This window comes from Takifugu flavidus, chromosome 1 (assembly GCF_003711565.1).
Source record: "Takifugu flavidus isolate HTHZ2018 chromosome 1, ASM371156v2, whole genome shotgun sequence".
NCBI lineage: Eukaryota > Metazoa > Chordata > Actinopteri > Tetraodontiformes > Tetraodontidae > Takifugu > Takifugu flavidus.
In genome coordinates, this window is record NC_079520.1 from 6,769,520 (window position 1) to 6,905,971 (window position 136,452).

General features: G+C 44.2%; 2 protein-coding genes and 1 long non-coding RNA gene across 9 annotated transcripts in view; 2 read left to right on the forward strand and 1 right to left on the reverse strand.

The window, feature by feature from the left end:
• stx19 (syntaxin 19) overlaps positions 1 to 765 on the forward strand; it is a 7,171-nt gene extending 6,406 nt beyond the window's left edge. For both annotated transcript variants that reach the window (XM_057048102.1, XM_057048111.1), the window contains exon 5: positions 1 to 765. This exon is cut by the window's left edge and continues 395 nt beyond it. The gene's annotated coding sequence lies outside the window, so the exon portion shown is untranslated.
• Positions 766 to 22,947: 22,182 nt separating this feature from the next.
• LOC130528350 (uncharacterized) lies at positions 22,948 to 27,187 on the forward strand. Its single transcript, XR_008951269.1, has 3 exons — positions 22,948 to 23,562; positions 24,745 to 24,826; positions 24,916 to 27,187. It is a non-coding gene; the product is annotated as an uncharacterized LOC130528350 (long non-coding RNA).
• A 15,743-nt stretch (positions 27,188 to 42,930) lies between these two features.
• Positions 42,931 to 114,661, reverse strand: epha3 (eph receptor A3). Of its 6 annotated transcripts, none has more exons than XM_057036176.1 (18): positions 114,478 to 114,661; positions 108,435 to 108,499; positions 101,696 to 102,356; positions 77,278 to 77,433; positions 74,376 to 74,732; positions 69,344 to 69,468; positions 65,541 to 65,703; positions 63,651 to 63,756; positions 63,213 to 63,277; positions 62,178 to 62,303; positions 59,683 to 59,868; positions 55,909 to 55,970; positions 54,308 to 54,517; positions 53,222 to 53,371; positions 52,946 to 53,139; positions 48,524 to 48,679; positions 46,432 to 46,550; positions 45,443 to 45,579 (listed from the first exon to the last, which is right to left on the reverse strand). In XM_057036176.1, exons 1-17 carry the CDS (start codon positions 114,569 to 114,571, stop codon positions 46,469 to 46,471), a joined length of 2,958 nt encoding a protein of 985 aa, XP_056892156.1. In that variant the 5' UTR covers positions 114,572 to 114,661; the 3' UTR covers positions 45,443 to 45,579; positions 46,432 to 46,468. The 6 variants fall into 6 exon arrangements, with proteins under 6 accessions (XP_056892151.1, XP_056892144.1, XP_056892156.1 ...); XM_057036186.1 differs by having other exon boundaries at positions 45,547 to 45,579; positions 46,432 to 46,547; XM_057036171.1 differs by lacking the exon at positions 46,432 to 46,550 and having other exon boundaries at positions 42,931 to 45,579; positions 63,651 to 63,753.
• Between the last annotated feature and the right edge of the window lie 21,791 nt (positions 114,662 to 136,452).

A 136,452-nucleotide genomic window follows, 5' to 3' on the forward strand; every position in this document is an offset into this window, starting at 1 on the left:
AGAAAACAATTAGGGGGAAGCCTGATTTGACATTTGAGCTGCTTGTTTCTTTGGAGGGGATGTGAGGCAACGGCTATTGAAAGAGACAGTTCAGTGAGAGCTCCCGGCCAACGCTGCTGCTTATTGGAGACCTTCATCAGAGAGAGGTCACAAACAAGGAGATCAGGAGCCCAGCGCTTCTACCGCTGCCACAGTATATCCGTTTATATAGTTTCTGCATCAGAGAATCACGGCAGTGACCATTTATTGGACACCCAGTATCTGCACTTTAAGACTCATTTATTCGCAAGTTTGGATTGACGAGCAGAAAAATTCACCTTTTACAATCAGCCATTAGGACATTTCGTATTTTGAATATTCAGCTTTTGATCTGGAAAAAGTCCTTTATTCCGTTGCACAGCAGAGGGAATTTACTTAAAACCTGGAATAAAGAGCCTTGATCAAAACATTGGTGATATAGAGATAAAACAGTCATTGAGAGCATCTGTGTATGTGGAAGGTTGATTTTCCTACGTTGCATCTAGAACTGTGATAAAACTGCTTGGGTGGAACGACCTGGGATTATTTTATTATTATTGCTGTTGTTATTATTTAAGTACTTGTCTGTAATTACATTTCAAAATAAAAGCTGCTTTAGGGAGTCTGAAAGAAACTATAAATAAAACAAATGGAATTCCATTTTTGGAATATGACCTTGGGAACTGATGCCACGTGGGATGATTTGTATGTTCGCAGAGTAAATTTCAAATAAATAATTTTTTAAAAAGCATCTTGGAAGTTACACCCTAAATGCCATGAAATATATTGCATGAAGTATTTTCAGGACACGGAAAGACTTCCTGAGACATCCTGTATTCCAGTGTGTGCTTATGGTGACTCACTGACCTTTGGTGTCTTGTGTCCAGAACTAAATACAGGTGAACCGGGTGTGCCTGGGACTGACTGGAAATTCTGGTTTTCAGCTGTTCCCTGCTACCCTCCAGTGTGTAAATAGAACCGTTCCATTCCTGCAGATGGAAATAAGACACCCTTTAGCATTTAGTGTTCCTGTGAACTAAAAATTAAAGGTAGAACACCTAAAGGAAACAGGTTTTCCTCTGAAATATAATTGCCGCTTTGGAAACCTAAACAGGCATCCTTTCAGCTGAGGATTAGATATTAGGATATAATGTCAGCAGAGATGTATATTTGTATTCACGCAACATTACATTTTACTGTAAGTTAGCCCAGCTTCTGATTGCACCTGAAGAGAAAATAAAAATAATTAAAAAAATGCAGGCCTCCTGAACAGCAACAATGCCATCCAGTGTTCACTGAGATAATTGCCAGTTTAAAAAAAATAAAAAATCAAGTGGCGTGCATGTAGCAGAGCCCACTGTGCAGAGTCTGTCAACAGGATCTCGCAGCAGGGATGCAACAGACTCAAAGTTCCAGCCCTTCTAAACTGCTGCCGGTCATCTCTGCGAGGACCCACCGAGCTGCATGAATCCCTGCGAAGCCTCACGCGTGCCTGGCTAAAAACAGCAGAGGAAAAGGAGAAAATAATTGGAGAGATCACGCTCTCGTCTCGTTGGTATTGAGATGAAAAGACGACACGTCCCAGACTGAGCTGTCAGAATGCAGACACGTGCGGCATATGGCCAGCCATCTCCACCGCCAGGAGGAGCGGGAATAACTGGAGGATTTCCACCGAAAAACAGAGACAGATAACAGAGCAGAGAGATCTGTGGCTGTCGAAAGAGAAAGAAAAACTAGGGGAGGTTCTGCAACTCTTTTCTGAACAGAATACACTAGAATGTACGTGTTTCATGTGCTAAATTTGCAAACGACATCCAAAGTTTCTGTGGTTTTCTGATCTTTTGGAGCCTGAGAGAAAGCTCCTCCTTCCAGGTGCATTTTCCCAGGAGGTGGGGAGGTTCCGGATCCACCCACAAACATTAAAGTAACGTGCCATTCATTTTCTAATACTTCAGAGATTCCACGTCTGTGATTCAGAGAGCTTCATGGTTCAGGGTCACGTGCTGGACAAGCAGTGTTGGTTTCCAACAGTCTGCCGACTCATCGTGTTGACTCAAAGATCTGCAGTCAGACCGGCCCTTTGACACCCTGCGAGCCGGTCTTTTCTGCGTGAGCCAGCAGGACCAGCCCCTGCTCCAAAGCATGACAGCCCAAAGACAAGAACCTCCTCAGGTTCAACAGACCCAAATCATGAAGACGTTAAAAAAAAAGAAAGAAGCTGTAGAGGCTGTTTCGATCCGTGTTTATGATGCGGATCATGGCTGAGCCGGACAGCATTACAAGGATCTCTGTGTACGTTGGACACATGTATTTCCTCTATCTGCTCCGTCAGTAACATCGCGGACCCGACAGACCCCAAACCTGCGAGCAGCATCAAAGGGACCCTCCTGTGTGTAACCCCGGCTGTGGTCACACGGGGCTGACTTCACTTTACTGCTGCCTTTTATCACTCCCATCAAATTTGGAACCGGGGGGCATCAGGACCTTCAGCAAGTGATAAATCAAAGGGGGTAGCAACAACGGGAGCTGCTGGAGTACCCAGAACTGCAGCGTGATATCACTGATTTCAGGTCTCTGATCTGCACGGCTGAAACGCTGCTTCAAAGCTGTTTCTTTTTCTTTAAACCCTAAACAGTTCACTCAATCCTCAATTACATGTTTCTGTCTGACCTCAATGAGGCAGCACAGAGTGCAAAGGGTTCTAAAATGAAAGAATATGGACATACGTGCAGTCCTGAAGTCTTCGGATGAGAGGAGACGTCTGAGCTGACTGATTCCAGCTGCTGAGTGATGTACTCAGAGCACTGTGACAGTAATACCAACAGTAGTGATGAGGTCACTGGACGTGATAAGGACATGTAGAGAGTTATTATACCAGCTGCATTTGGCTGCGAGAGCTCTGTCATCATGAGGCAATTTGATATTTCTGTAGCTCAGAATTCACTCTTGCAACCGAATTCACCAAAACAAGGACGATGAAGTGGAACCAGAAAGAAGGAACACTGAATATCTCGTCCCTATACGTGAATGGGAATGTAGCTAAAAGGAACAAAAGGGGTGCACTGTAGAGCGTGATTCCAAAAATGATGGAAAACACAGTCTTTTAGGTAGCGTTTCATTGTTTTCATCCATGAACATGAGTTGTATTTCTATGAATACTTCGCGGTGCTCGTTCCAAGAGGCTGTTTTGGACGGCCTGCTTACCAATATACGAGTGCGAGAGAATAGGTGTGTGTAGTAAAAGTTTTCAAACCAGCTGAAGACAAAAGCTTGGTGTTATTTATTGCATTCTGCAGGGCGAATGCGAAAACTCAAATATTCTGTCCAGGTGAAATATATGAGGGAGTAATAAGAGCTCTGGGAAGATGGTAGCCCAATATCCATGCGCTGATCAAGTAACAGACACATGTGTATAGCTGCTAAACAGGCTGCACAAGTCTATTTTCACCTTCTTTTTTAGACAGCTGGGTGGATGAGCGGAGACTGGGTTTAATGCTCAGCGTACGCAGAACTGCTGTAAGACAAAAGGGAGCATTATAGCTCACCGTCACAGTTTGGCTTCTTCAGCTGATGTAAGAGCAAGAAGCCCTTCCTGACAACGCACTTGTAATGGTTTGTTAGGAGCAAACACTGCACACTCTCAGCTTGGTCTAATGGCGATGTGTGTTGCCGACTCTTGGATTGGAGTTACCCGTGATGTGTGCTTTAAAGGGCTCCTATCCTCCTGCAATTTGATGTTGTGATACTGGGAATCGTGGAGGACAACACTCGGCGGAAACGATGTGCGTTGCCAGAGCTGCAGCTGCAAACACAGCCTGCAATCATCCCATCAGTCAGAGCCAGTCGATGCAGGAAACGAGTCAGTTTCACCTCTTCTTTGTTAAAAAATTCATGTATGACTTTTCCTATTTTTAAAATTTTTATTACAGGTGAATGACAAATACCAGCCTATTCCAAATGCCCAGTGTAGATGTTTAAAGATGCCTTTATTATATCAGGTGTGTTTAAATGTATGTGTTAAAGTTAGAATTACTGTAATCAGTTAGTGATTTAAACACGTGCAGAATCACACATATCGACACACATATCACGCACACCCTGCCAGACCTCTGGTGCAACACATTAACTTTTACAAAGTTCCTGGTGGCGCTAAACGTGTTACATGAGTGATGAAAGTCTTCATTATGAGGCAGACAGGTTAAATAAACAGGTTACGGTGGAAAAGAAACTGCTAAATAAACTCCAGAGAAGTTAAATAAATGGGATACAGTGACATCATAAGCGCCCCATAAATAAAAGGATGGTTTGGCCAGCAGAGGGAGCTGATATGCAAGAATTACTCTATTAAAATGGAGTCATTTTCTTAACTGCAAATTATTCTTTTTAACACAGAAGATACTCCCGAATCGTTGCTCTAACGTTTTCAATAGATCTGATGTTTTCTGATCTTGTGTTGATTCCCATACTTCCAAATAAAGGCTGGGCAGTGGGAGGGCAGCATGGGGAGCTCAGCTGACACAGACATCAGGACAAAGAAGAGGTGCAAATGAACTGAGAAGTGGGTGAACAAAACGCCTCTCGGTGGATTTCTCCCTTATTTTGCTGTTATTTGTGCCCAGAGAGCCGTGCTGAACAGTTATTCCACCCTGTGACCACGCACCCACCCCCCCCCCCCCCCACACACACAACCAGATAAATGCACGTGCAGCCTAAACATGTGCACTATTGCGATAGTTGATGATTCCATTTTCTCCTTTTGCAAAGGCGTTCTTTTGACCTTGCCTGGTAGCGCCCAAGCTATTAAGAGCAATCGAGCCGATCTCGTCTCGGTCCAGTCCGTTCTGCGTAACAAGAAACACGATCCTGACTCCATGCTGTACTTTACCTTGTCATCAAACTCTGTAGAAATTGATTAGATGGTTCCCTGAGCCTCATAATTTTATTTGCTTTATTGGATAACTGTGCAGGGAAACTGTTGTGTGGTCTGCTGCAGAAGCAAAGTGCATTTCAGCACAATTTCTGCTCTCGCCATCAAAAAAAAGAAAAAAGAACGTTATTTCTCATCTATAGACCCAACTGAAATGCTCTGCTGACATTAATCTCAACCGCGAGTGCAGACGTACCGAAAATGTTGCTTCTGCCTGTGATATCAAAAAATATGAAAGCTTTTCACTCGAAAACTGAACCCAGACAGTAGGAAATTCACCCCGGTTGCAAGTGTTTCAAAGCACTCGCATCTGTTCTGAATGCAGATTGGATTTTCTCAAGGTCTACCCGAACACGCAGGCCAGCTGAAGCGCGCTGCAGGAAGCAGCATGTGGGATTCCATTTAATGTGGCCAACTGTAAATGTCACAAAACATCACCATTATCTGCATTTGGAGGCACATTCCTCTGTTTAACTGGAGGGAGAAAACATCTGTGTGTTCGGGACGGCAGCATCTCCATCTGTCTCATCTGGTCCCACCATCAAACCTTCTGCCCGGGCTGGTTTCTTATTCTTTTTGATCATTTCTAAATAAAATCACAGAAGAAAATAACGCGCCGGTGTCACGACAAAACAGAAGCTTTGTCGTGGATTAAAACTCAATGTGTTCCACGCAAGTGACGGGTGGGCTCGCACCAAAATGGAACGCGAATGTCTGAATCCATTAAGAGATCCTGTAAATATTGTGTGCGGAGGGAGCGCAGCAGCTTAGCTTGCGGCCCTCCAACCTGTCTTACTTCTGCGGTGAAGGCTGCTTTTATTTCTGACGGCAGCCATGGGAAAGAGTCGAGCAGCCAGCAATCATCAAGTGTCAGCGGGTTATGGATCGCGCCGCTTCTCCAGCCAACCCAGGACGCACCTCGGGGACTTCATAAAACTCCTGACTCCAGGCCAGCAGCTCATTAGGCCCCACGCGTACCTTTGCCCTCCATCTGACAGCCCTTGGCAAGCATTGCCGCAAATTCGGCGGTGTTTGTAGATCAGTGATTAACGCTCGTGCATGCACGCACGCCGATGATTCGCAGTGAAGAGGACCCTCCTGATGGGACGATGGCTAAGCCCAACTCAAAAAGGCTTTCCAAATAAATGAATTCAACACATAAGATTTCATGGTGATATGTGGATTAATGAGTTCTAATTCCATATTAATTTACTTTTCACTGTATTTTCCCCATCCATGAGTGTGAATATCTGCTCCCTGTTCCTGGTCATTAGACTTCCCATTTTTCCATGCAGACAGCCTCTCCAGTCGCTTTAAATGTATCGCGTTTGGAGCAGATACTGGGCTTCGCCCTCGAAACGGCGGCCGACGCTTTACAGACACTCACTAAACTGGAAGTGGGGAGAGGGGGGAAAGAAATAAGACTAATCATGAATAAATTTCCTTCTCATCCGCGTGGCCGAGATATTCTATTTACAACACATTTCTTTGGCTCTTTATATCCAGTTAATGAGATTTCAAATACATGTGAAGGAGCGGCATTTAAATTGCTATTCAGTCTGGAGGCTTGGCGCTGGGAAGAGAGAAAGAGAAAAAAGAGGGATTCTACCAAATGACAGAAGAGCTATTACCGGACCCGTTCCGTTCGGAGAACAGAGCGGTGCTGGGAAATGCAATAAGCGACTGCCACCATTGGGATTGTTTGAGGCTCTCTGACTTTTAATCTCGAAGGTGTGCCGTGAAAGGGAACGCAGGAGGAGTCTGAGAGGAGGACGAAGAGGAGCCGTTGTCAAGAGGGTTCTATTGTTTTCAATCATGCGGTCCCAAGACTTGACTGTTGTGTATTTGATATACAGGGAAGAGAAATGATCGCACATATCTATTGATTAACTGAGAATTATTCTGATCCCGTGCTCCTTCTAAGTGGTTCTCCTCCGAGCAAATGTTCGTCTAAGCCATTAAGTCTGAATTTACCGTTAAATAGAGTGAAGTAGTGGCACAGAGGTTTTTGTCTTTCTTTTTCATCTTCCATGAAAAGGTTTCAAATGGTTTAGAGTACCAGAGGAGACGAACACATCCAGCCCAGTCTGACCTCTTCCACAGCTGGAGGGCAGACGCCCCGAGAGGAAGGATGGTAATGAGTGAAGGAGACTTCTGGAGGCTCCATAGAGTTGAACAGTCAGAGACTAACATGATTAAGACAAGAGGATGTGAGAGAGAGAGAATGATGGGGGAGAGAGAGGAGGGGGGCAGAAGGAGAGGAAGACAGAGGGAGAGAGGAGAGAGAGGAAAGAGAGGGGGAGTGAAAGGAAGAGAGAGGAGAGAGAGAGAGAGGAGAGAGGGGGAGTGAAAGGAAGAGAGAGGAGAGAGGGGGAGTGAAAGGAAGAGAGAGAGAGAGAGGAGAGAGGGGGAGTGAAAGGAAGAGAGAGAGAGAGAGAGGAGAGGGGGAGTGAAAGGAAGAGAGAGAGAGAGGAGAGGGGGAGTGAAAGGAAGAGAGAGGAGAGGGGGAGTGAAAGGAAGAGAGAGGAGAGGAGAGGGGGAGTGAAAGGAGAGAGAGAGGAGAGGGGGAGTGAAAGGAAGAGAGAGGAGAGAGAGAGAGAGAGAGAGGAGAGGGGGAGTGAAAGGAGAGAGAGAGAGGAGAGGGGGAGAGTGAAAGGAAGAGAGAGAGGAGAGGGGGAGTGAAAGGAAGAGAGAGAGGGGAGAGGGGGAGTGAAAGGAAGAGAGAGGAGAGGGGGAGTGAAAGGAAGAGAGGAGAGGGGGAGTGAAAGGAAGAGAGAGAGGGGAGAGGGGGAGTGAAAGGAAGAGAGAGAGAGAGAGAGAGAGAATGGGAGAGATGGGGAGACAGAGGGAGAGAGGAGGAAATATAGGAGTGAGAGAAAGAGAAAGGATGGAGAGAGAGGGGAAGGGGTAGATGTGAGGGGGAACAGACAGAGAGAAAAAGAGAGAGGGACAGCAGAAACAATAAACAATAAACATTAAACAAGAGCGACACAGTGAGAGACAGATGGACAAGGAGAGACGGAGAGAAAAGTGAGAGATAGATGGACGGACACAGAGAGACGGAGAGAGAGAGATCTAGATTGATGGACATGGTCCAATGGTCCCTCATCAGCTCCCACTCAGGAGAAGGTAGAAAGGCTGTTTGTGGTTCTGTTGTTAAAATGAGCCAAACGCTCTACGTTCTGCTCAGATATAAACATCTAGATTGTGTCGGTAGTTCAGAGCAGAGGGAGGCGGAGCGGCTGGCTGCTGTGGAAGGACCATACACCAGCAACCCCGAGCTTTAGCGGTGCACTCAGACCAAGGTGGTCCTCAGGACATTTATCAGCATCAAACCTTTATTGCATAGCTGTGCGTTGTCATAAAAGACAAACTCTGACGTTTCTGACTGTTTTTATTTGCCTTTTGCTTACCAATCAGATCAATAGCCGACGCCCCTGGCCAGTGCGCAGTTCTCATAACCATTAGGGAGCTCCGCTGAGTGGGGAAAAGGCTGAAAACTCGATATTTCAGATTTCTGTCATGGAAACTGCCTGAACTCGATCATGGAAGTGGACTTTCCTGCTTGCTCACACTTTCAACAGTGAGCAGCTCACCACTTCCTGCGAAGCCGCTTTGCCAAATGTTACAAAAACACAGGGAAACCTTTTATTCAATTCTGTAATGAAATTTTACTTGGCATACTAGAGCCAGGCACCGGAGCCCCTGTTGAACTGAAACAATGGGTCGCAACCCTACAACTCCACATTCCAGTGCGTCAGGAATTTCCCATCCGTCCTGCTGGATCCGCTCATGCGGCTGTTGGAAATGATCCACTTTAATTAAACCATCCGCCATTTAGTTTCACACAATGTGACATTAGATCTCACTTTAATTTCACTTGTCTTATCAGGCAGCAGTAGGAAGAATATTGCCCGTCCAGGCAGAGTTTAATAGCCCCCGTGCAGGGGGGGTAATATTGAGTCTAAACCCTGCACATTTATTTATGGCGCGCGCGTTTGCAGACTGTATTTCGTACAGATAAACCAGAGAATGTAGCTGGGCGCCACGCTGAAAGGTCACTGCCTGCCCTGGCAGAGATTTCACTGCACATAACTGGAATCCCGTCAGATACAACAGCACAACAAGATGTCGGGCTGTAAAATACGCTGTAATTTTCAGCGCCGGGCCAGGCCGGGCCGCGCTGACTGTTCCCCGTTTGTACGCCGAGGATGTCAGGCCTCTGCCGGGGCTGGATTGATGACGACGTAAACCAATACCTGCGGATTCTGTGTACGGAAACGTTCTGGGATGGCATCAAAAGAGACAGCTGCTGCAGTCAAAGCTCTAAAATTTCTGATCTGCGCAGCAGTCATAAATACAGGCCCGGACATTTTGCACCGGGAACAGATGGTTTTCCACTTGGCGCTCCCTCGCGCTGGACATCGGGAAGAGTAGAGCGGTCTAATCCATTCTGTCAGGAATCCCACAGGGTATGGAAAACCCCGCTCAGATGGGACACATCTCACCGTCCTGGTCGATGCGTTTGTGGGTCGGCAGATGCTGCTGGACACGTATTGATGGCTGAAACCGACTATTGTTCACTTCAAACAGAGAGAAAGAACAACATCCAATTGCCATAATCCAGAACATTGTGTAAAAGATAAATAAACCGGAATGGGAAAATACAATTTTTCATTTTTTGGATATTTGTTAACTTGAAGACAGTGGAAAGACGATGAATTTAAGGTTTGAAAGAACACCTTCACTTGCTCAAGGGTCTGCCATTTCCATTTTGTCCTCTGTAAAGTGCCCTTATATTGTAGAGCTGGGCCCGGACTTCTGGAAGTTCATTCTGGTACCGAAGCATCTGGATGTCAGCAAACCTCTCTGTACCTCTGCGCATTAGTGGTGCTTTCACAGATGTGCAATCACAAGCGCAGCCTGCAGACTCGTCGAATGACTCGTCGTGTGGACTCGTCGGACCACGGCTCACCTCTCCATGTCGAGCCGGGCCGGTCCGGATGAGCTCGGCTAGGTTTCTGTTTGTTCTTGGCGTCTGGCTGTCTCCTTGTATGACAGAGCTTTAACTGCATATTTAAACTGCATGATGAACTTCCAGAACCCATCTGGGAATATCCATCCCAGAATGATGTTGGTTTCAATGCAATGAAGCCTGCAGGAACAAAAGTCAATAGCTGTTCCATCCTACTCGGAAATACATGAGAAAAGGGAAATGAATAAGCAGCAACATAGATAAAAGCTCTTTGTGCTCTTTCAATTGAATAGATGTCAAAAAAAGAAAGAAAATGGCTCACTACTGTAGAAAAACTGTAAGCCATAACAAACAGACCTTCACATGCATTATTGACGCCTGCTGGACGTCGGTATGGATCAGAACCTCTGTTACCAGACTCAAATACAATAACAACATAGAATATAGATGCTGTGCAGCGTTCCACAGTCCAGATTACACATTTAACCCATGAGAACGAAATGCTTGCATCTGCTTCAGAGGGTGGAATACAAATGGATCAAGGTTATTGTTTATTAGGTCAGATCTCTTCAGTTTGGTGACTCATTAACATTCTAACTTCTGTCTCATAGAGGGGGTGATGTTACATCGATGAGGACAACTCAAAGGGAATTTACCTGAGCTGATGGAGAAACTGGTGCATTTGGGTCTATGTTGGATTTGGTTCAAGCTCTTTTACCAGTCTGGCTTCGTTTTTAGCTGTTTGTTTCAGCCTGATAGCGACACTCATGTTACAGGGCGTTCATGCCTTTACTTTAACATCCTGTTTCCACTTCTGTCAGTTGAATGTAACATGCTGACCTAAATTTTGCAAAAAGTAAAATAGTAAAATAAAATATGGGGCATTTTAAAACCTTTGCCTTAGCTGTGTTGTATTCGGCATCATTTTGTTTCACCTCTTGCTTGACTTTTTCATCACTCCTGACCTTCTTCCGCTTCTCATGGCGTTCCCACGGGTCCTCCCAGCAGGCTGGTTTCACTGACACGTGTTTGCCAACAACCGACTGGCAACACTGATCACTCAATCCTCTCCTGTCCAAATATTTCCAAATGTTTTCATATCAGAAGTGAATCATTGGAAACTGCGCGGCATCTCTTATTCATGTCAGCCATAAATTATTCTCCCTGATATGAGCTCCAGTCACGTAAGGCAAGGCAGAGGGATGAGGATGGAGGGAGGCCGACTGCAGGGAAAAGAGGGAGAAACGGCCGGATTGACACTGAGGGTCAGAGGAAGAGATTAACGCGGTCAAAAGACGTGACGTGGACAGATGGGAGGCGGCGACGGTGGAAAGTGAGTTAAATAGGAGAGAGCGGGAAATCACAACAGTAGCTGAATCCTTAGTATAAGGAAGATGTGGGCTCTCAAGGTCACCCTGGGAGTCAACAGTTCATTTTTATCTGCTCATTCTCAGATATTTAGTTTTCTTTTTTTATGCAGCTATATTTTTAAAAAATAAGAAATAATAAAAAAAATGATGTGAAGGATTTGAGCTGAACTGAGCTGGGAATTTGAACAATAATAATAAAGATAATTAGAACTCAGTTGACTAATTAGCCCATCCTTTAAATGCCTTTTATCCCCTTCAGCTTATTTCCCGTATTAATTTATATAACTTTTTCTTTCCTTGAAGAGGCTCAATTTAATGGTCCCAGAGCGGGAACGGTTCTGTTTTACACACTTGTGTGTTCACGAGCATACGGAGATGCGATCACTGTTGGAGGGCTGTCGGAGTGAATAAGCTGCCCCAGACACAGAGCATTTGGAGTTCGGGACATCGCTCAAGTTCCCCTTGACAGTGCTCCGGAAATGTCCTGACACCCATCTCTGCAACTGGGAAATTACACAAGTGGCAATGGTGGGATTTGAACCCACACCCCCAAAGACACTGGAGCCTTCATCCACACTGCCCTCTATAGCAGAAGTTTCTGTTCTAATAAAGACACATTATTGGTACCGAATAAAGAGAAAAGTTACATTAATTTACCTCCTAAATATCTAGGACACACACACACACACACACACACACACACACACACACACACACACACACACACATCCACACAGGCACAGAGAAATAATGTTTGTTTAGGCTGAGTAGAAAGCACACACAGGTCTTTTTTATGCTGCTGCTTCTGAAAAGCTGTGTTCCTGTTCAGGTGACAGCTCAGATGATGGCGAGTAGCCTTCCTCAAACTGTCCCCATGCTGAGCAATAATAACTCCACAACTTAGCTCATCATTTAGAACTCAAGTACTAATTCAGTCTGAATAAAGAGATTAGATACAATCTAAGATTCACTTGGGATTTACCTGAAATGAAATTATATTAAACATGCAACAATCAAACATTTAGATCTGAACGCATGAAACACAAGTGATAAAAGTGTTTAGATAAAGACCAGAACGTTTCTGGTGTCTTGTGATTCAATAGGTTGATGAATGAGAGACAACTATATCGATGCTCCATCGGCTTCTCGTCCATCTTCGGCAAACTAGAACTCAATTTGTGACTGCTGAGGCATCAGTCAAAAATGATAAGTTTAAAGTTTGGGAATTATCTGACAGAACGGTGCACTGAAGCACAATAAAACCTATTTTAAAACAGCGGAGGTTACACATAGCTGGTTGACAAGTACCGCGTATTTTCTGACATCTGAGATTAGGCAGCATAGAGCAAAAAAAATAAAATAAAACACCAGAGGGGGCAATATCTTTTACACCCTTTCATAATAAGGTGGGCCTCATTCCCATGCATATACTGCCGAGCTTTTAATTAAAAATGAACATTTCTCTATTTAAGCCCTGATTATAAAAAAGCAGGTGGGGAGCAATTAAAATAAATGAATTGTGATGTGCTTCTGTGTTAAAAACCGCTGGGGGCCACTTTAATTCACATTTATGCACACCTACGTCTTAGATTCTCTTATCACAGGTTTCATTTAACATTTTGGCCCACATTCAGAAGAAGAAATGTAGCTAAATTTATGTCTCGGTTGGGGAGGAAAAAAATATTATTTTGAATCAACGAAAAGTGCGAAATGCAGAAAACTTGGTGCCACAGATCATCTCCCAGAGTGAAACACCCGTCACTTAACATTGTTATCAGTATCGTTTTAACATAATAAGAGCAAAGAGAATGACAAGACAACAAAAATTGAAACAACAGTTTTAATATATTCCTTTTTTTAAGACAGATGTAATAAAGGGAGAATTAACTAGGATTACTTTAAAGCCCAACTGAACGAAAATGAAATCACTATTTAATATTATAACCAAGTACCACTTGTTTAGGTTTTATTCAATCCACAAAATACAGCCAGTTGTTATTTTTCTTACTTTAGGTTTTTGACTTCCAAACTTCTAAACCTGGCTGCAAAAATGTGTGGGTAAAATCATGTTCATTAAAATTGCACCAAAAGCAACTTTAATCTTTTTTTGATCACATTGATGTGAAAATGGATCGTTTAGCCGTGATAGCAACTGATCGTTCCAGCTGGAAAAAATGAAAATGAAAGGAAGACCTGAGGAAAAGTAAATGAAATGATGTAGAACGCAATGCAGGCAGGGGGGTTTCAGAGGTGTGTGTGAGAGGAAACACAAGACTGGAGCAAGGGCACGCCCCAGCTCGGGGTGTCGTCTTCAGCTTCAGCCCCCGCTGATGGATGAAGAGACACTAGTAAGAGCACAGTGGCGCGCTGGGGTCAAGGCATTGGAACCAATTTCGAGCAGCCTTCTAAGCCATAAATTAAAGAAGGAAGGAGAGGATTGAATTGCAAGTTTGTGGGTCTTTTTTTAACCTTTGAGAATCTGAGAATCAAAATCTGCCGGACGGAGAAGCTCAAAATCTCATCTACATTTTTACATTCACAGGTTCATTAAAACGAAAGCAATAACGCTACTTTATGAGTGAGCAACAGAGCTTTTATATGTGTGAGTGTCAGACTTCTGGAGGACCTGTGTGAATGATGTCAGCCCACGTGCGTGCTTGGTCATTGTGTTGCATATGTTTTGGACTCTCATATTGCGTCCAGATGTCACCGCAAATCAGCTCAAGTCAAAGGGAGCCAAACGTGTTTCATAAGGCCGCGGCAGGTGCAGCCCCTTTCACAGTTTTCTACAATGTGTTAGTGGGTGTTATGACGGATGGGAAGCTGAACGGACACAATTATGGCCGCAGATGCCAAATATCAGATATAATCAGTGTAGCCCCTCTGCAGTCTCAATATAAACAGACAATTTGATCTAATCTATTTACCCCGCCCGCCTGCCCCTGTCAAACAAAGCCTATAGGTAATTAACCTCAAGGCATAAAATTAAAACCTGACAAGTTTCTGAGGCGCATATTTGATTGCTCATGGACAGAGAATGTCTGGAGAATATGTTTGTATGTTGTCTAGAAGATAAAAGAAGGTTTTGCTGTTCCTGCTAAGGTGCCTGTCCTGCAATGGTTATTGGTTTTAGCCCAAAAGAACCAATAAAAATGCTCTAACTCTTATCTAGATTTATGTGTGAGATTTTCTCATTAACTCCCAAAATAACTTTTACTTTACATCCTGGGGTTCTGATCAGGTGACAGTCATGTGACTGGAGAGGAAGCAACCTTCCAAAATAGTGGTACCATCCATATAAATTTAGAGGACGGAGCTCATCTACTGTATAAAAGGTTGCTTTTCAATGTCAAAAGTAACGTTAAACACATATAACAGTTCCAGAGGTTTAACAACAGGTCCCGTGTAACATGGAACCGGCTAAGACTATATTTGTTGATGAAATGAATATAGAATGAACCTAATAAAAGGCCTGAGGAAAAGGGTCGGGGTCATTATTAGTTAACCAAGGCTGATGCATTTGAAATGTCAGAGAGTCCTTGAGCAACATTCTAAACCTCAAATTTGAACTCTTTGGTGCACAAACGTCTCCTGATGAACAGGTACCCTGTCGAGCCAATGGGTGACTGCAGAAGACTTTACTGCACTGTCAACATAGCAGATCTGAATGTGTACACTAAGGCATTCTGAGGTAAAGCAAGTGCATAAAATAAGAGCAGCATCACAGGAGAATCAGATGAAGAATAAATAACTAATCTTAGAAGATTAAACTAAGAACAATGTAAAGCAGAAACAAATCAAAGAAGTGATGTTTAAACAGTGTCTGTGCAGCATCAATTAAATGCATTTCCAAGTCCACTGAATACTAATAATAAATCTGTCCAGTTATAAGATAGACGTGGATCTCTCGATCTTATCATTCTAACAAAAATCGGACAGATAAGACTTCCAAATGTCTGAAGAAAGCTAAAAATTGCTGCTTTTGTTGTTTGCTGGCATTCTATTAAATATTTTAGCTTAAGGTTTTGAGAACTTTGATAAGTGTGTGTGTGTGTGTGTGTGTGTGTGTGTGTGTGTGTGTATGTGTGTGATCTGCTTTGAGCTGTGCGTTTATATTATATAGGGCTCACTCATGCAGTGCCACACCGTATCCTGCCATTCTTTTTCAATCACTCCATTCTAACAAGTCAGACCAGTTCAACATTGGTGACAGTTTGCTCAACAACACATTACTTTTATTTCCTCGAGACAAGTTCATGGGAACATCTCATAAAAATGTATGTAGCTGTGATTTATCGCTCATGTTCCAGTCTACCTCTCAGTCACACTGGTGATCTTGTGATCTTACGGTACTTGTTGAAGTGTGTTCATATGGTCCGGGTACCAACTGAGCATATGGTGAAAAACCGAAACATTGAGAGGATATTTGTGAAAACTGACTGCAAACAAAATTCAGAGTTCATCCGTCATGCCATCTCTCTGCCACAAATGTGATTTACTGTCTATAATTTATGTGACTTGTAATGGAGTGAGAGGTGAGAGAAGAGGAGGAGGTCTCCATAGTTGTGGGGGTTATGGAAAACATGTTAGATGTCTGGTTTAGATCATGCTGACTAGACACAAGGAAAAAACAATAAGTAATGCTGGAACCATCATTCATAAACTAGGAGTATCATCCTTAATTCATGCAACTAGACGCACGTGCACATGAGCACGCACGCACGCGCGCACACACACACATCCTCAAAATTAGATCTTTGTGAGGACTCTCATACACATAATGCATTCCCCAGGTCCTTACCCTAACTTGAACCATCACAAAATGACAATATGATTATTACTTTGTCATCTGCAAATACTCTGACCTCTATAAGTGTCCATAACATCATGATTAGAGCAAAATATGCTCTAATGATCAATGAATTATCAATATACAAATACGACCTAATCAATGCAGTTAAAATAGACTAGTTGGTCATGTTGACATTTAACATGCTTTTAATGGAAGTATTCACTCGAAGCAGCAGTTTGTGGGCTTTAAACTACTACATTTAACTGATCTTTTGCAACAACATTCTGATAATCATCTCAAGCGTGGGGACGTCCCTATTGAATGGAACTGAGTAACACTGCAGTAATTCAACATTTTTTTTTCAGTCAATGGAATAATGTATCCTAACTGGTTGTCTTTTAACATACTTTGTGCTATTTTCTCACAGTGATTTTTATGGGCACCCGCCAAAAAAAATACAACCCAGATGAAGACACTGGAGGCAGAAAAATTAACTCACGCAATATTTATTAAATCAATTTTTAAAAAAACCCTCATAGGATCTCAAGAAATAGAGAAAACAGCCAGGAATCAATGCGAACTAAACATTTCAGAGAAGGCAAAAAAAAGAGGAGCCAAAAAAATCAAAGTGAAATGTTCTTGGAGTTCAGATCACAAAAAGGAAAAATTCCAAAAACCACTGAAAGAGGCCATGATCAGCCTCACAAGCGGAGCAAATGGAGCTTCATTTCAAAGCCAGGTTAACAGGAAACAGGTGAGACTAATCAAAGAGGAGCATAAAATCCAAACATACAGGACAAGAACAAATAGAGTAAGTGTAAAGAATGGCATTGACAGGAAAAGGAGAAGAAAACAATGCAACTGAAAAGACTTAACCGTGACGCGGTCCCCCGAGGAGGAACACACCGAACACCCCTCGACTCGCCATGGAGCCTGCTGACAACATTGTGCTAACACGTAGCTCGATGTTGCATTTTCGGCCCGAGTCAAACATGTTCTTTATCATTTTCAGCTAACCGCATGCTGAGAGGAAAACAAACCTCACGTCATTTCCAGAACTTGTCTTTGGAGCTCCCTTCTCACGGAGCCCAGCAAGGCTGCTGTGTTTACCAGGCATGAGTTGGAGTGCCAAGGCCAGGTCCACAATCAATGTCCAGAACAAACCTGCAGCTGCAGCCTACTCCACTGGGGAGGAAAGTTGTATTACTTCTTTTTTTTTTTAAACACACTGCTCTTTCTTTACACCATCCAGAAGCTCTTCTTTACGACGAGGAAATGGTGCTCCAACAGCTCAAGAACCTGATGATAACAGCAAATCAAACAGTCTCACACCTTTAGGATATCATTCTCAGTTTGCTGCCCGACCACCTGCTCCTGTGCTAATTGAATCCACCCAGCATCCGCGATATCAGTGTTTCACACAGGGGCAAGCTCAAACAAACCTCTGAGAAGAGACCACCAGACGTGACTCTGGGCGAGCGCTGTGATCTTTGGAGACAATGGTCCTTTCTTCTGTGGATGTATGGCTGAAAACAAGGAAAAAGGAAGTTGAAACAAATAAAGTAAAATGGGGTCAGTGTTCTGTGCCGATCTCACTTCCGTTGTCTTCCTGGTCTCTTTTCCTTTTCATTGCTGTGCTTTTGAACACGAACACAGGCCTTTTGAGCGCCGCTCCTCTTCTCACCGTGCTCGTGCATCTCGCTAAGTGCACGTTTGATGTCGAACTTTGAACGTTTGGTTCGTTTCGATCTTTTATTTTTCATCTCTTTTTGTCACCGCTTCTGCAAAGATTGTCGCCGTGCAGATTTGCGGCTTTCGGGTTATTGTGGTGGATATGGGCAATCTCACAGACAGACCTGTTCTATGTAAACACACCAAAATAAGCAAAATAAAGAGAAGTATTGTCCAAGCCGCAGACTCCCTATGCTACATGGGTGATGTTATTACATGAGAAACTCTGACATCACTCCACGTGGAGGCAAGAGAGCATAGATATCCCCCAGGCCACTGGGTTAGTGTAAATTATAGAGTAGACTATACCATATGTATGGAATTTGTTAGCAGCACGGCAACTCGTTTTTCCACTGGGGATTTGCAAAAGTAGGCTTCTTCCAAATCCATCCTTAAATATATTTATTGTACCCTAAAACTGCCGGCCGTTAAAGCAACAGTAATGAGCGCTGTTCAGGTTTTTTAAGGCCGAGTCGTTTTTGTATTACAGTCATCAATATGGCTTCCTCAACAAAAATTACATTTGAAGCAAATGTCGTGGGTTCATTGCGAAAGGTTAATGGCTCTGACCCGGTCCAGCTGGTGTTAAAGTGGGAAACACTTAGGGGCAAAAAGTGATTTCAATTGTCAGCCATGTGGGATTTTGATTTGAGTGACATCTGCTGCTTATATAAGCGGTTCGGTGTTTTTATCTTAAACCCAGCTTCGTCCCATCTAGATCATCAGTATCTGCCCCATGCTCCCTGAGAGGTTCTGTAAATCATGCTGATTTGACCGACGTGAACAAAAACAGTGCATTTGCATTTGAACTCACTGCGAACTCCAATTATCGCAAATGTTCCAAGTAGGGAGACCTGGTGTTTGTTTCAGTATGCGCCGCAGACGAGCTACCAAGTTAATCCCCACTGCTGGGCTAATGAGCTCCAACTTTTCTGTAGCAACTACGCACATTCACACGTGTTTATTGGGTCTGTTTACAATTTTAAAAAATAAAAAAAATAAATGAAGGGCCCATATGGATTTGTTTGCATAGTGGTTTCAGAAATACACCAAAATGCAGGTTAGCCAGTTAATAAAACTGCATCCTCACCCAAATGATGATGATACTTTTAAACAAACTTTCTAAAGATGAGAACTATCTCATCGTTCCTGCCCCGTGCCATCTATGCTGCCTGTCTTCTCCAAGAACAGCCGGGGCACTGCGGCGTGTGAGAGGAGATGAATAGTCTGGGAGCGTAATATAAATGGCGGCTGTGACCTGCACGGGCTCTTCAAACTCGTTCCAAATCAATCTAGCGTTCCTTCACTGTGACCCAGTGGTTCATTCCTCCTCCTTGTGTCCCTCTCTTGCCAATCTCAATTCATCACTTTATCTCCAGTTTCTCTCCTTCCATAAAACTCCTATGGAGTCGGACTTTTTCAAGTGGGATTAAAAAAAAAAAAGTTTGTCTTTGAGCACTTTAGAGAAGAAAGGAATCTGTGAAAATGAATCGGACTTTCAAAAGAGGTTTGCCCTGAAACCTTTTCTTCTGTTGCTCTCATGCAGTATTCATGTTCTGGGTGAACTCTTGCTGGCTTTGCTTTGGTTCTTTTTCCCTAACTAATCAGGGACAGACGTAATGACCTGGAGGCACTGCAGAAACACGGCGACTCACACCTGCTTTTGCTCCACGTGTGTGTGTGTGTGTGTGTGTGTGTGTGTGTGTGCAGCAAATGTGCCAACAAATTGATATTAAAACTTTATAAGATCAGATTCTACTTTGATGTTAAAAACCTTAAAAGACTAAAGGGAGGCTGTACTAGATTGATGTGGAAAATCCTTCTTACTCTTGTTTATACCTGAATAGCTCAATAATAACATATGCAGACATACCAGTGTTAGCATAAACAGGCTACTCTTAGCCTGTAGATAAGGCGTAGATAAGGCTTGTAGGGGAACTGTAAACTTTGGGATCCATCTTATACACATCTGTGGCTGGTTTCCTGCTCCAGCCTCCTTTGCTGGTCCAAAAACACTCCTGGTTGTTAGATTCTTGTTACCAGCACAATCTAATATAACCAGAATCCCTTCTGATTGAATGGCATAGATCATTTGAAGAAAGTAACTGAATTAAAGTTCTGAATGAGTCATTTCTCTGGGTGAAGTCCCTGATGAAATGCCCTTGAAATTAATCTGGATTCCTTTAGAAGCAACGATGGAATTTTAGGTTTAAAAATTAAATTAAACAAAGATCATTGGGATTCAGACAGCTGTTGTGACTTTCACACCAACGCTTTGTTCCAGTAATTAAAAGCAAACCTTCAGGGATGTGGAGTGATGCGTGTTATTTTGAAGCAAAATGAGAGCAGGTTAAATCCTGTCCGTGCTTCTTTGGTAATCCTCAGCCTGATTTCGAGGTTCAGAGTCCTGGCAGGGGATCGATGGTGGCATTTGCTCGGTTGTTATCACACGGCCTGTCTACTCAGAGAAAACCACATTTACCCCTGACGTTTCTTTCTTCTCATAGGTGAACCTGGTGTTTCTCCTGTGTCTCAGGAGGATGTTGACCCGACTACAGACGAATGCTGCTGGTTATTAGACAGAAAGTAAGCAGACAAAGACGGCACATCTGTCCTCTGCATGCGGGGGGGCAGAGGCGGGGCGTCTCCAGCTGTCTGCATAATAAACATGGACACACACAAGCTCGTCAAAAATCTTCAAACTCCTGGTGAGTGGGAACATTAAGACGTTGTAATTTTTGGGATAATTAGTTGGTTTGTCAGTTTTATGGGTGTACCTTGGTAGCTATTAGATTAGCCCGCCGAGATCCCCTGCTCTGCTGCACACGGCACTCTAGTGTGTGTGTGTGTGAGAGAGAGAGACAGAGAGTAAGAAGATGGCAAAGGGATTCATAATGGCATTATGGAATTACTCAAGTTTTCTGTTGGAGATTTTGAATCTCTCATCACATTTTAGGAAAGAAGGGAAAGAAGAAATGCTTTATTATTTAATTATTTCAGTAACTTATTGTAAAGCAGTCAAATCCTTATTGGTCACAACTTGGGAGATTGTTACCTGTATGTTCTTTATTGATTTTCAGAGCAGATACGCCAATAACTGTTGCTTTGAAAGAAACTTCCCTTAACGTCACATTCTTTGGAAATAAATGTGAAAATATAGTAGGAAAGAAATGATGCGTAAATGAGGGGCAGAAGAGGAGGGAGAAAAAAGCAAAGTAAAATTTGGAGGGGGGTGGGGGTGGGGGGGTGATAAGAGGGCTCTCGCCCACGGAAACCTTGAAGATGATTGAACTTCTGATGCCAACATTTGTTCCACATAAAACAAGCTGGATAATGTTCAAGCGCATTCACGCACAAAAACATAATTCATAGTCCAGGGGACTCGGTGCGTCCTCCGGGAACGAGCTTGGCAGCATGATGGAGTTTATGTGATTGTGTGAGTCTTTTCTTAAGTAACGGAGGGCAGCAGCGGCAGGAAAATCAGGAGACGGAGAGAAAAAAAGAGAAGAGAAGAAAAACAATTTTTTCATCTTTCTTCAGGTCATGGCTGAAGTTTATGGATGTCTTTAACACAGAGTTTACTGGCTGCAGTCTGACACACACACACACACACACACACACACACACACACACACACACACACACACACACACACACACACACACAGCAATTATTCATTACCTGAAATCGGAGAAGGCAAGTAATTGAATTATGTTGTATATAAACAACAAACTCAAGAGGAATAAACCTGGTGCTTCCTACTCTCCCGCTCTACATCCATCCCCTTGGCAATTGGCCTGGACACACTCACACACACACCCACCCACACACACACACACACACACACACACACGGTCAGTCACTATCATTAGCTACCCTGATTTTATGCGTTCAACACAAACCATGTGGTGAAAACAGTTGTTCTGTGCATAAATTTCAAGCGGCTGCTGTGCTGCTCTTTTTCAGGCAGGACTGACAGTCCATTGTTGTCCCAGTTCACCATGAGTCCCCTCATCATTTATCAGTGTGTTGTCACAGCCCCTTGACGCACATCCAGATGCAGCAAATACATTTTGGCTTTGCTAGCTCGACCTGACAAGCACCAAGTTCTCCTGCATCTGTAAACGATATTCCAAGATATTCCAAGTCTTCCTTTAAGTATGTCAATCCATGAGATTCACAAAATTATAGACGTGCACAAAACACTGAATTTTGATTATGTTAAAGGACAGAAATCAATGGTTAAGTGATCGAAAAACATTGAAGTGCGTAGTAAAATGTATGCATGGAAACAACCAAGACTGTAAAGGTTTTAAGAGGGTCAAAATTTTCAACCTTAATTATTTAAACCAAACTTTACCCATACACAGTTGTGCTTTAGCACTGATTTAACTCTATCGTTGTTCAGAATGCAGACTATTGTGTTTTCCATCCAGATTGAATATTCATCTCTTGCTAATTTGAAAGAGATGTCCTCCTGCATCAGGTTTCTTGGTTTCAGTGGTGTTTCTAGACCTCGGTTGGACAAAACCTGCAAGTCTACCAGCCAGCCACCTCTGAAAATAAAACTAGAGCCCTTAATTGTGTTGAACTAGTGTGTTATTATGTAGTCAGCTAACTTTTCACATCCTGCTAACCACTAACCGAATATGCCTTGAACCTAATATCAGTGTGTTTTCATACAGGCTTCAAGACATTAGCTGGCTCACTAGAGTGCCAGTTGCCTGCTGCAACCGGTTTGACACCCATGAGTTGGCTTTAAATCTTTTGGATCTATCATGGCGAAGCCTCATTTATTTCTCTGTAGCGTGGCAGTAATGGGCCAATATTCTGTGAGTGTAGGTTTTGCATCTGGTGTTTTCGTCGACTCTTTGGGTGCTTCCAATCCACATCCTTGAAAGAAATACCTAAACTTTGGTTAAAAACATTTTCTTATAATTTTCTGTCTTCCTGCAAACTCTCATCAAAAATTTGAATGTTGCCATCATTCAGCACTTTGTGAAACACCCTGCCCCAAATCATGTGGTTCTAAAAGCATCAAGCTAAAAGGTAAGCACACATGTAATTCTCTTATAAATATCAGTTGTATTTATTATAGTTTCTACGTTTAAATGAGGCAAGTAAGGCCTTAACATGTATGGATAAATGTGTATATATGTATATATTAAGTTAGTTAGTTATAGTAAGTTAGTTAGTAAGTTAGTTATAGTAAGTTTTTATTACGTTAACTGTAATTCGAATTATGTTGGAGAGTTTGTGACCTCAAAATGTTACATTTCCGGGTGAACCTGCACGTGAGCGAGAAAATATGGGCCAAATTACGGGAAAAGAGAAGAAAAAAGCATCAATGTCAAGGAGCAGTTCATGTGTTTTTGTGGTTAACTCGTGGTCAACTCTTTGTCTCTCTCACTTGTGCCGAGAGATGAGGACGACTTTGAATCGTGAAGGAAATTTCGTTACATTTTATCGCGATGCGCTAATTCGACCTTTAGCTAGCGGGAATTAGCATGCGGGAGCTAGCTAGGCTAACGTCATGATCGTCACGTAAAAAAGAGAAGAAGAAGAAGGAACCCCGGGCACGAAGCACCTGTGCAGAGCTGCAGAGAGGATCTGGTGATGGCGGCTGCGGAGGGCGCTGTGGCCTGGTCCTGGTCCTGATCCTGATCCTGATCCTGATCCTGATCCTGATCCTGGTCCTGGTCCTGGTCCTGGTCCTGGTCCTGGTCCTGCAGAGTTCTCCCACATGGAGGTACTGACATACGTTTCATTCCATAAGTTCGAACTTTAACACACGTTTGCAAAACGAATAGACAAAACTAAGAGTGCACACAAGTGGAACACTTAAGATTATAAACGACCAATAAGTTTATGTTTTATTTGGTTTTTCTACCAAATGTTGTTCTGCTCGGTATGTATTTAATGCATTTTTGGAAAATGATTTATTGTGTTGGTTTAGTGGATAAGTGTGTGAATAAGGTGTGTTTTTAGCCATGCTCAGGCTGATGGTGATGGGGCACACACACACACACACACACACACACACACACACACACACACACACACACACACACACATGATGTGTCCTGTTCAACATGTGGCAGAACTTGAAGTTCATGGGCAGCAGTGTTTCACAGATTTTACAGATTTATCTCTGGCAAACAGGCGTGCGTTGCAGCATTATGTTGCACGCACGCAAACATGAGCAAGGACACACAATCACACAGATAAACACAAACATCACCATGCTTAAACACCACCTTTCCAGAGATTAGTTTGTATCTGATGACAAGAAGTGCATGGCAGCAGTTTCACTGAAGAGACCCTGAGGGTGAGTTCAGCATAAACACACAAAATTAAACACACACACACACACACACACACACACACACGCTGACTTTTCTTGACCTTGTGTAAATCCAAGAAGGATGTCAACGTTCTCTGTGCTAAAGCCTCGCAGAAGATTTCATTTCTGACAGTTATCATTAAAAACAACGTAAATCCACATGTTTACATCTTTCTGTCCCAACGTGAAATCCCCAAACTTGCTCGTTACTTTTGTTGATGTGGCCAGGATTAAACTGAAGCCGTCCACATGCTGAACCACGTGGACGTGCTGCACCTCCTGAAGAGGTCTGCATCACAGGGAGATTGATGCAAAGGGAAGAAGTGCAGATCAGCTCTGGAGCTGTTGTGAACAGCCTGGCCTCGCTGCTCGGAGCTGACCCCAATCTGTGCTCCAGCGAGCACGGCTTCCAGTCTCTTTCTTATAGATAACATCATTGTCCCAAACAGTTTAAAAGAAAAGCTAGCAAACGCTAAAAGTAAATCAATTGCATTCTGTATGTGCGCGCATGCACGTGTGTGTTTGTGGAATTCCACGTGTGCGGTGGGCTAATTAGCCTGTTTGTTTTACATGCTTTATGGACCCGAGGGGGATGACAGGAGATGGGCACATACACACCTTGCTCCCTACAGAGACCCATCTGTTGTGGAGATGGACACACACATGCAGAGTAAACAAGCAGTGTTTGTGAACTTGTCATGCAAGCGCCAAACCACATGTTTTTTACAACCTTTTCAGTCCCTTTTCATTCTCATTCAGGCTAGCTTCATACCTTTCAAACACTACTGCGGAGCAATTAAAACAAGATGAGGAGCAACAGTTAGACCGTGGAGTTTTACAACTCCGCCTTCAACTCGGCGACATTGCTGCCGTTTCACTGACGACACCCGAGTCAACTCTCCGTTCCCTCACTTATAACGCAGAGGATTGTGTGTCTTCTGCTGAAAACAACGGTAGAAATACACAATGTTGGAAAGATGATATCTAAACAATTCAGGCGAAAAACTGGGTTTCTTTTCCATTGTTGTGTCTACAGAACGTTTAGTTCATGAATAGCTGCTTTATCTCTTTAGTCCAAACTTGGGCTGGGTCGTATGGGATACAGCCAGCTCTTATTAGGATCCCTTGTAGTAAATACACATTTTAAATAAAAAATGACAGGTTTGGTCTCTGTGTTCAACAATGTTGAAATCATTTAATTATGACATCACGCTTGAACTGTGCATTAGCTAATATCACAAAAGAAAAGACATGTCTCACTGTACATCATCCAAGCTGCCCGGCAGAAACAAAGGGAGGTGGAAGACTCAATATTCCACCAGAGACGCGTAGCTGCGAGGCTGAAATATAACACTCTGTGAGGTAAGCTCTTTCTCACTTGGGTAACCTTGAATGATGCTGCAGATGAGAAGAAAAAGCTATTTTCACCTCACTCCCAGGCTCGACTATGTGCTGCGCGCCGTGTGTTTGTGTGTGTGTGCGTGAGAGGAGGTCTAGGTGTCCGTTTCTTTCACACGAGTGATACTCCATGATTACTGGTGCTCCCCATGGATAAGGCAGCAGGCGCTTAATCAAATAATAAAGTTAAAGTAAATTGGAAAGAAACGACCGCGGTGTCACCAAACACTGAACACAGAGCTCTCCGAGTTTGATGCCGAGGTCTTCAGGTCACAGATTACAGACCGGACACGAGGGCAAACGCAGGACTTGCTTCCAGCATACTGGAGCTATATTTGATGCCCCCTTTTAATCATCGGTCTAGAGCGAAGCTCCCCCTGCCGTACTCCTGCTTTGCACACGGTATCGTCAGAATTCCCACAACCCAAAGGGCACGGGTACAACGTTCATGGAAAAATTAGGTTGGCGACAGTTTGACAAGTCCAACAAGTCTCGGAATGTCCTTGCCAAACAAGTTTAATCCTTTTGTGTTTATTCCACAGCAGCGTTTGCGGTTCCAAAGCTGTTTGACTGTTCTTCGATGCCGATATTCAGCCCGAGCACTCGGCTGGATGCTTGGCAGCAGCAGCACAATAAAACCTAAACATGATTAAAGTCCCCTGCAGAGTTGAGTGAGACATATTTGCAGAGACGTCAGTACTCCGTAGGTAAGGTCAAAAGATTTAGCAACATCTGTGGAGTTAAATCATCATGTGGGCTGCTGATCTGAAATGTTAAACGAGCTGCCAATGAAAGATTTTACCATCCCTTTGGGATCAGCCCTTTTAAATGGATAAGCCGAGCTCGTAAACAATAGGCTAAATATCTGATTAATGTAAGGCTGAGGAGGGGGTTACGTTTGTGTCTGCATACCGAACATCGTCCAGCGTCTCTCACACAGGTTCGTTTATCTAGCCGTTAAACAGCCAACCTTCACCTTCCTGTTTTCCGCCTCCCATCTTCTCAGTGGGATTCAGGCCCTAAACCGTGTTCCCTATGGCCTGTAACCTTTCAGGTCACATCCTCCCCATCCCCGACCTTCAGAGTCAGAGCAGCCTTGGGAAAGTGTTGGCGGACTGATTTACTGATGCAGGGAATGGCGGAGCTCCGGGGAGGTCACCCGGGCCTCGCGTTGCTTCACTATCCCACAAGCTTTAGGCCTGTATTCTGGGTTCGAGGTGATTTAGTGATAGGGTGTATCTGGGTCTGAAGCACGATGTCAGAGGACATGTGGGAGATGTGTAGAAATCTGAGAAGTGTGTTGCACTGGAGTTATGTCTTATTTTCCACCTCAATCATTTAGGACAGGGAATGGGTGGGAGAAAAATAGGAATTTCTTTTCAAAGGTCTTGCCTGGATAATGTCAAGCTTCTCTAAAATTTACTGTTATTAAAAGCAACAAAAATGGGATAACCCTGTAACGCCAAATGTATCATATTTGATATATATATGTGTGACTTTGTAAGACCCAAACATCATTCCTGTGACATTTCTTTCTAGTTTTCTTGCCTGTTTGAGATTAAAAACCCTGAGCAATAAATTGCACAAAAATGCAACAAAAGTGACGACAGACTAAACTGTACACATGCAAATTGATATTTGGATGGGATGGCAAGAAGTGTGCATGAGAGGGTCCACAGGAGAGAAGCAGAGGCAGAGCTGAATGGATGGAAGTAGAATTTTCCTGGAGAAGGAACTTGCTGCAGCGGGTGGTGTCCCTGGAAGGCAGGCCGGGGTCACCGCGGGGAAGCAGTTGAAAACAGCCGTCTTTGCTGCTTTGGTTGATCGTGAGGAGTGCGGGAAACAACACAGCATCTTGGTCTTGGAGAGTGTTTTTGTAGCAGCTTTGTAAGCGTTCGGGTGGAAAGAAATATTTCGTTTTGGCAAATAAAACCTGCCCTGTGTGGTGCAGAGTTCAGTGGTGCACCAGGGGACCAGACAAGGGTAAGAGCAACAGGGTTTAGTTTTTAAAAATGTCCGTATGAGCATTGTTGTCGTGGGCGAATAAGGCATCGACTGTGGTCATGGAGGTGAGGGAGACTGTGGATGTTTCTTTAGATACGGCAGAAGTGCTGACTGCTGTGAGGAACTGATGGGGCAGTTCGGATGATGCCAAGGGAGGGGCGCATGTAGGTAAAGATAAGAGTGTGATGCTCACCGACGGGGAGGTCCAGAGACAGCTGCCACGGGGCAGTAATGTCGGTGAGTGTTGGTGTCATCCTGGTTCCAGGTTGGAGATGAACATTACATTGTCTTGTCAGTGCTCATGTTGTAGAGTAAATGTTGTTGATTTATGGTTAAAGGAATGGACATTTTACAGCGAGAATGAAGCTGTGTGGCTTAAAATTAGTAGAATGTCATTGTGGAACCCCCCTGGTTCCTGGCCTGAGATTACCAGGAAGCCAGTGTTGTTGTGACCGTTGTGAGGTGAGGCAGGTTACCAGTCCAACAGTTCAGTGAGGATAGAATAAACCCACTTCTAAGGGATTAAGTCCAGGATGCAGGCTGCAAAAACAGAGAAGGTGGAGAAGTTGACCAATAGTGTCCAACATGTCCCCGCACAGAGAAACACTGGGAAATGGTATTCTGTGGGGTGGGGGGGGGGGGGGGTGATTTAACAAGTGATTTAATGTGATTTATTTCTTTATATCTGGGGGGAAAAAAATATTTAAAATGAGGACCCGCGTAATGTAGATCAATTTAGAAAGTTTAACTAACCAGGGGGAGGAAATCTGTGAAACTTCTTTATTCTGTTATCCAGACGATGAGATCATGAAGATTCTAAACCCATGCAGGTATTCCTCACCTGACACTTTTCAAAGTAGGGTTTGTGAATTCAAATCAGAGCCAGTTTTGGACCGTACTGGTTTTAACTGGCATAGAGAGTCACACAGTCGGCGCCAGCAGAACCATGTGTGCTTGGCATCCCTTGTTTGTCTGGATCTAAAAGGCCCAATTAGCATCATCCATCTGCCAATTCACTCAACAAGATAATGAACCTGGAAGCTCAATTATTCACATACATCGTCTCTTTAACCCCCTGTGGGAAGACTTTGGGTTGATCTGTGTGCAGGACGATACAATTATAACCTCCTTTTCTGTCTAATACTTGAAACTGATCTTCATCCTGTTAAGGAATATCTACAATGTTACTAGCATATGTGTCTGAACGAGTCACGTATCTTAACCTGAAACTTCATCAAAGTAGCCTCCGAACCTCCTTTAACGTAATGCTGAGCTTTACTGTATAAGTCAACCATGACCAGGAAAGTAAGAAAGTCTATGTAAATATTAATATAGCTTGGAGCCTGCCCGGGGTCTCTTCATCACGGTGGTCCGTCATTTATTACCACTATTAATCACATGGTGGTCATTAATCCAGGGAGGGTTAAAAATCAAATGAATTTGTCCAAAAACAAACCGGAGCCAAATTCTGACGTGTTTGGAAACAATGTCAAATCATCTAATGACAGGTCGGCCTAAACGTATAGCCCAGCGCACGCCATGTTTTCACTTGTGCTCGTGTTTGGCCTTTTACTCAAACAAACACCATCAATATTTTTCTCCACTTTATGAACTTCATGTGGGAAATAAACAGAGGCTTCCTTTGATATATGATTTACAACATATTTGGACTTGCATCACACATAAAACACTGTTCGGATGATTATTTTTTGGAAGAAAAACACTGCAAATGGACAAATAGTTATGATACTTTGTGAAGTCAGATTCTTCTGTTTAACTGAGGAACAGCAGTTGGCAGACAGGGAGAGGCTACAAATAAATCTGGTAATTCTATGTTTTAGCTACATTCTATGATGCTCTGATGAAGACCTAGACCAAAAACTCAGATTAAAAGTGAACTTTAGCACAGATCTGAATGTGCAGAAATCTCTGAATTTCTTCATTAGCATTTACTTACAATCTCCTGACACAAACCTGCAAATTAGGGAAAAAAAACCCTTTTCTTCTTGATCTTGACTGATGTTTGCAGTCTTTTGTTCCCTTCCACAACCCCTCCGCCGTCATGGGGCAAAAACATAAGTTGGACAGCCCAAATAGGCTCCATAAGTTGAACGCCCTGAGTTCTAAGAAACAAGTGGGGGTCTTTATTAGCCTGTTAAACTCTGGTTTAGCATAAGATTAAGACAAACAATAATTTGAAAAGTGAGGAAAGTGGATCCCCTCCCCCGGCCCCAGTGGAAATTCCACCCTTGCATGCCAGTGGACGTGTTGGCAGCCTGAAGCACATGGTTTCGTTTTAGTTGCTGCAAATGGCAAGTGGATCGTTTTGTATCGCACTCAATCATGAACTCCATACCGATGACAAGCGCATGTGAAAACCCACCACTGCAGGGAAATGGAAGTTAAAGGTTAAGTGAGTCTTCAACAGGCTTCCTCTAAACGCCATTTTTTTCATGTTTGCATGTTTTCTTTCACTAATCATGATCTACTTATTTTTCCCCGAGTGACTCACACTCACAACCCGAGTGGTCGACATATGTTTGCTTGCGTTATTAGGGTTGCTTGAACAAAACAGTTTCCCATCACAATCTTTCTGTGCACTTTCCATCAAGCTGAAGCGGTTCCCTACATACACAGGGACACCGTGCACACACACACGAAAAGGCACACACACTGCAGCCTTTAACATCAATCGCCGATCTGAAAATCCCCCCAGAAAGCCAGCAGGCCAGCTCTTCACACATTAGAGCCGCAGACATCATGCCAGCCGCATCAGCCACCAGGCTCTGTAATCGTTATACAGCTTACATTAAGACGTACAGTATAAACAACCCCGTCCATACGGCCGACCTTCTGAACAGCAACAGTTGCTTCCACCGATCTGTAATAAGCATGCTCAGCCGCAAGGCACGCATTAAACATTAACACTGGGCCTGTACGGGCCTGTAATCCCACTCGGGTCCTTCATGTCAACCAAAGCGACCGCTTCATCCACTAAGAGAGTTGCTCTAAATAACGTCCTTTGTTGTGTTTTTTTTCCTTCTCTAAGTCAAAGAATATTCCACTGGAGCGAAGCTGCATCTGCAAGAGTCGCCGATCACTCAAATTCAGTAAGTTTACTGAAGTTTGACTGACCACAAAGGCAGAAAAACACCATTTTGAACTTGTGTTTGTGGTGGGAGAGCACTGAAGTTAATGTGAGCCGATGCTGGCGATGCCACTGCAACATATTGAGGGTAATGTCGGATACATGGAGGAGGTGGTTGGGATTGTTTGTGGCTGTTTGGACCGCTGTCATCCAACAGGATCCTTTCTGACTAGCTCAGAATCTAAGAATGCTAACACGCCGTAGACGAGGTGTATTAGGTGACATTGGCGTCCGCTTCAAACGGCTCGGCTTTTCCCTGGAAACCGACATCTTTCAGTGGTTGGCGAGGTCGTGCGGCGCAAATGGCGTGGCGCAGGATGTTGCTGAGATCATGGATTTGTCAGAGGACCAAGTCTCGCTCGCTTTCAGGCTCTGCTGTGGATAATTGGTGGTGAGGGTCGATGATATCAAGGACGTGGCTTTTATCTTACGTTTCTCCATTTGGCGACAGAATCGAGGTAAAGTCAGAAAGGCAAATTTGACTTCTGCAAAGGCTCCCTCAGAAACTTGTTCTCACGACAGCCTGGTTGTGTTTAAAGCGAGGAATTAAGGTGCTCTGCTCAGCTATTTGCAGTTCAACTCTGGTATTAATTGAAAGCCGGGTAATCTGCAGCATCGGGAGCAGATCGCTGCGTTTATGCAACATAAATTCGTTCATACGGGTCCAGATTTACTTTGGAACGACTGTGTAAACCAACGACAGGATGAATTTGTGATGCCTGAAACTACAGACGGTGATCAGGTATTTCAGGAGTTCCCTGCGGACCAGCCGCGGGACTTTGAGGAGGCTGTTTTCACTGTTTTTGTCATGGTGGTTTTTGGAAAACTGCTGATCCATTTTCCAAGAGTGTAGTTTTTGTCCTGCTGATTTTCCTTCAAAAACTTCATTTGTCCTGTTGGCACTTTGCAATAGGCGTGAAGGCGGGCACACACACTTCATCCTGCTCCACACGGCCATACACATTTCTAAACTGGATGCTTTTAAATTCAGTTTTATGCTTCCAATTTGCCACCTATATACAACAAAACTGCACCTGCCTGCGTGGTTACTCCCTCGGGCCAGGTCCAAACTTGAGAGCGGCACTCTAAAGGAAAACAGATAAGCTACCGCAGCTGCTGAGCTGCTCCCGGGTTCGAGCTGGGGAACATTAAGAAAAGTTGTCTCCAAAGAAACGCACAGGAATTAATTAAACAAATTCCGCAAAGGCAACAGCTAAACACATTGAGACTGTTATATTATTATAACCCAAATTACAAATGCTTTTATGAGATAATATCACACTCAAGGGACACTTCAAGATTCAGAACACCTCTTTAAACCTTTTTATTTCGCTATACATCCGTCCAGGGGCAAGAGCGCAAAACCTGTGACTGACGGACGTGCACTAAACTGTATATGTTAACATTAGTAGGCCAAATGTGCTTGATGGCAGAGTAATTAGGATTCATATATTTTCAGCAGCAATGTGAGGGTGGAATAGTTCCACCCGCTGCTGGGATGAATTTTACATGAGGCTCTCTGGGTATGAATACATTTGTGCCTGTTTTGTATGTACATGACTAAATTAAAATTAAAAAAAAAAAAAAGTTTTACTCAGAGGTTGTTTGAGAACATTGGTGGTCTGTCCAGTCTTTTGCAAGCCTGCAAACACTGAGTTGTTTGTATGGACTTTCAGGACGTCGGCTCGGGATCAGTCCTGGTGGAAACAGCGCCGGTTTGCCAAGCACAAAGGAAAAATCTTCAGTACAATAATCCGCAGGCAGCAGATGTAAAAGGAACAAGAGGAAATCTAAATAAAGAGCAGCAGTCGCACACCGGCGTGCAGCCGTGCACAGACGCTGGTGCAGGTGCAGCTGTTTTCGCTGATGAGTCCGTCTCCAAAGATCAAGCCGCTCTGTGACAGCTGTCTGTATACAGTGCAAAAATGAAATCCTGCCCTTTTCCTTTGTTCTCCCCTCTGTCCCTCCAGCTCTCGTCCATTTCTGTGGCACTTTGCTCGCGGGCCCCGAAGGTCTGGAGAGAAGAGGCTCCTCTGAAAACCTGCGCTCTGCTTCAGAGCAGAGGAGGGAGAGGCAGCTGCAACTACGGCGGTGCCAAAATTGCATTTCTGTCTTCACACATTGAGAGAAAATTCAACAATTACTCCCAAGTAAAGCTTCGGAATATGATTAGCATGGACCCAGATGATAATAGCTTTTACATGCTATTACACCAAAGGAGGAATCACCCAGTCTGTGGGAATAATGGAGCTGGGAAGTGAGACAATTGCTCATTATTGTCTGTTTTTTATGGGCAGTGCAGTGGAAATGGTTTTATACCACAGTTTTATATTCAGACAGTCAGGGATATCGGTTTATTTTATTTAGCTTACAAATGGATGGTTTCAGAAATGGACTCACACTTGTGGTAAAATCATCAGAATAAGCATTAATTATTTAACTCCCTCAGTGGAGGCGATCACATTCACTGAACCCTTTTCATTTATTTTGATTTTATTGTGAAAGTGTGAGAGAAAAAATGAGTGTATATAAAAAAAAAGTTATAAAAAAAAAGTTAAAATTTTCCTTAATAGTTTTAAATTAGTAATATTAGCAAGTAGTAGTTCAACTCTACAGTGACGAGAAATAATGGGATTTTTATTATGTTTCATATTTCAAATGCAAAGCTATTGTTTTTGTAATTTTAGAAATGAATTCCTAAAAACAACCCATAACTAAAATAGTTTCTTTTGTAAGAATGCTGCTGACAAACACGCGACTCGACTCCAACGGGTTTCGGGCCGTAAATGTAAGCGGCGGCTCGGTGACTAACATTTTCATTAACCATCCCGTCTGTGGCTCGGACCCACTCCGATCAGAGTGTTTTATTTGCGGCTGCGACTCGACAGCGTCTGCTTTTTCGCTGAGCATCAGCTGTCTCCGCTAGCGGTGTTGTGTAACCCTGACTCAGAGCTCCGTGGCTTCTGCTGGTGTAAACAGATGGTCTCGGTCTTGATGTCTGGTTTCTGATCTCCAGCCGATAGGGAGCGGCTGAGATTTCCACGCTCCAAAAAGGTGAGATGAACACGGCAGGAAGCGTAAACATGATTCTTGTTTCACGCAAACGGCGGTTGAATGTCGTGAATCTAATCTGTCAAGCAAGATTTTTTTAATTAATGTTTCTCGCCTCACTTCTGTCACCATGAACTTGGCAGGTAAACTGTCTTTATTGGTAATTAAGAATTCAAAAATCAGAACTGGTTTATTTTGGGCTGGAAAACCAACCCACAAACTTTATTTATGTATCAATCAGTCAAGCACCGATGATATAAATCCAGCATGTTGTGATCCTGTGTGTATGCAGGAAAGAGAGTTCCTGGACTTAATAGGAACCAAATGTCCATGACCTTTGCTCGTGTGGGCCATTTTCTTCCACATTCTTCATACACTGACTGTGTTTTTCCATCAAATGATGTCAGCGCAGAAACAGCACGTATTCCCTGGATGCAGAGTAAGGGTGGAAGCAGGACTTTCCATGTGGGATGAAGTGATCATCCCCTGTCCTACAGAGATTAGGGACATGGTTGTATCCATCAGAGCTGCCTAATACAAAAGAAAATAGTCCTTCCAGCCCATCCAGCAGGTTATTCAGTCGAGAAGCAGCGGGTGGGGGATTTGGAGGGTTTGTGTGGATTGCATGTGATCAGGCTGGACCTTTACTAGGATTTCTTCTCACATTTTCCATCCAAAAAGGCTGAGGCACTAGCAGACCATCACATCATTACAAGGTTTTTGATAGCCAGACCTCAGTTATACTGGAAGGGAAAGTCGGCAAGGTGCCCTACGTGTTGGTTTGTGTGTGTGCGTGTGCGTGTGTGTGTGTGTGTGTGTGCGTTCGTACGACCCATTTCACTTTGCCTGGATATAGAACCATGTCAACAGCTATCACTTAACTGTGGAAGTTTTATTTTTTTCTCATTTGAATATCTTCTTTATGATCTAGCACTGCAGTTTTTATAGTTAGTTAATGCAGTTAATTTGTTTGATAACTTGGTTTTATTTTATTTAATGAATTATTCCACCAGCTCGTTGCTGAGGAGCTTGTTTGAGCTCAGCGGAACAGTTTTTAAAAAATATATTAATGCATTTATGTTTTTTTAATCCAAACAAAGTAAACCTAATTAACTGCATACTAACTAATACAGTAAACATGACAAGTGAGCATGATCCTCCGTTACTGAACCTTTGATGAGTTAAACTCGCGCTCTGTTTAAGAGAGACGTGACGATTTACCAAGCAGCTTTTTAAAATTACCAGCCTGTCTTGACTGTCAGTTCACAGTACTATCACCATAATCCCAGCCTTCCACACATCAGGATGGTAGAATAGCAATTGTGTATGAAAAAGAATCAGATCTGTTGATTCTGACGGAGCTGTGGAGATTTAAGCATATTTAAGGGTACATGTTGTCAGCCGTGTAATCAATAAAGCAAAAAGGCTATTGCCTCTAACGCTGAGATTAGCTCTGCTGAAATGCTGCATTAACAACATAATGCCTCCATTACAACAAAGTGTCATCTTACCAAATCAATACTGACGTATCTGACGGTCCCCATGAGTCTATATGTCCGTCCGTCTGTCCCTCTGTAACTGACCGTATCATCATTGCATTACAGCGGGCTCTTCCCTTAACTGTTTGCACATCTGAAACTGGAGAGGAAGTCCGAACCCGAGCGGGAAAACACAGCCGGCAGTGCCTGGTTTGTTGCTGTCATATTTTATGACAGTGATCAGAAGCAGAACACTTTTATCATTCCGTGTCATAACAATCAACCTCATCCGGTTCCCCGAATGCCCTCCCCGGGCCTGCGGAGTCTCTGCTTATTTACAGGTGTGTATGTTCACATGAATGCCAGCGGAACGTTATACTGCTCTCCGCCACACACACGTACACAAACAATGAGGTCCCGCTGAAACTGAGATCTGAGGAGCGCTAACAATGTCTGACGTTCAACAGCCGTATTAAAGCAAGGCCCACTGCAACCAAACACAGCAGTAATTGTAAATGTCAGGCAGAATTAACGCAAAAATAAATAACTTCACCCTTCTCGGGAGAAGAAAGAGGAAAAAAATAATGTATAGCAGAATTCTATCTACACATGTAGGTTCATTTAGCCTCAAATTACACAGTTTGACTGCATGCACAGCAATGTAAACCAGTAAAATTATGGCTTTTCAAGAGAATATGTTTAGCATACCATCACACGTACGGTTTTTCCACATTCTCTTCCTTCCTGCCCTCACGTTGCAAATGAAATCACTTACGTCGAAAGGACTAACCCCCAGCCGGACCTGGGTTCTGCATTCCTGCAGGACTAGTGTGGTATGGCTGACTGAGGAGTTGGATGGCTGACAGACGCTCTGTGGTAAAATCTGAAATGCCTTGCTTTGGGGAAAAGCCGGAAAGAACTTGTCATGTCTCTTTCACTGGCTTGGAAACTCGCAGGAAGAGTAAAATCAGAGAGAGGGAGAGACGAGAGACATCCAATCTGAGAGGGGGCTCGCTTCATGTGCGATGCCCTGTGTGAAAGCATTCACGCATGATTGCCTTCTGGTCTCAGCAGAGCGTCTGCTTGTGCCATTTGTTGTTTCCACCACCGTGTCCCAGTTGCCCTGTGCTCTGTGTTTATGTGCGCATGCACAGATCAGTTGTTGAGTTCTCCGGTATGGATTTGTCTATGATTGCTCAGGGAAGAGAGCGCCACAGATCTCCTATATGCACGGAAACATCTGCATATACTTCTGGATTTGGCATTATTATCATTATAACATTATATACAATTATACTTTGACCCTAAAACATTAGCGCAAGGTCATTTTCACCCACTTGATTGTGGCAGTGATGTGGGTTGCTAACTGTGCTGTAAGTGTTCTGGGATTAAGTGGAAATAAAAATAATAACTTATTTATGAAACACAAGGCCATACTGTGCTGCTGTGGCCTGGCAAAAACTCCAGGGTGTATTCCCACCTCTCAACTGGGACAGACTCCAGCGGGCTATGTGAAGCTGCTTGGGAATAGCAGAACAGGGATGGACGTCATTACATTTGTTAATTACCCCTGATGGTAATGAGGTCAACACACATGTAAATAATTCACCTGGCATGAAGTTGAGGTTCTAAACCAGTTAGAATCCTAAAGACGGAAGCAAACCGAAACAAGTTATTCACATTTGCTGCGTGATTCATGGTTCTACATCTCCGGCTCGTTCCCGCTTCCACTTATCCTGGATTTTCTTGTTTTCTTGCATGTAGCGTCCGGGTCCAATGCTGCAGCTTGTTGGCTCATGTTACATCACTTGAGTCAATTTATCAGACTTCATGCGGCTCCATCTGGAGCCAAAGAACGCTTTGTCCAACTTTTTTTGATGTGTGAAATTGTGCGCGTATCCATGTGGTATTATTGCGGGTGTCACGGACACGGAGGCAAGCTTGGTTACATTTCTATCAGCTTGGCTCCTGTCCAAAAGTGAACCAACTGTATGCGTTCCAACTGGAACCGCGCCATGATAAAGGTAAACACTTGTATAAAGATGGCGGGAGATCTGGTTACTGCTCTTGCAAAGAGAATGTTGGATTAGCAACCTTGTATTCTGCTATTAAGGTAACCAGTAAAAGGCCTTCGTTCTGCTCACTGCCTCTTTTTTTCTGTAATTCTTCCTCCTTTTCTCAGCTTTTCCAACACAAAGGCAGAGTCGCGAGAAAGGAATCGGAACGTTCGTGGCCGCATTTTACAGCACACCACGCAATTACAATAAATTAGCTTTATAATAACATAAAAAGCAAAATAGGCATGTTTTTATGAGAAGCACTCTAAGTTTCACACTTTTACTGGGAGGATCTGGGATGAATAGAGTTGTGTTTTCCTGTGCCGGAGCCCTGCAGCAGCTGGCTGGCTGCGACGTGTGCTGGAACTCAATTGTTTTCTTTAAAAGTGACATTAACATGCGGCCTTGCGATTCTCGTTGGTCAAGCTGCACGAAAAGTGAGCGCGTAGAGAGCGGCAGAGAAGGCGGTAGTCAAAGAGAGACCTTGTCAGAAATGTATCTGTGTGTCCCTGGCCCTTGACCTCAATCATAAAACTCACAGACACAGAAGGAACCCACCAGTAAATCAGGCTGTCGCGGCCTGACACAGTGGTTTTGATCCCGGTGATGTATGGCTTTAATATGTGGATGGAAAGTTGGGGCACAAATAGAACGCAAGACCAAAAAGAAAGAGAAACCAGGAGGGACAGACATTGCGTCCACGCAGCTGCCCTTTCTAATAAAAGTAATCACACTTTTTCACCATAAATCACCGGGCTGTTCATGCATGGATCCGGTTTTCCTCAGCGTAAATGCAAACATATGATAAGCAGCAAGGCAAAGTCATGATTCCTTAACGGGTATGTTATTAGATTACTGGAATTTTGTAAGACAGATGACCTTTTATGCTGGTGCTTTTTTCAGTCTTTCTGTGTGTGTGTGTGTGTGTGTGGGGGGGGGGTATTCGTCACTGTGCAAACAATCAAATCAGTTCATTAACTGTGGATAACTTCTCCATAGTTTCTGCTTATTTACAGTGGATTGCAAGCAGCAAAAACAAATGAAGAAATAAAAACATTTATAAATAAAATCCACAACTTCTGTTAATTGGGAATTGCAACAGACCAAATAAATAAATAATGAGATTTGCCTTCTAAAATTCTATCCGAACTGACTGTAAACAGTCCTCCCAGTAAGACTCTGTCATACTCAGTCATTTAAATGATGCAAAGAGCAGAAACCTGCATTTTATTCAGCTTCATTATCTCCTGAATCCACCCTGCTCGCTGATATGAGAGGAGAAGGATGGAGGAGGAGAACAGCAGTTGCCTATTTAGTTTAATTAATGCTAGTAGGCTACTCTAGTCTGTTAATTGGCTTTAATGAGTTTTTCAGACATTACCCCATGAGTGGCTTCAGGATGTGCTGAGAAAGTAGGAGAGAAGGAGCCGCCAAGGCAAGATGTGACCAGGTGAAGGTAAGGGGGGGGGAGTCTGGGTGGAAAAAAATGGTTAAAAAAGAGAGAGAGGTGAAGAAAGAGTGCCAGAAACGCTGTAGAGAAAGACAGAGAGCGGGATGACAGAGTGCTGACATCAGAGGGCCAGCAGTCCCTTCATATCACTCAGCTTTCATGGAAAATCGATTCTCTCCGGTATGAACAATGGTGTCAACAGCAGGCGGGACAAGCAACTATGTGGCTGCGCTTCAGCCATTAAGGCTAACAGACGGGGTAGTAATGGCAATCCTCAGGTAGTGGGATTATTACCGCCACCCCATCTTCATATGGGGGTCTTGGCGCTGCTCCAGTGCTGCTTTGTCCTCAGCAATGATGTCATTTAGGTCACTTTGAGGACTTTTTTTTAAATCACGCAGTATTTAACTCAGTTTATCAGTACTGAATAAATGAAAATGTTCAGATTCAAGGAATAACCAGCTCTTGTCTTTTGGCCAGTTTGTGTATCTGCTCTGCTTTTCCAACACAACATGTCTATAAATGCTTCAGTGCTAATGGCACTTCTGGGTTGATCCCAGCCTAAGGCCAGTTCGCAGAAATTTGAAGGGTATTGAACCCAAACAACAACAGCAACCCTAACATGAATGCATACGAACGGTTTCCCACAGTTGAACTGAAATGAGTTTGTGATAATTTCCACCCTTAGTTCATTGATTGTCTGACACAGCTGCCAGCACTGTGCAGCCCAACAAGCTCCACGCATGTTTTTGATTAGAAAGAATGAACAGAATAGTTCTTTCATTTGCAGAGGTAACATGAAACTTCTTCTGAGTACATTTCATATGGCTATCAATTGGAGAAAATTGATTTAAGATGTAAAAAAAAAAAAAAGTGCCTGGTGAAATAATTTCAGCAGGATCCAGCAGCTACTAAAACAAAAATGTAAAGTCAGGACAAGAAGACCCCCTCACATCTCTGTACAGAAATGGTTAAAAAAGACAGTAAATATTTGTGGAGAACATAAACTTTTGGTGAACTTGCAAGTTGAGCCCACATGGGTTGCTGTGGTGTCAGTTTTATCAAAACACACTAGTATTTTCCACGTTAAAAGACAAGAATGTGTCTCTAGTGTACCACCGCTGGTGAGGAGGCCGTGATGATATCTGCACTTCCTTTTGAGATGACACCATTTGTTAAAGTGACAGAAGCGACCAGAGCACTGCAGTTCTGAGACCTCTGTGTGTGTGTGTGTGTGTGTGTGTGTGTGTGTGTGTGTGTGTGTGTGTGTGTGTGTGTGTTACTAGTAATAAAAGGATTGAAGAGTCACTTTTTGGTTAGATTCCACAGAGAGAAGAGACATTTTGTTCAACAATCCAACTTCCATCCTACTGTGTTTGAGTGTGTGTGTGTCTGTGTGTGTGTGTCTGCGGGGGAGACGCTATTGTGACAGCTTGGTGCTCCCTGCAGTGTGCATGTGTGCACCACATATTAGAACCTCTTTGTGTGGCATCAGCTCTGCCTTGTTTTTTCTGTGCTGTTGCACTTTCTGCATAACACTTTAGGAAAAACAAGGCACTTTTTTGTTCTCCACCCTGCTCCTCTGAGAGCCACACATGACCTGTGATATAGATAGTTAACCTATGGTATCCTCATCTTTTATGGGTAAACTTTGAACCCAGGAAGTGATGGTGTGGTGAGGACATTCCCGCTGCAGGGAGTGAGGATAGCTTCACAGAGTCGTATGTGTTTGCAACATGGCGCCAGGCCCTGCAAAGCAGCTGCACCCAGCTGGAGGCCAGTTTTTTTTTTTTTTTTTGGGGGGGGGGGGGGGGGGGGTGCCAGAAATGAAGAAGAAACTAGGGAGGAGATGCAGGAATCAACTGAACAAATTTTGACAGGAAGGAGATGCTGCTGTGTGGGATGGACGGGATGTGGACCACTGATGTGCTCCGGTCTCCAAAGACAAATCATGCTAACAAATACTTTTCATGAAATGAAATTGGAAACAAAGTTCTTAAAATAACAATTTGGGGGAAAAAAATATACATCAATATATGGAGCCAGTGGAAGGAATAAAAGACTGCAGTCAGTTTTCAACACCTTGGCACATTAATAACAATAATAACCTACGTCTGCTTTTGCTCATTTCCACCACTTTTAAGCATGTGTTGGCGTAAGCCTATGGTCTGGCCCCACAATGATGGTAATTTACTTACTCAAATCAAATTTTAGCTTCAAACCACAGGCCCATAACTGCCAGTGATGCTTCTTTGACGTCCAAGTCCATAGAAACAGGGGCACTGTCAAAAAAACCAACACAAACACAATCAAAAACCTGGCAAAAGCTTAGCAGGACTTTTAGATTGTTGCATATTGCTCCTGTTAAAAATGGAAACTGAATTTAGCACATCCAAATACTTGCTTCCTTATGATTTAAGCTGGTCAAACCTTTACCTTATTTGCACGTGGATGCTTTAAAATGTATCTTCCTCACTTTTTATCTCCGTCACCACTTCAGACTCAAAAGTAGAAATGAGGCGCACAACAATCCACTAAACTCACTAAAGTCAGGGTTTATAAAAGGTATAGCAGTGCTTGTTACACCCCAAGAAACCATATAGTTGCAACAGTTGCCCTGCATACTGCATTCATTGTTTCCTGAACTATAGTCCTCTCCGTGCACATCTGTCTGGAAACATCTGGACAGTGTCACCCTTTCAACAATAAGCCGAGCGACCATCAATCCTTCCCATCCGACATATCTCATCTCCTCCCAGCCAGCAAAACAAAGAGGAATCATGGATTCTATATGTTGGGAGCCCCCACAAACTCCACTTATGCGATGAATAACACAGAAAGGAGGGAAAGAATTTTTCGAAAGTAGGACTATACATGTGGCAAGGTTTTGTGTAAATAGGGGTTAATATTGACAGTGTTGAAGCGATCTGGGTCAGTCATGTACGTATATACTGTATGTAATGTACACAAACAAATATTAAGTTTATGCAGATTACCCACTTAAAATGGTGTTTTTACTGGGCTGAGCATCAGAAATTAATAAAATTTAAGCCGCGACAGTATTGTTTCTTATCCCCGTAGCACATATAGATCCTGAATATGCACGTTCTGCTGTGTGATAAGCCACACGAGCATTTAATGTAAAGCCATCCGTATTGGTTTCAGAGGAGCTGAACAGATGATGTAGCGTGACAAAAATTCCATAGTGCACAAGTGCTGAGAGAGGGGTGGAGTTCACTTTAAGGAGAAGGTCCTAGAGTTCGTGTCCCAGTTAAGAGCCGACTTCAAAAGCCAGTCTGTGAAACCAACTGTGTTGCTTTGATGCCTCTGAAGGAAAGCAAAACTAGACGTTGTGTACCTGTGATAGCTGGAGGAACCTTTGCACTACACACCCACACCGATGGTACAAGTGGAGAATTCCTCAGGTTTTGTTGGACATTATTGTTAAACTTTAACACCTTGCAAAGAACAAGGTTTTTCATTATAACAGTCGCAGAAGGTGTGTTGAATTATTAAGTTATATGAAATTTCTACATTTTGGCCCTGTCGATAGGAAATTTGAGTGTGAACAAACTTTAGACAGAGATTCTCCGGCAAGCACAACTGCGACGTACGGCTTTTCAAAACCATCCTCCTGTGGGCTTTAGAAATGTTTTAGAAGTTGCATCTCAAGAAGAAAAGTCATTTCTTTATTCTGTTTTTATTTTGTTTTCTGGGACTCTCTTTAATTTGTGAGTTTTCACCCCATCAAATAATTAATCTCAAAATGTATTAAATATAATAATAATATCATTGAGGGTCCCGTAATTTAACATATTTAAACATACTGTAAATAGCATTATAGAGTAATACATCATTACAGTATGGGTAATTATATTTTGATATAACTGTATATAATGCAGTCATATATTGTTATTTACCTACTTACTGTAGTTGATTTTGTTTAAAGCATCATAGCGCTCAGTGACCTTTCTCTCACGCTCATGCCGGAACACCTGGCCCTGCACTAAATGTCAGCCAAATATATATTTTTTTATTCTCAGGAAAGCAGAAGACTGGAAAAACTGATAGCAGCTGATTTACGACAACCCCTCAGCCATGTGGAACTGCACTTACACTTAAAAGAACATTTGACAGCGCGTCCTCTCGTCACACGATAAAAAAAAAGAGAAAACAACACGGAGGCAGTTCTATCATCGTCCACTTGTTGGAAAATATTTTGCCAAGATTTATTATAAAAATATAAATGTTTCCACTACAAATCATTTTACATTAGTAGACAAGGCCATCTACATTTGCACACATGAACTCTCACACAGACACGCGAGTCAGTCAGAAACTGAGGGATGCGGATAAAGGCTGCATAACAGTATTGCTCGTTCAGATGTCCCAGGTTTAAAAAGTAAGTTAAGAACCAAAACACAGACAGCACGGACACATAATTTACTGTATGCCACAAAAAACACTGACTTGCGCTGTGTAATGTTAGCAAATAAATAATCATGTAATCATAGTTTGCTTTTATTAACTGTAGAAAAAAATCAGAGCAGACAAATATATTTCAAAATATGATAAAATATAATACAGATGATTTTTGTCCCTTTTTTAATTATAAAGGTTGCACATTTTTTTATTTCTCCTTTTATACATACAGACATTTGTACAAACAAGAATGGCCATGTACATATAGTGGGATCTGTAGCGCTAGTTGCTATTTTCATGATGGTTTTACATTATGTACATGCTAATTATAACACTTAGCAGCAACAGCAGCATCCACAGGTAGGGAAAATAATGGACCGACTGACACGCTGAGCAGAAATGGGTTTCCCAAAAGCACCAAAAATACAATAAAATAAAATAAATCTCACTACTTAAGCCACCAGCCAAGGCGATTTCCATTCAAAGTGCTCAGATATTATGTACTGTAGTAAGTGCTTGGAGACAGCTTGAAGACAGACCCCTTATCAATAATAATAATCCACAGGGGACATGTTTATGGACTAGTTAACAATGGAGGATGTGTGTACTTCATAGTACAAAAACTATTCCAGGTGCTTCCAGGAAATCCATTCTGAACATACGGTATAATTTAAACAAATCAACAACAACAAAACCACCTCAGACAGTAATTGTTTAATGAAACTGATGCATCTCCTTTTGTGGACTTTACCTTGTTAGTTTAGGACAGAGGTTAAAAATAAACCAGTGACCCAATCAGAAAACTCACTTACTCATTCTCACACACACACACACACACACACACACACACACACACACACACACACACACTAAAATGCCACTCTGCAGTATGGCATTTCTCCACCAAGGCCCAACAGTAATCCCTAATCGAAGTCCCTCCTACTAAGTTTAGTCGAAATAGGTTTGGTAAATGTTTGCGCAATCCTGCTAACTCTCAAACTGACCAACCAATACAAAGGGGTACAATTATACCCCCTGTGGAGAATTTCACTTGGTAAACCTCGATCTAACTCAAATGGAGGAGGCACTCTACTTTTTGCACTAAACACTTTAGGAGTTACGGCTTAATGGCTAACTCTATACAAAAAGTTGTCTTTTACAGCAAGGATGCGTTCAATTGATACATTTTTGATTCAGATCAAAGGTGACACACTCCCTGATCAGCTGTGTTATTCTGAAAAATGAAAAACCCACCCCAAGTTTTCCCTGATGGTGGTCGGGGTCAATGTTGCCGACCTATCCCACTCAAAACGCTCAGCTGTTGTTAGCATTTCTGCATTCACAAACATCTTAAAATCCTGAATAACAAGCTCTCTCTTTTAGTTCAGTCTTTTCCCGCTCCTCCTTTTTAATCTGTACACTCGTTTGCTGGTTCTGCCACATTCCCCTTGTTGAAGAATATCTTCCTGAGATTTCACACAAAAGGGCATAATAAGCACGTAGAATATAGATGTCACCATAGAGACAAGTGAGTTATGGCCCTGCACCTTCAAACTGCAGCGTTCAATAGGTTGCACATGCAACATCCCATGATGAGACGCTTCCATTGATTCATAAAAATTATTGCTTTTGAGTGACATGATGACTGATTGCAAATGCTATCGGTTAGGGGGGAAAAGCTCTGTTTCTAGACGTTTCCACATCAGCTTAGTTCTCACAAAAAGAGTTAAACATCGGTAGGTACGACAAAATCTCAGGTCTCAGACCTCGTTGCTCCAGCTGGGTCCACATCTAGGTCCAGGTTCATTGAGTGACAGAATCTCAGCCCTTTCGCCGCCTCATTTCATACGCTGGTAGTCAGACACAGCTTGAGGGGGACTAGCATTCCCACCCCTTTTATTTTCTGTTAAAAGGAGACTATGCTATACCTGCTTGGCCAATAGCTCCAGAATTACGTGACTCCAGCCTGTGTCCTGCGTGTTCAGTCTTGCACTGGCCAGGTCTCGCTGACCTCCTCAAATTCATCTCTTGTTCTTTTACTCCCCTTAATTGTCTGTAAGGCATTTCAGCTTGGGCATGGAAGGGCAGAGGGCTGAACAGTCAGCAGTTTAGTAGCTGACAAGTCCGCTATCAACTCTCCCCATGTCTGTCAGGACCCGACATCGTCCATGGAAGCTTTCGTCTGAATTCTATCCATCTACCGCCACCATTTGCAGTTTACATATGAAGCCATCATATTAAATTGCTGTTACCAACTGCAGACAGGTCTCCGGTATTCTTATTTGTTGGGTTAAGGTTTTTTTTTTCTTTTAAACAGGTACTGGGCCATTCTTGGTGTGAGATTCTAGTGCTTTGAGGCTGCTCACAATCTTCTTCTGCGGTCCCACGATAGTCACTCCAACCTTTTTCAAATCCCTGGTTCGTAAAAGAAGAATGAGCGAGAAATGAAGAGGAGAGAAAGAGAGAGTGGGAGGATTGACAGAGGGAGGAGAGGGACAAAAATACAAAGGACAGCGTTATTGTTACAGGATGTGGTACCCAAGTGACACTCAGTGACATGATTCCAGTGCTGTTCGCTCCACTTTGCCATGCGTCTGTCATTCACAAAGGACTGCATTTCCCAGAAGGCAACAGGACAGCCATATCTTTGGAAGTGCCTCCAACTCTCCCCCAGTAACAAACAGGGAGATGGGCTTAAGGGGATACACTGACAGCTACCATAACGACCCTGTCAGCGGGAGGGAAGTGAAATGCATAAAAGGTTTCTTGCACTAGCAAGAACTGGATTTCTCTGACAGCGTAGAGACGACCAACACTGGAACAAATGGAGGATGCTGCAGTCTGATTTAGATAAAGCTGTTCTCATGTTAATACGAGGAGCAATTACAGGATTAGTTCCATGCAATAAAGTGCAAGAAAACATAGTTTGTTTTGAGGTTCTACTGAGTTCACATTCATGATCAAAACCAAAGGCACACATGGTAGAAGCTGAATTAAGAACACATTTTGCAAGAAAGAAATCTGTTTGTCACAGCAGGACACGGCTATTTTTACAACAATGGCGGTACAGGATATTAGTGAAAGCAGTCAAATCGTTGGCAGCATTACTATAGTAGACGCTTTGAGGGGGCGAGCTTTGTTATGCTTTTCAAAGATAGTGGCAGCAGAGATTTTAATCTTGAGATGCAAGCAGGGCGTTTAGTTGGGGGCAGCTCAGGACCCAGGTTAGTGCTCCCAAGTTCGGTCTGTGTTTGATTCTTCACCCACCATCCAGAGCGCGAGGAGACAGAGAGGAGCTGGGCGTTCAGAGAGTTGTTATTCCCATGGACGGTTCCCATTCTGGACAAGTGGCTGGTGTGACGTGGACCTCCGTCAGAACCACTCTACTGAGACACCATAAGGCCCGGCAACATTAACACTCCCAACTGCATTTTACGTCCTTCCTACTTCCTCCCTTCCTACCTAACGAACATTCTCTAGCATCATAAAACGGCCAGTGGTTCTGTTTTAGAAATATGCATTTTAATTGTTTTAAAAGGTGGTTAATATCTTGTTTATACTAGCTGGACATCTATCAATATGAGTCCACATACATTGTGCTTCAAACATAGTGGAGGACCTTCACGTATGCCTATCCTTGACATGCACAAACTCTCCACTCCCATATAAGCTATAAATCATGGAAAAGAAAACTGTAATCAAACCAGCATCTCCTCACATATTTAATATCTTACTTAATTTCCTGATGGGATCTGAGTCGCTGACATCAGTGGGCTGATGTTTGCAGCCAATCAGACAGCTTGCTGATGGTTGCAAATGTTGATTCAGAAATGATTCCAAGAGAAATAACTTTAAAAATTGTATCACGACATGTTTCCGGTTTATAACGAACACATTCTTTGTCGTCAATCATGGCTCCTTGACTGCTCGTCCATGTCCTTTACTTTGTCGGGTATTGTGGGCAGAGCGCAATACTTCCCCAACTGAACCCTGCCTGCACTCGTCCCAGATGAAGAAATGATGCAGTATTTCCTCGTCAAATCCATTTTATCCCATCGCAGAGTTCAATTACTCCAACAGATGAGTCAGCAAACTACAGCCAAGTATGATTACTGTTCAGAGGTCAGAGCATTGCCAAGCCTTGTGCTGAATATCAAGGACTAGATTAAGACCGTACAAATCAATAGAGCAATCTATATTGAGCAAAGCACGGTCTTGGCCAGGTCTGCTAGCCTTGTAGCTGAGCTAACCTTGGGTGCATCAGCCTTCAGTGGATTAAGACCAGAGTCATCCAATTTAACATCAAGCATCAGGAAGAAAAGCATCATAGACTGATACAATTTCTGATGCAAGTTAAGTCTAATGGACTTCATCTGTTGAGGCTTAGGTTGATTTCAAACCTATGTTGCATTTACGACCATACAGTCTAACGGCCGCAATACATATAGAATGATGTCAGAATTATAAAACGAGTAGCATAATTCTGTTTAATACTAGAGAGAAAACTAGGCTGAAATAAAACCACAACACCACAGCAGATCCAAGATCTCTGCTACCTCTGCTTCTTATGACACTGGGGACACTTGTCATAATTGTTCCATCAAAAAGGTCCTAAAGGTCTTTAACTGTAACTTTTACACCCAGTCGATCTGTTGTTTTGTTTTGACTGAACTCTCTTTTATTTTATTCATCTCGACATTCCAGTGAGTTCAACCACATACCAATGAGGAGTCTCACTCTTTCTTCTTGGCGGTACAGTCGAGATTAAAACATTTCTGGCTGCTGCAGTCCTGCAATGTGCCCCGATGTGGTTTCTTGAGATTTGCAAACTTCCAGATATTTTCTTGGTGCTCTTTTGTTTGATCTTTGCTTTGTGTTTGAATGCTTCATGCTATATAGACTTCAATGCATACCTGGTTGACAGCTATGCCTTTATTTGCACTTCCAAAGGCCCGTCTCTTTTACCTTGTCAAGCCTTTCCTCTCATCTCTCTATAGCTTCTGATTCCTTCTCCCTTAAGGTATTCCATTCTGCTCTCTTCTTCTTTATCAGCTCATCTACTTCTTTCTTTCTGTTAAAGCTCTCACATTCTACCTCTGTGGCCAGAGTTAGTAACACCAGGAGCGAGGCTAAAGGCCTGTCATTAGACATTACCATGACTCTAATCTGGACACCTTTAGTGAGGGCTCTATAGGTTTCTTTACTTACTGGGAACAAAAGTGGAAGTAAGTGTGTGTCTTTGTATGTGTGCTCTTTAGCAAGGGTCCCTTCAGATTCCAGGGGTACTGTGAACCTGTAAACACTCCTGACATGAATAGGCAGGGGAGCTTACTGTGTGTGCTGTCTGTGGTTGTCTTACTCAGTGGAGGTCTTGGCCAAGGTGTCGCAGGAGCTGTAGCTGACCCCGGAGAAGGCCTCCTTGCAGGGCAAGGTTCTCATGCCGTCCATCCAGTCGCCTACAGTCCCCACAGAGGTCACCTCTGAACTGCTCCTGTCCAGCAGCAGGTTCGCTGGTCTGACAGGAGACAGGGAGGAAGAAATATAAAAACCGCCTCTTGCTGCTGATTATAATGAGAGTTGATTGCTTGCTTGACCTGCTTTCTACAGTCCAATTAGTATACACACCAGAACGTCCCTAATTTCACAGACACAGACACTCACACATTGGCCTTATGACACTGTTCACTCGCTAAACCTTCAAAGCACATCTGGGCCGCGAATACAGTAGGGAAATCAACCTGTTACGGAAAATATTTCCATAATATATTTAACTTATTCAAGAGCGAGATTGCGGACAAAAGTGGCATCAGTTTCTGTCTGATGTCATTAGCGTTTCCCTGCACTGCATGCCGCATGCAGCAAAATGCAACAGCAGATCTGATTAGAGTTGATGGTTTGAATTGGATCAAATTAAAATAAATGCGCTGTGTTGGGTTTCAGAGTGCTCAGTCAACAGGAGAGGGTTAAGGAAGAGTGGAGGGAACTGTGGAGAGGATTCAGAACGCGATACTGATAACACCAGAGACCGGACAGTTATTAATGTTTGGTCTCGGATGGTACTTTTGCTGCATCATCTTGGAAAAGTTAGTTCAACTGGATTATGAGGGGAAAAAATCTTGGAAAGGAAAGGGGAGAGTCAAAAATACACAATAAAACTAAGCCTACAAGTTGCTTAGATGTTACAGTATAAGCATCATACGATAAGTTCATGGCATAAACACTCAATGCTGCAATGCTGTGTAAAAACATTTGTCATACATACACCAAAGGAAAGGGAAAGCATAAATAAGGAGGGACCGAGTGTGCAGAAGGGTTGATCTCCCATGGGGAATACTATTCATAGCCATATAAATAAATTCTTCAGAGTACCAGGAAGTCCACGTCTGCCTGTCTGAGATGTGCAGGAAGGTTTAAAGCCACTGTGTGTATATGTGTGTTAGAGTTTGGCAAAGATTCCCAGAGGTTAGGTTACCCTCAGGGAGCGATTGGAAAGTGTAATTCCAACAGGAAGCAGGTGGGAAAACTGACCGCAGCATATCATCGTAAAAAATGGTTCTCATGTTTATAAATCAGGCACTTTTTCTATTAGTTTATAATAATAAAAACCTCCCAGGTTTGCACTCGAAACTTGATTTCAAAATATTTAAGCTGATACACGTTCATATATGAGCCCATAATAAATGGCTGGAAAATGGAAACTACACATTTGTTCCTCATCTTTCATCTTAAATTTGCTCATACCAAATTAACCTTTTATTATATCAAAACCCAACATATTTCTCAAATTGTTGCCTTTTGTACATACATTTTTTTAACCTGTACATATTTTTTTTATTTCTGTATATACTGTACAATGTACATAGCAATGTACATAATATAAGAGTCTTTTTATTTTATTTTTTTATTTTAGTACTTTTCTGTATTGTACACCACGGGCTACCGCTGTAACGATGTGGGATCAATAAAGTCTTTTATCCTTATCCTTAGCCCTTTGTGTAGATACAGTATTTTTTTAAAAAGGAAACTATGAACCTAAAAAAACAGCCTCAGCCAAACAAAGACTTAAGTGAGACGACATCATAAACACAGAGGGTAAAAACGGGGTGATGTATTTTAGGCTGTAGAGAGGGTGTTGTTACAATGATTGAATCTTTTCCTGCCAGATCAGAGGCCTGTCAAAAATCCTGTAAAGGCCCCCAGGAGCCCCTGGAGAAGCTGGTTTGTCGGAAAAGAAAAGAACTGGGAGCCAAAAGGGGCAGTGATTTCTACAAAAAGGGGGGAAAGTTCCCAGTGTACCCAGAAAGGAGATAACAAATGCAAGCATGTGGTGTTAAGGCATAAATGAAACACTTTGGACTTTGATTTTCGGCTATGAAAAAAGAGAACCATATTCCAGCGTTTCCTTTTATGCTGTCAGAGTGAAGGAATTCAGTTTTATGTAGGACTTATTGATCATCTCTCCCCACTTCTCCTATGCCCACTCCCTTCATCTCCTGCTCTGCCAGCATCTTCTTTTTACCCCACTTTCTTTTTCTCTTTGTCCTGTGAGAGGCAAACTGCCAATGACCTCGTTTCTCCTCCCTAACATTTCAATTTTCTCCACCTTTGTTACGTTCTGGGGATAAAAAAACAATCTCATGCCAAACTGGAGAGGTGAGAGAAAGCAAAACAAAGAACAGGGGATGCTGTGAAGAGAGAAATGGAGAGAAAGAGCAGAAAGATAGCAGTGGGGGGGGGGGGGGGGTCAGGAGCCCTTGTAGACACAACAGAATATATGGATGAATCTTCCTTGAAAAAGAGAGAGAGAGAGACTAGAAGTCATTATTGGGTCTTTCCCCATTTTCTACATCTTTAATTCTTTTGCCCTTGAAACCTCCATGTAGCCCATCGTTACAGAGCTTTAACGAGAGCAGGGAGGGGGGGGAGGAGCTTTACCAGAGTGGGCACTTCCTACCGACGTGGGCCGCACAGATTAAGAGGGAAATCTCATTAGGTCAGTGTCATCGGAAAAGCTATAAGGCAAATATTAGGCATTAGAATGAAAATAAATTACGGATCCTCTTGGTATTCAGGAAATGATAGATATTGCATACTTAATCAATACTACTCAGGTGATGCGAGGGAGGTTATTAACAAAACGGATTCATGTGTGACATTTTGATTTGATTCCAGTCGAGCGTGCGTAACTCCTCTTTACCCATCTTACTAGTCAGAGTTCTAATTATTTTTTTTAACCATTTGGATTATTTCCTTTGAATACATTAGTGCAAAGTCAGGCTGATGAATGCTTTTAATGTGCCACAATGTCACCGATGTTGTTATGTATCATGGCCGGCCTGCCAGAGACGGTGACCTCTAATCCAGACTGCTCTGTTGACCCTAAATTACTCTCTGACAACCCACCCTGTCCCACTGACCTTGGACCTTCATCCACACTGTAAATTCTGCCAGGTCCCGCCCCTGGAAGCCCCTTCCTGTTTTAAAATTTAGAGAAGCGGGGGGTTGTGCTCCATTAGCCGGCCCGGACAGGCCCGAGACAAATGAGGTGTGTGGAGCTGAGCGCAGCTGCTCATGCTGTGCAACTGCCACCACCGTGCACACGCTAACGTGCGCACACTTCTCATAAATCAGCGGAGCCGCCTCTGTCAGCCAACCCTGCTCACCCAGTGTTAAAAGCCAATCAGGGAAATTACATGCAAACTCCAAGGGACCTATTTTCACTTTCTTAAGAAATCATTAGTCAAAGTTATGAGCTTTGACGTCTACATAATACCAGGGCCTGTCTCCTGCAGGCCCTGTGCTGGCGCCCCCTCCCTGCTTAGGCGTGACAACTGTGCACGGACGGCCCAGTTACCCAGGGTCCCCTGGGTGAGGAGAGTCCCAACAAAGGATGGAATCATAGAATAGGGGATACTGAGGTAATAATGTATTAGTAAAACAGTATTATGGGAGGGATGAGTAGCCTCCTGACTACCAGTAGTTCAAACTTGTCCTTCGTGGAGGACATTTGTAAAGATGAATATCTCCCACTCACAGCACACTACTGCATCACCTCCTTTTGCTCTGTACAGAGGACATCTAGGGCTTTTCAGTGATACCACATTTAAATGGGTGGGGCTTTGGGAGCTGTCACTTCCTCATTCGGACTTTTTGATATTTTTTCCTGGGACTAACTAGATGTCATCAAGGTTCCATTTCACATGTATGGCGTTCTGATGTCCACTGCAGTGGACACAAGATATCTTAAGAGTAAAACTCAAATGTGTTCAGTATTCTAATTACCTTACAAAGAGGGGCATTTAAAAGATAAAAAATAATGTGAGGATTTTTTTCCCCTGGTAGTCAGGAGGATATGACACGGGACTGAAGGTGAAAATACAAATGGAGAAGAAAGTGTTCAATGATATTAACAAAAGTACAAGCTGGATTTGAGCAGTCAGGCTAACTTTCACATTGGAATATCTAAACACAAGGATCAGGAAAGCAATAGTTACGCCCTGCCTGTCTATAAAAATAAACGAGATTATACCAATAAAGAAAAAAGACAGAAATCTTTAACAAAAACTACAGTTTCCCCCCATAGCTTCAATAGCATTGTGTGTGGACTATCTACCAGAGCCAGGCACAAAGAAAATAAACAATGTAAACCTTCTGGGATTACGCTTTCATTAAAATAGTCTTTTATTTCATTCATTCATTCATCATTCATTCATTCATTCATTCATTCATTCATTCATTCATTCATTCATTCATTCATTCATTCAAGGGTTGGTTTTGGTACCTGGATGTAGTGTTGGCTGTGATTTTCAGGCTTCCAGGGTTACGGATGAGTTTATCCAGGATGCTGACAATCTGTTCAAATTTTGGCCTGTTGTTTCTCTCCTTCTGCCAACAGTCCAGCATCAGCTGGTAGAGAGTGGCAGGGCAGTCCATGGGCGGGGGGAGGCGGTAGCCCTCATCAACAGCTTTTATTACCTGCATGGAAGAGAGGAATAAACGCTCGGTGGGAAACCTGTTGGTAAAAAAGAAGCAGAATTTAAAACATGCTGCTACTCACATCCTGATTGGACATCTCCCAGTATGGTCGCTCTCCGTACGACATCACTTCCCAAAGGACGATACCGTAACTCCACGCATCACTGGCTGATGTAAACTTCCTATAAGCGATTGCTTCTGGAGCCGTCCATCTGATAGGGATCTTCCCCCCCTTGGAGACAGAGAGAATCCGTATAATTCAATATGAATAAGCCTTATTTTAGAATCAATTGAAAACTAATTTTAATTCTGGTTTTAGGGAGTATATTTACGACTGATTACCTTTAATTAATTAATTAATTTATTTTTATTAATATTATTTATGTATTTATCTAAAATTAATTTTCCTTAACTTTACAATTAAAGTATATTTTAAAAGTAAATATTTTAAGTCTGATTAACAAACCATAATCCAATATCTTCTGCTATTTGTCATCTTAGCTGACTGGGAAAAATGAAAAAGAAGTTGAGGTAAGTGGACGGACGGCGGCCAAAGCTAACAGCGACATCTGCCAAGTCACTCAGCTCGTAATCGATGTGGCACAGTCAACACGTTCGGAACGCACTGGCATCTAAAAACAGACACTTTTCTTTCGCTGCGCCATATGGAAACACTGGGGAGTTCATAGCAGTTGTTATTACACTGATGGAGCAAGTTTCTGCTGTCAGAGGTCAAAGTTCAACCTGCGAGGCCACGTGACAGAGCTCCAGCTTTAACCAAAAAAGGAGAAGTGAGAGAAGGTTGGAAAAAAGGAATGGTCCAGTGAGCACCAGTATGTGTGCACTTTTAGTTACTGTTACATGACAGCGTTTATTATTCTGTCTAATTATTTTAGATTATATATTTCTGCGAGAAAGGCAAATGCCACACTGGCTGTTTATTTGAGAAGCAATTCTCAGCCTGCATAATTATCCTGTGTTTAAAGGGCCTGCACGCATGGGTTGGACCGCAGGATCCTGTGACGCAAACAACCCCAAAATCTCTCAGATTTAGATGGATTTTAGATTTTAGCACTACAGAGATAGAAAAAAGTCTTTGATAAGCATCCAACATATCATTTAAATCTAATTATGAACCAAATACACAAGCCTCTTCCTGTCAGCTCACCCTGGTGGTGTAAGCAGCCTCCGGGTCGTCCTCCAGGACTCGGGACAGGCCGAAGTCCGAGACTTTACACACCAGGTTGCTGTTGACCAGGATGTTCCGAGCCGCCAGGTCTCGGTGCACGTAGCCCATGTCTGACAGGTACTTCATGCCCGAGGCGATGCCGCGCAGCATGCCCACCAACTGGATGCCCGTAAACTGAGCGTCGTGTTTCTGGAAGGTTGGAAGAGAGGAAGCACCAGATATACCTGTCAGATGTTTAAAAATGGAGAACACGGGGAGTCTGACCTTTGTAGCCATTTGCATAAAATAAGATCGTTCTACTTCAGAATCCTCAACATTTTCCGTAACCTTTAAAAAGCACATCACATTCCATGCCTCAGCTCAGTGACGGCGGATCCCACCCAGAGTAACGGAAGTGCAGGAGCCAGTTTTATTACATGCATGCAAAGGCCTGAACGGTCTGTTGCGGGAAGGTTTTAGCCTGCTAGCATTACCCTCTCCTGCATCCACACACATTCCATTGGCCTGTCTCATGTGCAAGATTACAATGGAGAGATGTCTGGGCTTCCCTTTGAAATCTGAGGAAATTTGTGGCCAACAATACCTGACTTAATCACCCCAGAGCGCTGCTGCCTCTGAGCACAGACATGAGCCGCGATGCATGAGGCACACATTTGCATGAGTGTGTGTGTATTTATAAAACACATAATCAATGATGAAGTGCAGACGTGTGGGAAAATGTTAGGAAACAACAGCTACTCCTCCTACACGTGTCTGGACATTGTGCAGATGTATGAGCAACAGAGCTAAAACCGGCCATGGTGCACATGCTTCCGTGCCAGTGTTGTGGCTCAGCTCGTGGGCTCTGGCTAGCTTCAGGGAGGCGGGTCAACCACACATTGAAGAGAGTGAGACTCACAATAGCCAAAATCCCTCCTGATCGGAAGAGCGCGGGGGATACGGCTCATAAAAACGTTGTTATTTGATAAGCCCATTGTGGTCAGTTGACCTGAAACCCCTCAATGTGCCAACTGTGATACTCAGTAGGATTTGTAGCCTCCTCAGATACCAGTATAACAATAATATGAAAATTGTTCCCCTCATAATTTATTGTACATTTACAACAGATTAACTGCAAACACTGGCTCTTAAATGGAAAGTAAGAATGACCCGTTGGAGATATCCCATGGAGCGGTCTTGTGTGAACGTGAAAAGGTCAACGGAGGAGCTTTAACAGAAGAAGTTGGCTGAATTTGGCCACTAAAATCGGAGCGAACAGAAAATGTCCTCTGTGCAAATTTGCGGTTGTGTTCGTTTACTTTGCGGTTGCTAACTTGTTAACTTGCTATTGACAGTTGTTGCCTGAGATGTCATGGAACAACCAGAAATGGTGCAGCAGTAAGAGTACAAAGTGCCACCTACAGTAGCAGAGGCGACCGGATCTCAACAATCAGTTACACTTCCAACGGTCTGAGGGTTTCGTTGATCTCCAGAGGTCTAAATGAAGTAAGCTGTGAGCTGTTGTATACATCCCTGAATGCTCTGGCGTTTGTTTCCTTGCTGGTGGTGCATTAAAATCCATCGTGCAATTGTGTACTTACCCTCAAGAAAGTGTCCAAGGATCCGTTCTCCATGTACTCCGTGACAATCATGACAGGTTTACCTATGACATAAGAGCAGGTTATCGATCTCACCCCACATCATCTGTATGACCATAAAACCCGGAATGACTTCTGTTTACTACATAAGAAACATCCCGTCCAATCGCGCAGTCGTTTAAGATTTATTTTCCGAAACCGGTCACGCGGAGTCCACGGGGAGAACATGAAAGAACACACACACTCAGGCCCTGATAAGAGTCCGGTTGCATGTCTAAAAACACACACACCACAATGAAAAGATCCTAGCCGTAGTTTAAGGGTCCCGGTGGGTCAGCTGTTCGACTGTGACATCTTTATTTCTGTGGAAAATCAGGCTGTAAATCCCAAAATGCCTGCTATCATCTGCACCTGATCAGACTGTACGGCCAACACAAGGTTTATTACAGGCGAAGGAGGAGGAATTCACTTTAGGAACGCTGTAAATCAGCCGTTATTAAATGAGCAGCGTGGGTCAGGACTAGACTTTGTGTCCCAGGCGGCTGTTTGCTCCTTGTTTCACTCCTAACTTACCACCACTTGTACATGTTTTTTCCTTTTAATTATGATTAATGCGCAACTCTTTGCTTCCTGCATCCTCTTCTGACTCCCCACCGACCCCTTTGTTGATCAGGTCTGCCCCCTTCCTTCTGTTTCACCCCATCCTTCCATCTTCTCCCTTTTCTCTCATCCACATCTGGAGACACAGACGGATGGAAAACATCTGCGACTCACTTTGTAGATGGATGAGTTATTACTACTAATAATATGTAATTATGATTCCAAGATTACACAAGTGGGCAAATTATTAAATAAACAAATATAAAAATTGCATTTCCAATTTTACTTTAATTGGAGTCTACGTTGGAGGTATCCAAGTGCTTAAAAACTCAGGGATCTGCTTTTCCAAACAAAATTGATTGCCCTAATATCATTACAACACTTTCTCGCAGCAAAGTGGGAAGAACGGGGATGCAGTTAAATGCCTTTCACACACCCAGCCCGATCCCTAAAAGGCTGTGATGGATCGCTCCATTTACCAGGGGCCAGCCTTTCTGGATGCACTTGGGTACACACACCCGGCCCTCCCTCATGTCCTTCTCCCTCTTCTCTTGTTCTCTGAATCCTGAATACTGGCAGAAAAAAGACCCCCCCCCCCCCCCCCCCAAAAAAAAAAAAAACCCTGCTTTTTTTCCTGCACAAACGCCAGTGCATGTGTTGTGTGGCTGAGGAAAATAGCCCATGTATGTTTGGGTCAGCCAACTGCAGCAACAAGGTAAATGGGCTGTGAAAGTCTCAGGATTATTAAGAATTAACAGGAACAGCTTAATAAATCACTGCACAGTGTGTGTTTGTGCATGTGTGTGTGTGTCTGTGCATGTGTGTGTTTGTGTCTGAGAGCTTTTATTTTGGTTAAGATGGTCCTCAAAAGTCATGTAGGGCAAACACACACACACACACACACACACAATGGGAGACATTTAAGCAATTTGATATTTAAAATTTTCTTGAATTAAATATAGTTCAAAATTCATTAAGAAATATTAGTAACAATAATCATTCCCATTAGGGATGGGACTTACACATTAATTACAATTACTTAGCAAACAATAAACTCATTTAATTGGGTTTTGCATTCCAAACATTGCGAAGCATGTGTAAGTGTACGAATCTGCACCCGTCAGCTTACCAGCAGCTACCAAAATGGGTCGGATGAAAGCAGGATGCTAGGACTGATGGATGGCTAATTTCATTTCAATAAAGTGCCTGATGGAAGTCTTGATTAGAGCCCAGTTTTGTGCAAATTGTGCTAAACAGAGTTTGCTTCCCCCGCTGCAGCGCTGGAGCGGTTAGTGCTAGCGGTCCTGGTCGAGTACCAACAAAAGGTGTTGGCAGCCCAAACTTGATCAAATGACTGGCGTCATGACCAAAATTACTACATAAACTTTGAACAAACTTAGAAATTCACTCACAAAATGGACAATTTTGAGCATTTAAAAGGCCCTTTAAATTTTGATCTTTTTTATTTTATCTTTTCCTGCTTTTTTAAATTTAAATTATTTTAAGTAGTTATGTGATTGAAATGCAATTTGATTTATTAATTTGATTTATTTATTAATTACAAAGTCTCTGATTAGACACATATTTTTTAATCGATTCTCGCCCCTAATTCACATACAATACTTCAATTGGAAGACAGGAACACGTACCGCAATTTCCAGACTATAAGCCGCTACTTTTTTTCTACACTTTCAACACTGCGGCTTATTCTATGGTGCGGCTTGAAATTGAAAATAAAATTGATGAGAGGTCCAGACAGAGGTCCAATGAAATTGTATGATCAGTCAAGCGCATTTTTACTAACCCTCATCAACATGGAAAATACGAGAAGAAAAGCATATGATGCGGCTTTTAAGTTAACAGCGATCACTTTGGCGGTTGAAGAAAAAATCGAGCTGCCGCGCGAAATCTTGGCATAAATGAATCAGTGGTGATAAGGTGAAGAACTGAAGAACTGATCCAAAGCAAAAAGACGACAAAAGCTTTTAGACGTAAACATCGCAGGTGGCCCGAGCTTGAAACGTTCTGGAAGACTGGGTCAACACACAGAGAGCAGGCGGCCGCGGTGTTTCCGCTGTACAAATCAGACGGAAGGCAAAAGCAATCGCCACCGTGATGAAAATAGAAGATTTTAGAGGTGGGCCATCGGGGAGTTTTAGATTGTTCATTGTTGGAGTAAAAAAGCATAAACAACGTAATTTGTGTGTCGCTGATACAAACGTATATTTCAAGGTAGCTGCACTACAGACACCGTTAGAAAAAAAAACATTTACCGGTAGAATATATTTATGTTGCTAAACGGATTAAATGAAAAGTTAAAAAATCCTTACCGGTGATAAAATTTGGATTTAAGGTCTCTGTATAAACATACAAGTGAAAAGAGTGGCTGTTGTTTCTTACCTGTTTGTCACTCGTCAGTGACTCGTCTCTTACGGTAATAAAAACATCTACCGGCACTGAATGTTTTCGATCTAATTTTTCATATTACTACGTGGGATACCTGCGGCTTGAAATCCAGTGCGGCTTGTACAAGTACAAAATTGATTTTCTTTCTAAAATTAGATTATGCGGCTTTTAATCAGGTGCGCTCTGTAGTCCGGAAATTACGGTATAACAATTATGTTATTTCAGTATCAGTGTAATAAGTTTTTCTTTTGTCTGATTCCTTAATCCAGCCACACTCTCTGAGGATCTTAACAAGCTTCTTGCCACAGGGAAGGATCCAGGTCAGGCCCCCTTCTCAGTGACAGAGTTCAGACTCATTAGTTCCCCTCTCCTGCAGTCATTTCTTTTTAAAGAGGCCTTCTCAGTGTTAATGATATTCTTATAAAAGGGCCCAGAGGGGAGCATGTCACAGGTATGGATTTATGGATTTATGCTCGCTTTGGACACAGGCTTTGATCAGCGCGCATTGATCTGTAGAGATTTACACCAAAGAAACTCAATAAAACTCCTGCACCCTTGCACAGAAGTGTCGGCCACTTTAGAGCCATTTGTCAAAGATTCCAAAATCGGTAAAAGTTTTTCTCTGGTGAAATTCAGCCTTCGCTTGAATGTGAATGCAAAGCCACAGGATAGATCCTTTTTGGATAGTAGGAAAGCCTCGGAAAACCAGTTTTAGCCTGATTTTTAGCCAGGACGTAAAACCTTGGATTCCATTTTGACAGGTGTACTTACTGCGCGTTACCACCCCCTCCAGCCTGATGATGTTGGGATGGTCAAACTGTCCCATGATTGACGCCTCAGCGAGGAAGTCTCTCCTCTGTTTGTCCGTGTATCCACCTTTAAGAGTCTTGATGGCCACACAAATCTCCTTCTTGCTGGGCAGCTTCAGGCGTCCGCTGCACACCTCTCCAAACTCTCCTGGTGATTACAGAAAAGAAAGAACCCCTTAAGCAAAAAGGACACCTTCAGTTTCATGAAGTCACAATCTGTTTAACATTTGTCCTGGCATACACACAAGACTAATGTAATTTATCCCCTTGGATGAGGTTTGCTGCTAATGCTGTGCAAGGTTATACTTGCAGAGGTATGTGAATAAAACCTACTCATTATTTTACTAAACTAGATGCCTTTTCTGGAATACCGCTGTTTTTTGCAGGTTCATGTTTAGCTCATTTACAGTAGGTTAATCTACCCACCATATGCAATGCTAATTGAAAGCCCACCATAACACTGGGTCTTTATATGAAGCGCCATCATTTATATATTCTACAGCTGAACAGCCACTTAATGCAAAAGATGAAGCACAGGAACTAAATGGCCGCCCCTTTCATTATTTAACTCTCATCAATCAGGATATGCAGGCTATTTATTGATTTTGGAGCAGGAATCGCTGCATAATTCTGCCTCCTGACCACCATGTGTAGTTTGAAATTGATCTATCCCAATCCACATTCCAGATATGCAGAAGACGGCCAAGTGGCCTTTCAACTTCTAATGTATTAAAAATTAGCGTGACTCAACGTCCACACTGGGAGGGATCGATTAGCATTCCCGTCCGCTGACGGGATGCCTGTGTTTACCTCAACCCATTCTGTGCCCATGTGTGCATGTGTTTCGCTGTAGAAACCATACGCTTTCAAAGGCAGACAGATTGGTGGATGACGGGTGGAATGTGTTTTTGGGAATGCGCTGGACGCCAGCGTGCATTTGCATATCGAGCGTGTTCACATGTGCTCATGTGTAGGCTAAAACGTGTCTCCTCACACACTGCAGTTGTTCCACATGGCAGCCCTGGATCAGAGGACATTGGTCAAATCCATGAAACTGAACCAGTTGGATCTGGAAGAACTTAAGGGGAATAATTACAACCTGTCTAAACAGCAAACTCATGCCTGTTCTTCCCTTCCCTGCTCTGGTTTCTGGGCCTCAACAGTGGACACAGGAAGCAGGCAGAGGCGGCGTTTTAATGTGGTCACTCCAGGAAAGAAGATCTCCGCATATTAGGGCTTGATTAGCGACGTGCACCTCTTTCCTGCTCGAGATGCCCCGCTTTGAAGTCAGAGCCTGATGTTCCAGCCTGGCCCGTGTAAGCAGAGAGAGGCTGGGTTCTGTCTTATGACACACAATCACAGGTTGGCAGGAAGACCAAAGTCTTGCTAAGATGTTTAATGAAGACAGATGGGGACTGCAGGGCTGGTGGAAGGTGAAGTGTGTTGTGTGTTGTTCTGACTGCTAACAGGCCTATTAGCCACCCCTGACACTAGGAACAGACTGTGTCGAACACTTTTATGTCATTTTAGGTAAGCTCACTGACAACGCTCCCATTTCATGCAGAGTTACAGGAAAGAAGACCTTTAAAATGTTGATAAGCCTCCTGTTTGTGTTGACTTTTATGAACACAGAAAGAGGTTCCACACACTCCTGTTTGTCTGGTTTGTCCCCACACTCCTGTTTGCCCCAGCATCAACTTCACCACAGTGACACTATAACAGACTTCTGCCTACTGTCAGTGCAAAGTTCTACTGAATAGTTCAGAAGCACGATGAGATACCACCAAGTAGAAATGAGCAGTCAGCTCCCTTCTCAGGTCTGATTGTCATTAAAGTACTAATGTCAATTAATGAACACAATCCCACAGGTTATTAGCATTTAAATCGATAGTTCATAACTATCGCTGGAGAAAGTGCCATGTGTGATGTGACACAGTCTGGATAAGACCTTTAAGGTCGGGTCCTGACAGCTTTATCCTGTGTAGTGATCCTGGGACCCTGGAGACCGGCCTCCCATTATGTTCTGTGTGCCGTACCCTCATTCTATTAGTCAAAAAACTCCCAATCTGCCACCCTCCCATCTGCGCTCCTACTCGGGGGTTATCTGAGGGTACTGGAAGTGAGGAGAGGAGTTTATCCACTGTTGCATTCATTACTGTAGAATGAACAATTCAGCCAAGATACAGCGGTAGATACTGAGCTGCTAAAGGGAAGCTTCTTATTTCACCTTCAGCTCTTCCCCTGGTAGAGAGGTGGGACTGGAAGGAAAAGGTTGGAATCTGGGATATTGGGCGCTTCTGATCCGCAACTGTGCGGTCTGTTAATATTAAACCTGCTGATATGAGAACGCTGCAGCTCTGTTTGCATCCTTTCTGTATGTAGTTTGGTTTAGACATTTAAATGAAGCATGAAAGAAAGTGGCAAGCAACAACTAAGTGTCTCTGTGCTCATTCTCACCTGCTCCCACCACTTTATCAATGGCGATGCACGAAGCATCCAACTCCTTGGCAAACTCGTGCACGGCCTGGCTCGGGTCCTCGTATGTGTGCGGGTCAACGTAGGTCCTGATTCCTGGCAGACGCACTGCAGCCGAGAGGCAGTTTTATTAGATAATGGCAAATTAGGCAGTTATGTTTGATTCCAGATGTCGCTTTCACCAACTTGACAACAGTTTCCTAATGCAACATAAAACAGGACACTCCTAAGAGACACGTGACGCCATGCTAGCACCAAATGTGTACATGGATAATGGATGTTTACGGGTGAGTCTGGCCATAAATTGGGGAGTATCCCCTTTGACTTTAAATATCTGTCTTCACCTGCAGTCGTGCAAATATTCTTTGAAGACAGAGTTAAAAAATGGAACCTATCCTAGTAAATAAATGTATTCTTCATAAGTCCCAGCAGAGAAAGAGACTCTCTTATGACACAGATATATGTATTTTAAGGGGCAGAGGACAACCACTTTTCAGTTAGTGGGGTCAAGAGGTGGGGATAAGGAGTACGGCTAACAAATAATCTATTATCCATGAACTCTAGATGAAGAGCATCAAGCTGCGATGAACTAATGGGAAGATTAGGAAAATATGACCAAATGTAGCCATAATTCATAGTCATCATGTGATTATAATGTATCAGACTATAAATTACTTATTTTAGAAGAAATCTTTATTTTTCTGGAATATTTTCAAATTTTAGAACACATTTTCCCTGTTTTAAAGGAGGTGCAGCACTACAGTGATCTGAAAACGGTCTGATCTGGTGACCTTGTTGAATGAAGCCTTAAGGATTTGTTTGCAATTGGAGCAGGAAACCTCCCTCCCGGCAGGGTTTGGTCCGTCGACGCTTCTTATATCACCAAAGGAATCAATACAAAGAGGAAACCTCTGTTCTGATCATTTTCACTGCTGTTTGCCTCCCTCATGATACTCGGTGAGGAGTAAAGCGCAGAGAATAGAGCTCAAATGGAGCTTCGTTAGATCCTCTACTTACAGTGGCCGTTGCCAAAGTGCAGTCGTTTCTCATCAGGATGTTTGGATTTGCCGTGGCAACAAAACCTACCAATCAAAACAGAGAGAGGTTATGAGCGGTGCCATATCTCTTAATAGTTCGTGTGTGTGTGTAATACCAGCTCTTATAAGCCAAGTGAGGATAAGTAAGTCCTGTAATGAGCGGTGGATTTATAGTTTCTCTGAACAGGAACGACTGCCAACTTAAACCACATACATAAATACACATCTTAGCTTTCTGCTTTACACGTGCACACCTCGCCCCGTACAGATGTTCGAGTTTTTTTGTGAACCTATATATGGATGTTAGGGGAATATTCAGCAGGGATTCAAAATGGCTTAGGATCGTGCATCATGACAAATGTTTCTGCAATTAATAAAACAAGGGTGGAAGTTTAAGATTACTGGCTTGTGGACAGACCTGCCAATCAGGACGTAGAGGAGCACCGTGAGGAGGATGATGGCCACGGCAGAGGATATGGCGATCAGAACAACCTGGCTGTTCTCGCTGGAGATGGAGAAGGCTGCTGAAAGGCCGAGAACAGCAGATATTGTTATAGATATGGTAGATATGGTTTTCAAAAAACAAAGGTGAGACTCATATTGTGACATATGACAGGAAATTAACCATATAGAGAGTTGTTTGGATCATTATTGAGGTGATGAGTGCACACTGTAAACTAAGTCTGTCATCCGTAAAAGCGTCAGCTTTATGGTTGCTTAAAATTAAAATAGCTGTTAGTGGAGCTAGCAGTTGCTGCTGCTGCGGAAATCATAACCTTGGGAGTTGTTGCGGGCAGCTTAAGCAAACATGAACATGGCTAGAAAACACAGTGGGACATGGCCTGAGACAAGTGGAGGGCAGTTCGACGACATATATGATGCCGTGGGATTTACAGGCTATGATTTTGTGCTTGACAAAACACAGCAAATGGAAGAGTGAGAAAGGAAAGGATGGAAAAATCAACAGAGAGCGAGTGTCCGGAATTAGGCAAGGACCAAAAGCAGGAAACAAGGAACCATCTTCGATTGACAGAGAGAGAGAATCAAGTTAATCTGAAAAAATGGGCACATTCATTGATATTGGGGCTTAAATGCTCAAAAAGCAACTTTGAATTTAAGGGCTCTTCTTGGCATCTGTCTAGGACAGAGGTGCTCAATAGTTCGATCGCGAATCACCAGTTGATCGCGTGGCAATAAGAAAAATAGACGTCAGACTATCATCCATCAATTCAGCGATATAAAGGGCAGCCAGTCAGATGACATCTGAATTTTGTTGACACTCAGGTCGCCATGCATGAGCAAACAACGGCTCTAAGTGCAGTAAAGCTAACAAGCTAATCAGCTTGCTACCGCTAATTTTTCGCTTTCGTTTTTTTTCTCTTGAACTTAAAGTCTCTAGAAATTAGTGGGGGAGCTGGACCATGTAAGAAGAATAAAACTTCGATGATGTTTTCAATGTGCGTTAGCCTCAACTGCCAGTCTATTATCGCAATAGCAAAGGGAAATTTGGAGCTGCATTTTCAGACTGTTCATGGAAAATATGACACAGAATTCCTGCTGAAAAGCGAGCCGAGAAAGGGGAAGGAGTCCCAGCAGTCCTTTATCAAATGTACATAGTTAATTGTGTTGTGTTGTGTTGTGCAACATATGTGGTTATGCAACATCAACATAACTTGTAAGAATCCTCAATATATTTCTGAATAAATATAATAGGTTGGTCATTTTGACCTGGTCATTTCATAAGTAGCTCACATGCTGAGCACCCCTGATCCAGAACAGACTGAATATGGTGTGGCGATACGCAGTATCTTACGTTACAATCAAGGTCGTCTCTATGCTTTACAAAAAACTTAGACCCTAGAAAAACAACTTTTAACAGGAAGAAACCCTGAGCAGAACCATATGGGGGAGCTCTGCTGCTGATACTGGAGGAGATTGGGAGATACGGCCTGAAGAGGAGGGAGGAGAGATGGATACAGCATGCATGGAAATACATAGGGCACTTGTAAATGTTATATATGTCACCCTGAAGACGTTAGTCTACAGTGCGGGTGGTCAGTGGGCTGAGGAGGTTACAACCAAACAAGACCCTTTACACAGACGCTCCAAAGGAAATGCAAGTGTTCGGCATCTTCCCAATGTGGGATTGGAAATAGGATCTTTCTGTATCGGCACAATGGTGGCCCATAGTGTCTCAGGGATTAGTGGTTTTCAACCTGCATTAATCAGAATAGCCAGAAACTGAATCTGGCTTTAGTTTTGGGCGTAAATCAAATACTGTAAAACATGAAGTGTGTGCTGCTCTTACAGTCGGGGCTGGTCTCAAACTGGATACTGGGGCTGCTGGCTCCGTATCCAGCAGCAGTTCGAGCTCTGATCTGCAGGAGGTATGCAGTGTTGGGCTTCAAGCCATTCAGAGTCACGTTACAACCACGGGCACGGAGAATGGTGTAGCTGGTCTCCTGCTCCTCCTGGAAGACAAGACCGATGCAGAAAGAAAATGATGGAGACGTAGTTTATGCATGTAACACTGTACCGTAATTTAGTGCGGGTTGGAGCTATTAGAAGGCTATTATTACAACATTCACATATGAAACGTACAATACAACATGGCACACATCAACTGTGAGTACATTTATAAATATAGTACCATTTATAAATAAAACCAAAAAGTCTGGCACTTTCTACCCAATCTGATGAATTATGCTCTTTATATTTTATGACTTCTCTCCTACTGATCTCCACTGATAAAACAACAGTGGGATTTACACAGCACGGCTGCGTCAGGCTCATTGTTTCCAGATGTGAGGGAAAAAGTGGTTAAAGTCAAAATCAGGCAAGGAGGTAGACGAGGTTGGGAAGTAGCGCCTTGATGTTTGCCGCGTGCGGTGTGCAAATGGAGGCAGTCTCTTTTAATTATCCTTTATTGTTTCACTTGCATTCCATCATAATTGTCACTTACTTTAGGGAAATTGTAAAAATTCCTATAATTGATGGATGTATATAAAATAAATGAAGCCTGTGGGAACAAAAAAATTCCAGAGAGTCAGCTGCATTATGTTCTGCAGCTCCTTTATGACGCGTCCTGAAATACAGAATACGTTAACTCTGTGTCTTCAGTTGTCACATCATATTGCAGGATTATGTAGAAAATCTGATTTTTTTCACTTTACAGGAAGCAGTTTTATGAGGAAAAGGGTAGACGGAGAGACACCACACAAAGGTCTCCTCAGTGTTTCTGTCGGGATTATCCCACTAATCCCCGTCCCAGACCGTCCACTACAGTTATACTGTCCCAGCCGCGTTACAACAAAGCCAATTTAATCGTAAAGTTGACCTATTGTGCAATATAAAAAAACCCAGGGCCATAAATCCTTCAAGGCTCGGTCCAGCGTTCGCTGGAACGCTCATTTCAGGAACAAACACCCGCGAGCTTCACACATGCGTGGAAAGCATGTGAGAGAAACTTCACACCCATCAAGGGAGTGGATCAGAGTTTTATGGCACACAAAGCTTTTTAATGTGTGAGTGGCTAACTGATACACCAGACCTGCAGTGGGACAAGTCTTCATCACAGCTATAAATCTACTCGCAGCTTGTTACGATTCTGAGAGAGAGAGAGAGAGAGACATAGAGAGAGAGAGAGAGAGAGAGAGAGATACTGAGGGAAATCAGATTAACTTTGCTTGGGTCCGTCATGCATGTTGCAGCCAGACAAACTATGTGATTGTGAGCTGTCAACTAAAACACTGCTAGAATTTTCTATGACCTCCTTGCAGCATTCTGCGTTGACAATCCAAACAAAGCTGCAGCAAATTACAGCCTGTTCAAGACAGACAGACACAATCAGACGCAAACCGGTCAATGTATCATTTCAGCTCGCGTTCCTTCCATCTAAGACTAAATAAACAGCCCAAATTAGGGCGGATTTGACGTTTTTTAGATCGCCGTGATAAAACACGGGGAAACAATCAGCAGAGTGCATTCCCACATTTTATTTTATTTTTTTACTAAAGGCACTTGGAGCGGCCTTATCGAGGGTCCGGTGCCCTTAAACAGTTGTAGCAACAGAAAGATCCTGTAGTTAACAAAAGACAAAAACACCTCAGTTGGGCTGGGAAAGTTTGTGACTGGGAATTCACAGAAATAAAAGAGTTCCGTGGTTGGGAAATGGACATGTGGTGCAGAGCCTGTTGAGAGGAACTAAATTACGTTTCATTAGGCGCTGAAGGGTTGGAACTGGTTTCCAGCATATCGACATCGGACACATGAACTCTGATACACAGATTCTTACGTTCTTTTGAGTTTTCAAATCTACGATGAAATGATTTAGTGCTTGTAAAGCTTTAAAGCTGCAAACATGACTCAAGCAGATTTTATGTAGCGACAAAAGGCATGGTGATATTAACTACTCGGTGCTGTGTTTAAAATACAATTCAGACCATTTTCTTGAGCCAAAGACACGTCTGTATTTTATTGACTTCTATTACAAGTGTGCTGTTATGAAGTAGAGAGTAACATTCTAAGACTGTGAGTTTAGCTGTTCCACCCATTCCCTTTCCTAAAAATTTATGCCCGCTAAAATAATCTAATAATAAATAGTATCATTCCATATGTTTCCTGAGACATTTTGATTTGATGCAACTTTGGTTAAACAAATTGTGCAATGAACCAGTGAGTCATTTTTACAACTCTGGAAAAGACGTCTGTCTGCAGCGCTTAAAGATATTTATGATGCTGACCTGTTAATGCCTCACTTAGAGTTATCATAGAGCCTCCGCTGGCTTAACATAACTCACCTGTTAGCATGCTAGCCTGGGATGATGTATTGGGTACACATGGAGGTGTGTGTTTTCATCCGCTGGCAGGAATTGCTACAGAAATCCCGTGCACTACTTTGAGTGTTTTTGTTTGGTTTTTTTTAACAGCACAACAACATTCTCTGACTTAAATTACTTAGTAAGCTGAAAAAATTACTTTAACAATGGTAATTGTTGATAAATCTTTACCCGGTTACCAAAAAGACTGCACACTGTGTATGTTTACTTCAAACTTTGGTGAACACGGGAGAAAGCCATAAACATATGAAAGCACAAAGTTTGGATGCTCTGTAATGTTTCATTTCACCATCCTGTTTATGTGTTTAAGTAATTATGTCCATGTATGTCTGTCTGAAAGTCTTTTACTCTCTCTAAAATGTGGTGTAGGTCTAGTTTTTGTCCTCCTATGACCCTGAATTGGTATTCAGGAACCCTGAAGCGTCCCACAGCCTGCCACACAGGAGGCCTCCGTCCTGGGTTGTTATGAGAGCCACAGAAAGGCTTTTCATATTGAGTTTGAGATTCAGGAGTAGGCGAAGCTGCAGAGAATCTGAACGCATGTTAGCATGTTTCCACAACTATCTCGGAGACGCGTTAGCAGGGATCAGTGCAGCGGCACACAGATTCTTATCGCATTTTTTTTCTAATCAATGTGGAGTCATGATGAGTCTGTTTGTGCAAAACAACACCTTTAACTGAATGCTACACTCATGTCTGACCCAGAATCAGCCATTAAATTTGCCTTCCGGGCCTGCTTGAAGATCTTAGGTAAGGATGGCTGAGCAGGGAACAGGGTTGGGAAGGGAAACAGCTTCTGTCGGCCTACTAATCAAGAGATTAGGGGCCACTATTGGCATTCAAGCACACGGCGATCTGGGTCGTCCACGCACATACACATGCACCGAACCTGCCAGGGTGATTAAATGTGCGTGACGGGCTAATTTCGCCATAAAATGTCAGCCGTGGCACAGTGTTGGTGCTGAAAGCCGCTGCGATTCGTTCTGCGCTAATTTCCCTCACAGAGGAATGAGCGACCCCACAGACACATTTACTGTCTGCCGTAAAACTTGTCTCCATTAGGGAGTGAAGGGGAGGGAAGGGAAGCGTTTGAGACTGACTGCGATGTAAAAGGGGGCGGTCTTCATCACAAAAAAAGACGCCGTACGTTTCGCTTGCAAGCCGGCTCTAAATCAACTTTTATTTTGTTTTGTCAGCATCCCCTAGTGGTGCTGACATTCATGACAGGAGCAAAGAACAGTAAAGCATCAGCAGAGACAAATCCTGCACCAACCTTTTCATAGTATTTGATTTCATAGTCGAGGATAATGCCATTGGGTCTCTCCGGCTGTTGCCAGGACAAGGAAACGCTGTTTCGGGACGTCTTCTCCTTCTTGATGACGGTCACCGGCGAGGGAGCTGGTGGGAGACAGATTGAAAAAGCGGGTGAGGGGCTTTATGGAGAGGTTCAGGGAAGGTTCAGTCAGCTGAGGCTTTACGCTCCCGGCGATTGTCGATGGTTCCTGTTTGGCTAACTCTGTTTGCTGCTCAATGGGGCTGCGTTCAAGGCTGACGTTCGGGGTTGAAGGGCAGAACAAGACGGCAAACTCTAAATCAAACATCAGCCTATGCAGAAGTAGCGGGCCATAAATGCAATCGATCATCTGCGTACCGTTGATGCGTATGCTCTGAAGATTCATCTTTAATGCTTTAAATCCCATGTTCAATGAAATATGCATGAATTAAGGCAGCAAACATTTATTTATTAAATAGAGGCTTCTTTTAGTCTCGTTATCAGAGCAAGTTATGAATAAAACCCCTGTTTTAGAGGGGTCATAAAGAGTGCTGCTTGTTAACTGAAACAACTTTTACACAGCGATCTCTGCCCAAATGCTCGACTGTTCATCTCTCACCTCCACTCTCTCATGCCCAGAAACCATAGAAACCGTGTCCGTCTCCCACCACTGTCCACAAACCTTTTAGAGCTGTGATTTCCCCCTCAATGATCCTTCATCCATGCACTACATTACCTTTAGGAGATCACATGGCCTCAATCTGGAAATTCAGCACATCCCTGCCTCTATCGAACCCCAGGCCTCCCCCCCGCCCCCCACCCCCCGCTCCACTTCTTATTTCCCTTCTTTACTGCTCTCTAATTGCCAGGCAGCTCCAGGGCCAGCCCAGCATCTGAAGGCATTGACTTTTAATTTTATTAGACCACAGGAAAAAACATGTTTGTCTTTGAAATGTTCGAGCCTTCCTTGATTATGCGTCTGCGGAGCGTGTGTTTTTCCGTGTTCTTTCCGTGCACATACTGACGGGAAAGGGTTTTTTTTCCCTTTTTTTCGTGCCTTTCTGTAATGAATCCAGATGGGAAGAATCTGTTTCTATACCTCTGCTGCTCAGCCCCTCATCTCCCTCTGGTTTTGATAGGGGGGTGAGGCTGTGCTTTTTATTAGCTCTGCGGTTTACGGTGGTAATGATTTACCGCATCGGGGTGCCTGGAGGCAGCTTTGAGCTCATCTCCTGCTACATTTCTTGCTTCCCACCCCTCCTCTTCCTCTGCATTTCTATTGACAAACACTTCATTTGCTGCCACTTGCTGTGGTATTACTGACGGAAGGCCCCGTCCATAGATCACCCTCAAAGATCTGGCCCTCATTGTCCTTCACCTGCGCTTTGAGGGACGTAGCGCAGCTGCTGGAGCACATCCTTTTATTTCGTTACTGTCCACATGTGCTACTGGAAATTTACAGAGCGGGTCTGAGGGGCGGATCAGATGATTAATGGGAAAAGATAAAAAGGGGTTGCTCTATTTATTTAGTTGAGTTTACATTTTAGATTGTTTCATTAACTTGGACTGAACCGTGGGCGAAGTTTAAAGGGGAAATGTCTGAAATGTTTGTGGAACAACTTCTGGTCACAAGCCAAAGCAATTAAACCGAGTTAAGATCTATTAGAGTTTCCCTTTTTTCTCCATTTTATCTGCCGAAACCACCTTATCGGCCACTCCATTCCTTCGTCCGTGCATTTTAGTTTCCTGGATTTTTAAAATAATGCTTGTTTCGTATTAGCGATGAATTTCTGGAAAATGTCAGCATGACTAGAGAACAGAGATCCCAACTGAAGGTTTGCGTCGTGTCTTCCATCTTTTATACGGTACAGTTTTGACTCAATTACCAGTGAAATAATGTAGATTTGTAAAGAGAACCTTGAAAAACTCGTTCCCCAGTGCATTCCAGCAACTATCCTCGGCACTGTTTACATCTATTGTTTGGAAGATGCCTCTCTGCCTACATCCAGTCACGCTTTGTCAGAATGTTCTCGCTCAACTTCACACTCTTGTGTGTTCACACACTCGGTGTAAACACGCGTGTGGTGCAATGAGACCGATGCCACCAGCTGTCTCAGGGTGGTCACCGTTTCTGCCGTATCCTATGAATAACCAGGACGAGACCAAGGATTCCTGCCTTTCCGTCTGTCAAACAAAGATCAGCGACGGTCTCTGCTGTTATTATTAGCCTCCTCTAAACAGTGAGCACAGCCACTTAGTGGAGTTATGACAAAAGGGCCAACGGAGGAGGGCTACAGTACCTTCACTGTGCTGCCAGGACACATTGCTCCTTCCCAGGGAAAGGCGTAATCCCACTTTTAACAGCTTTGGCATCTGTGTGTGTTTATGTGAGGTAGAGTGTATGGGCGAGATGAGCGAGTCCACTGACCTACCTAATCCTCGTAAACTGTGGGGGCTGATGGAGAGGGTGCAGCTGCAGTGGGAGAACGAGGAAGGTGTGTGTTTGTGTGTTCAACCTACAGTAGAGGAAGACCCCGACGCCGCTCCTCTGACGAACACTCCAACACTAAAAATGATCTTAATATTCAGAGCACAAACTGCCATCTTGGTTTTGATAAGTCCTCTTCAAATCTAATATATATTCCAATCGTAGAGAGAATCCTCTTGACTAACCACCCCCAGTTTATAATGCTTACTGACAGACAATTCCACCTCCCTGCCAAGCCTTTTTCCTCTTTTTATTTGCATTGTCTTCACTTAGAATATGTAAGTTTTCATCAGCGTTGCCTTTTATCTACATAAAATCACATTATCTGGGGCCCGGCGTACAGTATCTGCAGCCAAGACACGTGCGTGTGCATCCATATTTGAGATTCATCCCCGACTCCGTGCTGTCTTTGTCACATCGCTGACAACTAGACACAAATGCGGCGGGTCTGTGTGTGTGTGCGCTGACAAAATTCAGCATCTGTCCCATCATCACACTGTTGGGCTGCTCTTTGAAAAAAGTATGTCAGATTGGAGATATTTATTCTGACACCGCGTCCGCCGTGTGTAGTGTGCACAGTCAAAACCTGAAGCTGCGGCCTCTTCTGAGGGTTAAATCTCTCAGTATTAGGAGTCCAATACTGCCTGAGCTTTTGTGATGTCGTGATTCTCTGAACTGATTAATCCAACAACTGTCTGAGGATTCTGCCTCACCTTGAAACTTGATGTTTCACTAATTCGCTAATTCTCCCAGTTTAAGCGGGGCTATTAATCATGGCGATGCCCCGCACGCAACCTCCAGCCATCTGTCAACACAAATGACGACATCCAATAATCTTTCACTCGGACAGACACCTGGCAAGGTGAGACCCAGACAACAAGCCAGGAGCGGCTGTGACACTGAGTCACGGTTACATCCAATGAAGGCTCTCGATTTACCGGCGATCTTCGTTCCTACCCTCACCTATGGTCATGAGCTTTGGGTCATGACCGAAAGAACAAGATCACGGGTACAAGCGGCTGAAATGAGCTTCCTCCGTAGGGTGGCTGGGCTCTCCCTAGAGATAGGGTGAGAAGCTCTGCCATCCGGGAGGACTCGGAGTAGAGTCGCTACTCCTCCGCGTTGAGAGGAGCCAGATGGGTGGCTTGGGCATCTAATCAGGATGCCCCCTGGACGCCTCCCTGGTGAGGTGTTCAGGGCATGTCTCCGGTAGGAGACCCCGGGAGACCCAGGACACGTGGAGAGACTATGTCTCTCGACTGGCCTGGGAACGCCTGGGGATCCCTCCGATGAGCTGGAGGAGGTAGCTGGGGAGAGGGAAGTCTGGGCTTCTCTCCTTAGGCTGCTAGCGACCCGACCCGGATAAGCGGTAGAGAATGGATGGATGGATGGATGAATGATAATATTTCTTATTTCATGGTTCCTATTCCAGCTGGGTCCAGGCTCGGTGCACTTTTCATCCAAACTGTGACATGTTTGTCAATTAAATACCTAATAAATCTTTTTTTTTTTTTTTCATTTCTCACCTTTAAAATCTCCAAAAAAATATTTTCCCACAAGAAAAAAAACCAAAACTGCCTTAAATCAAAGTGTCAAAATCATATCTGCATTTGGACTAAAACTAAAGGTTTAATATTGCATCAACCTCCCGAAAAAGTGCATCCCGGTGGGGGGGGGGGGGGGGGGGATCTTGTAGCAGAATAAAAAAATTAAACAGAGAAGTGAGTGGAAGAACATAAATAGGGGTGTGGGTGTGATTTGGAAAGGAAATAGTATCCAGATGAGGCAGAAAAATGCAAGAACAAAGACGTGATCTAAGCATGAAGACACGACGAGCATAACGGCAACCTTTGTGCACACCAAAGTGAAAAACGATAACTGATGTAATGTGAATTTCGGAGGTTTTTACTGCGCTGACATACCTCGAAACACTGTTTCCCATCATCTTGTAATTCTTCTTAAGAACCAGGAATTTTAGGAGTACCCTTTTCACCTTCTATATCATTTAAGGGGTTTATTTTTTCCGATAAAGGACGGAGACATTTGATCCTATCGTTAAACGATAGAATAGCAGCCTGAGATTGTCTTGTAAATGTCCAGGCTGATGGTTGGAGTGCATGTGTTTGGAGCATTGGACTTTAGGGATGTGTATTCGGATTCTTTATGACATAAACTGGCTGGAAAGCAGGTTTGTCTTGGAACATCCAAACCAAATGCCTGAAAATTCATATAAACCGGAGTTAGAGCAGCAAAACATGTCGAATTTCTGCTCGATATGTTATTGTAGTTCCAAATTAATCATTTCAATAAATCTTCTGTCCAAAATATGTTTGATTAGAGATTCGCCCTGTGAGTCAGAGTCCTGAAACCTGCGGCCGGAGCAGCCATGACGGAGGACTCGCCAGCGTATCACCAGCTGGAGTGAATGTTTGGAATGAAAACAGGCCTTTAATAACATGTGGTGCGCCGTTATTTATGTACGTTCCTGCCTGATTATCTGACCGCATGCTTTAATCCCACTAGAGCTCAGCTGTGGCATCTCACCAGCTTGGTTGGTGGTGATGGTGACGGCGGCGTACTGCCTCATCTTCGGAGCCAGCGGCGACACTCCGTTCTGTGCTTCGATCTCAAAAGTGTAGTTAGTGTGGGCCAGGAGGTCAGCGACGGTCACTGTGGTGTTCTGGAGGCCCGCCGCCCTGGGCAGGAAGCGGACGTTGCTGCGGCATGGCTCGCAGAGCTGGTTCAACCCACCGCCGCCACTGGGGGCGCTGCGGCAGCGCTTGCAGACGACGGTGAAGGTGATGTCCCGGCGCCCGCCATTGTCCTCCGGCCAGCTCCAGTCCAGGATAACCGAAGTCTCATTGATGGAGGATATCACGTTCCGGGGAGCTGAAGGAGGACCTGGAGGATGAGATGAAAGTGAAAGGAAGCAGAGGAGGACGAGGGAGGAAGAGAGGCAGGGTGCACCACCCTGAACCGGAGCATCCTTCTCCTAGGACACTCAAAGCTGTCTGGTTTAGTTACTGACAACCTGCTGCAGTAAAGCCTGAACAGCCTTGAAAATGAAACTTTACTCATCTTTCCTTCCTAACACCAAAGACTTTTGACAAGAAAACCAAAGGGGGGACACGGCTGTGTTAGGGCACCAGGGAAGGCTTATCACGCCAGCTTCCCATGACCTATTTAATCTCTCATGCTGTTATTCAAAAAAACCATGCAATACATGCAGCGCACATGTATTCCTGCTGGAAGCTGTCCAACACTGAGCACGCTGTGCTGGCTTACGCGGTCCAGGGCCTTCGTGAGTTTTGAGTCTACGGCAATTTGGAGCGCCGAGATCAGTTTTCCAAAGAGAAAATCTCCATTTCATGGGGTCTTTAAATCGCAAAGGCAGCGTGTCGTCGTGGTTCTCCCTTAAAAGAAGTGTTATAAAGCCGTTGCCGTACAACCAGTACACAAACACCTCTGCCGGGTGTGTGTGGTGCAGTGTGATTTCAATATGAGCCTGGGGACGTAACGTGGTATGTGTCTGTTTCCTTCTTTCATTCTGGATCAGTTACAGAGCAGAAAGTCACGGCACAGACGGCACAAAAGACGCCTGTTGGAGTACGACTGGCATAAAATAAAAAAACGTCAAATCTGTCTGAATAGTTCCACATTCCCATATTGTATATGCTCAGACTGCGATGGCACGATGGGCAAAACCACCAAGTAAGTCTGCAGAAAACTCAGGCAGGAAAAGAAGGAGGGAGAAAGAACAAAGGGCTTCGGATTCCGTCTGGAGATAAAACTGCTTTGTTTAGTCGGTTTGTACCGACACAAATTTAATTCGGTGCCAAAGTGAGCGCAGCTCCTGTCTTGATAATCAAAAGGCTCCAAATAGACTTATCAAAGTCTCTTCCAGCGTTGGAGAAAATCCCGGGATGACATCGGGGTTTCCTCTTAACACAAGAAATCTAACGTGACTGCAGTTTAGAGGCAGTTCTGTAGCTCCTAGACTCAATGTCCAAAACCGTTTGGGAATGGGAAAAACCTGGCGATCTGAACAACCTGTCTTTATTTATCAAATTCAAATGGGAGTCATGTAAAAAACAACTGCATTATGCTAGTGCTCCTTCAAAGAGGGGGTCCTCAGCATAACTGGGAATGATTTATTTTCTTTATTTGATAGGTTACAGATAATCCCTCAGTGTTCATGTCCCTTCAACAGTTCTAAAAGTTTAAAACCCCCAGTTCAGTCAGATCTGCTTTAGGGGCATCAGAGTTTATGGAGCACCATGGCTTGCAATTAGTCTAGAAATAAGGTTTGTACCCCAAATCTGATTAGATGAGAGCCTCAGTTCATTAGCTGGGAGCTGCTATCTGCTCTCGCTCTACAGGGTAACACGTCTATATTAGGGACTGCATTTCCTTTCAACGAGAGAATATTTTCCATATTTTCCGTTTGCACCATGACAGTTCTCTGGCTAACCTTTGCGTCTGACTCCGCTGCCCATATCAACCTCGTGCAAATTTAATCCCTGTAAGATGTTACCTGCGCAGGCTAGCACATGCACACATGCAGGCAATCACAGCTTAATCCCAAATGTCAAAATAAGGCATTGTTGTTGAGATTAAGCATGTGACATGGATTATAGTGTGACGTGAGTCATATGCAATACCTCACAAAAGGACTTATTCTCTTTCCTGGAGAAAATGCTTCAACTTTCTGCTCTTAAAAAAGGGTTCGTGTTTCGATCACGGTGATCAGGTGGGGGGGTGAGCAGATTTTATTGGACTACAAAAGGACGTTCAGATTAATTTTTTAACGAAACAAGCTTGCTGAGAATGTTCAAAACGCTCTCATTGTACAGGAAAACTACACGGAAGACGTAATTAGTGACTTCGTTAAATGTCGCTGTCCTTGTGCGGTGCTAATTGTTTCTGCGCACATTTTCAAATATCCCGAATGAAACCTCTAACAAAGCACTGACAGCAGGAAAACACCCTCCTGAGATAATCGTGATCATTATCTCCTAACAATGCGTCCTTTCATTGGCGGCGCTAGCATCGCTCGACCCGACTCATTTGAAATGTTCCTATTTGACAAGATGCTGTTGAGATAATCACAACGGGGGCATTTCTAATTAGAATTCTGTCTGTAGCTGTGGGTGTCCAATTTGTATTTTCCACTCTTCTCCACAGTTATTCCCTCCCTCCCTCTCTGGAAAACCGACAAGCTGCCAAACCTGACAGAAGGTAATTTAGTGAATTTAGCCATTTTTGGTGGAATTGTAGAAAGTTTGCTGGAGGAATCTGAGTGGGAAAAGAAAGGATCAGACAGAGGCAACCAAAAACTGGGCTATTTTTATCAGTAAATTAGACCAGCCTCAGCACTATTACAACCTTAACTATGACCAAATATTTTGCTAAAGGGTCGATTAGGTAAGAAGAAATGCAAACTTACGGGTACAGGCCATGGCCACGGGGTCTCCCTCAGCACGGAAGTAGTTCTTTTCACAGCCACAGAACAGCGACCCCTCGTGGTGAGAGAAGCTGTGAGGCGGACATTTTGAACACTCCGTATTTCCCAGCGTGGACTTGTAGAAGCCCGGTTGGCACACTGGAAACAAACAAGATCAACAGATGGATGAGTGGTTTGAATACAAAGAAAAGAAAATGACAAAATCTCTTTTGCGTTTCTTAAAACAACATCCAGGGGCTGAACTGACGATAGTGGGATTCATCCTGGACACAGCCGGCTCATTAGGGACGGACATGAGTGCAGCAATATCGTTGAAAGAAAGTAAAAGGAACCGCAGTTGTGAGGAAAGTCCATAAAGTCAAACCCAAGACGCTCTGTCTTCTCGCTGCGGGGCATCAGTGCCAACCACCACAGAACCGTGCACAACATGAATAATGCAAATGGCCCATCAGATAAAGCAGAACTCCTATTAAACAGTATTAATCTGCAAACAGCAGCTCTTTTCCCTCACAACACGAAACCTCATGGAATTTTGCCAAAGCAGGTCAGGTTTTCCTCCCCTCCAACACCTATTGATCCTCGCCTCTCTACTCCTTCTAGGACGGGAAGTGTGTGTAATTAACAGTTACTGATTCACAATGTCTCCATTCTGATTTGTGCTGTGGATTATTTCCACGCAGGTCTACAAGCGACAGTCTGAGCTCTTTGTTGGGTGAAAAATGTGGAGACAATGACAGGCAGCAAATGCTTCTCCCTGCAGTCTGCTCCACTCTATCGATCAGTTGTTGAAATACAGCCACCGAACAGTAATGGTTTAGCATTCAGCTTCATGGAGAGCTTACACACTGCCCATCCATACCCCCCCCCCACCCCCCCACTAACAGATTAAACAAGTGTGTGCAGCAATAGCATCGTACTAACATGGTGTGTCTGCTCAGCAAAACACTTGGCTGTGGAGAAGTGTGCAGAAGCTACCGCTGCTGATGCTGCACCCAAATCTATCAGTGACACTGACACCGTGTTCCCGTGTCGCACAAAGCATCCACCCACCTCGTGTGTGTGTGTGTATGTGAAAGCGAGACAGACAGAGGAAGAGAGCGAGCGAGAAGGGCCCTAAGTAATACAAAGGAAGTGTATTTTAGCTGCCTGGTATGATTCCACTGATGGAAAGACGAGCACCGCGTTTCGCTGACACACGCAGAACCGACCGAGCTGATTGGCCGACGCAACGGGAAATTACACCTGACAGCCCGCGCCTCCGGCCAATCAGGAGGACGAGGTGGTGAGGGTACCACTGGGTCAGCAAAAATGCCCCAAAGGGCATAAGAACAGACAAAAGTTATGATGGATTAATGGGTGGCAGATTTCATCTGATCTCCCCTCACTTAAACAAGCTCTGACGGAGCAAACATGCCCCCAACAATTCACCCTTGGCTAACAACAAAGTCCGCTCTGTTCATTGGACGATTCAGGGCCGCGGTCCAACTGGACTCGTTCGGCTGCAACAGTCTCCCAGAAATGATCCCACTCTGGATTAAAAGCAAATCAACTGTCAGGACGTGATTGCAACCAGGGAAGCCAGAGAGCGCTGCAATGAACATACTGTTTCTGGAGAGGGAATCTGACTTTACTGAGGTTTGATTACAGAGTAATATCTGAGTCAGCTGCCAAGATTCAAGCCCATTTCCACGTAACCTGATGCATCGTTTACATGTGAAAATGTGTTGCACGGGGGACATTTGGTCTACCGTAATTTCTGGACTACAGAGCGCACCTGATTAAAAGCCGCATAATCTAATTTTAGAAAGAAAATCAATTTTGTACCTATACAAGCCGCACTGGATTTCAAGCCGCAGGTATCCCAGGTAGTAATATGAAAAACTAGATCGAAAACATTCAGTACCGGTAGATGTTTTTGTTACCGTAAGAGACGAGTCACTGACGAGTGACAAACAGGTAAGAAACAACAGCCACTCTCTTCTTAACCTTAAATCCAATTTTCATCACGTCAGGATTTTTTAACTTTTCTTTTAATTTAATCTACTCAGCAACATAAATATATTGTACCGGTAAATGCTTCTTTTTTCTAATGGTGTCTGTAATGCAGCTACCCTGAAATATACGTTTGTATCAGCGACACACAAATTACGTTGTTTATGCTTTTTTACTCAAACAATGTCTTCCAGAACGTTCTCAAGCTCGGGCCACCTGCGATGTTCACGTCTAAGAGCTTTTGTCGTCTTTTTGCTTTGGATCAGTTCTTCAGGCGGGCGTCTCCACCTTCTCGCCATTGATTACCGTAATGTATGCCTAGATTACGCGCGGCAGCTCGATTTCCTTCGTCAACCGCCAGAGTGATCGCTTTTAACTTAAAAGCCGCATCATCTGCTTCTTCTAGTATTTTTCATGTTGATGAGGGTTAGTAAAAATGTTCTACTAAATATCTAAATTGATGATGCTTTTGTTCACCTATGAATTTACCTGGTTTGACTATTTTTTAAACTTTATAGAAAACTATTCATTGTTGACTCAGTTGCAGGGCTGTATCCTCCAAAATCTGTGACGTACGCACAAAAACAGCAGCTGTGCCACAGGCGGCGCGCAGCTGGAGACACACCAGGGTGTCAGCGCTGAGGTATATGATCCGATGATGGACTTGTTTTGGTCTGATGAAGACTGGACTCATTGTCCAGAAGAGTTGTCTTAAAAACCACTCCTTCAAGGGGATGATGTTGTCAGAAAACACACAAAGAAACATAGCTGGTAAGCTCTATAACACATGGGAATGGGCTGCTCCAGGTGTTTTGTTCCCACGTGAGAACAGCTGACAGAAGGCTAACTGTGTAAAACCAGGCCTTGTCCAGGAGCTGCTCGGAGGAAGAGGAAGGTAGTTGGCAGTCAACGCTCTCCAAATTTCAGAAAAACAGCCATATCTCCACATTCATGTTAAAAATATACAGGGACTTTTCAGTGAGTAACACAGCCGTGAAACTTATTAGGCACTGAAAGGGCCCCATAAACTTCATGTGTAAAAATGAACAACCAAAGCTGCGTGTGACCTACGAGCCTTTCATATGACAGTATAGTGACATGTTGTATTTTCTTAACCACAGCTCTAAAAATATTTTTTTAACCGTTGGAAAAGGATAATAAAGTTCCCATTTTCTTTCGTGTGTGTGCGTGTGTGTGTGTGTGTGTGTGTGTGTGTGTGTGTGCCAGGATGAAAAGCAGCTCTGACAAGGCCTGATGGTAAAATCACATTGGCCCACAGGAGGTTAACTACTCATCTGAAGGCGAGCTGGGGTGTGTGTTGGCAGCGGTGTGAGCAGGAGCATGGGCGGAGGGATACGCTGTGTCGGCATATGACGGCTCTTTGCCTCCCTCCGGGCAAACAGATGCTGCAGAAATCTATATCATTGTTAGAAATGCACATTTCACAAGAGCATCAAGTTTAAATGGCATGTTCAGGGTTTTTATTACAGCCCTCGTGACACACACACACACAGACAGACACACACACATCCACACACACATACCTACTTAACACAGAGGCAATCAATTTGCAGTTCTTTCAGATCCCCACACAGGCGTAACACAGCGTCTAGCCTCTTTCACTAGAAAGTGAAACACAACCTCTTCATTCACTTTTAAGCAGAAGTGGACAAAGACACCCCCCCCCCCACCCCCCCCCCACACACACACACACACACACAAACACACAGAGCTGTAGCTGCCACGTGATATGTTGGTTTGTAAAATAACTAGGGCTGCAATTTGCTGGATCAATAGTGTAGGTCACAGGACACCAGCATCAATAATTAACATGGCTGCCAGCTATAGTTCAGTGGTCCCGCGCAGTCTCGCTGCATGCTAACTGAAAACCTGATGCGATGTTCCACTTTGCGAGCCTGCGCATTTAAACAAAGCCTGCATGAATTTGTACATAATCAGCATTAATCATTCATCTCAAAACTGCCGGCTTACGACCATTGAGCGAAGCAAAGACCGCTTCAGAAACGCCAGCACACGGAGTGAATATGGAGACGGGAGCGCCTGTGAGCGCTCGCATGTCTCGCTGTCTTCTTGACCTCATCCGTGACGCGCATCGATTGGAGTCACACTGGGCCTGCGGGAAATCCTTCCGCCCTTGACCTCCATCTTTCCATCAAGCCGAGATTCTGGTTTTTCCATTTTTTTCCTTCCCTAAACATTCAACACTGTGTATAGCAGGAAAAAGGCCTAATAATTGATTTCCTGTTTCGACACCACCTCCGTCTCTTTGCCTTTTGAATCTAACTAGATCCTAATGACTTTCACTCCCTCTCTCCTCCCTTTCTCTTCTTTTTTTCTTCTTCACCGCCCCCTCGTGTAAAACTCCAGTTCGCCTCTTTGATTTCCTTCTTCCGTTAACTCTTCTTTTCTAAAATAGAATGGCTTTCTTTGAAATGGAAAATTTATTTACACTGGCAGTTTAAGCCGTTTCCCTGGCAGTTTTATCCACAGCAACTTTTACAGTTGCAAGAAAAGCATTTGCTGCTCCCTGAGATGAAATATAACATTACTGCACCTTTTTTAAAATGAGTGGTCTTTATGTAATGGCTGACATAAAAAGCATCAAGGCAGAGAGTTTATTTATTACTCATTTGTCACTTGTCACCAGTGCTGAACTATTAAATCCTGTAGATGTATGTACTATTGGGAAAATGCTACTAATTATTGGGGAAACTTCAACGAAAGGCAACATAATAGACACTCAGGTAGAAAGTTGTTGGGCTCATTATACTGATTCCAGACAGACAAATGTGCCAGTCTGTATTTTGAGGGAAAGATAGAATCGTACATTTAATGTCACGGAAGGTAATATAACAAATGAAGGAATGACATTACATTTAGAATGATTTGTGAGTAGAAGAGCCTGAAACTGATTGCTAAAGTTTTAACAATCGATGATGATTTATGGTCATCATTGCGAGTCTTAAATGCTTCTTCAATTCCAGCCGCTATAACCCAGAATTATTGTCATCCACAGTGCCTTTTAGAAAGACTCCTCTGCAGTTATGACATGAGTAAGTGCCTGTATAAAATGTGACAAAAAGTGACAGAGACATCCATTATGCTGAATTGCAATCAATTTATTAAAGCTAACATGTCCATAACCCAATAAAATGAACTCAGTTTTGTCAGAGATACAAATGAGAGGTTATGTCGCGGCGTAAAGTGCTGCGTATTCCATCGCTCCTGTTCAATTACCGCGCCAATGGCACGTTAATCGGATTGGGAACATATTGCAGTTTATTCCTATAATCAGTTGAGAGGGCCGATGTGGCAGCATTGTGCGACAGCTCATGGTCGTCGGCAGGAATTTCCTGTGACAAACTAATCAGTGCACGATGAAGGCCTGCGTCGGTCTGGCAGCATTCAGTGGAGCAGAAGTAAGAGGGAGGATCAGCTGGGTGGGCAGCAGGAAAATCAATCACATTTAGTGGTTTCTCAGAGGGTCTGTTAGAGATCTGTACAGTATTTAAAGCGTAAACCGACTCCACCAAGTCACCAGGCCGATGCACCTTTTGAGATGGTCGCTACAAAACAGGAAAATTAAAGAGCAATCAAGCCTGCGACGCCAAAGCCTTGCACCCGGCTCCAGCACAGCACCAGAAAAAGGGGCCAGCAGATCGATTTCTCAGCAGGGCGCTCAGCTTTACCATCGATGTGACCTCATGAGCTGCATGACCAACAGCCGCAGAAGCGAGCTGGCTTCATCAGATAAGTTGTAAAGGACCAAATTGGAGCGCGTGGTGCTAACTGCGGGCTAATGGCACCGAGAGACCTCCGCTATTCAAGTCTATTTATCCATACACACTCAAGGAGACTCTTCTGCTGCTTAGTTGCTGAGTTTGTTTGTGAGGGTGTGCCCGGAATACCAATCTTTATAGAAACCAGTTCCTGTCGATGAGGAAAAAAAGTAGCATGTGTGTGTTTGTGTGCAGCCCGGCACATTAAAGCTTAATTAAGTGATCTAATCCATCAATATTTGCATAATAAAGAGCCCCAATGAGAAGGATGAATGGAGGACAAAAGGACGATGAAGAAGATGAAGGAAGGCAGAGGTGGTGGTGGGGGGGGTTGAAATAGTGGTTTCAGAGAAGAAAAATGAATAGTAAAGAAGCACTCCAAGCTGCAGCGAGCCATCAACAAAACAGCAGAACAAGTGTTTGGGATGAGGAGTGATAGATCTTCTCAGATGTTTTCAGCCCAGCGATTGGCCATAATTACCCATCAACCCCAAACACAATTATGTCCAGTAGATTAGAAGATTAGAAGAAGGTTAATGATCAATGCTGTATAATCACCAGTGTGGCTAAAGTTCCTGCACTAAATTAAATCTTAATAGAAGTTATATTGGCCGTCATTTATCAGTATAACCTTATTAAAACAGGAAATTAGATATGACTGAGCCCACTTTGTTTACTCCATTTCTCTTTTATATTCACAAACTCTTTTGAGGAGTTCAGGCCAAACCTGGCATCAGGTGTCACCCATTAAATCCAGTAATGCTTAAATGTCAACAGTGAGGAAACCAACGGGACAAAGTGGGAAAAAAATACATAATTAAAACAGGTCGGACGCTGATGCAAAGCGGTTGGTGCGCGGCTATACATGAAGGACATTAAAGTGGAGCATCACAGAGCGAGACACCCTCACAAATTCAGGAGCACGGATCAGCTCCCAGCTGCATCCATCAAGGAGGACAAAAAAACTGTTTCCTATACTGCACACTCCAGAAGTTAGCCAGGTCAGCCTGAAAATCCAGGGCGAATGGCACAAATTGACCAAACACGCCAAGACGACAGAGGCCGAGGGAATGGAGACACAGGGAAGGAACATAAGAATGTACCAGCAGACAGCCACACATGCACAAGCGGAGGCACGGAGACCATTTGTCCTGACCTGCCACACACAGTGGCACCGCCGCACAATCACTGTACGTGTTTTTATCTCTGCGTGCTTTTGTGCTTGAAGACGACGTCGGCCCCGTGGTGACCTCTCACTTGTGCTCGATCACACATGCTCATTCCGTGGGTGCACTCCGTGGAAACAGCCTAAACATCCTTAAACCAATTTGCCTCCACTCGTCCTTTACAAGACAATTGTGCTGCTTTGAATAACAACCGATAACCAGACGTTTACAGCACAGGCGATCAGCCAAACACACAGGCCGTCGTCGTCTGGGTGATTTAGATTCGGACGCAGCATTGTAGTGTAAAGCCATGTGTGACAATAGTAGCCGATGGCAACCATGTCACCATCCCCATGCTGGCATGGGAAAATAGATGTATGCTGTTCTTTTCTTGGCTTCCCAAAAACAAGAGATAAAATATGTTAATGAGCAAAAAGACCGCATTCCCTTTGTCTTACTGTCCTCTGAGATGGGACGGCAGGCTTGCAGGTCTTCCAACATAAAAACTATTCCACACTAAAGGCATGTCCATTTGAGTAGAAAGAAACACATCCATGCAAATCTGATTGATGGCATGTCAGTACTTTGCATGCTTACGGGCGCCAGGCCAGCAGGGGGTGATCACCTGTTAAACTTGCCAAAGAGCTGGAATGTTGCTGAGAAAACCACCCAGGTTAACGAAAATACTGATTCATTCGCAATTATCTGAGGCATGATCTTAAACTAAGGGATTTTCTGGCACACTGGGATACAAAAATCTAATTTATTTAGTTATTTATTTGTACTATTCTGGGAAACAATGAATGATTGTATTGTATCTACATATGCATGTAGCTATAACATATACATCAGTTTGTTGTTCTCAATGTTGATGTTGGCCTGAATAACAATAATATCAACTCGTGAGCAGCCACTGATCAGATAGAGAAGCACAATTTAGAATTAAGGCAGATTTCGATGGCTGATCGTGGCTTTGCTGTGCTGCAGAGTAGAATACGTCACTTTTGTGACCATCACAGACAGTTACAGAGATGGGGCGCCATAGAAGGAAGGCTGGATGGAGTGAACAGCTGTCTACCTATACATACTTATGCATCCTAGCTGCTGCAGAAGATTCCTCCAGTGTCTATTGTAATTCTGATGACTCGACGCCCATATGGCTGCTGACAGTGATCGCTAAAGAAGCTGCTCTGTGGGCTGAAGTCTGGGCTGAGGAGTGCAGGAAAGCCCACCAGGGAAGACCACTTTCACTGCTGGAGCTCTGGGGAGAAACTGAAGGACATACCCTCCTCCATGAATACACTGACAGGAACCTACACACCAGCCCCAGTACATGACTGCTGCCATATGCTAAAGAGCCCCCAGGCTCCCCTTACTTCAGACAACATGACATTCTGACTTTCACATTGCCCACCGTGCTGCTCTCACTGGGATCGAAGGGCTTCCGACTGGCGAGAGGATGAAAAATAAAGAAAATGGAAACCTTTAGTTCTGGAAGTACTTTCCCAGCTCTTCCATTTGGAGCCCGAGCATAAGAGGAAATTTAATTTATAAATTCATGTTAATTTTCACCATCTCGTGTTCTTAGCCACTGGCCGAACAGTTCCTGGTTCAAATCTGACCCACTTTTCTTTGAATAATGTTGGGGATTATAAATGGCTTCAGTCTGATATAAACGGTGATAACATTTGTGCTTTGCAGCTGGAATTTTCAACATCTGGTTTTGTATTTGTTGCCAGTGGAAACTAGAAAAGGATTGAATCCACTTTTATTTTCCACTATGCACTTAAAAATACATCTATTTGCCAGTCCAGGTGTGTTTTCCCTTAAACTTAAAGCTCTGGGAGGATTGTTGCTGAGAAAATGATGGGTATAGAAAAATGAATGTAAATATCACTAACTACGAGCACCATCTACTTTTTCTTCAATATTATCACGTCAAAATATATAACACCTACCTTAGTTCTCACCTTGAAAGTGAGCGACCCCCTGTGAACTTCTGACAGCTAAAGGAAGGTCAGATTCAGTTAAGATCTGAGAATTTCTTTGTGTGGCTCGTGCCCGAGGTGGCTAATGGGATTCTCTGGCGTGCCGCAGGGAATAAAACGAGAGGCAATTTGATCAAGGCCTTGTATAACAAAATAATTACAATCACAGCTCGGCGCCAGCGTCGCAGCCCCTTCAACTCGCAGTGCTGCAAATTCAAATGAGCCTCATCTCATTGTGATGTCAAGCCTTTAACCTGCGACAGTGTCTAGTCATAGCAAACAAAAGAGCAGAATTTAAACGACTCAATGGATGAGAAGTTTAGATTTGACTTACATGCATGTCTGTGAGGGATTTCATCGCCTGTCTGCGAGGTTTTGGTTGTTTTTTCTCGCCATTTTCATGCAAAAAATATTAATATTTGGAAAAGATAATTAAAACTCTATTACACCTGGAATGTGATTCATGGTGTCATCTAATTGAACATCTGGGAAATTCTTATGTATAATGAGGATGTCATTATATAATGATTCGAGTATGCAGTTGGATTTGTTTGGGATAATTGCATACAGGGAATAATGCTAATTAGATGTCTTATTTTCAGTTACTTTTTTTTGCAGTGTTGAAAAACCAAATCAAAAAAAGAAAATAATCTAAAATGCATGGTGCAATAAACATGTTAGCTAATGATGCCAGTGATGGTTTATGGTAATAACCAAAATAGGGACTCGTGAAGTGACATCCGTGTGTTAGGGGGAATGATATGTATGGCATGCACTGGTGTAGAAATGCATGCATCTGTGTGAATTTCCATGTGTGCGGGTGTTGGTGTGTGTGTGTGTCTGCACTAGAATTCCTGGGGCAGGTGTCTCAGCGGTGGTTGAGGCAGAGCAGCGCTAAATCACCCCTCAACTGACACACCTCACCGCAGGGTGTCTGGCCATGTGTTACTGCTGAGACTGAGAGGAGGGGCTAGAAACCCGGGGGTAGCAGTTACTGGGTCACAGAAAGGCAGATCAACCTCTCTATAAATCAGAGGCTTGAGATTTAGCTGTGAGTGATGCGTGCGCGTGTGGATGACAGACAAAGAGAAGAGGAGAGCAGCTCTGCAGGCTGTGTGTGTGTGTGTGTGTGTGTGTAGTCTCTTCTGTTTCTGATTGTGTGCGTGACAGACCAACGCAGGTGAACGAAACACAGGGCCAGACATCCCGGCATGATCCGAGTTCACTTCAAACCTCTCGACTTACCTCGACTTCACCGTGGCCCATCAGCTCCCATCATCCTTGGCGGCAGATATGAGCACACGCTGAAGTAAGTCAGAGGGTGGAAAAACTGCTCACAAGTGGGTCTTGTGAACACTTAACAGCTAAAATCATCGCCACAAATCAAACGCAGGCGCACAAACATAATGTGTACATACAGCGCATCAGGATCCTGCTGCGAGTACAAACAACGTGTGTGTGTGTGTGTGAATTGACTCACTGCTCACACATAAATAACTTTCACGTGGGTGAACTGTGTAAATGGCCTGTGTGAGACACAGAGCCGTGACGCTCCTCCAGTAAAGTATTCAGAAGGAACGATTGAAGAGTTGAGCTGAGCTGTTCTCGCTGAAAGGCCAAAATAAAAGGAATAGATGATACCTGTGACCTCACATTCACTCTTCACACCTCATTCTGGCCTGCTGTTCCTGTCACTTTCTGCCATGGGGTGCTCCCAGGGTGGGGGTGCTAAAGTGTCTGGCAGAAGTGCAGGTTCAGCAGAAGTCTGGGTGCCCGGCCGAGCGGGGCCGTGCACGGACTCAGCCCATTAAGGTGGGAGCACAATCGGGGAGTCAGCCTTGCAAAAGCAACACTTCCAGATCTCACAAGACTTTCTGTTGTGTGTAAATACCAGATGCTCAGACCCCCCAACACACGAGCTCTCTAATCACGGAATCCTTGCTCACGTACAGCCACTGGAACTTTCCTTAAACCTCTGTAAGATGTCCACTGGACCTCATTTCATCCCATAATGACGTCATATCTGATGCTTTTTTCTGGGATATCTGTCGTTTGTGAAACTGTGCTGGGATTATATGTCATGGAATTAGTGGTTGCTAATCAAAACAGGTCTAATTCAGGTCTAAAACACTTCCAAAGCAACTCTAAGTTCTGGGAAATTATCTGTAGTTATAGAATTGCCTGTGATTGCTGCCATTGATCAAACCAGAGAGCGAACATTCATCTTGAGGTTGCTGAAAAGTAATGAGTGGTGCTGCGCCCCATTGAATATCAAACCACAATTTGAATGCTTTTGCACATTACCTTAGTTTGAAGTGAAATATTTGTGGGGCCGGGATAATGTTCCTTTCCATCGGTGAATGGCGGACGTTAGCAGGGGAAGCAGGAAAGAGCCTTTTTGTCTTAAACACATGCAGACGCGGGTGTCCCAGGCACTCGGTGGGGCCAGCGACAGGCTCAAAGGCGCAGTTGATGGATGGGCAGGGTTTAATCACCTTTAATCAGCTCTGTCCTTGAATAATGATGAACAGCCCCTTTTAACACATGCAGGATGCAGGAGAAAATGAGAGCGAGTTGCTTCGCTTTGCATTGTCTTTGCTGAATTCTTAAGTAGTGGCAGATGCCGTCCTTCCTCCCCCGCTTTCCTCCCATACGTCCTTATTCAGCGCAGCAGACTCCTCTTTTGGAAGCCTCCTGGCTACTGTGTCCCCGTGTTTTCACACACAGCTCCTCAACCTGTGGTTTTACTGTAATACAAGGGAGGGTGATAACAGACAGTTTCCTCCTGCATAGGTGCAGCCAGGTTTTTTGTTTTTTTTGCCACTGCCGCCTTGCTAAAATAATAAAGTGAGGTTCTCAAGTACCAGGCAGTGTGAACATTGAAACGTCCTCAGAACCCAGCAGGTGTGAACCGTGGGTAGACTATTCTATAGAAGAGTCCTGCTGAACACAGAAGGGGGCAGCTCCCAACCCTTCTATTTGCTTTTCTCCTCCTCGGGTTTTACATAAATCATGATTACCTGACTGTACCGCTGGCCTCTTTCTCAGGCCACGCCCTCTCCCATCAACCACCACATGGCATCGCTGACAAGGGAGATGAAGGGCACGCTGTCGGGGAGGCCAGAGGCTGTAGCGTGGGGGGCCTGATGGGGCGGCTGCACCCCAGGACAATGGCATTACAGTGGGGATGAGGGCTGCATGAATGACCTCAGAGGATCATGGGGCCAGGAGGAATGTTCACCCGCTGGTTGCACACATGGTATTTCACTCTACAGCAGGGCGGTAGCTCCCACTTGCTGCACAACAGCCCGACGCCAACCAAGACGTGCAGTGACGCGTCCTGGCTGCACGCAGACGCAGCGGAGATGCCTGCGAACAGGCGAGAGTGGACCCTCGCCATCTCTGAGCAGGCTCGTTAATGACAGCGGCTCATTTCTGCACGGCCACACACGCTGCTGACATCGTTTAGAATCTACGCCAGCCATCTTCCCTTTCTTCTGTTTCATCGGCTACTGCTCAGATATAAAAGTGCCCAGTCTTCCATTGCGCTTGACAATAGCATGTGTAATTGGAACCATGTGGCCCCAAGTTTTAGGCCACAAAGGGGCCAACGGGACACGGTTGCCCACGTATAGTGTGTGTTACACACTCATCAATGGAAGCAATCACACATTAGATTAGCAAAGGGCAAAGAACCTCACACTTTAGGCTGCTATGGGCTCCTCATATCATCACGTTAGTGTTTCCCAGCTCAAGTAATCTCATAAAATAACATCAAGGAACTACTATATGTGTGTATTCGGTAGACTGGCTCTCTTTATAAAGGCTGGGAAGTAACACAATTCTGTCTTCTTTCTTCTCCTTTAAGATTCAAAAGAACAATTTAGTCATCTTTATTTCTGAGCTGTTTTCAACAGACATCCAAGCATACCTATGTTAAAAATCACATGTAATTAACAGAACCCGGTGCGGCGCACTCATCCATCCCAACGGGCTTCCTCATCGTTCCCATGCACTGGAAGCGTCTGGCGCGCCAGCAAAAGCTTTCCTTTCTTTTCCCTTATTGGTTTTACAGACCCATAAATAGTCCGGGCTAAATTAATGAGGCCGCCGAGACGTTGATGGAGGAGTTACGGGATAAAGGAATGGAAAGATGAAGGGAGTGATAGATGGCATCATTAGACCGGTGCACATCTCACTTAACAGAAGTGTTGGCTTTGGAAGTTGTGTGTTTTAGCTGTTTCTCGAGCTGGTTTGATCTTTAGCTCTAATGTTCAAATACACACGCATTCAAAATAATGTCACAGAAGCACACACACGCACACACACACACAAACCCAAAGCGAGAAGATGCAAGGTCAAATGGTGAGTTAAACGCCCCCAAAGAAGTGCCCCACACGATTCAATCATACACAGCCACACGCACGCACACACACACACACACACACACGCACACACACACACACCACACACACACACACACACACACACACACACAGCAGGCCATTATTAGCTTTACTGCAGTGATGAAAATGAAACTGCACTCCCCACTTCCCTTGCTTCACTCCCCTCTCCTCACTGTAGCTGCATTAAGCTAGAATCTAGCCAGTAAGCAGGCTTGGATCGCCAAGTTTACAGCGTGGAGACAGTAATGAGCAGCAGCCTCGTGCCAAACATCACCGCCTCAAACAAAATTCAAACTACTTGAGTAAAGACGAACTATTCTGCAGTTTGGATGGAATTACCAAGAGTGACTAGGCTCCATGGGAAGGCTCTGAGTTCAAATCCAATAATCTCTACGTGGTGTTAACATGTTCTTGCGTGTTGGACTGACAACCTGTCCGAGGTGTTTTGCCTGCTTCTCTTCTAGTGGCCCTTATTAGAAGGAAGCAACACATCGTGAACAGTAGGAGGTAGAATTCTCCCTGCTCCTGGGTTCAAGTTAAATGAAAACTAAAACTGAAGGAAAAACCGTGCTGGAGTGCAGAGACCAGGACAGAACCTGACAGGTTGGATAAAAGACGTATGTGTCATAATTAAAAGGTGCGCACCCCAACCGAAGCGCATGACAGTGTAATTAACGCCTTGCTCCCCTGATAATGGGATGCGGCGCAATCCCTCAGTGAGCAAGCAGTCATGTCTCCCTCTCCAAATACGCCCATCTCTCAGCTCTTAAATTTGGTGTCTGGCGCGTGCACGTGTCACTCAGCCTGATATTAGCATGGTAAGTGCATGCAGATGGCAGCCACAGCCAGTAACCTTTCAGGAGCTATTTACATGTAAATCAATGGATTAATTGGCTGGAGCTCATTTGGGACCCGGTTCTCATCAATAGTGCGGACCTTTCCAATTGCTTCTTTTATTGGAGTGTCACCACCCACCCTACTTACCCTGTGTGTGATGGACAGAGTTTCGTGACAATTTTTGGTTTTTCTTTGGGTTTTATACATTTATAGAAAAAAAAATGCAAATGTTTCGGAGTGAAATATTCTGAATTTATCACTGTACCACCTCTGCAGCGAGGTCCTGGACCACTGTCGCACTCATCCGCCCAGACCGGCCTCTCGCTGAGTACGAGGTGAATAAATGACAATCAAAGAAAATAACCTGAAGCCCTTTTCTTTGGTTTTCATACAGTAGCGCTGCCGAAGCAGCTGCAAATCCAGCCTAGAAGCAGGTAACGCAGGAGCTGGAGCTGGAGCAGAGGTCTCGCATTAATCAGTCCCATTTTACTAACATTCCTTGAGGCTTTGCACTTTGGCATCGCCTCCAGGTGCTGAAATTGAACACTTAATAGCGACGGAGTAGCAGAGCGGAAGAGATGGAAAAATTGTTCGGTTGTGTCGTTAGGTGTGGGCTGCGTTACCTTCACCTTGACAAATGCAGGCTGCCGTCCACCTGAACACGCAGAGCTGAAGGGGAAAGGAATCGGAGTGGGGGGGGGAGCTGTAGAGGATGAGTACAGTAATTGCGTCGGACACTGCCGTCTGCCATTTTTCCCCCCAGATCCGTTCATCTTGGCGGTGCTTTGCGTGCGTGAGCGCGGGGGTGCGCGCAGGAAAGGTCAGCGCTCGTCTCGGCAGAACCCCTCAACCTTTAAAGGTTGTAGCTTTTGTCCCGCTATAAATGACACTTTATTGCAAGGGGATAGACTGGGACGAAGACGGCACCAGAGATAAATAACTGATACGGTGAACAGTTATCACACTTTGACACTTCTAACATGGGAGTCCGCGTTCCACGTGGTTTAACGTGGTATTTATTGCGTGGCCGATCCTCCTGTTAGAGACCGCTTCAAATTTAATAACCGTCGCAACACAGGAAGGTTTTAAAGAAGCCGCAGTAGTTATGCTAATGAGTGCTTCAGTGTCTTGGTTTTCTGGAATACAAAAATATACAAATGAGACGGTGATATTACTTGGTATTCATTATTTATTGCTGGCTGCAGGGAACGCTGGAGCCCAGCCCGGACATTAAATGCATACATTAAATGCATAAATGCATCAACCGTGCTACACCAGGGTAAAACATTCTAAGTCATCAGCAGATATACCTATGATAAATGGTGATGACTTTAAGAAGGATCGCTGGGGATAGCCATGTTTTCAACGTTTCAGTATGAGCGTTTGTTTGATCTGAATGGCTTGGCTGAAGCAGAAAAACGAGGCAAGCGCCGCTACTGCAGGTGTGGAGCTCTAAGATCGATCTGTGGTGGCTAGCATGACAGCCTCCATGCTTGGCTGACCCGAGGACGCTCTGCTGTGTTTGGCATTCTCGTTGCAGCTATAGCTAAAGGCGAGATCGCTGAGGCCTGACCGTCTTTAATCAGCACGTGCAAACTGACACACGCTCAGACGCAGCCAGCCGCCGTGCGTGTCAGCATGCAAACAACCGCTCCGCCTTTTACGTGATCACACAAGCCCGAACTGCAGGGCGCCGTTCTAGCCGGCGCCATTTCCAAGTCAACCAGCGTGGCCGTAGGTAAAATGTCACCAATCTCTTCCATGGACAGGGATGGATGGAATATGCGGTAAATGAGTGCAGGGACCTTTTCCTTGATCAAATATGGGTGCAGGCGCCGTCAAGGACACATGCAGTTGCAGTGAATAGATCATCTCAGGGAGACAAAGCTGCCCCGGATATCAATGACTTAACACGGGAACATGATAGAAAAGGTTCTCCTGAGATACTGTGTGTGTGTGTGTGTGTGTGTCACTGGGTGAAATCCTAATTTATGTAACTGAGCATCACCACCAAAGTTAGTCACCATAAAATTAAAGTCCGCCCTTGCTGTTCCAGCGTCAGTTTTCCAGGCGAGAGTTCAAACCCACACCGCAGACTGAGGTCTTTTCAGAAGGTCGCACAATGTCCAACCTGCGGTGACTTTGAGGTTGTCTCGGACACGCGGTCACCCAGAGACACACGGGGTGGACAAAGCCCAGGTACCAGAGGATTCACCAGAACGGAGAAGTCAGCTGCTCCTTTGGTTCATGAAAAGAGCTGTGGAGATGTTCAGCCTCGGGGCGCGTTACTGGACCTGAAAGTTCAAGTGCAGCACTTTCACAGCCTTTCCTTCTACTCCTTGATATCTCTCTTTAAACTCACACACCCCTGGCTCTTAGTCCGTAAGAGGAGCACTGTTGATAGGTAACGAAATCCATCCCATCAGAACTGGGATGCAGCAAAAAAGAAAGAAAAAAAGAAAAAGAAATCAGCATACAGCCGAGAAACTCCAGACGGGTTGATGTCTTAATGGACACGGGGACGCAGGCGAGCTTTTAAATGTGCAGCCAGGTGATGAGGGATGGGGTTAAAAAAAACAGCAAAGCACAAAACAAGTTCAGACGCATCTGAGTGTGTGCACGTGGGTGCGCGAGCGTGTTTTGAGAGCGAGACCCAGTTCCTGCTGTGGTAAGCACTTTGTCTTCCTTTCCTCACCTCCGCTCACTTCTGCTTTACTAATGACCTGTATATATTGACAGACACATCGTCCACGCTTGCGTGGCGCGGTTATTCTGCCACGGGCACGCGCCTGCGCACATCCCGGGGGGGCAGCTCCGAAGCCTCGCTTTCTGCAGATGTGATTATGATGGAATACGCAAATGATAAAAACACTAAGGTTACCATAGCAAGGTCATAAACCAAGAGGCTGACAGGTAGGAGGAAATGAAGAGATTTCTGCAATTCAAAGCAGTAGAGGGAGGAATGAAATTTGGATTCTTGAGAGTATGATATTCAATCATATTCCTGAAAAAGCAGAGCATCATTGCGCCCTCAGGCATTGAGACCCAGCGATTTCCAGCTTCTCAGTGCAACGCGCTCATCTGCACGCACACAAGAAGCTTGTTCTGACTCTGATCCAACCTGCACTTCCCAACCAGACTAAGATGATTCGTGTTGATATGTTTGGCAGCCGTTAGCATTAGCGCAGTGCTTCCTGTCAGCTCAGAACATGGGGGGATGAACGCGAGACTTCTGACATGTCGCCACATCGCTGTTTACTGTCTGTAGAGGAAGAGGCTGAGGCCTTATCGTGGAATTAGCTCCTGGCTTCCACGCCGCGCACGGACCCACGCGAGCATTACGCCCGACAGAGCTGCCACCGGCTCGCTCGTCATTAGAGATCGAGCCTGTTTGTTGAAATGCAAAGGTTGTTGCACGCTGACATCTGTGATGCGGCAGCGCGGCGAGATCAGACAGCTGCCGGAAGACAGACATTTATGCGGCGACGTTGGGGTTTTTCAGAAGCGGAGTGACACGCGGAGGCCTCTCCGCGCTGAATGCATCGCAGCTGCACGACAAGATGATGCTTCTGACAACTCCTCGCTCCGGTGTGTTTAGAGATCGGCAACGCTTGACAGCCGAGGCCCCCGGATGTGCGGTGGGCTGCAGCTGGAAGCGTCTTGAGCAACAATGATGGCAAACGTCACACAGGGCCGCTTTACAGCAATAACCTCGTTTTATTCATGGGATCGCTGCCGAATGTGTCGCAAGCTTGGATTTTTATTGCTTTCAGCTTTAAACTTACAGAACTTTTAAGGGTTTCGTTTTTGTTGTTGTTGTTGTCATTTTTGTTGACCTCTTTCCCATTTATCAATAAAGGAGGGGTGCTGTCATGAAAGGTCGGTAAAATGGAACTTGGTTATCATGTGATTTAAGTCCAGTTCCCAAAATAGTTTGGAATAATTAGTTCAGTAAAAAAAAAAGAAATAGAACAATATTTGTACTGGCCTTTGTGAGTAATATCTACTTTAGGGTCCACATGTGTGTCAAGTTGTTCTGGAAACTTGCTTTATTAATCAAGTCGCTTGAGCAATTCACATACCAAATGGATTAGTAAAGCCAGGAAAAAAGCTGCGATGTCACAAATCATGTGTTCAGAGGGGGTCTGTAACCCAGTGACAGCCCGCGTTCTTTCCCTCTCGCTTCTCTTTTCAGGCCTGCTCTCCTCTCTCCTCAGCCTCCGCATCCAGCCTGCTCCCTCTCATCCATCACAGATGATGGAGTGACTCCCCTGTTCAGCTCCCCAATTGCTCCCCCCCGTTACATTACACCGGTCTCCAAACATCCTCCGTGTCTGTCGGACAGGATGTTTCCCTCAAGTGTCCGTCTCGCTGTCCTTGCCAGTTGAAAACACACCCACGCACACACACACACACACAGCAATGTCAGACGTCCCACAGTAGTCGTTCGTCAGTGTTGACCTCTCAGCTGTACTTCTGTGAAGGCACACACACACACACACACACACACAGACAGACACGAGCATCCACACACACATTTTTGTCCATTTATTTGTATGGATTATGTGCACCTAAAAATACCTCATTCAAACCATGTCTTTCTGTACAGTACAAATGCAGTCTGTTCCATACACACCCACACATGCACACACACACACGCACACACACACACACACACAAAACAAAGACTTACTGCTGTGAAGTGGTCGTGTCAACTGGCAGGGGCCCCTCTAACAAATAAACACCCCATCTTCCCTTCCAAATTTCTGTTTAAGCCCTTATTCAGTGTGTGTGTGTGTGTGTGGTGTGTGTGTGTGTGTGTGTGTGTGCGTGTGTGCGTGTTAAGTAGAATTCCTGAGACTGTGGTTACCAACAGCTTTGAAGTCCCCATAGCATCAGGGGCCCGGGGTGATGGGCTTTACCCGTCACACCCCCAGCCCAAACTGGAAGGCCTATAAAGGGAAAAGCAAACAGGCAATAACACCCCGAATGAGCAAAATGTTCCTGCATCTTTGGCTGCAGCCTGTGTCCTGGAGCCCGTGTGCCAGAGAAAAGCTCACACATGCGTAATCACAGGCTCTGCATGAGCGGGTTCCACTGTGCGAGTGAATCCACAGATGATTTAAGATGGGCCGAGACAAAGAGACGCACAGACTTCTTCCTGCAGAAATTTAGAATGCGCATTACATTCACGTTGTTTGACTACATCTAAATAGAGTCTAATTAACGAGACCCTTCCTCAGTCTTTCTTCTCCTCCCCGCCTCCCTTCTTCAACTTCTCTCCTGACTGCTGTGTTGTGAAGTGGGTCTCAGTCTGATTGCATGTGGGCTTTCAGTGTGCATCAATTAGCTTTTTTTTCTTCTCTTGACTTGGAGGTTAGGAGCCCCACAAAGGCAAACAGTAGTGAAACCGTCTCCGAATTTAAACAAAGTCCAAAACTATCAGCAATTAACACACAGCTGCTGATAGATAAACATCGGAAAATACCCCAAATGCCATTCAATAGACAAAAACTGAAGCTGCTGGATCTTTTTCGGGGGGATTATGCTTCTAAACGAATTGTGTGGAGGATGAGAATAAACAATCCTGTCTCTTAAAGTTACACCATTTATAAGTAGTAGTAATCTATCTTTAAAATGATCATGTTCCACCGCTACAGTGATATAAGGGCTGTAAAATGTATGACAAGTCGGGAAAAAGTAGTAAAGAGCAAGATCCAAAACAATCTTTCACACGTGTGACATGTAAAATTCCTCATCTCCACAAAGCTTCCAAACTATTTTTACTGAGAGGGAGTTTTGAACAGCGTTAACGGCCCAATTCGAGACCTTTCCCACTGGAACGTGCATTGCAGACCCTGTCGTTCCTTCCAGCCGCTCCTCTCAAGTTCAGCTCCAAAAAGGCGAAATGCCAGGCAAGTGCAGAGCCAAGAGACTGCAGCAGACAAAGCCTCCCCGCTAAACCAAACTGACAAGAGGGGAGAACGCTGATGCAATGGAACACCAGTGTCAGAGCGGAGCCCAGCACAGTGCAACACTCATACCCCGCAAACAAGCACGCATTCCCGCATGCTGCGTGCACGAATGCCGCGCTGCCAGGGCTGATCTGATTGTGTGGATCGGCTTTGCAAACGTGGGTGGCAGGAGGATATGAGGAACACCTGCTCTCAAGGATGAATGCGGAGGTGACCCTCGACGAGGAGGTGAACGCCGAGCGCTAACAGGCTATTGTTTCGCTCAGCTCGTCTGTGCGGCTCCCGTTCATAAATGAGCGCAACTTCACTGGAGGACGAGCGGAGCGGGACAGCACGGGGAGGGAACAATGGCTCGGAGTACTCAGTGAACTGAATAAATAAAGACAGCACAAATAAAGGAGATGGAGAGGGTATATTGTAGCAAATGCACCGGATATTAGCCTGATGCCGAATTATTGTAATTTATGGGTTGTGCATGTGTGTGTGCGTGTGTATGTTTGTGTGTGTGTGTGTGTATGCATGTGCTAGAAGTGGTATGTTCTTGTGGGGAGTCTGGCAGTAATATAATGGCCAACACAAACAAACAGGGTCCTTTCAGGGGAGAAGGAGAGAGCCAACAGCTCCATGAATTCACTGCACTCAGCCTCAACAGTCTGGAAGGAAAATACACAAAAAGAGACCGAACAAAGAAAACTAGAACAAAGACAACAAGCATGGGGCATAAATGGGGCACAATATTAACGAATGAATAAATATTTGTTAAAGTCCAGACTTTTTTCTAAATCTAAATAGAAAGCATGGACAGAGCATGACAAAGTCTTCTTCTGCAGGAAAAAATGTAAATAATCACTCCCAGCAGCACAAGCAAGCCCCGATGAATAAAACGGATGCTGAATCACTTCAGAGACGTGAATATTTCAGTGGTCAGGCCGACGCGGGTTTGCGTGACTGAAAAGATGTGCTACGTGTCTGCTGGAAAGCGCGGCATCGCGGAGCACGTGGGCAGCAGCTAAATCACTTATGCGAGCAAGTGGAGAGTGATATAAAACATTTGACATGGAAGGGACAGCGGGCTTTGAACCAGCAGCCAAAACCATTGGGGATGGGGGGGAGTGGCTGGTGAGGAAGAGGACGTAATAAACAAGAAAAAAGCTGCTGAAACCATTTCAGGGGGAAAAAATTGAACTTTGAGTTTTTTTTTCTTTTATTTATAATAAGATTTGGTAAATCGTGTAGAAGTGAAACTTAAGAACTTTATGGGACACGTCTGCCTCGATCTGTGGATTTACTACATGTGAAATTATAATAAGCATTATAGAGCCCGTAGGTTTTAAGGATTGTGTGTCTTGATAAATCCAGGAAGAATGTAAACCTGCGTCTTTCCTCGTACAGCAGAACAGCTGCGTGCGTTTGCAGCAAATACGCACACACACGCACACACAAGAACACACACACACGCACATTCGACAGGCATCCATTTGCTGTTTTAAGATCAAATTAAGGGGAGCAGGAATTTCACACTGATGGTGGATCGGGGCTGGTTCACCTGCTCCAGTCTGTTCTAATGACAGATGAAAGACTGACTTAGCGAGATTAGATCCAGCCTCGCATTGTGTGCAGAAAGACCTCGGCCTGCTCAGAAAACATACAGTAATCCATCTGACGACTGACACGTCCATTCACCTTGTGCGGCGACAGAAACCTCATCTCCTCTCGCCGACAACAGAGTCGATAACATCTCCTGCGTCAGTGTGGAGGATGAAATATCAAAAATACTCTCATTGTAGCCCACAGTGTATAAGCTTATATGCTGTGTAATATGTCGTGACACATTGTGGTCATTAGCCACACGCACACATAGACTACACACACACACACACATGCAGGGTTTCCTGCTGCCACAGCCAGACAGACCTTGTGTGTTCATTCTGAAGGCGCCATTGAAAAAACATCCTTGCTTTCGCAAACATTTCTGGCCGGTACAGGCGCACATACACACAGTACAGGAAGATAATAACAGTAATACAACAGTGTGTTCTGTTAAAGCCCTTAAACACACACTGAGGTCTGTATAAACAAAGGCAACTGCTCTCATTCTGTCTCACTTCCTGTCTTACTCACACACACACAAAGAGAGAGAGAGACTAGATGCTGCTTCATGGCATTCAATAAAAAACAACAAATATTCACTGAAGATTCTCCATCTGGCTCGGAGCCAGAGACTCGATCCAAACACCTCAGCTCCCATTCTTAATCTGTTTGAGTGCCTTCGCCTGATTGACAGATTACTGGTGAATATCAGGACATTTAATGGTAAAACGTCGTTATATGTGCTGGTTCAGTTTTAGGGTTCCAGTTTCCAGCTCCTGTGACACGTAAACATTGAACAGGATAATGGCACATTTCACTGCTGCTCTGTCAGCTTCCTTTTTTTGTTATCTGTCCGTATGATGACCCAACCTCATGCACTCATCTATCTGTTAACACGGAGGGTCTGAAGGCCGGGTGGCGAGCTGGGGCCCCCGGTGGCTACAACTGCCGGCTGTGGGGGCCTGTTGGTGCAGCTGTCCCACTCCAGGGTAACATAAGACCTTATTAGAGTCCATTAGACCACTCTGAAACCAATAAGAGATTGTCAAATACATCCAAACATTCACACAATTCGCAAGGAGACAGGAAGTGAATGGAGGGTGTGAAGAATCGGGGGCAAGGGTCTGCCATGTGTCTACATACATGTGCCATTGTTGTCCCTTCAGATCTGATGTGAAATTGTTTTATGCACTATCGTCTGCACTGATGAATACAGCTCTGCTACCTTCTTATTGCTTTTTTTTTTTAATTCCAGCATCTGCTCCAGTTTGTTTGGCTTTTCTAGACGTGAGGTTTTCCTCCAACAGCTGCTCTCACATCTGGACACAGAGATGTGCTGGTCTGGGGTCCACATCTCCAGAAACAGAGCCTCCCTGTGCCCTGACAGCAGGGGCTTAACCTGGAAGTCCGCCTTTGATCTTTAATTAACACCGGGCACGTCTCCTGAGAGGGGAGACCTGATGAACACGAGAGCGTTTATAGGAGCTGCTATAATAAGTAGCTGTAAGAGACCGTAAAGACAGGCTGCTTTCTTATTAAAGTCCCCAGATTGTTTAAAGTGCTCAGTGGAGCCGCCACTTTTCAGATCACGATGCCTATGAGTGGAAGCTGCGTGAGGAACCAGCTGAACCTGGGAATGTTCACCAGACCCAGAGGACACATGAAAGCGTGCAGGGAAGAGACGGGGCTGGAGGAGAACATCTAACGACAAGGGTCACGCAAAGCAGTCCCTCCACACGAATGATAGTTTCTAAGCTGCTTTTCCACATTGGCACTTGTCACACGGAAAATGGCCATTTTCAAAGAAACTTGCTAACGAGTTACTGGTTTTCATCGTGCCGCTGAAAAATGTGTTCATAGAGTGAAATCAAGGAGAACAACGGTGGTCAGATGCCCTTCATAGTCATAGAAAAATGTGGGTTGATGTCCAAAAACAATTTAGATACCAGCTGAAGTCAGTTGCCAGAGGGAGATATTTGATGAGGATGTTGCAGCCAGTCTGCAGAAGAAAGGCGACGTCTGGCAGCCACGCTTTTTTCCTTTGCATCCACTGTTACTTTGGGGTAAAACTGAGTATCTCCAGACGCCGCTGTCTCGCCACTCACCATTCCACCAACACCCACAACCATCACCGCAACTATTCCATTATTCACCATCCACTCCAGACCATTCTTTTCTTCTGTGTTATCGCTCCCATCTTTGCTACTCTGGTAAAGATCTCCGCGTGGCTAATGATGTGTCACAGATAAGATTACTGTAGAACCCCGGCGTGCTGCGTCCTTAGCTCATAGACCTGGAGAACACATCACACATACGTCTGGTAATATGCGCAAGTGCAATATCCACCAACACTCTGGGGTTCTTGTGTTCTGTTGAGGGTAGCACACAAACATAAGGAGCAGACAAAGGTTGGGTAGAAGACATGAAAGCTTGTGGGCTGACAGATATGAAGTGTGAAAGTCGAGAACTCCCCACACTGTGGAGCCTTGGCATGCGCTGGATCATGTCACGGGCATTCTAATTTTTGATCACAAGTTATCAGATGGAAAAGTTGCAATCAAGAGCCTTTATAAGAACAAAGGTATCAGAGATTAAAGGATTAAAAAAACATCAGAAGTGAGAAGTGATTGAAGAGTGAAGGCTTACTTTGGCAGGTGCTGCTTTTTTCTTCGTATCCCGGGTTACAGAGACACTTCCCGATCGGCACAAGCCACTCCCCCTCGGTGCTGCAGTACATTCGGGGAGGCTCCTCCTCTTTAGAGTGATTGACACAGGAACCTTTGACCTCCACGAGTGACTGGGAGTCCATGGGCACCGTGTCGGGGAAGGAAGCCAGATTCCTCACAGTGTAGGGGCATTTTTTGAAGTAAACTCTGACTGACACTAACGCAACGCAGGCTCCCACGTCCTGGAATGCCAGGTAGAAGCCCTTTTTGTTCATGGGACCCACCTCGCGCACCTCAGTGTTAAGCTTGAGGATGCGATCTCCGAGGTCCATTTGGGTGAAACTCTCATCAGCTGCGATGGTGTCGACCTTAGAGAACTGGTGCTCTCTGAAGTGGCTGCCCTGGTCGTCATCTGTCTCCAGGTACAGCAGGTTGAAGGTCTCCTTGCAGGTGCCCAAGACCAGAGGGATGGAGTTGCAGTCCCTCAGGGTGAACTTCAGCTCCACGTAGATCTTCTGGGCTGACTGACGAGGGATCCAGTTGGTGCGGAGCCAGTTGTTTTGGCTGTACTCCATCACATTGCAGACCTGGAAGGTCCTGATGGGAGTGTAGTGCTCATCGACCCCACTGATCTCCTCCCACTGAAACAGACGAAGGGAGGCGGAAAACAGAAACAGAGCGATGAAAAAGGTGATGTCGGTGGGATGGAGATTATCAGTTTGAAATAAATAGATGAGCATGACGTAAACAGAGGTATAAACAGGTAGAGTGTGATGAAAATATTAGGCAAAAGGATGCGAAAACAAGAAGTGGAAGAAGAGATTAAGTTTCAGAGCCATGAAAATGAGTCAAGTTAGAAAGATAAGCGCGTGATAAGGAGGTTTAAGTCAGAAGAGAAGAGGAAAGAAGAGGAAAATAAAGTTATCTCCACCCTGTGAGCACATAAACATGAATTATTGAGATTCAGGGACGCTCTTGCAGAATACTAAGCATCTAATAAACACTTAAGGGTGAAAAAATCACACTAGAAGATCTGTTAAAAATTATTTCATTTCATTAAAAGTAAACTTGCTGCTGCAGGCAAATCTCCAAGATTCAGGCTGTTGAAATATCTCACAGAGAAGTGTGATTTTCAACTACATTTGTGTGAATCTCTATATTGTAAATGCTGGCAAATATTAGCTCGACAAAAAGACCTTGTAGTGTTTTTCCCACCCTTTCACTAAAATGGTTTGATTTCTCTAAAAGTGAGGACTCTCAGGCTGTAGTCTTGGTTAATTGCATCACAACACTACTTCTACTGAAGGAAACGTGCTGAATCCACTATGAAACAAAAGAAACTACGGAGTATAGACAGATGTGAGAGTATACCAGGAACGTTCGTGTCTATCTTACATTTTCCCTCCACTGGGAGAAAGCAATGAGGAGGAGAGGAGAAAAAAAAAGAAAGCGGGGTCATTCCTTTTAAATCCAACACAGCGGGAAATCTCATTGATCATGTGGCTTTGGCTGGGCTGTCCAGGCAAATCAACACTGAATCAGGGCGATGATGGATGGCTAAATATCTGAAACAACGGTCTCATTGTGATTAAAATGACAGTCATTAAAATGGATGGGTCTCCGTGTGCAGATGGACTTCTTTGGCCTTTGGTGAAAATGCAGAATGAATGCATGCTGGAATGAGAAGTGCTTTCTGTTTCAGAGAAGACAGGCAACAGGGAAACCGGCGTTAATGGAAACCAAGCGCACACACATACAGTAATACCGTATACATCCACATAAGTCTCAAGTGAAGTGTTTAAAGTCCTGTAGCACGAAGGCACAGCAGGTGGTTTGAGCCCCGACACAGAAATTAATGACGAGCTTAGAGATTGTGGGTTCTCTGTTACATGTTTTTTTTTTTTTTTGTGCGTGTGTGTGTGTGTGTTCTTGTACTTGCTACATATTAAGTACCAAAATCAAAATTCTACTAGCAAAATGAGGACATTTTTGGTAAGTGGGGCCATTTTGGTTGGTCGTCAACACACACACACGTTCTAACCATGTTTGACAGGTAGAACGTGGCTTTAAGGTTGATGTTAAAATTGAGTTTTGATTAAGCTCAGGCTTCGTGTTAGTGTTAGGGTTAGTGTCAGTTGGGGTTGTTAGGGTATGGAAAAGGAGCTGGGTAATGTATTACATTTATGACAGTCCTCACAAAGATAGAAGTACGGGGATGTGTGTGTGTGTGTGTGTGTGTGTGTGTGTGTGTGTGTGCACAGAGAGATAGAGCGAGTGAGAGTATACGCCTGTTGTTCAAGGGGCTCTCAGGCTGAAGGATCGCCACTTGCTTTTCATCTCAGTGAAGTTAATGAAACACCCCTGAGAGAGCGACAGAATAAAAGAACGAGAGTTTGCAGGAAAGAGTACAGAAAGTGAACCGAGCTGAGTTGAAGAATAGCGTTGGGAAGAAGGAGGGAGAGATTAAGCCAGAGCAAATTGGGGGAAAGCGACTCTGTTGGTGTTTAGTCTCCCCCCTCATGGTTTCACTGGCGTCACCTCATTCATCAGAAGCTTTCTGTAGGCCCAACAATAACAGCGAGAGTGCCGAGCCGAGCGGGACCAAGCATAAAGAGGCAACACCAAACTTAACATTTCACCTTGTTTCACGTGTCACTTTTGCCATCTGATACCAAATATATGTTGAAGTAATGATGTGGTGACATGCAAACTGACTCAATGATGGGCCCTGACGCAACAAAAAAACATGATCTGGACGTCTGAGGCAGTAAAACCTCTTCTTAAATGCTTTTTAATGGAAACAAGCATTAGAAAACCCTTTTTTTTTCTACCGCAGTGGTGATGTGGAGCTACACGCTGCTCCTCAGACACATGCAATCAAACATTAGACAATGTAATAGCATTTAATGTAATAGCATTTAATGTAATAGCACGTGTTGTTGAACCAACACCTTGTGTTTAGCTTTGGTGCATTAATGAATAGATAATAAGTTTGGATAGTAATTACACTTTATCAACAGACTGCAGGTAATGGGACTCTAAAGGGTGGCCACATCAATATTCATTTATTTTTGGGTAAATATAAACAATATTTTTACCTCTGCTCAACCATGAAGGTTAGAGAGTGCAGCATGGCAGCATGTATTTTTATCAGTTTGTGTGCGTGTGTGTGTGTGTGTGTGTGTGGTGTGTGTGTGTGTGTCCCTTAACCTTCCATGATGTGAGATACAAACTGGCTGAACCCAGAGCCAACATTCTGGTCTCTGAGCTGGTCTGAACATTGAATTCTGATCAAGCCCAGGTGTGAACACAACTTCAACAACTGTTGAATATATGTGCTGCTGTGAGGCTCCCCCGCTGAAGGAAAGATTCCATTACACAGAGCCACCACTCCTCTTCGTTCTCATCACCCCCGAACGTGACATCCCTGATATAATCCCCTCCAATCGTTCATTTCCCTATGAGATTCCAAGTGACTTGGTGTGGAAGGGATGTGACCAGCATGGAGAAATCCAAGCTGAAAAGCTCTAAATCTCCCCCAAAAGTTTGACAAGTGGGGACTCCGTGGTCCAGCGGTACTTGCTATATCCATTTATAGAGCATAAATCTGAGGTCAGAGCTCCAGCGTGTCCTGCGGGGGTCTTTTTCAGTAGAGCCGCCTCCAACTGAGATTGTGAGAAACTGTTTGTGTGTCAAGCAGGATAAATAAAGGCCTGAAATGAGCAGCCGCCTCCTACTCTCTCTCCAAGGGGGTGAAACCCATCCCCCCCGCCCTCTAATTGATATATAACAACAGTACGAGACCACGCCAGTGCTCGTGCCCCCTGACCCCGACCCCTGACGGTCATACGTGGGGCAGGGGAGGGGGGCGGGGGCTCGCTCTGGACTTCCTCTGATCTGTGCTGTAGGTGGGTGAAGCAGCTAAAGAGACAGTAAAATGGAGCGCGGTAACGTGATCTCCTCATGACATTACGACTACGGCAACAGGCACGGCTCAGAGTCTCCCAGCCAGCACACCAGTTCACCCACTTCAAAGGCTCCCAGGTCAACAGGAGTTAATAGAGCAGTATATAGGCCAGTGTAGGGTAACAATGCATCTATACCAGAGCTGGTTGTATTTTAGGAAGCAGGTTTGGGGTTTAAGAAGGATTAACCATGAAAATTATGAATCTATTTATAGACGTTTATATAGGTTTCAAATTCTCTTTGCTAGCTAAATTTTACTTGGGATTTATTGTGCTAAAATTGCAGCTGAGAGGTTGATAGTATCTGTTCCTCTACAGTGAGAGTGAACTGGTGCGTCCACAACCAGAGTGGGGCCAGCTGATGTTCTGAGCTCCACAGAAGCCACTGGGGTCACCCCCACAACAACTGCAGCAGATCAGTCAGATCGCAGATCATCGCCGCTGAAAACGAGCCAGTAGACGCCCAAATACACCCAAACACCACCCGTCTCCCCCCCATCCTTGGAATAACTCAGGTCACAGTAATCCATTAAGCACAAGCAGAGAGTCAGCTGGACTTAAACTTCAGTTTGGTTTGGGTTCAGTTTGTTTAATTTGCTCTTTTTTTTATTATTTTTACTGAGAAAACATTTCACCAGACACGCTGCAGCTGTAACTCAGCTCACCGTCCAATTATGGCCTCACCTACACAGTGATGATAACACACTACCTGCTTCTCCTGCTCCTCCTTCCGCCTCTCTGGTCACCCGCTTTGTCCTGTTAATCCACATATATTGAAAGGCTTTTTTTCCTGCACTCATCCCTCTTTCTGGGAGCGGCTGTAGGGTCAGGGTGGGGTTTCTGCTGGCCGGGCTGATTTCTCAGATGGAGTGCCAGCGGTGCACAGGGTGTATTAAGAGCTCTTGAAGTCGAAACAGCATTTTGAGAGCAAAGGGATCACAAAGAAATGCGAGGGAAGAAACAAAGCTAAAGTTACCTCTTCAGCGTCATGGTTTCTCGCTAGCAAACAATCTTTGAAACCACAGCTGCTGCGCCCTCTGCCCAGTACTGTGACTTTATTTGCACACTGTGTGCTGATTCTGTCTATTCTGTATCCCAGTGTCCTGGGTGTTTGTTGCTGAAGAATACTTTTAAATGTAATCTTCAGCAGCCTTTAGTCCTGTGAGGGGGATAAGCCCCCCGGACACTGCTCAGCAAACAGCCTGCCTCCCAGACAGATAACACTGTATCTGGATCGCACGCGGAGAGACACAAACACCCTCGTCAGCGTCATCAAAGCGAAGATGCCGGGGAGGCTAAGCTCTTAATTTGTTGTGACCGGAGCACGGCGGGCCCGGACAGGCCGAGAGACACGGCTCCTCCATCACGGTGAACGCGCGTGTGTGTGAGTGTGTGTGTGAGGGGCCGTGTCAATGCCACATTAGGAGAAATCCCTTCTCAGTCTCTCAGAGCGGGCTGCTTCTCAGAGCTGAGCAGTAGATGACAAGAGGAATGAATGGTTCACCTTGAGGACGCGATCACCAGCGCGATCGCCCCAATTCTCTATTTTCTCCTCTCTCACCTTTCATTTATATCAAGCTTGAATTCTTCCACATGACTCTGGCTTCTGATTCGGACGTCTACAGTACTTCCTGTAATCAGGAGGTGTGCCGCTGCACATCTCTCCCACACTCCGGTGTTTAGAGGGAAGTGTTCACGCTCGTTCAAATGTAAATAGCCCATATTAACACAGCGGTGGAGCAACTGCGATTGTTCTGAGGCTCGCTGTTTTTCCGTTGGCTCCTGTTTTTATTCTGCTTCAAAGCTCCCGAAGAATCTCAAAGTTGGGCATTTTGATAATGCCAGCGGCGAAGGAAACGAGGTCTGACAGCTCCGTGGAACAAATGACTGGATTACGTTAAGCTAATGGCAAGAAGTAATTCTAGCACTTAATGAAGGAAAGAAGTGTAAAGTGTAGTAAAGAGTAAAAGGCTGGCATTCTCTCTCTCTCTCTCTCTCTCTCTCTGACTGGGGTGGGGGGGGGGGCACACAGTAGCAAACCGGTCTGACAAATAAAACCAACTGGAGGTGCGTGTTAGGTGTTAGTGGTGCAGATGTTAATGGATGGTGAGGACTGTCACCTATTATGATTATTATTATTGTTGTTGTTGGTGGTGGGGGTGTTGCTGATAAAAATTGAACATTTCAAATTGTAGTACTGAAAAACTTTAGAAACCTTTGGTTGAAAGTGACACTGAGAGGAGACGTGCACAGTATCTGAGATGACAGATGGAAGGAGGTGCGACACATTAAGGACAAACTGGTTAATTAAAGGACTCGAGTGGAATCTCCAACAATGCAGATCTCATGTGTGCATGCAATGGGATCCAAAAAGGGGTGAAACTTATCAGCATTGTTGTGTGGATGCATTTGAGCCTACAACTTAAAGCTCTTTAACGCCCTAATCTTTCTGTAAACACCGGGGGCGACCGTGCGATGCAATGCCTTTTAAGTATCTGCCCCATATGGCGAGTTCTGAGCGCTTAACCCATAACCTGAGAGACAGAATGGACAAAAACGTCTAAAGAAAAGTGGGTTAATCTGCATTTGGCTCAATGGGTCAACGTCACACAGGGAGAACCGCAGGAGTTTGGAAATCACAATTCCATGTGTCACGGGTCCGGATCCAGCATCCTGTCGGTGTCAGTGGATCTGTCGCCGTGGTGAAAGCACTCGGATGAGATGCAGGGAGAGGCAGAAACAGAGGATACTCACCCCGTGCTGTGGGTAGGAGATCCATCCCAGCTCGCCCTGGCTCGCTTTAGAGTCTAGCAGGTTGACTGTGGTGAGGAAGACAAAGAGAGAAGGAAAACAAAGGGAACATGTGAGTGTGCAGTCCTTGTTAGCCTCAATTATCACTACGTTTAATCCCAGAGGAGGGATCGGCAAACCCCTGCACGGATCACGAATATTCACACACACTTTTTACACACATACACACAAATTACCAGCAGAAAAACTCTTTACCAGTTCCTGATTTGGGCCAAAAACAAAACAAAACAACCAAAAAAAACCCCAGCTCCCCACTGGAGATAGAACGCTGAGTCTTCTGTGGAACGCTGTGGATTCATTTGAATCAGAATGAAAGGAGCTGATCGGGAATCCATGTCTAATAGCTGGAATGTGATGGAAGTCAAATAAGACAAAGAGCTCCATTACATGACGTACAGGTTGGGGCTTCAGTCTGGGGGAAAATGGAGTCGTGCAGTGTAAAAAGCAGCAGCCGCGTGGGTGTAGCACTAAGCAAATGTACTGGTAATTGCACTTATATTTTCCATATCCTCAGACTGATACATAAAGTGCATCATGTAATCAGATTGTCTGCTTGCTCTCCGAGGGCACGTTTGTCTCACTGGCTCCAAAAGCCCAGAAAAAAATAAAATAACAATTCCGCCCTGTCACTTTCTATTTGGACTCATCCAGGAAGTGAATGACAACTGGGAGATTGTACCGGAATAAAAAAAAAACTTTATGTTGTTAATGTAAAGGAGCATGTGCTTTTAAGATAAAGTACCAAAAAATGTCTATATAACTGGTTTTATAATGCTTTACAGTTTAGTTTCCTCTAATTTATGGTGTATTTATTTTATGGGAAAAAAAACTTGTAAAACTTGCATAAATCCTAACTTAGATGCATTTCCCTGTTTTACAGATGTGCACCCTAAAATACAAGATGCTAACCTGTTAGCTAGAAACAGTAAAGCGCTCCTCATCTGACGGGCCTCTAATTTTAAGCTTCTGCAAACCTTACTTTCATTCTGCTGGGAACACAGCTACCACACACAGCTACAGCACACACACAAACACACACACAAACACACATTTATCCAAGAGAGTGCACACAGACACAGCAAAGTGTAGCAGAAGTGCAGTCGGGCCCTGCAGCTGTAACTCTATTCACGGTGAAAATATGAGGAATACAATCCCTGTATTTTCCCATTCAAAGCTCCACTAGGCAGGAATGCACACACAACTGACAAAAGTCAAAAGGAGCGTTTGTGGATCAGGGAAAACTGCTGTGACACTGCAAACAAAAAATCCTTTTTGTCAGGCGCATTTCAGCGTTCAGAGACGGTTTAAGGAAGTTTGTTGGGAAGAATTACTCCGTCCGCCCCATTAAAAAACTGCTCATCATCATTTTCACCAAAGATGTCTGATAAATATCTGCTTGGGGGGGGATAATGGAGTGTGGCGAGCAGAAGACACATGCAGGGAGACTTATTACCACATTCCAGGTTCAGAAAGCTGCTAAATTGCTCACCTGAGCCGCTGCTTTGCTCAGCCTTTCGGCCAGCTAAGTGGCAGCAGGCACATTCCTATTAGAGTCTAATGAAGCTATCTGTTCGTGTCAGATAATGGCAGCACGGCATCCAGGGCCATTGCTTCCAATTTACATTTCTCAACGAGCTGAGCCCACCACTCCGATTGAGCCGAGCGGGGGAATTTGAGAGCAGAAAATTAGATGGCTCTCATATCGCAGGAGGGGAAAAAACCCTTCAACTCACTCACTTCGCTGGCCACGATAGTCACGTGGGCCCAACAAAATGGAGCACAATCATGCACTTTCCCATAAAAGTGTGTGTGTAGGGGGTGGGTATTTGTTTTTATATTGCTGTTCTAAATACTTGTATCTAAACTTACTGTATATTCACACCTCTGACAGATTCTATATGAGAGCATACACTAACATTTGCTGAGAGACACACACATACACACATACACACACACACATGCAGAGTCAGCTAGCGTCAGCCAAGCATATAGCTGCTGTCCCATCGGGGAGTGTCTCTAAACGGGAACTGGGAGTATTAATAGCAAAGTGAGCCAGTCTGTCTGGGAGGGAGCGAAACATCACACAGAGATACAAACAGGTGAATCAATACATAACACACACACTGAGACCACCATCTAACACACTCACACACACACACACACACACACACACATGTGCAGTGTGACCCTGGAGGGGAAAATGCAAGTGTCAGCATGAACCGGTGGCTAAACAATGATTTTCAGGGATAGGAATGAGACATTGTGTCATCGGCCGTTGAATCTCCTGTTTTACAATCCGAGGTCGTAAATTCTGAAATATAAACAGGAAAGAGTAAACAAAAGAGCCTGTTGTGCACTTGTTGTGACGTCTGTGCTCTCAAACGTTGGCAGGTATAAAGGTAACCCTTGAATGGTCTCAATATTACACCAGGGAAACCGATTCCTAGCAGATGTGCTCAGATTGGGGCTTTTTTCCCTCCATTTCGTATTTTTTTAAAATGCAATATTAAAAGTCTGGAACGCCTGAGCAGCAGAGGAAAGCCCCCCTGGCCTGGACTACAGAACAGGAAAGAACAAAATAGTTTGTTCCTGAACAGTGGAGGAGGGCTGTGCCCCTGCAGGCTGCCTCTGATGTGCATGTGAAGGCTGGCAGGCCGCAGTGCAGGGGAAGCCAGGCGACTTGTGTCTTGTGTTAAAGGGTGAAGTGTTCACCTCCCATTATGAATAATTTAAGCGCAGAGTCGCTCTGTCTGATGCTGCTGCTGCTGCTGCCCAACCCTTCTGCCCCCATTCCTCTTTCTTTCTTTCTTTCTTTCTTTCTTTCTTTCTTTCTTTCTTTCTTTCTTTCTTTCTTTCTTTCTTTCTTTCTTTGTGCTCTGCGTGCACCCATTTCTAAAACACTGTTCTCCTATAGGTCTCAGCACTGTCCACATACAATCCTGTGTGTGTGTGTGTGTGTGTGTGTGTGTGTGTGTGTGTATAATCTAAGATTTTTAAAAGAAGCGCGTTTGTGAGCTGTTCTGCGGCGGCTCTGAGAGGTCCCATCACTCTCAAACATCACTCGTCCCAGCGGGACCGCGCGTTCGGCTCTGCGGGCCAAGCCTCCCTACAGCCGGCTAAAAATATCCCCTGTGAGGCCTCCCGACGCCTCACAGCAGGTCAAGAGCGCAGCATGAAACCGCGCACACAAGCAAGAAAAACAACGATCACTTCCATATTTCCGTGAGATAATTAGTTTAAAATACTCAATCCATAAACTTCACTGGGACAAACTTTAGGATTCGATCGTTTTAGGAAACATTTGCGTGATCATCCAGATTTGTATCGCATCAAAAGTAAAAGTCACGTTAAATTTTAAAATACAATTATTAAATGCGCACTTAATGTCGCGGCGGGAATGATTAACAGACTTCAGCCAGAAACCTCGTGGGGGATAAAGTAAAACCAAAAAATAGATAAGAATTAGGCGCAGCTAGTCTTCACAAGACGCCGCTGCCCCCCCGTAAAACCTATGGTGTCATTCGTGACACTAATGGAGCTCCATGGCGACAGAATGCGCCTTTATTTAATTTCCCAGACCTCGAGGCTCCTAGCAGGTGTAAAGTTATTGAAAGCAGGTAAATATGCTGCCGCTAAATTTCAGCTCCGAAAGCGTGTGCGTGATCTGAGTTCAGATGTGGGAGCGTGTGCATGAGCCGGCTGGAGGTGATCAGGAGCAGACCGTCGATCTCAATATTCCCCCTTCATTCACGCTGAGCTGCAGCTGAGGGGAGATGCGTTAGTCACCATCAGTCACTTTTAAATATAACAAAAGTTGGGTTTTTTTCTCTTTAAAACCTTTAGAAATTAAAGTTGGTAAAGTGACTCCAAGAGGAAAATATTTCACTGTCCTATTTCGGCTCCAGGAAATGGGGGGATCACGCACTTGGACTTTACGCGCCATGTTGGTTCGTCATGTACATTTGACCCGAAAAACTGGACGAGGTGAGGTGATTTCTGTGGGTCCAAAGTGTGTTTTGATTCGTGCGTGTTCATATTAGCAGCAGCCAGCAGGTTATATGGATTTGGAGCAGACGCTGCGGCTCGATACTGACACACTCTGGTAGATTTATGTCCTGGAAAGGTACCTTTCATTTACGCATTGGTTTTAGTTTCGGGAACGACATCACCACCGCAGTGCAGAGGAATAGTCTCTTTTTGACTCTCTCTGACACACACACACACACACACACACACACACACACATACACGCACACACACACACACACACAGACACATACACACACACACACACACACACACACACACACTGTTTTATGTTGAATGATCTCTGGAGTCGTTTCCCTAAAAATCAGCTCGACTCAACTCAACAAACTTTTCTTCAGGTTCTGTTTATTTGGACAAAAGTTGTCATGAAATCAAAGGGACAAACGGAACATTTCTGTGGAATAAAATCCACGTTTTCTTCCTCTGCGACAAACCGCTGAGAAGCATTCCTATTAAAAATATTAATAATAAACAGACACGGGAGTAACCCTCCGATTCACAATAATATTCTGTTTAAAATAATGTTTTGTGGATGATTCCTTTTGGAGGAGCTTCGACTCGGACTGAAGTTCCACAAAGTCCACAAAGTTCTAGTGCTCAATTTTTCTCTTGCAGGAGATTTACGTGGATTAGGCAGTAAATTTGAATAAAAAAAAACACCCAACCGACACTTAGTTTGGGTTATAGGTTCCGCATAATGTGTGAGCGTGACTATTTGGTGCATTTTCGTGGGCTTTAAAACTTTCCAAGATCATCCGGGTGTGTTATTCTGTCTGTACGGGGAGGGCGTGTGGTTAGATTAATTCAATCGTCTGTCCTTGAACATTTCTGTGTGGCGTGACAATATTTCTCTCCCACGGTGATAAAATGTGACGTTATTGAGCCAATAATGTGTAAAATTACGCGAATCGATTTTGACATCTTGCCAAATAATTGCAGTTGTCCACCATAAAACGGGCGAATTTGCTGTGAGTGGCTCGGGTCTTTAGCTTGGGTCCACAGTGATCGTGATCCGTGTCCCGTTAGTCTGGGTGACCCAGATCTTCACCCGAATGGATTCTCTCCCCCCCCCCCCCCGTGGGCACTTTTAACCTTCAGAGGACTCGGCTGCGCTCGCAGCAGCGGAGCGCATTTCTATCCGTTTTTGTTTTTTAAAAAAACTTTAAAACCACGACAAGTAATCAGGGACACCGTCGAAGTAATGGTTCCAAGAACCTGGGAAATTCTGGGACCAGATTCAGCTTCTCACTTGTTCTCAGCGCTGTTTCACGTGTTTCCAGACGCTGATGGAGATTCTGTCGCGTTCGAGACGAAAATAAAATGCATCGAGTCGTGACCTTTTGAAGTGCAAAAGCTGAAAATACAGTTGGCGCCTTTGAAAAATAAAAAGATACAGAATAGGCAGCTCATCAGACTCTCAGCTCACAAGTCAGCTGTTTTGGATGTATTGAGGTCAGGACCATAAAAAGAGACATTCTTGTTTTTACGCAACACGCGATTGCCCATATTTTTCCAAATACTTTCTTTTTCATGTGAATATCTGGTAATTAGGGCTTTAACCCGTCTGAGTTCTGGGCTAGAACAGATCAGCAGGGACATTTAAAGGCGAACCAGACATCAGGAGTTGTCTTCTGTTTTCTGCTCGGTCCCCATTAACTCTCCGATGGGCGGTTTGGGAGCTGTCTCGCCATCGTTCACTTCATTCATCCCCCGTTTACGCAACTATTACCCGGCGCGCACGGGAGCTCAGCCGAGGAAGGTCCCCGACCCTCCCGTGTTTGGGTCCACTCTCAACTTTGTTGTCCTCATCATGCGCCTCACACCGGGCCGTCATTAAAAATGTGGACACTGCCTTGAGCGCACTGATGCGCACCATACACACAAGCGCGCGCGCACACACGCGCGCCGACACATGTCCGCACACTGAGAGTTCGCTTACCTTCATTGGGGGGGTAGATGATGGGGAAGGCAGGGGCAGCGCAGGACAACAAAATGTGTAGAATCAAAAAGAGTGGTCGCGGATTGCAATCCATGGCGGCGGATCAGATATGCATAACTCCATGAAGCCACTGACTGATCTGAGAGCGTCTCCTCGCCACTCAGCTTTCTCCCTCTCTCTTGCTCCGTCTCCCCCCCTCCCCAACAACCTCAGCTGGAGCCGTTTTCCGCTGGGTCCTACAGAGTCCGAGAGAGGAAAACACGGCGCGTAAGTTCACCACAGGTCAGTTCGATTCTTTACCGCGGGCGTCTTTTTTGACGCGGATGTCAGCAATCCCGCACGGTTGAGAGCCAAAGCTGCAAAAGGAGCCGGAGAAAGAGGAAAAGAAAAAGTGGAAGTGGAAAAATGGAGCAGGGAGGGGGTAGTATCCTTTGACCTAATAAATCTGTCAGAGATACCAAAACACTTTTTGTGGCACATGAAGGCAAATTTCATGAAACGTCAGAGGAAAAAAAAGATGCGTTTGATGTAATATATATAGTGTGACCCAGACCCATCAGATTACCTCTGTGTTTGGTCAGAATACAGTTGGAGCCACTGAGTTTTACGCACTGCAGACCTTCACTGTATCCGTGGAGTGTAAATCAAATGTGCTTAGCAGTCAAAGTTCGATATAAAGCTGCCAATATTTGAAATCATCCACTCCAGCGGTGAAGATCGTGCTTTTGATTCCACCTACTGTGACAGGATTTACTCAAGATGCTGGAACTTTTTCAGGAGCCTGTCAATTTGGATTCAAAGTTTGAAACAGACGTGCTGGGGTGTGTTTGAGTTGGGTTTCCAAAGATCTCACATGCAGAGCGTGTGTGGAAATAACCGAAGGAAAGGTTAATTAAAACCTTTCCCACGCCGTTGTGCTATTTATTCCCACAACAGCGACTTTTATTTCAATTATTTTACACATTTGCCGACAACCAGAGCTGATCTGCTTCAAAATAACATCATAAATGTCCTTCAGTGCGGCAGGTTATTCGCGGGGACGTATCCCCGGTCTGCTCTGCGCTCTACACCGGGAAGGGGCCCCTGACACTACAATACACGAGCCGCTCTGAAAGGCCGGGGTGGCGGTGTAACTCCGGGGTCTGTGCTGTAACACCAGCTGTTGCGGTGGGGGGTCAGAGGCTGTTTTTTTTTTTTAAGTGTCTGACGTTTGGAGAAAAGTCAAAGGGCACGGAGCCCACAGGCCCACAGCACAGTGGGGACTCATACAGGCGCTTACTGAGACCCGAGTACGGCGACTGCAGTTTGCAGCAGGTCTTGTCAGGCTTCCTGCTGTATCAAAGGCGGTAGCAGGGGTGAGGGTTGTTGTTGGTGGTGGTGGCCATGGTGGGGGGGGGGGGGGGGGGGGGGGGCTGGGTCTTTGATTCTGTTGAATTTCCAAATCTGAAATCTTGCAGTGGCACACACTTCAGCCAAAGCTAATGTTATTCTCCCAGTGAACTCTGACTTCACGTGGTTGTTTTTAAGAACAATAATCCTAGAAACCATTACCACATGTTGAAAATATTGATAGATTTATCGGAGTGTAAGCAGTTATCCAAATATCCCAATATTCCCACATTGAGTTTCAATGCCTTCACCTCCCTCCTGTATTTTTGACGTCATTAGTCTCTGTTGATTTGCTGCGTCGGAGTAAATTAATTTAATGTTTTAAAAAAAAAAATCAAAACATTAAGCGCAACTAATGATTTAACTGTAAACATAAAGCGCTGCATTTCCGCCCTTATTTATTATATCAGACTGTCAATGGTGCTTGAGAATAATGCCAGGAGGCTTTCGGCCTCATTATTAAGTGGCTGTGGCATGTGGATTTACAGCTGGGTTTTAGACGGACCGGCCTTCCTCATACATCTTCTACATCCCACTAATTTACTTATTACACACTGAAAGAGATGAATATATGAGAGGCACGGTGGCTAACAATCAATTCACAGACCGGTTGCTTAAAACACAACAGCACATTTAGAATTATGGGCTGTAAATATTTTTTTATTCATCCTTAAACAAGAGTACAATTTTTACACTGTAATTTGATCTCAGACTACTAGAAAAGTATCAAATAAATATGGATCTGCAGGGAGACAAAAGTGAAACAAATGCAGCAAAAACAAAGGATTTGTAAAAACACTTTTAAACACATTACTATGCATTACTGTATAGTCTATTGTATACATTTGAGAACATCGTGCAGGCACTCGGACATAATCAGCAGTCATATATTCAGCATTTTCATGGTTGTCTGAGAACCACTGTTACTGCACCTTTTATCAATAAAGCTCCAAGTCAGTCCAGGCTAATTGTTGGGAATCTGTTTCTGATTGTGGTGAATTGGAAAAATGCAACGGGTTCCTCCCGTCTATCCACTCCAACATTTTCCCCCACTACTCACTGAGTGCTCGTCCGTTCTTGAACCCCTGCCAGTGGAACAATCCAGGACGAGATGGAGGAAAATATTGATTTAGAGCCACAAGTGCACGCCATGATGTGTCCTGACATGGCTGCATGGGGCTCTGCTAACTCGCAGATGTTGCTCGGGAGCGGCCCCGGAGCCGCCGCCTTTGCCGCTTTAGCGTGGTAACGCTGCAAACAAATAAACAAAGAGGCTGACTCCATTTACCGCCCGCTGCCAGGACCGTCTTCCTCCAGCGCAGCACATTCCTGCTCAGAGTGTAGAGAAAGAGGAGAAACCAGAGGGCTGCTGGCGTGTAACAGTATCCTCCAACACATCGGAGCAGGGACATTTTCTTTCCCTGGTCAGAACCTCCACTCTTCACCCACTGCCGGGGACTCGGATTTAGGATAAAATATAATTGGCCTCATTAATCTCCCCCAAAAGCATTTATTCTTAGTGTATCTGGTGGGGGTTATTAAAAACAACAAGGACCCTTTTTCCATCCTAAAACAAACAAAAAACAAACAAAAAAAGAGATTATTATATCCTTCCATGACTCAAACCAGAGCCTCTTTACAATGTCAGCATGTTTACATGGTTACACCTCATTTCCAGGGAGTATTTACGCAATCATTACCTTCACATGGAATCATTACCAGTGTCCAAGTATTAAAATAAAATAAGACAGCCGCCATCATCTGGGTCATGTTTCACGATAGGACTGATGGACCTGCCGTAGCAGACTCCCCCGAGACAGAGCGAAGCCTCCTCCCGACTGCGGACATCCTTCTTCTTCACCACATCCAGCCGCAACAACGGCCCCTCAAAACTGCTGTCGTGCAGCAGGCCGAGGACGGCAGACAAGAAGCCGTGGCAGGGGGACAGATGGGGATTTATGGGCAGATGTAGGGTTGTGTTGTTCCCCGCCGTTAAAGAAAGACCCAGACGAATGAGCGTGGCTGCAGCCGTCGCGGTTCCCCGCAGAGGTGCCTTTCCGTGATTTGTGGTTTGCATTGTTTCTCGCTGGCCCGTTGCTGCTGCCGAGGAGAGACGGGTCAAATCTATGGCCGTGCGCGCGTGTGTGTGTGTGTGTGTGTGTGTGGGAGGGACAGCAGTGTGAGTGCAGGGTGTGTTACTCCCCCAAACGAGCAGCAGAAGACGCCGACCTGCAGGCCAGTTCCCTCCTTCACCGTTTAAAAAGTTCCCAGGCTGCAGTTTTGTATTGCTGTTAATCCCAGTTTGACTAATAAACGTGTTAATTCTCATTTTTGGTTCCTTACAAAAAGAGGTTTTGCTGTTAGTTTGTAACCATTAATAATATGTAATAAACAATTAATAGTTTAAGGTCAAATGCCAAAAAAAATAGCATTCAACAAATAAATAGTATTATTTATTTATTGAAGAAAGAAAAGAAATAAACTATTCGTAATATTAGTTATCCGATCAGTTCGGTCGGGACTGGAAACTGGAAGCCTCGTAACCTTCCAGCACTCCCGATCGTCCCGTCCTGCCCACTCACTTCCCGTCCCGGACAGCGTCATCCCGCTCGCACAGCGGCTACAGTCAGCAGCTGAGAAATCCCCTGAAACAAAAACAGAGCGAGTTTATTTGCTAGAGGACGGCTAAACAAGACTCAACCATAACAGCTGGTAATTAGAGAGGGAGGAAACATCTTTGGTCTCCTTGATGGCGTTGAGGAATTGTCGACAAGTAGACAAAAAGGGCGCAGCGGCAGATATAAACTCCCCCTTTTTCCCACTTTCTCTCTCGCCCTCTTTGTGCTTCGAAAAGTTTTGGAGACAAATATCTGGTTTCAATTCATTAAAACCCAACTACAGTAATGATGGGCCTGGTTTGGGTTTTAAAAAGAGCCTACAAGCCCGCGCACGGGTTGCTTTTTTCAAATGGCAAAAGCTTTGTTATGACAGTAATAGAGTAGGTAGAATCACCGACTTGTTCCCTGAAATCTATATAATTAACCTATTTAAAGCTAAAAAGGAAAAGAGGAAGAATTCCAGTCACTGATTTGGACGTAACACTGCCATAACTTGATTTCATGCTCTTGCAACACAAGACATCGGCCAAGTTCTGGCAGCAGCAACACGCTGGTGGCGTGAATGAGATTATCGTGCGTTCTGGTCTTCGACGAGAAGGCGTCCATCGCAGAATCAGCTCTCATCAATCTTTGAAGAAACCCCATCTCACCCACTCCCTCCGCTGCTCCCCCTGCCAGTATTGTCTTGGATATTATTCCTCTTCCATCTGCTATAGAATTAGATTCACACATGCACTCACTCACACACTCACACACACACACACACACACACACACTAGAGACTCAGGATTTCACACCATGTCTGCCCAAAACAGGGTGAGAAAATGTCATTTTTATGTATGCGAGACAAGTGATATCACCATTTACCTGTCAAAAAATAATAATTTCCCGACATACCATTATGACCTGCCCAGTCGGGAAACAGAAAAACTCCAGTACAACTGTGTTACATCCTGCGTTTAAGGGAAGTGTGTTCACAACGAGGACTGTCGGGTGTGTTGCTGCACTGTTGCAGAGACTTTTGTTGAAATATTCACGAGAAAAAGCACCTTAATTATACAGATGATGGAGTACGGGCCCTGAAGTAGTGTGCGTGTGTGTGTGTGCGCGTGTGCGTGTGTGTGTGTGTGTGTGTGTGTGTTTGTGTGTGTGTGCATATCTCAGAGCCTTTTTAATAGCATTTAATCAGGGTTTTCTGTGTCTGTCTAGACTGTGACCTCCCTTATAGATAGATAGATAGATAGATAGATAGATAGATAGATAGATAGATAGATAGATAGATAGATAGATAGATAGATAGATAGATAGATAGATGGATTATTCCTTTTTTATTCATCTTGGCTGTCGTTCAGGGTACCTGAGCGACGTGGGAATTAGTCGATATTTGAGAAAGAAATGAACCATTTGGAGCGGCGAGTGACACCGCGCAGCTGTGTCGTTCTTATTACATTATGTGTTTTTCTTTTTTCCTCAGCGTGTCCCTCTTAGTCTCTGACACAAACCCGTGTAGACACTTCGATGCAGAGCGACATTAGGATTAATGCCCTGCTGACGGATGAGGCGGAGTTTAGGTTGCTTGGAGACTTGTTTCAGAGGCCCCCAGTCAAAACAGAGCAGGATGTAGTGTAAATGGCACAATAGTAATGGCTTTGTCCCCGTTATAAGCCACCCTTATGCAGATATTTTGGTCATCTGGCCCTGGTCTCTCAGCTGTGAAGGGAACAGTTGGCCAGCGTGGTGAAACCCAAAGTTCTGGGTGGGGCGCCCTCCGACAAATTGGACCCCGAATGCGTTAGCGAGACCTCCTGGTGAATCATCGTAGTGTCTTGGCTGAATCCTTACCGGAACGTCATTTTGTTTCTAAAGTGGCAATGATGCTATGATGATCCATAATACGAAAATTACAAGCCCGGTGGAAACGGAGACGCTTCTCGCAGTATATCTGTGTAGCCGAACATCTCCGGGGAAAACGTTTCAACCACAAGACGTTTTTTATGGAGGTGAACTGTAGAGTAGCTTTAGAAAATGTGATTCAAATAAGATTGGAATCATAAATAAACAGCGTAAAATATCCCAAACTGCACTATAAATCCTTTAATTGTATCGGCGTGTGATTTTACTGTACATCAAAGGTGTATAAAATGTTGCCCAGTTAAATCTGTTTTGAATGCAGTAGCGAGCGCATATTTACGGGGAGTTTACGCAGCATTTAAAGGGCTTTATAGAATCTGTTAAACGCTGATTCCATTCATAGACAAGCAACCTAAACTCTGTCAAAGAACTTAGGTGAAACATCTGTGGGGAGGAAAGCCGAGCCGCCGATGTGAGCCAGCGGACGCTCACATGTGGTTCTGGGACTGGGAATATATAATTGCTCATTGAACATAAATCATAAAAGTCATAATAAGAGGTTGTCACATGAGTGATCGCCGATTGTGACAAATCAAATGCTTCTCGCACGAGTGCACGAGGACTGAATGAACCTGGCCGACCCTGCGGAGTTTGTGTTAATCACCTGGGGAGAAACGAGTGGAGCGACTGAGCAGGATTCTCACTGTTCGATGAGCTGCGTCTGTCGGAGCAGTGCTGTAGATGCATCTATATGGCATCTATATGGCGTCTATATGGTGTCTATATGGCGTCTATATGGCATCTATATGGCATCTATATGGCTCAGCTCATGACTCGGACTTGGTGGAGATGTTGCATTTCCATAGCAAACTTGGACTTAGCTGGAAACAGTGTTGTGGGAACACACACACACACACACACACACACACACACACACACACACGGCACATGTGCATATAAAGGACTGGTTTCTAGATTCTAGATTCGGTTTGTCACAGCTCTTTGACCAACTGGGGACTTCCCCGTTCAGTCATATATAAGTTACAACTGTGTTAGTTATGTATTACCGGCTGTTGTGTTATACACTACTGTACTGTATATTTGTTTTATATGTTGTGTACCGTGAACACAACTATTGCAGCATGTTTTAGTTATAACCTTGCCTAGGCTTTGGTACTAAAGGGAACTTAAGTAGGTAAAACTTCACAGTGCTGAAGTTTTAAAAGGGACTTTAGCCAAGAATGGAGTCGGGGAAAGGGTGAATTAGTTGTATAGTGTGCTCATTGGGTGAGATGAGGGTGGTGTTGGACCCTATCCTGACAAAGTAACAACTGCTTTCACAGGACTGTAGAGTCCAAATTGAGCTGGTTGGCAGCTTCACATGATGTCAGGGAACATTTGTCCTTTACCTGGGATTTTGGAAAAAAAACCACAGAGCATAATGACCCACAAAAAAATAAAGAGCTTCCTCTGACAGCGTTCCCACTCGCCTATACAACATCAGGCTGATTTGGACACATATTCCAGTATTTTAAGCTGCGGTGGAAATGCTAATCACACATATTACCAGGATTTTTGGTTTTTCATTCCATTTGAAAATACATCCTGATCATAAAAGTTCCAGGAAATGTTGAGACGTCCACGTTTTTTGTTTAATATTTGAATTGATGCTGCCTCCCAAATGATATGTTTCATAAGCTTCTCTGATGCTTTAGCAGGTCAAACGCGTTAATACCAGAGACGCGGCTCGACAGCTGCAGAGTGTGATGTAGCCTGTAAGCAGTAAAGTAAAGGGGATTTAGGTTGAGTGAACCTTCCTAAAGTATGCTAAACCTGATGTCCCCTATAAAGCAACTTGTACCAGTCCTTTTTGTCATGTGGCAAAATTCATTACAAATCCATCTAAATGAGATGCAATTTGCTCACAGTTTAATATTAGTCTCAATTGTAAATTAATAACATACACTTCATCAGAAATTGGTTGTTTTCAAAGTGCAGAAGGACCTTCGAGGACATTCCATCATTCCACAAGTTTGATTGCAGATTATATTCATTTAAGGTAAAATAAACCCCCCTGAAGTTAGCGGATTTGGGAGCCACTGAGTAAAGTGCTACCAAATAGGGGGCCGGCAATTAATCACCAATGAGATAAGATTAGTAAGCATCCAGCTAATGCTGGTGAGCAAATTAAAGCAGCGGCACATGTCAAAATGCTCCAGTGACTCATTGCTCATCATAAATGACCCTGCACTAGCAAAACTAAACAGCGCTTGATCGTGGATCAGGTATGTTGGCATCCATTATTCTATTATTCCTCAGTGCAGTCTGAGTGTGCATATCCTCTGGCACACATGGTTACCATCAAAATGACTCAGACCACAAAACCACAGTGTTAGTCTAATCTCTAAATACCGAGTGTAATGGGGCCTGTGTCATTATGTTGTTTCACTTTATGACACACACACACAGTGTTCAAAAACAGAGCAGCATTGAGTGTGTGTTGGTACCACATCCAAGGGAAGCACTCCACTACCGAACGGCCAAACCCCTGTCAGTTGTCACAACAGCTGGATTTCATGCGAAGCGCGTCTGCGCTGCTTCCCGTCTCGTCCGAGACGTCCCGAATGAATCCCGAAAACGACATTATCCGCGTCAGGCGAATAGGAAAGTGAGGTCAGGGCACCGTCGGAAATCTGGAGACGTTTGAATAAACTGAAGTGACCCCGCGTTCGTCATTATCACTCACTCGCTTCCAACTGTGTCTGAAACTCTCTTTCTCTGTAACCGAGGCTCATCCCGGGAACAGACAGATTACCTCCATTTGTATTCATTAGCATATTAGCTAAGAGGCCCATTGGTGGAGCCCGTGGGAAACTGCTGTAATTGCTAAGATAGCTGTGGACTAACCCACTGAAGGAATTAATAGGGATGTGTGCGCACATGTTGCAGTAATGGAGGGATTTCTGAGCGCCGCGTCACCTTGACTCTTCTTTGCTGCCTTATTTTCTCAAAACATTTTTTAAAGAAATGTGGTGCGTGAGAGACCGAGGAAGTGACGCCAGCCCAGAAAATGACTGTGAGGAGCCGGCTGCATCTGAAAGCGAACACAGGCATTGAACAACATGCATCATCCCTCCTTTGGTGCTTCCGTGGAAACTCTCACATCCTCAATTGTGCAATGTGGCTCCTCGGAAGAGGAGTGTTTCTGAACATTGACTCGTGTGAATGCAGGAAGGAATTGCCGCTTCATGTCTGAATGACTCGAGAGGAGAGGCTGTTTGATCTGGTCTAATATATGGGTGATTGAAATACACTGTGATTAAAATTATGGGGCATAGACTCGTCCTCAAAAACATCCGATATGGTCCAACTGGCATGTGAAAAGCTCCTAATTGCGATGCGCAAACAAACACAAAGAATTTCAGCAACTGTGCCCAATTAGGGTTATTTTTGCAACCCCGTCTGCATCTCTATGGCTGATTAGCTGCCTTTTAAGGTAGGAAGTCACCAGCGAGTACGTCTGAAGTTGGGATCAGAAATGCTGTTCCAAAATTAGCAGTGTGCATGTGATTTAGGGAAATCTGTGGAAGAGACACAACATAAACAAACTGATTATTTGAAGTCACTTTTGCTCCTCCTGAGAGCGTCATCGTGATATATATGCATCAGTTTATGGCTTCATTAGGCACCGAGATAAAAGCTACTGCTGATGCTAGTAAACTGTTCGCATTTGACAATTTGCAGAGCGACTCGGTTGTCTTGCACTGTTATTGATGTCTGTGAGGGGAAGAGCAGAGTCACCACACACACACACACACACACACACACACACGCGCGCACACACAGAAACCAATTATTGTGCATATGCAAACACCACATTTGCTCATTTGTCCTGAGGTCGACCTGATCGCGTGAGCAATCTGACCAACATTCACACGCATGCTTGTTAGAGCGTTCAAAGTGGCCCAGTGGCACAGTTTAGCTGACACACATGCTTAGCATCACGCCAACCTTCAAATGACCATTTTGTACGCATACTACACTTGACCGTCCAGTAATAAATCCACCAAATCTGTCACTCATAACATTTGTTTTTGTTGCCACCGCCTCAAGGTGCCAACCCCCCCCAAGCCAAACATGTTCATTCTCTTTAAGTATCTGTGCACGCAGATTTCACATGTGCAGTCGGATCTTTCTGGAGTAATTATTCCAGGTCAGTTCGGTCTCTTACTGGGGGAGTCATTTGCATGGACCTCTCTCTAAATTTGTGTTGTCATTAGCGTACAAAGCAAGTAATGTGGTTGGAATATAGCAACAAATATATCAGGAATTGATCTGGGTGTATGCTAACAAACGGGTTCTCCTTACATCATCTGTGTCTCTGAAGGAAGGGGCTTGCTTGGAAGCACTTCTAGATATTTATTTTATTTATGTTCTGATGCTAGCCAATCATTTGCAGTAAATAACCACCCCTGTCAAACGAACAACGCAACTTCTTACAGGAATGTGTCTGGGTTTTCTTGACTCTTAATTTGGAAAATATACGCTGACGTGCCCGGCGTATCCTTTAACGCCACGCGTTGTCTGACCTTTACAAGATGTGACATGAAAGAATTTTATTGTGCAAACTCACGCTGTGCAAAATATCGTCGAAATAAGCCAAAACAGCACTCGCTTTAGGAAAAAAATAAGGGGGTGGGAGGGGGTAAAAATGTGTTTGGTTTTCAGAGGAGGTGCTGTCTGGAAAGATGGATTTTTTAGTCTGCTGTTTGTGTTGTACTGATATCAACTGGAATGTCGTTCTACAATTGCTGAGCCAGGATAGCAAACGGTGCATACCTCTCACATTCCCCTCCGTGTGAGTGGCAGGTGAACTGTCTTTGTAGGGAACCACCGGCCAGATGTCTGGCAGTTGTGTAGGATAAGCAGTGAAATATATAAGTATATTTTTGTTCAGCTAACTTGGACTCTGATCGTCTGAGTAATACGGCTCTTGCCTGACACTTTGGACCTTACGAAAAGTAAAAGTAAAGGAGTGTTCGTTCAAATAGGTAAATAAATGAATAGAAATGTGGTTGAGTGAGCTTGAATAAGCACATGTTTAATCATTGTATCTTGTTTCCGCCTGTGACAGGTTTGAAAGCTGCGTTAAAAATGCCAGGAGAGATCATTTCCCGTTAACCTATTAACCAATTCTGGCAACTTTCTTAAACTCTTCAGCCTGGTTTCCATCTGAATGTCAAGCAAATGTTTTTACAGTCTCACAAAAGAGGAAGACTAAAACGCAAAATAGGCCAATTTCCACGAAGTGGCTGGCGCAATTTTAACCAGATCAGTTTAGTCGGAAGGCGACAGTAAAGGCAACGTAGGCCGGGATAAACCAGAGGGACTAGTGGTAATCGTCACCAAACCACAGTGGTGACACGGGGAAAAGTCTGGCTGAGCTATTTATTCTCTATTATTGTCTGTGAGTTCAGATATGAGGCCAGGACGTTGTAACTAAATCTACATGTAAGAAGGCGCCATCGATGGAGGGAGCAGCGTAGTGTGGATGTATTACATTGAAATGAAATCAAATGCACATAAAAACAAGTGGAAATCCCACTAAAACCAAAAGGGATGTGAAAGACAGAGCAGCTGTGGGAATAAAACAGAACCCGACACACTAAACGGGACAAACGTGTAGAATTACCTTCAAGTCCTTTTTACTCTTTTACGGTTTAATCAATGACTGGAGCTGCCTCATATTTTCCCCGGTTTTCCAGCCTACCAAGGCTTCCACTTCCACTATCCTGCCGTTCCTTTACGCCTCTACTGCTCCTTATCCCTCACTCGTCTGGCGTTTGCCAAAGGCTAAAACCACACGGAGGATTTCTTTGACTCAAAAAGTGCTCAGTTGACCTGCGTGGTTAAAGGAAGGAGGGTGACGCTGCCTGGCTTTTTCCACACGCCATCTTTGCTGTCTATTCTTTCCATCCCTCCCCTTACTGTCTGCAGAGAGCCAAGGCCGTTCCAGGACGTGCCAGGTCAGAGAGCCCGGCCTCATGTCAGACATCTCACTCTGACACAATATTTCCCCTCTTTCCTCTGACTCTGCCAATCCCCCCCCCCCCCCCCCCCCCCCCATCCTCCCGCAAGCTTTCATGGACGTTTGGCTTCACTTTGGGGAGGGGGCAAAACCCAAAAGGCAGTTCTCTTCTATCACTGCACCTCAAAATAATGCCAAACAGAGGTAAGAGCGGTCTTCAAGATGAATTCTTTCGCCCCTAGCTTAAATAAATAAACAAGACATCCAAACATTCTTGGTCAGCCCGATGGACTGCGGTTCTGGATCGAAACTCCCCCCCCACCCCCACCCTAAAAAAAACAGCAATCCGGACCGTCTGGCAGTTGGGGATGATGCACCACCTTCATGTTCACGGCGGGATGAGAAGAGTGTGATGAAGCAGGGTGGCATGTTCACCGGCTTGTTGTGGGAGCTGACTCAGCAAATCCTGGAGCTGAGCCTCAATACGCTCGTTCCCGTAGCCTCCTCTTCTATAGGCCTCTTGTTATTTAACTCTTCCATCTTAAAAGAGAAAATAATCACATGCTGCAACAAATTGAAAAAATCCACATGAATTTGGATATTGCTTAAAATATTGCAACCATTAATTATTTAGACTAAATGGACTTTCGACCGCAGGAATATAGCACGGTAACCTCAAGTAGGGCTGCCAATGATTAATATAACAATTAAAATTGTTAATTGTATTTTATTTCATTAGGGTAAAAACAGGTCAAAGGTCACAGCTGGAGATTACAGAAGGCAGATGTCAAAATAGAACCACAAAAATTAAAAACAAATCATACTCAATCTTGAAATGAAACCTTCAAACTCTGTAAAACTCGAGTCCTTAACCCGTTCGCAGCGCTCTGCGATCCACATGGCGACGTGTCAGTCAGTGTGTCAGGTGTTAATCTGGATTCACAGGTGTAATTTCACAGCCCTGATAGATATATGAAGAAATAAATACCATATCTTCACCTTGTGTCGCCATGGTGACAGAAAGCCCTGTAAAACATGGCTTCCTCTCCGCTGTATTTGTGTTTTGTGTGTTTGTACAGTAGGCCAGCTGCTGGACTCAAACCCAGCTCCTGCAAACTACAGCCAGCCAGCAGACACATCCCATAAAATAAAAGCAGTGATTGATGTCACAGCGCAGACAAACAAATGAAACCAATCAAAATGATCAGACATGGCAGCTCAATAAAAAGAGAAGGCCGGGCAGACGTGAGGAAGACGTCTGCGGGCTGACAGGGACGCGTCTGCGTCCGCTGATTACAGTAGCATCCTCGTACACAGGATGTTTCCCTCTGGGTCTCATTTCAGGTCGCAGATGTTTACCTCGTGGAGAAGGCAATGAAAAATGACTTTCATGGGAAATGCTGTATATGAATAGTGTTTCGCTGACATTTAAAACGTTGACATCATGTTTCAGCTGTAGCTCACAGAAGCAATGAAGCTGACAGTTTGATGCCTAGAACAAGAGGCGGCTTTACTGCATATTAACGGGAAATTGCACCAATGCAGCCGGAGCCTGACGCTCCCTCGTGGTTACGGGCGAAGAAAAGACATTCGCTTGGCTGAAAGACACAAAAGTTGGTTTTCAGGGCGAGAACATTAAACAACACTGTGCTGGATTTTTATTTTCCTGAAGCCCAGGATGCTGGTCACGGGAAGCATTAAAAAAGTTCACAAAGAGTGCAGCCTAAGCAGCATTTTTAATGATCAACCCTTCAGTCGGAGGAAATGTGAACACAGCATATTACCCAACAAAAGGTGGGAACTTAATAATAGCGCAAAAAATATATATAATAATGGTGAAATATAGCAATTAAGTCTTGCCAGAATTACAGCATGTGTGGGTTTATCCTTCCTAATAAACTGTGGTCTGATAGATCCTGGGGATCTGGAGGCGTCGGTTAGACAGTTGATTTAAGTAGGAACAAAGAGCTGTAGCATTAGAGTGGAATGAGTGAAATTCTCCAAGCCACAGGTTCTTCATTAAGCCTTTCAGAACAGTGCGGTCCAAACATATTGATGACAGATGTGTTTCCTCCTCAGCCAGTCGCTGGGATCACAAGCTGCTGCAAGCAAAATACCATCACAGTAGTCTTACCATGAAAAGCCATCGTACTGGTTGGACCTTTGGCTCTCACGCAGATCAAACTTCATTGGGATTTCTGGCTTCATTTTGCCACCAAGAGAGCAGTTTTAGTTCTTGTCGTTTGCCAACGTGGAGGACTCAGCTGAGCAGAAACACAAACCCGAACAACCGTCTTCTGACTTGACATGAACAAATCAAACCTGAATAAAAGCTCCTGGTTAATTTGAACATGTTTTTAATTTTAATTTAATAAAAAAAAGGAAACTAAATTCTTCCTTAACACGAGTAAGAAAGACGTGAGTAAGCCAGACAGATAAGGCTCCTCCTTGTCCACCTCCAGAATAAAAGCACCTTCCTAGATTAAGTCCCTTGTCCTTATAAACTTTGCCTCCTGCAGGTTTTCCTACAAGCCAGAAGCAACATTTCGGTAGCTGCCAAAACTATTAAGGTGAGCCACATTTGTATGCTGGAAACCCAAACCAGAAGGTGAGGTTGAAACATAACGAGTGCAGCTTCATCTCTAAATGTAGACTCCTGCTGGAATTATTATCAACCAATGACGACCCCCCCCCCCACACACACACACACACACACACATGCCCCCCTCCCTCACCCCCCCACACCTTAAGAAGGCGCACATACGGTTTTGCGGACAATCGTATTTAGCAGTTGTCACCCTGAAGACCTCTCCTCCTGCTGTAAGCCCTTATACAGTGTGAGGACGACGATGGTCCCCCAGAGACGGGCCAAGATGTAAACTGGCACCGACGCAAGAGGTTCCATGTCCGTGCACAACTGGACTCAGACGAAGCCTCTGGGTCTTCCAGGCCCCTTGTTAGCAGACTTGCCTACATGTTTTCATTTGCTGGCAAACTGCAGGAGGTCAATTGCTACTAAATTACGAGCTTTGGCTGGGAAAACAGCGAGCAGATAATTAGTTCACTCTGCCTGTCCACACCATTAAAAAAAAGAAACCTTCCAAGAGAGGATTCAGAGCTCTGGTGCTGCAATTAGACTGACATTAGTCCCACAATCGTGCCAGTTCATGCATCTGGGAAAATGCTGACCAGTGTTTAACACAACAGCAAATCTGAGACATAATCAATATTAGATTTTCCTGTGCTGCACCTGAGAAAAAGCTTGGATAAATAAATAAATGTGTAGAGATTATTTTGCTTAAATCTCAGATGTTTGCCTTGGGTTGTTTTCCTTTTTATGGTTCAGGGTCACCAGTCTTGATTTTTGTGTTTTGTGTGGATCACAAAACCAAGTTAATTTAAATTTCTGAAACTCAGGAAACCGCATTTGCTAAGTCAGAATAGTAAGTGGCTCGGCTAAGTATCGTAGCCGAGCAAGAAATGCCATTTCAAATTAAGTAGGATGGAAGAACACTAAAGCCATTTTCCTGTTTTTATTTGAACCTTTATAAACCCTTCTTGCAGAGTTGGACTATATATCCATCAAACGCTGCCAGTCGATATAAGAAGATTCTCATTGTAAGAATGGAAAAGTCTTTTGTTGTGGTGCAGAACAGCAGTAAGAGGAGGAGGAAGCGCCAGATTTTAATGTAACATTCTGCAAACACTTACATATCCAGACCCAGTGATCACAGTGACTGGTAAGCGTACAAACCATGGAAATCCCTGGAGGGCTGGAGGTGATTTGAGAGCCAGTGGTGGATCACACAGTCGCAGAGAAACCGTTGATCTGGGAGACCAGATTTCAAGCTCCGTGTAAAAACCCAATCATCAAAATCGAAACCATTTAGCTTCCATGTTGAAACTTAACCAAAGTGCTTTCTCATGTTAAGCGCGAGGCTTTGCGGCAGGAAGGCTTTGTGCGTCACGCAGAGAAGCCGGGGGGCAGTTTGCGTGGCTGGGGATGCCAAAAAGGCTGGAATAAGAGCGTTCACCCCAACATTGACTCAGTAGCTACAAACTTCTGATTCCTGTTTCACTAGATCCTTATTGTTCAGAGTCCCGTGGGGCAAACATTTGTTTATGTTTAACTCTGTAGCCACAACTCAACTTTAGGATGCTTGGCACCAACGCTGGAGGGGTCCAAGGGTAAAGAACAGGATCTTCCATGTGTCCTTTTTGAGTTCAGGAGAGAATTCCTGGATGAGAGTAGAAAGTGATTTATGTTGCAAAAGGGTGGAATATTTATGTTGTGTTAGATCTTTGCACACACGTCTGGAGTTTTGTGTGATGAATTTGTGTCAGGTCAAGCAACAGACGTCCAAACATATTCATGTTTTTTGCCAATTCTGTATTTATTGCACAATAACATCAACTGTCAGTCAATTTCCTCACACACGTCATCCGATTTAGCAGCCATCAACAGTATATTCCTTTCATGCTTGTTGCGTTTCTAATCCAAAGATTAGAAAACATTCAGTTTTGCAAATGCCACGAACCCCATTGGGAAAAAGATGAGAGGCACATTTTTGCTTGTCTGCTGTAAAAGTGTTATAAAAGACAAAAAATATTCAGGTTACAAACACAATATTACCATGACTGTGGCATTATCTTTCTGTAGGCCTTAAAATAAATGTTGATGTTTTGAAGAGAATAGATAACAGAATAATGGAAGCAGCGCTGACAGGCCCTGTGCTGTTATCTCCAATTATCTAATCCACACAGTAAATAGAAAGTAATATTTGTGCAATCGGCGGAGGGATTCCCTTTCGCATGTGTGGAGGCAGAGATGCAAACACAACCCTCTGCTCCACAGAACCCTCAGCTTGCCCTGGTCTACTTTTAATCGTGGTTTTGGAATCTCCCATGATGCATTCAGGGGTCGCCAGACAGAAGCAAACACACCACACATACGCTTCAGCACATCCTCCCAGTGAATCAACACACTGTGTGTGTGTGTGTGTGTGTGTGTGTGTGTGTGTGTGTGTGTGTGTGTGTGTGTGTGGACCAGCTACACAAACACATGACACACAACATATAAATCTTAATTCTATTATCTGATGGTCTCCAGCTATCTCCATCAGCCAGGCATCATGTGACCCCTGGGGTCAGAGCCGGGTGTGACCTTTGTTGAGCCGGGCAGACCCCCCCAGGAAAAAAGTCTTCGGACTGAGCTGCGCATTAACTGAAATAAATCTATATGAATGCTGCCCCTTTCACAATTTAGCTGGAATAAATAAATAATGGGCATTAATGGGAAAAATTGTTCTTTGTTTATTCACATGTTGTATTTGTTGGAATGTTAAAAAGATGATCCACAATGTAGACTTTAATAAACATCTATAGGACACAACTCATATATCATGTATGAACAGGAATGGACAGGCATACACTCATCTTACATATCGGTAACGGGGATCTTTTTAATCATTTTTTAGACAAACAAGACTGTGTTGTCTGATCAGTAGAGTCTCAAAGCAGAAGTTGACCATCTAAAATCACAGAAACATGACTGCACATTAAAATCTAGTTTACACTCTGTCACCATCATTCTGCAGGACACAGTTTTCTCATTCTCACCGTGAAATCTTGCAAGACTTCATTGGCCAAATCTCCTCTCTCTGGGGCCGCCTTCCACTTAATCCACCAATTGTTATTCATTAAGTCCATCTCTTATCTCAGCTTCATCTGCGACCTTTGACTCCTGTGTCTAAATAGATTAGCTCATTGACTCTGATTAGGACATCATCTGCCCCACCTCAGGGGTCAAGTTCATTATGCGCTGACCTGACCGCAGATTTTTCTTATTTAATTGGATACAATGGCTGCAGTTGAAAAGGGGTAATCTGAAAGCACAGTAATGGATAAAACCCATCGAACCGATCTGTAGAAATTAAGGGAAATTCATTGTAAGGGATCATATGGGTTTATACTGCTCTGCTGATTCCAGATTACATGCGCAAGGGTGACATTTCAGCTTAGAACAAGGCTTTTGCAGAGCGCTACTGGAGCTAAATGAGTGTCATTGTGAAACACTTCCTGAGACCCATCATGGCAATAATTGAACCTTTCACCAGCGCGCTTCACCCTGGTTTCCTTATCTGGATCCCGCTCCATCAGCAAAGGCCTCCTTCATTTGGAGTTGGTAGATATGAGTGGTGGCTATAACTCAAGGAGACGTAATGAGGAGGGAATACGTGAGGAGGGGGCAGCAGCTCTTGTGCGAACAGTATAATGAAATATATACCTGACGTTGAGGAGGGATCATTTATTTTTTTGGATGTGGTAGAAATGGAATATATAATGAGGTTATATTTGGGCCTTGATAGCATGACTGCAATGAGTGATGAAATACCGAAGGTGGGGATTCATTATGTTCCGCATTATGATTTAATCAAACTTCACCAAATTATATCAATTTTTCCTCCAGCGAGGGGCCCCTTATTTTATCTGGCCTCTCCCCTTGAGCCTGCAAAAGGTCAATAATGTTACTAAAGATGGGCGTCCACTGAGTCCTGCAGTTCAGGATAATGGCTGTCTGTAGCAGCTGGGAAATAATAAAATAAAAAGGAATCATTTTGCGTCCATTGCTTTTCTTTTTCCAAAAACCACAATCAGAACCAGCTTCACCTTTGACCTCAGCGGGATTTCAGACTCCTGGTCCAAAATTCATCCTAAACTATTCTGATTTGGTTGGTCAAAGTTCTAGTGCTTCACAGCCAAAACTGAATAAGCCATGTCTAAATTGTTTTTAATCTTTAATACAGACATACATTTGATACGTATGGACATGAACGCGCTGAAGTGAGCTGACCAGTAGCTTTGAGCTCAGGTCAGTGGGACACTGAGGGAGACAGCTGGAAAATCAGTCTCACCCTTAAATGTGCCTGAGGATGTCTCCCTTGCTTGTACAGTTTCAGTAATTCCTTTCTGTTGATTGACTGTAACAGTATGTATTTCTAATTTCAAATGAGCAGAAGAATTATCCTGACTGTCAATCACACCATTAGAATCACAAAACCACGAGAGGCACGGATTATAGGAGTATAGAACTCACTTGGTTGTCTGTATCCTCCCAAATGATCTAAAACCAAATGCATAAATACTGTATACAGTTATAGTCTAAACTTGGATATATCAATATGATCACATCACTATCTGGATCCTGTGTTTATTCATTCAGATGTTGTTTTTTTCCTGGTATTTTCTTATTGCTTCTATTCTGTTTCCTGTCTTTTCTCCCCTCCTCTGTCCTCCATGTGTTTTCTGTTTGTCCATTATGTTCCATTTGTGTTCTTTCGCCTGGTTGTCAGTCCCCTACATGTGTGCATTTAAGCTGAATTTTCTGTGTCAGATCTTCAAATGTTGTTAACTCGTTTCGGATGTTGTTTCCCTTGTTTACCTGCATCCTGTAAGTATGTTGTTCCGGCTGCGTTTTAATGTTTGTTCCTTGTTATTTCTTGTTTTGCGTGTTAAAGTTGATCTTTTCCAGGTTGATCTTAGTCTTTCTTTCTGATCCATCCATCCATCTTCTGTTAACTACCACTTACACATAATGAGGGTTGTGGGGGGGTTGCCGGAGTCTTTCCCAGCAGTCACTGGTGGGGGTAAAACCTGGATTGGTCCCCAGCCTATTACAGGGCACACACAGGATTCACAACTAGGGTAAATTTGGAGCCTCCAATCAGCCTGTGCATGTTTTTGGACTGTGGAAGGAAACCAGAGGACGCTACGAGAACCTCAGAAATCACAACTCTAAAAATCTCACCTTATTTTGAACACTTCCAAGGCAAAGCAGAACTAAGATGCATCCTTCTGTATGGCCATACTTGCCTTCTGCTGCTTTCTTGAACAGCTGGAGAGGAATCAGAATGTCAGTGACCGTGTTTACCGGGATGCACACTTTAATGGGTGAAAAACATTCTTAGGCACCTTAACGGAGGTAATCCTGAAGCGGCCTCTTCTCCTTCAGCCTCAGGCAGAGTTCTGAATGTGAGGACTGTTGCACACCCTCTTTTATGTTAAATCTTCTCCTTTGGCTTGGAAATAAGAACCACATGTCTGGCGTTAAGTGCTGGAGAATGCAGTGACAGACTGGTCTTTCATGAAGCGGATGCTGCAGGTCCATGCAGCGCCACCACTGACAGAGGTGATGGCAGGCGCTACTTGCAGGCTGTCATTAAATGCACTCAGCATCTGATTGTGTTGTTGTGTTATCTCTTCCTTAATTCTGTCTGACTGCCGGTTTGTTTTTCAGCAATAGTAGAAGTGTATGTCGTGACCAAGAACGGAGCAAACTGCACCGCGTCCCTTCAAGCAGGGCTTTAATTCTACATCTACTTGCACTTGTGGGTGTGATGCAGTGGTTTTGAAAGCATAGGGCTAATTCGAGCTTTAATAGTTTTCAATAAATCCTCTTTTTCTCCGTGTCTCTTGATTTCACTTGGGCTCTCAGCACTTTTATACAAACCAGCACTTCCTTATAGCATTGATTTGCTGTCGGCTTGTCCATTATGGCTCAGCTTTGTGTTATTTTAATTAAATCTATAGTGTAGTTCACTTCTTTGACAGCCCTCCTTCTCAAAGGTACCCGCCTCACCCTTGAAACCAAATTCTCTTCACTCAGTGTAATTGAAAGATTTTCCCTGGATCTGCTCCAGGCTTTAATGTGTCTGGTACTCACAGCTCGGGGCTGTTTGCCTATTTCTTTTGCACTTCTAATAAATTAACCATCTTGTTGTGATTGAGTACTGCAGTCGGTCTTTCGAAAGGCCAAACAATCGACCGTTACAGTCATTGTTTTCAGCCGCTGAAAATTGACTGAGAACTGATAAAAACGTGTTTTCTCTCACGTGTTCTTCAAGTAATAGATTGAGAGTTGTGGTACTAGCTTAATTTCAGGTTGATCCACTGAACAGTGTATGATTCAAATGTCTGCTCTACATTGAGAAACTGTATCCCTTCTGGTAGCTCATAGGCTCTGACACTATTAACAATACTACGTGTGACTGTTTTACTTGTGTTATATTACATTACGTCAAAGAAATACAGCTTTAATTATATTTGCCTGAAAGGGAACACATGATACTCTCCTTCATTCATCCTCCCATTGATTTATTGCAACTACACCCAGAGGTTTGAGAAAGCTCTGGTGTATCAAAACCTCCGAAATTTAAGGAGATAACTGCTCTGACCTTTGGTGTCGAGTGTGAGCAATAATTAGTTTCATCTTCACTGTGGGGAAATGCAGGAGATGGCAATGTTCAAAATTTGAAAGATCTCTATTTTTATTTGATTTTCATTGAAAGGCACCAACAGAGTCAAAAAGCTCCCAACAGTAAATCATTATCAGACTGCAAAACACAAGCTTGATTTCAACAGAAAAGGTAATTATAGAGTCTCCCATATCAGTTAAAACACCATCTAGTAAGTCAGTGATGCACGAGGGAGGAAAGAGCAACCCGACCCCTACGGTGGGTTTATTTAACAGTCACGTAAGCGCAGCGCTATTACACCTATTTTCATGAAATAATACAGTCTGTAATGCTCTCCGAAGCTCAGTGTTTCCACGTCCTCCCACCTAAAATTATTACCAGGCAAAATCAACTAATTCACAGAAGAAGTGTGATAGTGTTCGCGTCGTGTGAGACTAACCATGGCCAACCCGCCCGTGCACCAAGTGCAGCATCATCATCGGAGAGTGTTTGGAGACGGGAGTCGCCAGTCTGAAATTGTAGGCTGAGCGCACACTGTACATATGTAACTCATTTCATAGAACCACTTGGGAAACCTCACCCTCGGCTCAAATTTCCATAAGATTAATTCAGGGAGAAATAAAAACAAAACTTCAGCACTTGTTAATTGGGTCATGTTACAACACTCACAAGCCCACACATTTATGGCATTAAAACAAACGTAGACACTCTTCCGTGAGTTAAGGGGAATAAAATGATGTGTCCCGTAGAAAAATTGCTTTTGGTCTGAAAACAATCGTTTGTGCTTTACTTCAAGGCTGTATTTCTAAAAACAATGCATTCACATAATAGAGTT

What these genes read in the sequence shown, in the direction of transcription:
- epha3 (XM_057036164.1), bottom strand. Translation starts at nt 114,571, where the DNA reads ATGGATTGCAATCCGCGACCACTCTTTTTGATTCTACACATTTTGTTG. An exon ending in AAAAAGCAGCACCTGCCAAA is followed by an intron (nt 77,434 to 101,695) that starts GTAAGCCTTCAC and finishes GTTTGTTTCCAG; the next exon opens with TGTGCCAACCGGGCTTCTAC. An exon ending in CCTTGGACACTTTCTTGAGG is followed by an intron (nt 54,518 to 55,908) that starts GTAAGTACACAA and finishes CCAACCTTCCAG; the next exon opens with AAACACGACGCTCAGTTTAC.